The 144179-nt window shown below is 45.5% G+C and overlaps 1 long non-coding RNA gene across 1 annotated transcript; it reads right to left on the bottom strand.

The window, feature by feature from the left end:
* Nucleotides 1-49816: 49816 nt before the first annotated feature.
* On the bottom strand, nucleotides 49817-115468 carry LOC123460286. Its single transcript, XR_006636871.1, has 4 exons — nucleotides 115261-115468; nucleotides 53743-53868; nucleotides 51557-51967; nucleotides 49817-50115 (listed from the first exon to the last, which is right to left on the bottom strand). It is a non-coding gene; the product is annotated as an uncharacterized LOC123460286 (long non-coding RNA).
* Nucleotides 115469-144179: the final 28711 nt, after the last annotated feature.

Raw genomic sequence — 144179 nt, 5'->3', positions numbered from 1 at the left:
CCTAATGACTAGGCTGGCTGCTCACTTGTTCAAGAGTCTGAGCAATGGACCACCTAAGAGACACGGGCCAGAAGACAAAGGAGATGGATCACTGATAGTCCACAGGTATACCCAGCAAGGGCGGGAGGAGCTGGAAACAATGTAACTGAAATCAGTGGACAAGACCTCTTTTGGCTTCCTAATTAAAACAGATACACAGGAAGCCATCCACATCACGTCCTTTGGTCCTCTGGAGCACAGACGAGGAGATTCTGCTCCAGATGTGATGCTTTGCGCCCTACAGTAAAGCGGGCAGGGGGATTGGGTCAAGAAGGGTGGCAGGTTGAGTTTGGGTTGCTCTTTCTGGGAAACCATGTGTAGCTCTGCCTCAGAGCAGTTACGCAATGGACATCGAGGATCTTGACAACATTTTGACGGTTATGAAAGTGGCGGAGGGCCACCACATGGATTTCCAGTGTGTCTGCGATGATTGTGCCTCTGGAGTATAACAGGCAAGCTGCCCCAGGACCCCTGGCTGCAGGCTGGGACCTGTGTCCACCCCCGCGTGTACTGTTGAAGAGCACGTAACAGTTCCTGGTGGAGGCCATGTGGGCACTTCAGAGTCAGTGCAGGCCTCTAGATGTAGCGCCACCTCCATCCTCACAGCTTCCTTCCCCCGTGGGACATCTCATAGGGGAAACTGGGCTTTACCTGTGAACTCTCCCCACTGACTTGGGAGGCTCCTTAAACGGGAAGGGTCTTCAGGGCTGGGTAGAAATGAGTGGCAAGGCTCATAGGCAGGGTTCACAGTAACCTACTTGGGTAAGAGCACATGACCAGTTTTCTCTGAGCCAGCACATTTTCCACTCTAAAAATAGCCTGAGAGGACCCAAGACCTCTTCCTCTCTCGAGGAGACCTAAGGTTCTGTATTTTTCTTTTCAGCTTTCTTGTGATTTCTTAAAGCAAAACCCACTTCTTACCACTCCCATCCCCTTGTTCCCAGACTCAGGGTCTTGCAGACCTTGCCCTGGAGGGCAAGGGGAGCTCTCTTTGCCAGCCTCCTTTGGTATGCACCAAGATATTGGGCCAACCTGCCTCCTCCTTCTGGCAAGGGAAGAAGGCCTCTTGTTCACCTAGAAGGGGCCATCCATCACCCCTGATGGGGATCAGCCACAGGAAACTCTTCCCATGACCCCAGAGCTGGTTCACTTTGGTCATTGATCTGCTGAGCCAGCCCCAGTCTTCATGGGCTTTGAACTGGGCAGTGGATTCCTGTCTGCCCTGGGAACTGGAACCTTCCTTCAACATTACTTTTGTAATATTTCAGGAAAGCATAGGACACAGGCCTTTTGAAAAGACAGTGCTCACCACAGGTCTGGTGACTCCCCATGCTGAGGCCCTGTAGCTGCTTGTTTGCAAGTGAGGGGATATTTTTACATATCTGAGTGGGGCCCCCAGCTAATTGCTGCACAAGCACTTCTGGGGAAGTTCATGTTTCCAGAGGTCAACTGTTAACTCTGACACAGCCAGAGCTTCCCAGACGGGGCACTGGGGGAGGGGAGAGAGCTTTGTGAGTCACACGAGGGAGACACAAAATTTATGCTGGTTAACTCAGAAAGGGTTAATGGCTGAAGACGAGACAGTCACGTTAAGTTATACACAGCAAAGCATGAGCAATGCAGGCAAGCAAAATAAAAAATTAAAAAGGGGGAAAGGGAAAGATTAAAAAAACACACACCCAGACACGCTCCCTCCCCCATCCCTCCCCGTTCACCCCCACCCTCCCGCAGAACACTATATATACAGACCACAGATTGGAGTGCAGTTAAATTTGGCACACAGGACTATAGCAAAGAAAGAAAACAGATCAAGTTACACAGAGTCCTATTCAGATTTGGGCCTGGGCCTCATGTGCACAATGCCTGGCTGAGGAGAACAAGGCAGTGGTGTGTTGGGGAAAATGCATGCCCGAGCTTCTCTTTCCTTCCAGTCATCTTCGGGCCCAGCCCTGGGCTGCAGGTTAATTCCCTGCTCTGCAGGTGGAGACAGATAAAACAAACCAAAAAAACGGCGTAATGGACTGCAGGGAAGCCTTTCTTTCAGAGCTTGATTCGCCTCCAGAAAGGAAATATGTGAGAACTTTGCTCTGGACAGTAATCTGTTTTCTTAGGGTGCAGAGAAAGGAGGCCTGGTGGCCAGGGTAAATAAGGCAACCAGCGGCGGGGCTTTTGGCAGACAAAGTTGCAAGGGAAGTTTGAAAAGACCACTTCCTACGCTCTGATCCCAAGCAAGAGAGAGCTGTCAATCTTGCAGGATGGAGGTACCTGGAAAGTGTCAGTAAGGAGACAGCCACTGCGCGGGAGAAACCTGAGTCACAGGTGCAGGTCTGGAATCCTCTCCAGCTCCCTCAGGCTGCCTCACCTGGCCAGAACCCAGCCCCAAAGGCTGCGTCACCACTCCAAGTTCACCAAGTGGGACAATCAGGTTAGGGCTTCTGGAATGAAACCCAGGTGTGTTTTGGCTTCTGCTTTGAGTAGCTGGGCAGGCTGGTAGCGGGCAGCCTGCCAGGGAAAAATCAGCTGAGCCCCCCCCCCACCAACTGCATGCAAAGCCAGCTGTGAGAAGACCACCCCTGCCCCTCCCCTGGCCACCAGCAGGCACTCAGTATGCTTCAAGGAGATGGGAGAGTCAGCCAGCGCTTCCTCGGGAGGACAGCATAGAGCATCAGTGGTCATAATAACTAATGGTAATGTCTCTTGTTTCCATGGTGCGAGGGGCTTTTCAAAGCCGTTCCATCAGTTATTCCATTGAGCTCCGCCTGACCTTAGGTGGACAGCGTAGGGCGAGCATGTCCTACGCCAGTGTGGGAGTAGACACAACAAAGCCTCCTCTTGCCTCCGACTCTGTCCAGCCTCTGGGCAGGCTCCCTTCAGGGTCATTCTGGAAGGCACAGGGTCCTCATGCCTGGATGTGCATCACAGTCAGGGGTCACCATCAATTTGGGTGGCCCACTCTCCTCAGGACTCCTGTCCTGCCCTGACCACAGCAGCAGGTGCGCACCCAGTGTCCTAAGGCCACAGTGGGCTCTGGAGGTGCACTCAGTCTGCATCTGCGACATGGGGACAGTGCTCGGAGCATGCCCAGGGCTGCCTCTGTGAAGGACCCCATGCATTTCATCCTGTTTCCCTGCCAGTGACATAGTGGGTCCTCAAACTTGGCTCCCTGTGCAGAAGGAATGTTGTAATGAGTTGGATTGGGTCCCCTACCAAATTCATGTATTCAAATCTCAACCCCCAGCCTCTCAGAATGTGTCCTTACGTGGAAATAGGGATGACACAGATAGAACTAGCTAAGATGAGATCAATAAGGTGAGCTGTAAGCCCCTAGGACTAGTCTTTCTTCAATGGGGAAATTTAGGAGCTAGAGAGATAGGTCAGTGAGTAAAGGCCTGCTTTGCAAGCATGAGGACCTGAGTTTGATCCCCAGCACACATGTCAACATTCTGGTGTGGCAGTGTTTCCCCAGCATGGGGAAATAGAGACGGGAGGATCCCTGGAGCTCATGGCCAGCCAGTCTAGCCTAATTGTTGAGTTCTGGGCCAATGAGAGACTATGTGAAAAGATGTGGATGACATTTCTGAAGATAACACCCACAGTTGTCCTCTGGCTTCAACAAGCGTGCACGCACACACAGAGGCATATGCACAGGTAGAGAGTGGGTGGTGCTGCTACCAGCTAAGGCAAGTCAATGGTTGCCAGCAAACACCAGAAACTATGGCAGAGGCACAAGCACACGTTCCCTCGTGTCTCAGAAGCCCTGCCCACACTGATCTTGAACGTCCAGAGCTGTGAAGTGATAGATTTCTGTCATGTGAGCCCCTGGTTTGGGTCACTTCTTATGACAGCTAGGATTCTAAGAAAGCTGAGGTGAAGAGAACGGGGGAACATTGAACTCTGCGGTCAGTGTACCTCAAAAACCAGCCTCCAGGCTCTCTCAGGCCCTAAAGACATCTGTTCTAGTGTTTGAACAAGGAGTCAGGCTACACCACTGTAAATATGGCCCGTCTGAGTCTCTGCTCCCTTAGGAGAGAAGGAAAGTTTTCTCCTTTTCCTGTGCATCTTGTCCCTACCTGGTTCTCAACAGAAACTATATTTGGCCTAATTCTCCCGAAATATCTCAGAACTGAATTCAAGGCCCACTTCCCCTTTTCAAAATAAATGGACATTCCTACAAGCTATGTGCACGAATATCTTTACAACCAACTTAACTTAAAACCCAGCCTCTTGCTAACGTCCTCATTATCACAATAAATTTTCAGGAGAAACCTAAGAATGCACTCATATATCTAAATTCGGAACAACCATCAGGACCTTGAAGTAGACAAGCTCGCGGGGAAAAGCCACAGATAGCGATGAACAAACAGGCAAGTGTGGGTCAGGGACCCCCTTTGCGCTGTTCTCTGACCAGATACACAATCAGAATGTGGAACATCCCCGACATGGTGGGAACTCCTCCTAGCCCACCTGTAACCCCATTTCACTCCCTCCAGGGTCCCCAACACCCAGAGCTATCACCAGTCTCTCACACTAGGGAGATCAATACGGCATGAGTCATCATCCGCAGGACGCAGGCGGCCTCTTCTTGTGGTACCTCAGCTTCATGCCTACAACACGCAGCTGGATCATGGGCAGTGGCATGTTACTATACCTAACACTGGAATGCCACTCTTTCTCCCTTTGCTGCTCGGCTCCGAAACTTAACTGTCGGCCTGTGCTTGCTCCCCTGTCCTTGAACTTCGCCCTTCCCCCGGGGCTTCTGGCTCTGAGTGATTTTCTTCCACCACTAGTGAATCAATTAGAAAATGTTCTTTGTAGAGAGAGGACTTTACTTCTTCCCTGTCCCTCCTCAGTGAATTTAGTGACTGGTGTGTAGAAGGTACTTAGTGAGAGAGTTACTGAAAGTTGAGGTGACCTGAATTTCTTGTGCTCATTTACTCTTCTCTTCTGTTTTGATCCTCACTTCTTTTCTACTTCAGACATTTGATTGGCTCATCAATAACTGACATCTCCTAACTTGGGCCCAATCTAAAGGCACTAAGTTTTCATTAATTTAGTGGCAAAAGAACTCAGCCTTTTTAATCTGGAAGATTCTTTTTTTTTTATTAAAACATTTATTTATTTATTCATTTTAAGAGAGTGAAAGAGGTTGGGGGGGAGAGGGAGAGACCAGGGCCTCCAGCCATTGCAAACAAACTCCAGATGCATGTGCCCCCTCATGCATCTGGCTTATGTGGGTCCTGGAGAATCGAACCTGGGTCCTTTGTCTTTGCAGGCAAATGCCTTAACCACTAAGCCATATCTCTAGTCCTCTTTCCGATGTTTTAAAAGATTTTTGTTTCATTTAGATTCTTTGATACTCCTTCAAATTTTACAAATACAATTTAAAGTATTATTATTATTATCATTTACAAAATTTTTTGAAGTAGGGTAGCCCTGATCTGGAAGATTCTTTTGAAAGTATCCCATCCATTTCTCTGATAAGAGGACAGGTGACCCAGCCGGGGTCATGCAGCTGGTGCAGTGGCAGCGGGAGCCTGGAGCACAGATGTCCTGGTTTGCATTGACTTAGACGAGGGCATCATTTGTGTGGCCAGCAGCATGGGGAGGGGACATGCTAGCCATACGCCCATTCTAGAAGAGTCCCTCTGTTAACCTCTGAACATTTCAGCTTAACATTCACATCGTTCCAAATGAGTCCAGACAGCTGTTCCGTATCTACTCCCGAGTCTTCCAGGTGGGAGCCGGACACGTGCTCACCTGCAACCCAACAGGCTCGGAGTGCAGCAACCTCTCCTGCTCTATCTCACAAATCCACCTCATGACCAGCAAGATCGGCTTCCATGTGCAGGGCTGTGCAAGTCTTGGAGAGAGATCTGTTTTCAACCACTGAAGAAGCTCAAAGCAAAGCAGTCTTGCTGGCACAGGAGTGAGCCTCATTGTTTTCAAGCTGAACATATGTTTTGCATCAGGAGAAGGGCTGTGGTTGGGGCAGAGGAGCTGAGGAGATTCAAAGCTTCCTCACTCTCCCAGGTCTCAGCCTCTCTAAACGTAGTCCCACTGAAGAGAAGCACCTCTGCCCACACTCCTGGGTGCCATGGTGCATGCGTGGGACTCAGCCATGAGCCAGAAGAGCAGAGAACACACATAGACAGCCACCCCACTACAGGTATTATTTTTCCTACCACATGTAATTTCTCTATGAGGAGTTGAACTCCCTAAAGTACATTCATGTGGGCAGATCACGTGCTCCTGCTATTAGCCAGACCACATCAAACAGTGGTGACAGGTATAAGTGAGCTCATGCTGGCAGGGGTGGGCAGCCTCTACATGGGACCTCTGCCAATGTCACAATGTACATGGTACATGGGATTTGTGCCTGTCTGTAAACTGGAACATACTGCATATAGCATAATGGCTTCAGAGGAATGCTCAGGAAGAGAGCTGCAAGGGACAAGGTGCTGGGTATGTGTGTGACGTTCCTAAGGGAAAGAAGCAGAGAATGGGAAGATAAGAGGAGAATAAAAGACAGGAAAACAAGAAAAAAGAATGGAGAGGGGTTGCTTTTACTTATTACTTACTGACTTACTTTTTTATAGTTTAAGCATCCAGAAAAGTAGACAAAATGGTCCAGAGAATTTACACATACATTACCCCCAGGTCCCTCCATTGTTGCTATCTTGCCTCAGTGTGGTGTATTTGTCCCCGTTACTCACTCTTGCTGATACAGCTTTATTAACTAGGTCTATAATTTATCCCGATTCCATGGTTTTTACCTAATGTCCCCCACCCCGCCTTAGGACTCTGCGGAGCACTTAGTTGTCCCATCTCCATGGGCTCCTCTTGGACAGCTTCTCAGACTTCCACTGCTTCTGAACCTACCACAGCATTGCTTTGCACAATGCCCTAGCATTTTGCTCACAGTTAGGCAGAGTTCTGAGTTTTGGGAAGAAGACTGCAGAGGTAAAAATGTCCCTTTCAGCACATTACATAATAAAGTGTGTTTTCATATGATTTCACTCTGGATATTGACCCTGGCTATGTGACTGAAGTATGTGTTTGTTGGACTTTTTCACTGCAAGTTCCTTCCTCCTTTTCCATCCTGTACGTTTTCAAAGGAAGTAACTATGCCTAGCCATTCTTAAGGAGTGGGGAGTTGGCTCCACCTTTTTGGGGTTGAGCGTTTATAACTCATTTGAAATTCTATTGCACTCTGGAGATTCATCTATTCTAGAGGCAAGCATATTTATTTTATACCCAGATTGTTGAGAATCCAGTATCACTCTATTACTCAACTTATTCTGTTTTTACCACTGAAAACAGTTTCAAATTGTTGTGCCCCCTTGACATGTATTGGTTTGTTTGCTTATTTTTCTAAGCACTTTCTTACTTCCTGGTTCAAGCTCACCTTATTTATTTCCTGTACATAAAGGCACTTGCTTGCAAAGCATGCTGGCCTGAAGTTTGATTCCCCAGTGCCCATATAAAGTTGGATGTAAAAAGTGGCACAGGTCTCTCTCTCTTACTCACTAAAATGAATAAATAAATAAAATATCTTTAAAATATAATCTCATGTAACTTTATGACTCAACTTTTCCACTTCCCCGAGTCCCTAGAAACCCTGTTCTGTTAGTATCCCTGTAGTTTTGCCTTTTCAAGAATGTCACACACATGGTTGGCTTTTGTCAGTGAGCAATATGCATTTATTTAAGATGGACCTATGCTTTTATTTATTTTATTTATTTAGTTAGCTATTTTTGGTTTTTCAAGGTAGGGTCTCAGTCTAGCTCAGATTGACCTGGAATTCACTATGTTGTCTCAGGGTGGCCTCAAACTCTTGGCCATCCTCCTACCTCTACCTCCCGAGTGCTGGATTAAAGGTGTGCACCACCACATCCAGTTGGACCTATGCTTTTACATGGGTTGATATCCCATTTCTCTTCCACTCTCAGTAGTATTCTCTTATATGCATGTTCTATCGACTACTTATCCATTCATCTATGGGATGGTTTCCTGGTTGCTTCTAGTTTTTGGCATTGTGTATAAACTTGGAAAAATATTTTATGCAAATTTTTATGAATAAAAATGAGTTAGGTAGGTAAATGTCTAGGAGTGTGATTTATAGACTACTTAGTAAGACTTAGTTTAACTTTGTTAGAAACTGTCAAACATATCCTAAAGTAGTTCTATTATTTTACATTTCTGTCATCAGTGCATGAGGATTCTTTTTGGTCTATAGCCTGTATTGATTTCAATTTCCTTAGCGACAGATGGAGTTTAATAGGTTTTCCATTTGTGTATCTTCTTTGGTACAATATATGTTAAGATCTTCCTATTTTAAAGAATAAATTTTAATGATAGGAGTATTATATAACCATATAAAAATAGAAATTAAGAGTTATAGAAAATCTTAAGGTTAGCATGGTAGCACATGCCTACATTCAGAAGACTGAGGCAGAAGTATTTTGAGTTTTAGACCAGTCTGGGTTACATAGTGAAACTCAGTGTCAAAAAAGTGAATAAAGGGCTGGAGGGATGGCTTAGCAGTTAATGTGTTTGCCTGCAAAGCTGAAGGATCCAGGTTCAATTCCCCAGGACCCTTGTTAGCCAGGTGCACAAGGAAGCACAAGCATCTGGAATTCGTTTGCACTGACTGGAGGCCCTGGTGTGCCCATTTTCTCTCCCTCTTTCTCTCACTCTCTCTTTCTCTCTCTCTCTGCCCCCTCCCTCTTCCTCTGTCAAATAGATAAATAACATATAAAAAAGCAAATAAAAACTCTTACTGGGCTGGAGAGATGGCTTAGCGGCTGGGCGCTTGCCTGTGAAGCCTAAGGACCCCGGTTCGAGGCTCGGTTCCCCAGGTCCCACGTTAGCCAGATGCACAAGGGGGCGCACGTGTCTGGAGTTCGTTTGCAGAGGCTGGAAGCCCTGGCGCGCCCATTCTCTCTCTCCCCCTCTATCTGTCTTTCTCTCTGTGTCTGTCGCTCTCAAATAAATAAATTAATTAATTAAAAAAAAAACTCTTACTTTTTTCTATATATTTTTGAATATTTTATTTTATTTATTTATTTGAAAGATTGAGAAGCAGATATGGAGGGAGATAATGGGCATGCCAGGGCTTCTAGCCATAGCAAATGAGCTCAGACACATGACTTACATAGGTGCTGGGGAATTGAGCCTGATCCTTGCACTTTGCAGGCAAGTGCCTTAACTGCTAACCCATCTCTCCAGCCCTCTATCCATTTCTAACTCAATTATTTTCTTTCTTATGCTTGAATTTTAAAATTTCTTAATATACGCTGACTTCTCATACCAGATTTAGCTTTAGAAATATTTGTTTCCAGCCCATAGTTTGCCTTTTCATTCTATGAAGAGCAGCTTTCATAGATATGTTGCCAATTTTAATAAAATCTAACATGCTTTTTGTGTTTATAAAAATTTATCAACAAATACAATGTCACAAAGATGTTTCTCTTATATTTTCTTCTTCTTCTTCTTCTTTTTTTTTTTTTTTTTTTTCGAGGTAGGGTCTCACTGTAGCTCAGGTTGACCCGGAATTCACTATGTAGTCTCAGGGTGGCCTCGAACTCACGGTGATCCACCTCCCTCTGTCTCCCAAGTGCTGGGATTAAAGGTGTGCGCCACCATACCCGGCTTTATATTTTCTTTTTAAAAAATGTTTTATTTATTCATTTATGTGTGTGTGTGTGTGTGTCAGAGAGAGAGAGAGAGAGAGAGTATAGGCACATTAGAGCCTCCTGGCACTGCAAGCAACCTTTAGACACATGTGGCACTTTGTGCATCTGGCTTTACAAGAGCAGGAATTAAACCCTGGCCATGAGACTTTGCCAGCAAGTGCCTTTAACCACTGAGGCATCTCTCAAGCCTCTGTCTCTTATACTTTCTACTACAAGTTTATAGATTTGATTTTTTTTCCATGAAGGTCTATGGTATATTTTGAGTGAACTTTTGTGTGGGGTGTAAGTTCTGTGCCTGGATGGATTAATTAGATCATTGATTGGGCAAATGGACAACCAATTGCTGCTGCACCACCTGTCAGAAAGACTTCATTTTTCCACTGACTTGTCCTTGCTCCTTAGTCATAATCTATTGACTACATTTATATGGGGCCATTTCTAGGTAATTTGTTGACTGGTATGTTTATGCTTTTACTGATACCACACTGTCTTAACTCGATTTATAGTAGTTCATGAAATAGCACTGAGTCGTCTAACTTTCATGGTCAATGTTGTCTTGGTTTCTCCAGATCCTTTCTTTTGTATCAAGTTTAAAATCATTTCATCAATGCCTAAAAACCGCCTTGCTGGAATTTTGAATTTTATTAAGCTATTTGGTTTCAAGATTGACATTTTAGCAGTATAAAATCTTAATATATGAACATGGACTATGATTTTGTAGCTTTCTACATTCAAATCTCACATATATTACTATCATTATTATTATTATCATTATTATGTTTATTCCTAAATACTGATTTTGGATATGCTATTATAAATTATAATGTGATTTGTAATTTAAATGCCAATTGCTAACAAAAATAATAGATTTCAGTTGCTCATTGTACATAATAAAATAGCTGACATTAGATTAGTATCTTTTGAACTTTGAACTTTTTTTTTTTTTTTTTTTTGAGGTAGGGTTTCACTCTAGCCCAGTCCAACCTGGAATTCACTACGTATTCTCAAGATGGCCTTGAACTCATAGCAATCCTCCTACCTTAAAGGCGTGAGCCACTATGCCCAGCCTGAACTTTGAACTTTTTGAACTTTGGAACTGTCTTTGTTATACACACTTGCTAGTTCCATGAATCTTGGTTGTTTTTAAAAAATTATTTGTTTATTTAAGAGAGAGAGAAAGAGGCACACACACACACATGCACACACACACATGTGGAGAGAGAGAGAGAGAGAATGGGTGCACCAGGACCTCTAGCCACCGTATACAAACTCCAGATGCATACCCAACTTTTTGCATCTGACTTACATGGATGGATACTGGGGAACCAAATCTGGATCCTTAGGCTTTGCAGGAAAGCACCTTAACTCCTAAGCCATCTCTGCAGCCCCTGTTGTTTTTTTAAATCTCTTATTTTACTTATTTGAGAGAGAGAGAATGGGCATGCCAGGGCCTTTACCCACTGGAAACAAACTCCAAACACATTGGTGTCTTGTACATTCAGTTTACATGGGTATTGGGAATCAAACCCAGGTCATTAGGCTTTGTAAGCAAGTACCTTAACTGCTGATCCATCTCTTTGTTTTCTTAATTTTTTGTTTGTTTTTGATGGAATATTTGATTGTTTCCACATGGGTAATCATGTGTCAACTAATAAAATCATTTCTTATTTCTTCTTGTCAATCTCCATACATTTCTAGCTTATGCCTGTAATTAGGACTTTCAGTTTGGTGTTGAATAGTTCTGAGAGAAGGGAGCCACTTTTGCATTGTTTGTGATCTTAGGAGGAAAGTGTTCAGCTTTCCACTATGAACTATAAGGTTAAATGTTGTGGTTTTCTAATTGTTCTTGTAAGGATAAGAAAATGTTCTGATAATTCCAATTTCAATAAAGGCTCCAAGTTATTGGATTTCTTTTTGCAATACTTGGTGTGGTCATATAAGATTTGTCTTCTTTAGCTTGTTGATATGCTAAATTACATTAATTGATTTTTTAATGGTGAATTAGCCTTGGATATTTGAAATAAATCCAATTTGGTTGTGGTATATAACTTACTTTATACACTGTTGACTATGGTTCACTAATATTTTTCAATAATTTTTGCATCTATGCTCATGAGAGCTTTTGGTTGGCAGTTTTACCTCCTTAAAATGTCTTTAACAAGATTGGGAATGAGGGTAATGCTAGAACTATGGCCAGGGCGCCCGTGTCACCTCAAAGTTCCTATGTTGAAATCCTAACCTCCTAAAGGGATAGTATTTGGAAATAGGGTCTTTGGGTAGTGACTAGGTCATAAGGATAATGTAGCATGTATGGGATTAACACCCTTATAAAAGAGGCTTCAGGAAGAGCCTCTGCCCCTTCCACCAGATGAGGTCAAAGCTAAAAGATGGTTATCTATGAACCAGACACCAAATCTACCAATGCCTTGATCTTGAAATAAATACCTGCTGTTTATAGGTTAAGTTTATGGTATTTTGTTACAGCAGCCCACATGGAATAACATAGCTCACCTCGTAGGATAACTGAGGAAGCATTTCTTTTTTCTTTCTTTAAATCGTGTGTATGTGCATGCATGTGTGGGTGCACACGTGCATGGGTGCATGCTTGACATGGAGTACATGTAGAGGTCAGAGGACAACCTTGGGATATCAGAGAGGATCTTTCTTATTTTGCTGCTGGAAAGGTCTGCCTAGCTTCCAGATTTTCCTGGCTCTGCTTCCCACGGCCATAGACATGTTGGGATCACAGAAATACCTGCTAATCTGCATCAGGCTTTAGGTGGGCCCTGCGGATTCAAACTCCAGTAGCGCCATCTCCTCAACTCCTCTCATTATACGTTACTTCTCCTTCCTTCCATTTTCTTCCTTCCTTCCTTTCTTTCTCTTCTATTTCTCTTTTTCTTTTTCTCTCTCCTTCCTTTCTCCCAGCCTCACCATTTCTCTTTTTCCCTCCTTCCTTCTTTCTTGCTTCTATTTTCTTTTTTAAATATTTTTTAAATTTATTTTTACTTATTTGAGAGAGACAGTGAGAGAGAGAAAGAGGCAGATAGAGAGAGAGAAAGGGCGCGCCAGAGCCTCCAGCCACTGCAAACCGAACTCCAGATGCGTGTGCCCCTTTGTGCATCCGGCTAACGTGGGTCCTGGAGAATCGAGCCTCAAACCGGGGTCCTCAGGCTTCACAGGCAAGGGCTTAACCGCTAAGCCATCTCTCCAGCCCTAAATATTCTTTTAAATATTTTATTTATTTTTTATTTGAGAGCAATAGACACAGGGAGAAAGACAAATAGAGGGAGAGAAAGAGAGAATGGGCGCGCCAGGGCTTCCAGCCACTGCAAACGAACTCCAGACGTGTGTGCCCCCTTGTGCATCTGGCTAACGTGGGTCCTGGGGAACCGAGCCTCGAACCGGGGTCCTTAGGCTTCACAGGCAAGCACTTAACTGCTAAGCCATCTCTCCAGCCCGTCTTGCTTCTATTTTCTGAAAGACATTGTGAAAAACTGTCATTTCTTTTCTTAAGTGTTCTGTTGAATTTATCCACAAAACCATGTGAGCATACTGATAAGTTTTTAATTATTGTAGAATATAAGACTACCTTGCTTGTATGTTTTAATGGCTCATGTCTTTCAAAGAACTGATTCATTTGACCTTAGTTATACTTAAGTTAATGGGGTTGATTATAATATTACTTATGCCTTTACTATCTGTGGATTCTATAGTGATGTGCCTTCAGCCATTTCTGATAGTGGGAATTTGGGTCATCTCTTAGTTGTTCTTAGTTGGTATCACTAGAGGCTTTATTATTTATTTATTTATTTTCAGAGAATCACCTTTTATTGTCTTAATTTCCTCTATTGCTTTCTTATATATAATATCATTGTTCTCTGTTATAATTTTTATTATTTCTTCTCTTGTCATCACCTTAGGCTTAAATTGCTATTCTTTTTCTAGTTTCCTACTGTGAAAACTTGAATGACTGGTTTTATATGTTTCACTGTTTTTAAGTGTATGCAATTAATAATAATTATAGTATTTCCATTATTTTGCTTTTTGCCATTATAGACTAACTTAAACTTTCTCAAAATATATATACAAATGAAACCATATTATTTATACCATCTTTTCTATGGGTTCTTCCTTCAGCACAATTTATTTTAACATTTGTTTATGGCCTTTCACATATCAGTAGCTTTTTGCTTCTTATTGCCTAGTACATTTTCATTATATGGACATGCCACATTTTGTTCAATCATTAACATGTTGATATTTGTTCCCTGTTTTGAGCCATTGAAAACAAAGGTACCATTAGCACCTACATAAAAGACTTTGTGAAAATATATGTTTAATTTCTTTTGGAAAATAAAAAGTAGGTATGGGATGGCTGAGTGATATAACAAATGTAAGTATATTTTTAAAGAAATTCCCTTCTGTTTTCCAAAGGGCATGTACTATGTTACATTCTTATACAAGAGTTCCCATTCCTTCATGTCTCATGTCCTCTCTAATTTGGTGTGGATAGTATTTTTAATTTTAGATGTTCTAATAGAGTGTAATGGTATCTCACTCTTGATTAAATTTATGTTTTACTAATTACTGATGCCCTTGTTTGCCATTCAGATGCCTTCTTTGGTTAAACACACATTGGATTATTTTTCTTATGTATAATAGTGAATTGTTTTCTAATTTTTGATTTTGAGGGGCTTCTTTTTTTTACATTTTAGATTCAGGACTGTTAGTGGATATGTGATTTTCAAAGTGTTCTCTCAGTTTATTTTTTCATTCTTGTGATGGGGGTCTTTCATAGAGCAGACATTCTTAAAGTTTAGGAAATTTAACTTATTGAAAAGTTTTATTTATATAACATAAATGTCTATACTAAACCCAGTTTCAAAAGTTTTCCCCTTACATTTTCTGTTGCAGTCAAGTTCACATTGCTGGTAGAAATCACCCAACCAAGAACAGCTTGTAGGATAAAACAGGTTTATTTTGCCTTACAGGCTTGAGGCGGAAGCTCCATGATGGCAGGGGAAGACGATGGCATGAGCAGAGGGTGGGTATCACCCCCTTACCAACATCAGGTGGACAACAGCAATAGAAGAGTGTGCTAAACACTGACAAGGGGACACTGGCCATAACACCCATAAGCCTGCCCCCAACAATACACTGCCTCCAGGAGGAGTAAATTCTCAAATCTCCATTAGCAGGGAACCTAGCAGTCAGAACAGCTAAGTTTCTGGGAGACACCCGAATCACCACCACATTCCGTCCCTGGCCCCCATAAACTAATAACCATCCATGATGTAAAATGCAATGCATTCAGCCCAACTTTAAAAGTCCCCATAGTTTTATCAATCCTAATGATGTTCAAACATTTCCATAGTCAGATCTTTTAACTGAGCCATAATACCAAAAAAAGAAAAAAAAAAATCCCCCCAAAACATTTAATGGCACAGAATAAACACACTGCAAAAAATGGCATAGCAAATCCCAGCACTCGGGAGGCAGAGGTAGGAGGATCGCTGAGAGTTCGAGGCCACCCTGAGACTACATAGTGAATTCCAGGTCAGCCTGAGCCAGAGTGAGACCCTACCTCGAAAAACAAAAAAAACAAACAAACAAACAAAAAAAAAGGCATAGCAAAGACATATTCAACCAATACAAGATTTAAACAAGGAAAACATCAAACTCTGTTGCTTCAAGTCCAACAACTCTAGTCAATGTCAAATCTCCAAGTCCAATATAATTCTAACCAGCAATAAGTCGCTGGAGTTTCAATTCTACCCATTTAGCTTGGTTACTCACAGTCCTGGAAACCTTCATCAGGGCCAGCAGCTCCCCTTGGCAGCCACCTTGTGGTCCTGGCATCTCTCTTGGGTCTCTACTGCAACCCATGGTTCATCCTCCTGGCCCCATGGGGTCTCCATGCAAGCATCCAGCAAACCTGCTTCACACTGCCCATGGCCCTTTCCAAAACACAAGACCACATTGCAAATTCAATGATCCTCTCTTTCTAGCATTTCTATACTCTATATAATACCAGGTGGGGTGCCAATTGGTTAATCCAGAGGAAATAAAGCAGACTTTGAAGAACAGGACACTCTGAGTACTCAGGCCCCTTCAAAAGAGTCTACATTCTTCCTGTTGCCCCAGTGCAGGTCAGCTGGGCCCATAGCAATGGTTGTAATCTGTCATACAATTGCAGCTGAATGGGCAGCAGTTTTGGCCCAAAGATTTCTTTCTGTGCCATATCCCTCTGCTCACACCAGTCCATTTCTGTGCACTGCAACGCTGCACAAGTTATCAGGACGCAGGCATAACAGCAAGCCTCTCACACAAACTGCTTCTAGCCCAGTCCAGACATAGCTTCTTTTCACTTTCATAAGCTAAGCCTCACAGTCCATAGATCTTACTGCATTCAGGTCTTGCAACTCTGACCAGAATAATCCATCAAGCTGTACTTACAGTACTGCAAAGAGTTTCTTAGGCCAAGATTTCAAATTCATTCACATTCCTCTTGAAAATCAGTTCCAAAAGGCCAAAGCCATATAGTCAGGGTGTCTAGCAGCAAATGATACCACTCCTCGGTACCAACATTACTGTTGCAGTCAGGTTTACATTACTGGTAGAAATCACCCAACCAAGAGCAGCTTGTGGGAAAAAGAGGTTTATTTGTGCTTACAGACTTGAGGGGAAGCTCCATGATGGCAGAAAATGATGGCATGAGCAGAGGGTGGACATCACCCCCTCTCCAACATTAGATGGACAACAGCAATAGGAAGGTGTGCTAAATACTGGCAAGGGGAAACTGGCTATAACACCAATAAGCCCGCCCCCAACAATATATTCCTTCTAGCCCCCAACAATACATTCCCTCCAGGAGGTGTTAATTCCCAAATCTCCATCAGCTGGGAACCTAGCATTCAGAACATCTAAGTTTATGGGGGACACCTGAATCAAACCACCACATTTTCTTATTGGTTTTATTATATTATGGACTCTAAAATTATGCCTATGTTCTATTCTGAATTAATTTGGCATAAGATATGAGGCGTTCACTGCTCAGTGAGTTATTGGTCAGACAGGCTACAGAGGCACCTAAAACGCTATTGCCATTGTTCTTGGTTGCCCACCCAAACTAGATTACATATCCCTATTGCTGAAGACACCACGTGCTTCAGTTGCAGGGCATACAGAAGTTAAACTGGAGCTAAGCTGGAAACTTCCTCTCTGCTACCTAGGTTTCTTTGAGCTGGAAGGTGCTATGTAAACTGCCAAGGGAGTCACATCATCCATAGTCCTACCTAGCTATAGACGCTACACTGTGTGCTCCACAGCTTACCTGCCAGGCGAGATGTGCCTACTGTTACAACAGTGGCATGACTGTTTTGGGAGTAGCCAGCTGCTTTAGGTTTGAGGCCTGCTTCACAAGAGGGAATTCATGCCTGCTACTTGTACTATGGCTGTGGCGAGGGACATAGGCCCTAGCAAAGAACCTACTATGAGGTTGCTATGCTAAAAGGACAGGGTGTCTAGTTGCCATTTAAGGAGTTATATTTGTTCACGTAGATTGGTGCTGCTCGCAGCTTGAATCACCAAAATTTCTTTTTGAGATGATCACAAGTTGATGCAGGGATGGATAGTTGAACACTTGTCTTCTAGACAGAACATGGCCATGGCACGCGTGCACTCACAAAAGCCGTGGTTTCCTGCACAAGACTGAGCCTGTCAACATGTCATCAAGGGTGAGGGAAAGGGGCATAAACCCCCACACTGCCCACAGGAAGCTGAAGTTGCTTTGGGGGGAGGATTGTTTTTCAGTGGCTTGGCCACTTATAATTTGCCCATACTCTAGTAAATAATCTCTGCCCATGCTCATGCAAGTAACTAACTCAGCAGGCCAAAGACTAAAACTAGGAAACAAGGCATGAAAGTAGGATGGGGGTTAATTGGAAAGAAGAAGGATTTTAGTGGAGGAGGGGAGTATAAGAGAGGGTAATTGGAGGGGTATAACATCAAAATGCATTATATACATATATGAAATTATCAATAATAAATAAACAAAAAGTTAAGAGTTCAATTTTCATGCATGTAAACATCCAATTATTCTAGCACCACTGGTTTAAAAAGATTCTTTTTTCTGCCAATCTTTGCAATGTCATTGAAAATTAGTTGTCCATGTGTGGGTGGGGCTATTTCTGTAGAATGTATTTTGTACTACTGATCTGTCTGTCCAGGTCCAATCCAATGTCCATATCTACCAAACCACATTGCTCATTCCTGTATCTTTATAAAATCTGACGTCAGCTTGTGTAAATCCTCTAACTTTGTGTTTCTTTTTCAAACTCTAGCTAGTCCAGATCATTTGAGTTTACTTTTGAATTTTAGGGTCAATTTGTCAATTTCCACAGAAACAAAAGGTTGTAGTGATTTTTGATGAGGATTGTACCAAACCTATATGTCAATTTATATAGAATCAGTATGTTAACAATATAGTCTGACTCCCCCAATATTGTCTTTTTTATTTAGGCTTATTTAATTCCTCTCAAAAATACATCATGGTTTTCCATTACCTTTGCCCGATTTCTTCCTAAGTATTCATATTTCCATGGTTCTTATAAATGGTCTTCTCTATGTCAAGTTTTAATCATGGTGGAAATCAAGCCCAGGGACTCATGCAAGCACGGTGTCCCCATTCTGAAGATTTACTTTTCAGTAGTGCGTCTTTCTAAGGTCATTTGGATAGGACGTATGCAGAGCAGAAGTTTGCAGTGTGTTAAGGTGGCAGCAAGACTCCGCATGCACTAGAAACAATGGGCTGTGGCCCACAAGCAGAACACTTTGCACCAGTGAATGGCAGTGGGCTATGCCAAGAAGGACTTGGGAATCCCAATGTGGATAAGGGTGTTGAACCCAGAGACGACTCATAGCCCATCATTAAAGGAGACACAAATCCCTGTACTGGAATACTTATCATCAAAATAGAGGACAAAAAGATTACTACCATGGGAAATGCCATGGATTTACCTTATTGGTTTCCTAATGCTTTGAGACAGCTTATCACAAACGCAGCAGCTAAAATCCCTACTCCTGTGTTACCTCACAGTTCAATCAGGCAGACGTTCCAGGGCTCATCTGGGCGTTTCACTCAGCATCTCACAAAGCTGAAGTCCTGGGCTCTTATTTGGAGGCTGGGGAAGAATCTATGCACAGGCTTGTGCCTTCTTGCTGGCTGTCAGTCAGGGGTCATTCTCAGCTTCTAGAGCTCTGTCGTTTTCCTTGGCTTGTGGCTCCTCCATCTTCAAAGATAGAAACCATACATAGAGCCCCTATACATGTCTGCTCTGATCCCTTCTTAATGATTGTGCCAGGGTCTCTTGCCACTGCAAGCAAATACTTTTTGCATCTAGCTTATGTGGTTGGGTTGGGAATTGAACCCAGGCCAGAAGGCTTTGTAAGCAAGTACCTTTAACCACTGATCCATTTTCCCATCCTCACAGAACATTCATACATACATACATATATCTTTATATGTGTGTGTATATATATATATGTATGTGTATATATATATATATATATAAATTTGAGAGAGAAAGAGGCAGAGTAAGAGAGAGAGGGAGAGAATGGGTGTTCCAGGGCTTCTAGCTACTGCAAACAAACTCCAGACTCATGTGCCCCCTTGTGCATCTGGCTTACGTGGATCCTGGGGAATCAACACAGGTTCTTTGGCTTTGCAGGCAAGCACCTTAACCATTAAAGCCACTCCTCCAGCCCATAATTTTAAAATGTATTTTTATTTATTCATGTGCAGAGAGAGAGAATGGGCATGCCAGGTCCTCTTGCCACTGTAAAGAACTCCAGATGCTTGCGCCACTTTGCATCTGGCTTTACATAGGTACTGGGGAATTGAACTGAGGTCATTAGTTTTTGCAGGCAAGCACCTCAACTGCTGACCATCTCTCCAGCCCCAGAACACATATTGTTAAGTTTTTACTATTTTATTTTTATATGTGTGTATGCATGTTCATGTGGTGTGCCCATGTCCATATGTGTGTGGTCAGAGGACGGCCTTGGGCATCACCTTTTGCAACACTGTCCTTTGAGACACCATCAGGAACACCTCCTTTATAACAGGGTCTCTTGGGACTGGAGAAATGGTTCAGCACTTAAAGGTGCTTGCTTACAAAGCCTGGTGCCTCAGGTTTGATTCCCCAGGTCCAACTTAAAGCCAGATGCCCAAAGCATGCATCTGGAGTTTGTTTGCGTGGCTACAGGCCCTGGAATGCCACCCCCGCAGTTGCAAATAATCAATAAATAAAAGATTTTTTAAATTTTAAAAAGACAGTCTCTCAGTCTGGAGCTCACTAAGTAGGCTAGACCGGCTAGACAATGAGCCCCAGGGATCCTCCTGTCTCCTCCTCCCTCGCACCAACATTCTAAGCACATGACACAGAGCCCAGCATTTTACGTGAGTTCTGGGGATCGAGCTCATTCTACGCACTGAGCTATCTCCCTACCCACAAAGCACACCTTGGCTGGTGAACCTCACACGAACCTGTACTCGGGGCGCTGCACGAGCTAAATGCGCGCACACACTGATTAAGTTACGGCTATTGCGTAATGCTCTTGCTCTGCCACACGTCTGTCACCTTTGAAGCAAAGGGACACAGAATTTCTCTGATTTACTTCTTCTGACTGCAGAGGAAATTTTAATCACAAAATAAGAAAGTTGAATTTTAAAAAGTGAGGGAGATGTGAAGACTTGTCTTACGCAATGTAAACGGAAGGGGTTTGCTGCTTATAGACCTGCCCTGCCAAAGTCCTCAAAGCAGTGCTTGTTGCAGAAGGAAGATGATACGGCCATCACCCTGGATCTGCACCGAGCAACAATGAGAGTCAGAGGAGGCTAGATGAAAGGAGAATGAGAGCATCCCTTTCTCCTGTTTTTTGTTCATCTAACTTACTAATTGGACTCTGCAGCTTTTTCTTTGCTCTTGGAGCCAGTGTTTTTTTGTGTCAAGCACGAGCTAAGAAGTCTCGTGGCCCTCCCGCAGGTCTGTGCCATGAGCTAGCTGTCGGAAAGGCCTACAAAGAAAGAGACGGTACAAGGCTGAAGCCTAGCCTCATCTAGCCATGGACACTGGTCCTGCAAAGGAACCATGATGGCTTTTGTTAGAGGGGACAGCTGACCCCTCGGTACATGTATGTTGCCCATTGTCATGGAGGGGAGTGACAGGGGAGCTGATGAAACTGAGTAGGCAAGTTCAAATCCCAGTTCTGACTGCGAGTAGCTGTGTGATGTGTGGTTAGTTTCTGACTATCTCTGGACCCAGTCTTCTATGTGACAATTAGAACCGAAAAACAAATAAACAAGAAAAACAAAGCAGCCTTCAGAACAGGGCCCCATGATTGAATTCTGGTGGCTTTATAAGAAGAGGGGCCAGAACAAGCACACAGACACACCCATGCACACACAAACGCACACATGCTTCTCGTGTCTCACCACCCGATGCTCTGCACCACCTCAGCCAGCAAGAAGATGACCACTGCATATGAATGGCCCCTTGACTGGAGACCCCTTGGGCCCCATGGACCATTACTATGAACCAAAATAAATATCCCACACCAGGGCTGGAGAGATGGCTTAGCGGTTAAGCGCTTGCCTGTGAAGCCTAAGGACCCTGGTTCAAGGCTCGGTTCCCCAGGTCCCACGTTAGCCAGATGCACAAGGGGGCGCACGCGTCTGGAGTTCGTTTGCAGAGGCTGGAAGCCCTGGCACGTCCATTCTCTCTCTCTCCCTCTATCTGTCTTTCTACCTGTGTCTGTCGCTCTCAAATAAATAAAAAATGAACAAAAAAAATATTAAAAAAAAAATCCCACACCATATGCATCTGGGACCAGGGAGCATGCTAGGGTGCTGAGACCTCGGGCAAGTTAGGCTGGTGTTAGGCCCAGGACAGCGGCTTCTCAATGCCAGGCTAGGGGCTGAGGCAGGCACGGCTGAATAAGCATTAAAGCACGCATGTGAAACCAAGTCGCTGGGTTGGTTGGGATCAGGAGGCAGTGCTATTTCAGCTGACTTTGAGGTAGAAGGGTTGTCCCTGGGAAAGACGTGCTTCTCCACGGGTTCACATGTCACCCTCTCTCCTCCTGGCCGAGCTGCACGCCCCTCCCCCAGTAGCCCCAGCACTGCTGTGATTATCCTCAGCTCAGGGGCCTACCACTGCCTGCTGAGCCCCTGCCAAGACCAGAGGGCCCCTCCAACATATATATATATGTCTACCCACAGAGGAGCAGTTGTCAGGAGCTCCAGGAGAGAAATGGCTATTCCATAAAGATTTCATTTTTGTTGGAATCTATCCACATCTCTATATTGTCATAAAAATTCAATAGGAAACTTCCATTTAAAAAAAAAAAGAGAGGCATTTTTTTTTTTTTTTAATAAGGCAGCTCAGCAGAGGTTGAGTTTAAAGACCAAGAGGCCCAGAGCAGATGGGAAAATTTTATGGGCTACCAAGAAAGCAAAACATATCACACAGAAAATGCGCCCAGTGGAGATGGTTCTGGCCAAGATGGCTGAGACAATACTGAAGTGCTGGTACCTGAAGAGGGGACAGGTACTTGGGGCCTCCGCAGCGTAGCTGCTTCCTTGGACTGGGCGGAGCTGTGGCTGTCGACTGCAGCTGAGAGATGTCAGGCTTCGAGAGGTAAATCAGCAAGCAGTCCTCAGAGCGGCAGCGTCCTGCCCACCCTGTGTCCGCAGAGGCCTGCAGCCCGGCTCTGGGGAGGGCCGCGGCACTCTTCCGCAGTGTCATGGGCTCGAGGAAGGCTCTAGCAATCAGAAGCTTTTAACCAACTCTGGGAACCTGGGTCCTTAGCCAACCAAGATACTCAACTTCAGGGGCCCAAATGCTTTTTTATTGGACTTTTTTTTTCTGATAGCAAACATGATAAAAGTTTATTACAGAAAATTTGGAAATAGAGACAAGCAGAAGGGATATTAAAATTGACCATTGTCATCCGTCCTTGCTATACTCATCTATCACTTGGAAATTTTTACTTCTCAATCTTTGGAAAAATACAGATTGCAAAGAAGAAAATGAGATTGAGGTTGGATATTGGAAATTAGGGCAGGATGTGGGGGGAACCACCACCCACATAGCCTGAGAACACACTGAGCAGACAGAAAGCAACCCTGACACCAGAATTTTCAGCAGCTTCAAGGAGAACCCGAGGCTTAATAGTTGGAAATGAAGAGGAAAGAATCAGGGGTGACCCTCTGGGTTTCACAACCAGACAGAAGTAGTGAGGTTTGATTGCCTGGCCCTGCAGAAATGGCCTACAAAGCCCATGAATGTGTGAACATTTCCATTCTTGTTTCCAAGTTCAACATCATTAACAGTGGTTTATGGGTCTGATGTTACCTTCTGTTCCTGATCTAAGCTATGGCTGTGGGTGCAGAACCCCCATTTCTAGAGATACTAACAGCCAATATGCATGTGCATAGCCACATTTCTGGACACGGGGACAACTGTCACTGCCTTACCTGCAGCATTATGAGCTTGGTACAATGGGTCCCAAGTGACCACTTCTTAAAACTCCAGACTCCAGACATACGCAAATGTTACTTCCTGATTGAGGCAACTCTTACTACTGCTACCGTTGTCCCATCATTACAATCTTGATGGCTAACTTTCATTGTCAACTTGACTGGATTTAGTATCACTTAGGAGACGTATCTCCTAATGTCTGTGAAGTTATTTTTAGAGAAGCTTAGTTGAGGAGGGAAGACCCACCCTGAATTGAGTGGCACCATCCCATGGGCTAGGGGCTCAGACTAAATAACAAGGGACAAGGAAGAAAGCCAGCTGAATAAAAGCATTCATTGGCCTGTGCTTCCTGACCCACCCAGATGTGACCAACCAGCCTTATGCTTCTCCCCACACAGCAGAGAGCAACTCTGGCTGCCAAACCTCCACCACCAGGAGGAGATTCCTGACAAACCAGTAGAGGGACTGGACCATCCCAAACAGTATGCTCAAATACATTCTTCTTCCCTTGACTTTCTTTCTGTCAGGTATTTCATTACAGCAATGAGAAAAGTAACTAATTCAATCATTATCAATCATATTATAGATGCTAAACAAGAAGGGGGTGTTGTCTTAGATATGGATTCAGACACCTTATACATTGGAGACCATTTAAAGAACAATAAAAAGTGTGACACGATTGAGGAGGTAACTCTTGTTATTGCTAGTTTTTGCCCTACCCTTACCATTGTCATCTTGAAGTTTAATTTCTATTATCAAGTTGACCAGGTTTAGAATCACTAGGTGACACATCTAATTTTCCCTCTCTTTTCCCAGTAAAAATATTGACTCCTCAAGGGGAGGATTTGACTCATTTTAGGACTTGGGGTTCCTAGTTGGGGGGAACATCTATAGGGATTCTGGCATAAGTTTTAAAATACAGTTGTCAGGGTTGGGAAGATAGCTCAGTTAGTAAAGCGCTTACCTCGCAAACATAGAATAGGACTTGAGATCAATTCCAAGAATCCATGTAAACAATGCCCGAGTGTGGTGGCATGGTTTATAATCCCATCTCCAGGAAAGTGGAGAAAGGGGTTGCTGGCCAGCCAGTCTAGCCTACTGAGTGAGCTCCAAGCCAATAAGAGATCTGTCTCAAAAAGATGTAGACAGAACACCCAAGGTTTTCCTCTGGCCTCCATGTATATGTTCATATACAGGCACCTGCACACACACACACACACACACACACACACACGTAATACACACCTACATTGCAGTTGTTGGACCATGGGTGACATGTAGCTTTAGATGGCCTCTGGCCCTGTTCAGTCAGGTTCAGCCTGTGCAGTGGGCTCAGCCATTCATGGAGCTCACAGGGCACGTTCCATATCAAGGTATCAAGAAAGCACCTCTGGGTGAACACAGGGAAGACACAGGTTCCAGGCACTGCTCTTGAAACTGCTGTGCCTCCTCCTAGGGACTCCTTGGGCTGGATGGCTCCGGCTTGCTCAACCCTCACTTCTACCATGAATGTGAGCGCACATGGCTCCTTACACTCACAAATAGCATTTGTATCATGTTCACCTAGACAGACTACTGGCATTAGAAAGTACCCTTGGAACAAGGCAGACTCTCCTTCCACTTTCCCAATGTGCAAGCCAAGGCCAAAGCAGGTGGAAAGCCCATGGCCATACTGCCAACATCTGCAGAGGCCACAGGGAACTAGAGCTCACACAGACTCACAGCTTACACCAAAAGGGCATGTGGAGGATGAAGGGGACTTGGTATTTCATTTCTCCATAGAAAGCCTAGCATTTACATAGGAGGAAAAAAATTCAACAGAGGAAAAGAAACTTAGGTCTGTTCTGAGATGGAGCTGATTGACCCTCATGGAACTTTCCAGATTCTGAACATTTCTTCATGAAGCTGGTGACTGGTGAGGATGAAGGCAGGCACCCCTGGAAAGAAACTGACCTTTAGATAAGGGGCAGGTTTTCACCTGAGCTTCTTTACAATGTTCACATATCGATTTTCAAAAAAAAAAAAAAAAAAACAAAAACAAAAACTTGTAACAAAAGAATGGGAGTCAGGTGTGGTAGATTACAACTGTAGTCCCATCATTGGGGATGCTGAGGTAGACAGATTGTCATGGGTTCAAGGATAGCCTATACTATGTATGTGAAACCCTGTCTCAAAGAAATTAAAAGTCTTTATTAGTGATAAAGAAAAATAATTACATATAGACATCATATAAGTTGGAAAGCAATGCAGGGGCCCAAACCGTTCTGGTCAATATTTCTTCCCTGTAACTCAACACCTCTACCTAAACACAGGGTCAAACATTGTACATCTGACTCCAGTAAGAAAAGCAAGGGCGCAGGGTGTGTGCAGGCCAGGGGTTGGTTGAATGAAAGTAAATCAAGACCTTCTTCTCATTTTTGAATATGTCGGAATTGCCTTTAGACAATGAAATGCGTCATGAACAAATAATTGCTCTGAAAGCAAATACAGTTAATATAGTGGTGTTTTCTACATACCAAGAATGGCTGAACAATTTTGTATGCAATAGCTAATATAACCCTCACAGCACTATGAGACAGGTACGTTTACTTAAGAGGTGAGGAAGTTCAAGGTCACCCAGCTCACATATGCTGGAGTTGGGATCCAAGCAGACTCACTTGTCTGCGACGAAGCTATAGCAGTCCCTGTGGACGAGGACAGATGCCGAGATGAAGGCCAGGCAGGCCGGCCTCGGAGTCCATGTATATTTCTCTATCTCCCCACAGCACATACCGAAAGCATTTGGGTTTCTCAAATCTTTCCACTGAAAGAGCTCAAAAGAAAGTAGAGAAAATATACTTCATATCCACACATCTGAATGGACAGGCCTGAAGTCTCAGGGGAAAACAAGCAGGGAAGATTTGCTGCGTAGGATAAGGAGCTGCAAAGCAGGAGCCTCCTAGAGGTTGGAGGCCTCTGTTCCCCACACTTCTTCCTGTGTGGCATCTCAGGATCCGGTCATTCAAACCCCAGGCCTCTGAGGGCAGTCTGAGCAAATGTAAATGCAGGTGCAGACCCCTGGTGACAAGCTGCAAACACTGGCAGGATGACGTGGCCTCCCAGACCCTACGAGATAGTCAGTCATCTGAGAGCAAGTAGAAAAGAAGCTGTGTAGAGGAGGCAGAGGACACAGAACTGACTCATGACATGCTCTCCCATACAATCTCACATGTACTTAACCACACACACACAAACACACATGACTTCACACTGTCACACACTGTGGTAGCTGGCTTGTTCCTTTCCTTTCCCCAGCTAGCTACCCTTCCTTTCTTATCACATGCACTCCCCTATCCTCTCCTCTTCCCACATCCAAAGCAACATATTTTCTAAAGAATCAAATGGAAGTTCTAGAGAAGACAATAAAATAGAGAGTAAAAATATATAGTTTTCAATTAAAAGGGAAGTAACATACTTAAGTTCATTAGTATAGACTTAGAAGTACAAGATATAAAACTCATGGAAGAAAACATAGAAGGTCTTTGTAATCTTGGGTTGGGCAAAGGTTGCTTAGAAAGAACATGGAAAACACTAATCATAATTGTTACGTGACAAATTGATGACCATATCAAAATATTCTTTTTGAAAGAAAAATAAAGATGAAAATGTGACAAGCCAAGACTAGTTGAAAATATTAATAATACATTTAGCTGATAAAGGATTTATAATTAGAACATTTCATGAGTTCCTATGGATCTTTAATAAAAGACATACAACCAAATATAAAAAATAGGCAAATGACTTGTAATGGTTAATATTCATTGTCAGCTTCACTTCATTAAGAAATGTCTACAGCATTAGTGAGGCACAGCTTTGGGTAGTCTGTGAGGGAGTTTCCAGATAAGATTAACAGAGGGAAGACTTGACTTGGACGTGGGCAACATCATCCCAGGGAATCCTAGACCCTAGACAGTAAAAAGATAAAGCCAATTGAGTGTTAGCATTTCCCCTTCTGTGCTTTCTGGATCACTAAGATGTCAGCAAGCAGCCTCAGGTTCCCATCACCAGAGCTGCAAGCCACGCCCAGCACTGTGCCTTCCCGGCCATGATGAATGGTACCCTCAAACTGTGAGCCAAAATAAACCCTTCCTCCCTTAAATTGCCTCTTTTTTAATTTTATTTTTCTGGTTTTTCAAGGTAGAATCTCACTCTAGCCCAGGCTATCCTCAAACTCACAGAGCTCCTCCTAGTTCTGCCTATGAGTGTGCACCACCACACCAGGCTCCTTAAGTTACTTCTTGTTGGTGATTTCACAGCCTCAATAAAATATTTAACACGGGACTTTACAAACAGCCAATAAGCATGTGCCAAGGTATACAACATAATGCATGCATGTACACACATACACACAAATACAGATACACACACACAGAAAGAGAGAGACAGAGGGAATGAGAGAGACTTCTGATATGCTATTAAGCTAGTCTTAAAGTTTTTAGAGGCTCTAAGATGGGCCATGAGAGAAGTTGCCTTGTGTATGAGAAGCGGTCAGTGAAAGGGTGCATTAGTTACTTTTTCATTGCTATGACAAAAATACCTGACCAAAGCAACTTAAGGAAGGAAGAGTTTTCGTGGCTCACACTTTGAGGGTTAGTCCATCATGATAGGGAAGGCATGGTGGCTAGAGCTGCTCAAGTTGTGGCAGCAGAACAGTCAGTGCCATTTCCCTCTTGAAAAAGAATACTTTCCACACTGACTCAGTACCAGTGCTGAGAAACAACATGTGTGCATTTTGTCAAATATTAAATTTTACTGTTAAAATAAAATCATATGATTCTCATGAAATCCTAAAGGTTGTTAAGTGATCACTTTCCACCTCACAGTCCAAAATCCTAGACAAGATCCTGTCTCTGTTCCAAGAGGAAATTTTAGGGTATCCTCACCCCTCTTCAAGGACAGGCATGGCCATCACCTAGGAGGTAAGTTCTTACATAGCCAAAGACTTCCAGAGTAAAGGCTTGAGTGACTGTGGCTGATCACTCAGATTTCCCAGGGCACTTCTGTTTAGTCCCCAAAGTTACTCATCCCAGTGTATCTCTACTTTATGCAAACCCACCTGGATGCTAGATCAAAGAGTCACCCTGTGTCACCTGTCCCCTAGCTGCCTCTGTTTAAAAGACTACTGATGCAGTGATTAGTACCCTGTCTGCTCTAGCCAGTACCCCTTGATATCTTTCATGTCAACACCCTTGCCCCACTGCCAGCTGCCTAAACTCCATGTATCACTAGATTTCAGCCACATTGTTAGCTCTGTGTAATGGTGCATACCTTTAATCTCAGCACATAGGCAGCTGATGCAGGAGACCCTGTCTTAAAACACACTCACAAAAATCTCAACCACACCCTGTGTGCCCTGGTCTTTATTGGTACCTCAACAGTGACCAGGATAATTCCCCAAAGAGCCCAGGTGTTAGAAAGCTTTTCTTTTACATGCGTATTGTTTGGTGCATGTTTGTATATGGGTGCATGCACGTGTGGGTGCGTATGCACATGCATGTGGAGGCCAGAGGTTGGCATCAGGTATCTTCTTCGATCTCTCTCCTCCTTATCTTTTGAAACAGGGTCTCTCACTAAACCCAGAGCTCACCAAGTACCAGGGCCCCTGTCTCCCCTTCCCCAGTGTCAGAATCACAGGCAGGCATGTCTTCATGCTTCTGCAGCAAGCACTTTCCTGACTGAACCATTTCCCAAGCCCAGATGAAAAAAAAAATTTAAACACGTGACTTATGTGTAAATATACTAAGCTATAAATTCTGATGATAAAAATCATCTCTTTTGAAATTTTTTGTTGAGACAGAGTCCACTCAGCCCATGGAGTGGAACTCACTACATATGTAGCCCAGGCTGGTCTTGAATCCTGCCTCAGCCTCTCAAGAGCTGAGATTACCAGTCTGGCTTTCAAGATTGTCTTTTATTTGTTGCTGGTTTTGTCTGCTTAGACTAAATAATGCTAAAAGCATGAACGTGGGCTGGAAGTGTAGTTCAGTGGTAGAGCATGTGATTGCCACGCAGGAGACCCTGGTGTCTTTTCCAATATGCAACCCGCACAACACACACACAAAATGAAGCAGAGCAGAACATTCGTGCCTTATATGGCACCATCATTCACTTTGCTTCTCTTCCTCTCCAGTGAAACAAGAATTTAGGGATTTTATTGTTGCTATTTCTGGTTTCTATAAGTCTTAATGGGGTATAACAAGAGAAAAATTACCAAAGAAAAAAGATCACCAGCCCAAACCACAAGTACCATTCACTGCCCTTCAGCTGCACTGCAGAGGCTAATCTCTGAGGAGCGAGAGTTACTTTCCTACAGCCAAGTCAGTCCACCAGCAAGAAGGATATGCTCTGGGCTACAGTGTTCGTCATTCAGTCAGCCAGTCTTACATTTATTCAACAAATATGCATTCTTTGTCTAGGTACCTCAGATAAAACAAAAATCTAAAAGCCTACCAATGTTCACCATGGCTCTAGTCTGTCATTACTGCTTACTTTTATGCTCATTTTTATATCATCCCTGCCCCTCAAACTGCTGCGTTCTATGAGTAAATCGAGGGTTCTTGTAATAATGCTGCCTGCTGATTTTACAGTGGGCAAAAAACAAAGCAAACAAACAAAAAACCAGTGAAACAGTTCTATCCTCCATCACCACCTCCTCTTTACTGACTTGTCACTGACAGAAGCCAAGGCTTTGAGGCCCTTGCCAAGTCACCAAGACACCAATCCACTTGTCAGGTGGCACTAAATGAATCCCCTGGTCCTCCACTAATACCACTAGAGGAGACCATCCTTCTGTCTTAGGTCTCAGTGTTGAAGAGAGGCAGACATTAAGCTTAGAGGTCATTGAAGGAGGGACATTACCTCCTGTCTCCCTGGGAACATTAAAATGGGAAACATCTCAATTGCCCCTCCATGAGGAAGAGCCACTTCCTCCTGACCAGAGGAACAAAGTCCTCTGGACTTGGGTGGTGCCTGTCAATCACTCACTTGGTCTAGAAACTACCCCTCACCCACAGATGTACTAAGGACACGGGAAGGACATTAATCCCCTGAATAACATCATGCACTATGCCTCCAGAAGCACCTCCCTCAGCGCAGTTGCTCATGAACCTCATAGAGCCTGCCTGCTACTCTGAGTTCTAACTCAAAACCTGCAACTTTTCCTTTCTTCCTCTACTTTGGCTACTAGCCAAAATGTTAACCAGGCTTACCCTGACAGTTTGGGGCTTTTCCATCTTTTTCTCAATAAATCTCCTTTGCCCTACCCATACCTCATTTTCCATATGCCTAATTTTTTGTGGTTGCGAGACAAAGAACTCAAGGGTATGAAAATCTTCGCCACTGAGCACAGGCAGCTGCGGATGCTTCTTTGAGCTCCAGCCTGAAGGCCTGTGGTGGAAGAAGGGTACATTCTGTGGGAGAGGCTGGCTTTGGGGATGCATGAGCCTGAGCCCTGGCTGCAGAGAACAGGAGTATAAGCATGAGACCTGAGCAGTGAGGTCAAGGGTCACCGCTGAGCTAAGCAACAGAAGCTCCTGAGTTGCAGAGACTGAGCTTGGTGGCCTGGAAGCCCCTGGCTGTGACAGGACCCAAAAGGAGGCACTGGCCTTCCAGCCCTGGGTTTGGGCCACAGAACACGTGTCTCTAGAAGAAACTGGGCACTGTAGAGATGGGGTAAATACAAGATGCCCCAGAAGATATTCAGCTCTCTGACGAGGTTTATTCCTGGGCATAAGTACCACTCAGGGCCTTTCTCCTGGAGCCTTCGTGGTGACCCTGAACAAGCTTGAATGACCCTCAAAGGGACCCACGAAGCTCCAGAACCCACGGATGTTACCTGCTGTGGCAGAAAGGACTTTGAGCTAGCCAGCTTGCCCAGCGTTCTCTGGTGCTTTCTTCGTTCAATCCTGTTATCTCGGTAGTCCTGATAAGAGAGGGCAAGAAGTCTGTGCATGGTGGAGGAGCCCACAGGCCCAGGTCTGTTGACAGCCTAGAGAAGTCAAAATAGGCAGACACCAGTTATCCCCAGGAGCCCCGGGGACACTGACTTTTGCTCATGAAACTGTTTTTAGCCTCCTAGCCCCTTAAGGTATATAAGAGAAACCCTTCTGCCACTCTGAGCTTCAAAGGTGGTGCGAAGGCACTTCGCAACAGAAAAGCAGGAACAAGCCTCTAAAACAATGGGGAACCCCGGTCCAGCATCTCAAACTGCCTCCTGCTGAGAAATACTCCAAATCTCCCAGCCTGTAACACTTCCCTAAAATCCCCTGGGGCCCATGGCTCCAAGTGTGTGTGCTGCGCCGCTCCACCCTCAGCCTCGCTCTTCGGGCTTTCTGCGCACGGTGGGCATCGGCGGCTTACTGGCCTCCAGGACAGCGGGGCACCTGCGGAGCATGCTGGGAACAGGGCCAAGCGGAAAGCTGCGAGAGCCAGCCCCCCTCCCCTCCACCCCCTCCCCCCGCCCCCTCCCCCACCCCACCCCCCAGGGTGAGTCCCGGGAGAAAGCTCGCGCAGGAAGCTGTCCGCCAGCCTGGAAGCTGCTACAAGCTCAGCAGGTCAGCAGCTAGGGGTGCTGCTCTCAAGGCCACGCTGTCCCTGAGACATTGAAGTCAGAGCACGGGGGCCACGGAACTGGGTGGTGTGCGGTGGGTTGCAGGTGTCCCAAGCAGGAGGCCTTCAAAAGACATGGAGACAAGCCCAGGTGGACATGAGTTGTTTGCCACTGTTTCCAAGATGGGCTACAGGGTGGGGGAGGGGAGGCACTTCGCGATTCCTTGTGGGGACCTGAGGCTCATTTGCCTAACAGCTCTTATTTACAGAGATGTCTTTCTCCTGACCAAGAAAAAAGTCCCCCAAACAGCGGGGGGGGGGGGGGGGGGGGGGGGGGGGGGGAGCCGTCATTGTTTGCTTCCTTTTACTTTTTATTTGTTACAACAGACAAAACCTGCCCCTCAGACTTAATGCCAAAAGACACCAGAGTACAGCAGTGACAAATAGGGAACAGCTGTTCCTGGGCCATCAGAATTTCAGCTTCCTCTTCCACACGTGGGCTCTAGACAAGAGAATGTGGCCCAGCCCCTCTTGAGCCTGCGAGGCTAGACCAGCCAGGTTCTGGCCCCAAGCACATGGGTTCAGGGGTTGTGTGGGACCAGATGGCCCCTCTTCCCCTGACCCAGTTGGGCAGCTTGACGTTTTTAACAGTTTTGGGAATTAGAGTGTGCCTCAAATGAGGAACTGAAATAGGTCCTTGCTTCCCAGCAGGAGCACAGCTCAACACAGAGCCCCTGACCCCAGGCCTGGGAAGCAGCCACCCATGAACACCCAACCCTGTCGACTTAGCCCCGTCCCCCTCAAGGAAAAATGGACACAGGCCAATGCAGGGGAGGCTGACCCCAAGCTAATGGCACTGGCGCCCCCATCTCTGTGCCTAACTGGAACTGCATTTCTCCTGTGCCAGCCTCTACATACTGAGCCCTGCCAGGCTACTGACGGCCTTTGAGCACCTTGTCAGAGGCTCTGAGGAGCTGAGGGTCCAAGTGTATGCAATGATCTAAGTATATCTCCGGTTAGGGTAGATGGTACAGGAGGCACAGGGGCATGCACACCATGGAGAGCCAGACCTCCACACTCGCACCACCTGCCTTCCCTGACCAAAAGCAGCACCGTCGAGACCTAGGACGCACAAGACCCTCGACAGCAGTGGCCGGGAGGGAGGGCTCAGTTCATTTGCCAGGCTCTGGTCCTGGCACCAGGCCTTGCCCTCCACTTAAACTCGGTGCCTCCTCTAGAACTATTTGCAAGTGTTGAGTAACCCGGGATTGTCGAGGGCTGGACCTGGATGACGGAGAGAGCCATATCTCTAGCCTGGAGTGGCATTTGAACCAGGAGGCCAGACAGTCTACCCTAGAGCCAATGCACACCAGCTCCCGTGGCTGAGTGCACGGGAACTCTGGTCTGCACTGCTGATGCACTCCAGGTGGTGCTGCAAAGGTGTGCCATGGGGTGTGGCCATAGCAGATGGCTGGGGGACCAGTGGTGGCTGGAGCCCAGAGCATTTTTGCAAAGCACTTCCTGAACTGCACATTCTGTTACCACAAATGAGTCAAGGTCTCTTTTAAATGGCTTGCCAAGCTTCCCTTTCATCTGGCTTCAGCTGTCTATAGCCTTTCTTGGACCTCCAGCTGGGAAGTTCTTTTAGTCAGCCTGTGCAGACCCTGCTTCACTTCTTTTCTACAACTCCTCCTGGGTGCGCAAAGTACCAGTAGTCTTGTCCCCTACTTTGCTAATGGAGAAGGTGAGGCTCAGAGAGATTAGGTGAATGCCTTGGGTGGCTCAGCTAGTCAAGGTCAGAGCCACACTGTGCACGGCTCCCTCTGTGTCCACCTGCTCCACTCACTGTGGTGAGAGATGACCAGGCACCTGCACTGCCTGGGCCAAGTAGAAGCCTAGTGAGGCGCTCTTAGAACCTGGGAGTAAGGCTGTGGGGATGGAGCATGAGAACGAATTTCTTAACATCTCAGGAGGAAACAGCAGTGGGTTCTATAGGCAGAAAATACAAGGAGCTGCTGACCAGGGTGTGGTCCTCTGTGCAGTGATTCCTGCTAGGAAACAGGCCGCCCTGAATACCAAGTCTCTGAGAGGCCTCATGCTGTCTGGATGAAGGACTCCGCACAGAGGTCTACTTCAGCCAGGCTTCAGAGCAGGTGCCCGGCCTGCAGAGAGAGGAAGTCTCAGCTGGGGAAGGAGGCCCTCACCTTGATGGCAGGGACTATGGTATGGGGCCAGGTGTGGGCTGGTCCTCCTGCAGCAGCTTCTCCTGGGTCCCAGGGTAAGAAGGTGGGCTCCTCGGTGACACAGAGAAAGGAAGCTGGTGTCCTGATGCGCTGACAGTGGTACTGACCAGTAGGGCTGCTGCCCAATGAGGGGGGATGGGGGGCTTGTTAACTTTTTTCTATTTCTACTGCTGTTGTTTTGACTCAGTTTAGAAGTTTTCCCAGTAGTCATCATGATACAGATGAGGAGCAAGGTAGCCTTTTTTCCTGATAGGTAGGAGATTAGGAACTGGCTCACAAAAACATGGATACCATCTTGCCTGTCCTGGCAAGACTAGAACTCACATCTGAGCCAGTCTCACCCAAGATTACTACAAGCAACAACTCCTTAGCAATAGCTTCCTGCTCCTTCCTCAACTTTTCCCAGGCTTCGTACACCTGTGGGCTGGTCCTTCCTGAGTCAGCCTCTTGAGCCACCACCCAATCAGGTCCCTCCCTTACACTCCTGAGTCTCATCCTACATGGCTGTTTGAGAGTGAGCCTAGACCCGCTCCTGGTACTACGCTCCTGGTACTACGTTAGCCCTGATATTGGGAGATTTCCTCCATCTCTCCTCCCTCTCCCCATCTGGAAGAGGAGAGGGATTCTTTTGGCCTGAGCTTTCCTGCTTTGCTTTTGCTGCTAACTTCCCTTAAAATCTCATCATTCATGATTTACCCTTCTCTTGAGTCCACATTTTCAATTCTTTGATAACTGGGACAAAGACGCAAAGTTAGGATTCACTGGCCTGGGTCTCTTGCATTTTTATGGACATCTTATCCCTCCCAGGACTCCAACCCTACATCAATTATGAGGACACACACACACACACACACACACACACACACACACACACACACACACACCATGGCAATATAGGTAATAACTGAGGCTCAGCAAATCTAACATTTCTACCACCCTTGCCCATCTTGTTGACATGGAAACAGATTGGGATGTAAAGTACTCACCTCATTTTTCCTTAATCTTTTTGTCTTTTTAGAAAGCAACTTTTGGTTAGAGAAATAACACACAATCTCCTTTCATAATATTACAGCATTTAGGAAGACTTAAGAACACTTGATTGCTGCCTGACTGAGAGAGCGTCCCCAGGCCGACTTCTGCTGACCAAACCTCTGCCTGCTCAGGATCTTAAGACTGGGAAGAATGTTTGAGGCTTTCATCATTTCCAACTTTAGTTTGAAGAACGGCTGAGTGCTGGGGAGCAAAGCGTCGACTTAGAGAAGCACATTCTGTGAGGCACATCCTACATGCCTCTGGCTGTAGAGGGGCCCAGAAAGCTTTTCAGTGCTCCTGAGTCTTCCTCTGAGCAATGCCTTGCCTTCTTTGCAGGGTTCTGAGGCCAGTACAGGTGGGATCGGCATTTCCCTCTTGCAGACAAAGAATCCAAGTCTATATAGAGTTCAGTCTTATACAAAATGACCTGCAATGGCTGGTTTTTCTACCCCTGGTCACCAAGTCCTGCCATCACACCAAGGTTGCAAAGTCTTGGTAGGTCTGGCCTTTCAGGTAGGAATATCCCATGGCCATACTTCAATCAGTGTCCCCCAAGTAGAGTCCCCTCAGAATCCTAAAGCCTGGGCTCATGCTCTCTGGAGGGTTCTTTCCAACCTGTGTCTCAAACCACATGCCCCAGGACAGGTGGGGTTCTGGAAGATCCTAAGAGTCCATAAGTAGCAGACCAGCTGTTGCTCACAGTGTCAACAGCAGGGGTAAAAAGGAGGAAGGAGATACTATGACCTCCACTCCAGTCCTGTGTCCATGCCTCCCATATGGCCCAGAGATATGGGGTGAAGGGACAGTAGGACCACCAAAGTCCTGACGCGCCCACTGTGTGGCTCTCAGGCAAGATGGGATGCTATGTGGCTAGTAACAACCCAGGTGGGTGTCCTTGATGGGGATGGGTGAAGAAAATGGGGAGAAGACAGTATGAGAAATGTTGGGGTCTGGAGTCCACAGCAGTCTCCCCAACAGGGACTCCTCTACCAGCAAGCTCGGAGAAAGCAGCGTCCCTAGATTCGCTGGGTTCTCCAGCAAATGCATGGCTGAGAAGTTCTGTAGCCATGGGTGGGGTAGCTCAATTTTAGTCCCAGATTTTTTTGTAAACTTTCAAGTCCACAGAACTCTTTTCTACAACATGTCTATTACTCTCTCCCTGTAGGACACACACTGATACCACTGGACCTGGCCTGCCTGGGGGGCAGGGACAATGTTGGCCCCATGCTTCCACTGCCCCGAACTTGCTTTTAGTAGGTTGGAAAGATCTAATGTCTAAAGCCCTAGGGTAATGGTAACACTTTCAATGATGGTTTGGGTTAAAAACTATGAAGTCTCAAATTTCCATGTATGGGCCAAATCTTCATGTTGCCTGTTTTTTTTTTTTTTAATAAAGTTTTGTTATAACCCAACTACTCACCTTTAAATATCACCTATACTTTTTGTACTATAATGGCAGAGTTGACCAGTTGTAACACAGGACAAAGTGCCTGCAAGCCTAAAATATTTACTACCTGGCTATTTAAAAAAAAAAAACTTGGCTGAACCTTGGAATCAAAGAAAATCAAAACTCACCTGAAAGTTGAAAGTTCACTTCTATAAGCCTCAATATCATGAGAAATTTAGATTCTAAATCTCTACAATTTTACTCATTAGAGTTCAGGTGAGGATACTTTTCATGTCCATAAAACTAGTGCACACAATGATTCAAATGTAAGTATGTGGGGGGAGGAGCAAATCAGGAGAAGGCAATGGATAAGGAGGAAGGAGAGGAAATTGCTTAGAAATTTTGTGCTTGGGCTGGAAAAATGGTTTAGCAGTTAAGGTGCTTGCCTATGAAGCCTAAGGGCCCAGGTTCAATCCTCAGTATCCACATCAGCGATAGGCACAAGGTGGCACATGTCTCTGGAGTTCATTTGCAGTGGCTGGAGGCTCTGGTGTGCCCATTCTCTCTGTCTTCATCTCTCTCTCATTCTCAAATAAATAAATAAAATATCTTAAAAATGTTTTAAAGAAGAAATGTACTTGAAGGCAGAGCAGGGTTCTGTTCCAACTGGATCAGTGAGTAAGTTATGTTGTCCCCCATGCTTCAGCTTGGTCACATGGCAGAACATGGGGATAATGTCATTAACCACACAGGCTTCTATGGGCAGCAAATGACTTCCTGTAAAAGGAGCGTTTCTGCCATTCCAGAACAGCCTTCGCCAGTCCTGGGAGCGGCGCAGCGGCTCCTGGTGGGAGTGCCAACACAAACAGGCACAGTCAGTTCACTTCTATCTAGGAATGATCCCAGGCACCCACAATCATATTTGGGGGGGGATAAATAATACTTCAATAAGACAACACCTCCTCCTTCTTGCCTGGTTAAATATCATGTGATAATTCAGGTCACCTCCTAAGTATAACCTTCTGCCACATTCTCAAATATAGTGGCGTTGGTCATTTTGCATACAAGTAGGGCACACATGCACGTAAACTGCAGGATGGCCCAGGAAGCAGATGGCCAAGTGGGTACATGCCACAGGCTGTGGGTGAGCCCCCAGCAAATGGCCAGGTGAGCAAGACTTCTGCTAGCATTAATGACGGGACAGTTTGTATTCCTTGTATTCCGTAGCAGACCTGCTCTTTATCATCCTGCAAGCTCTGCCGAGAGACCCGGGGGCTGATCTGCCTCGTCCTATAGTTTTTATTACACTCAGTTGCCTTATATATTTAATGGGGTAAATGTGCCCAAATGGTTACTAAGCCACCGGGGAACAAAAGGCAGGGGGTAGGGAATTGCTCTTTGACCCTTAAGTTGGCAACGTTGCCTCATTAATCAGACCTATGTTGGAATACAAGGTTATTCATGTTTAGGGCATTAAAACTTGAAGCTAAAATTGTAGCAGAAGGTAACTTGAGTACAGTCATAGATTTATTGATGTTAACTCAACAATGGATGAGAACTTTTGGGGAAAGAATGACTTGCCCAGACCCTTTTCCAAAACACATTTTCAGCCCACAGTGAAGTTCCCAGTTTCAAGGGTGCAAAGTCTTTTAAAAAATGTCTCCAGTGTGATAAGAGCACACTGCATTTGATCCTCCACATTCCGAACTGAGTTGGAGGAGGAAGATGTGTAGCCCTGACTGGGAGATGATTGACTGTTGTAGCACAGTGTGACTGACTGCCAAGCTTGGCCCAAGGTGTTCTGTAAAGTACCACCTTCCCAGTGCATGGTGATGACTCAAGAACATCCGGTCACTGTGCCCTCTCACAAGGGACGCAGAGAGTTCCTCACGAAAGTCCCCTCTTAAGAGTTTTGCTTTCCAGTGCTCCGTGGTTATGGTCCTGAGCCCTGATTGCTGGTGACTTCAGGGAAGCATGTTTTCTCAGAGGAAGCTTGTCTGTCTCTGTCAGTTGAGGTAACCACTTCCCTCGGGTCTCACGGAGCAATGGGGGAGTGAGGGGGAGCCCGTTCTGAAGGAGAGACAGGAGCTTTCCCACTGTACTCGAGCATGAACGCAACCGAGGCCAGGAGCCTGGAAACACTTCCAGCCCACCGTGCCTCACCCGGAAGGAGCCCTGTCTCCCTGAAATTGCTCCTACAGGAGCCCCAAAACACCTCCTGAACCTCCATGCAGTCATTCTAGCACACGTGTCCAAAGAGTCAGACCGCGTGGAGATCTTATGCTGGTCACTTTGGTCTCTAGTCCTTAAGCTTTGCCTTGGGCCTGGGATGTTAGAGAGAGAATAATACATCATTTCACTAGCTAAGCTAAGCTATAAGCAGTCTGATTACACAAACCTTCCTCCCTCAGTGTGTTACATTTTGTAGGCCTGGGTCTTACAAATGATGTGTCCAACTCATCAGTCTCAAGAATTTATTTTGAAGCCAGGAGTGGTGGCGCACGCCTTTAATCCCAGCACTCGGGAGGCAGAGGTAGGAGGATCGCCATGAGTTCGAGGCCAGCCTGAGACTACATAGTGAATTCCAGGTCAGCCTGAGCTAGAACGAGACCCTACCTCAAAAAAAAAAAAAAAAAAGAATTTATTTTGCACTGAAGGATAGACTGTTAATTAGAAAGGATGCGGGTAGTAGGAAAATGAATGCAATCTGTATTCTTCAGTGTTTATCTGAAGTCTCACCTCATTTGCCTGAGGACAGCAGCTCTTTGCAAGGCTGCTGGAGTGTGTTGGAGTAGTTTACGAGCAAAGCCAACGGACAGAAAAAAATCTCCAAATAAACTACAGAGGATGGAGAGCTGCAGGGCAGACTCATGCGCATGTGTGCTCTGACACTGAAAGAAGTAACACGCCCGGAGAGCAGGAAGAGGGTGCTAGTAATTCACACACGGAGAGAAGATATGATTCGGAGGAGGACGTCAGTCAGATAGAAATGCCACACACACTTGGACTTGAGCTCAGCCTTCTTTTGGAAAAGAAAACAAGGGAACAAGGAGGAAGACTGAGGGGGTCAGGAATGGACTTCCTGAGAGCTTCCTGCCTTAACGCACTTTGTGGTGGAGTCCAATCCATCTTTAAGAAAGGTAAGGAAGGCCATTACATCTCCTGTGCTCCCGTCTTCTCTTCTTTCTTACGTGGCAGGGAAAGGGTTCCGTAAGAGGTCCTGTCATCATCAACACACAACTTAGAAGATGTGAAATACTATTCACGATGGCCTCAGGTCCGCCACGAGTGCATGATTCAAGTGCTGTGGGCTGTGGTGTCACTGCTGAGGGATTGCTGTTAGGTCTTAGTTACCCCTCGGGCTCTCCATCTTCTGCTATAGTATCGGCAAGACGACTGCACTTGGGTAGTCATCCAGTGACTTCAAAGCGTGTTAGGGTCTTAAGGCTTGGAGGCCAAGAAATCATATGTGCAGGTAATAGTGAAATTAGAGTGCCAAGGTGAAGAGACCCTGCAGAGGGAAAGCTAGCACTAGCATCTTGGGGTAGGGCGCTCCCTTGTCACTGGTCCCACTATCACAAAGCAGTCTGATGCAGTTAACTGGCACAGCAGAATGGACAAGGAGAGATGGCTCCCCTTAGCCTCCGCTGGAGAGAAAAGGGTGGTCTTTGGATAGTGAAGGTGGGCCTCAAGGCTCGCTGTTTTATTCTTTCATAATACCTGAGAAGTGGAAACAGATAATGAAGTGAGATGGTCAGTGAGTCCGAGGGAAATAGACTGTAAGGAGATTCTCATTAGAAACAACAAAATTAAAGTTTGGATTCATATATGTGTGTGTGTGTGTGTGTGTGTGTGTGTGTGTGTGTGTAATTTTATTTGATTTTTCTTGTCTCAGAAACTTTCTCAAGAATAAGCATCCTCTCCTTTTTGTCTACAAATTTTGCTATGTTTTAATCAGTGCATTCATGCATTTTAATGAACTTTATTTCCATATTTTAAAATAAAAGTGTTTTGTTTGTTTATTTGTTTTTGGTGGCCTGTAGTCTCCTGAAGTAGAATTGAGAGGAAGAATAAGGTTTTCAATCATGTTGGAGACTGACAACGAGCTAATAAAACCATTTTTTATTTCCTTCCTATTTTCTCAAAAGACATTTCTCAGAAAAAAAAATGATTCATTTACTGTATGGGCCTTATTTACCAGCAAGGTTAAAAGTTCAGGATGAAAAAGACATCAACATATTTACATTAAAGCAAATGACTGCTCCTATACCACAGCTGGCTCAGCAGATCAAACGCTGTCCTTGTCCCCCGTCACAGGTAAAGGACGTAGCAGGCTGGCTGGCAGGCCCCACATTTGCTCCTGGTTTTTTCACTTTCTGCTTCTACTTCTCCGTCCCTCTCTTCCTGAGATTAGTGCCATCCCCTCCTTCTAAATCCTCTTCTTTCCTCTTGGCATTTTGTAGCTCTTTTTTCAAAGCAATCATTATTTATGCGGGGGTGGGGGTGGGGTGGGGAACATACCAGAGTCTGTTGCTGCTGCAGACAAATGCCTGTCCAGCTTTATGTGCGGCCTGGGGGATTGAACCCAGGCTGGCAGTCTTTGCAAGCAATTGCCTTTAACTGCTGAGTCATCTCCCCAGCCTCTGATATCTTTCATTTCATAGCTAAGGTCAGAAAGACTCCAGGGGAGCATTTTACTGGTGGTATGTTTGTATTGCGTCCTGGTATATTTACCTTATCAGAGCACACAACTTTGTGAGTTAAAATAATGCACACAATCATCAGCATAGAATGCCTATTTGTGCCAGGTATTATGTGCAGAGCTTAAAACATTATCACAGAAGGGAGGAGGGTACTTAATAGGTTGATATTGTATATATGTAAGTACAATGATTGAGATGGGGAGGTAATATTATGGAGAATGGAATTTCAAAGGAGAAAGTGTCGGGGGGGGGGGAGGGAGGGAATTACCATGGGATTTTTTTTATAATCTTGGAAAATGTTAATAAAAATTAAAAAAAGAAAACATTATCACAGATGTGCCAATGTGGAAGGCAGTGTCATCTCTAGGCGATGAACTTAGAAAGCAAACTCCAAGACATCACACAGCTTCCAGGAGGCCATACAAGCCAGCGTTGAGCACATTTGACCAAGTTCTGTTATGTGTGAAATCTCCTTTTCTTTAACCCTGAGAGAGGGCCCCAGCACTGACCCCTTCTTCAGAAACAAGGGCCTAGGCCGTTCTTGCCTCTGGGAGAGATTGATCAGGACAGGGTGGCCGTTGGCTAATGGGAACTAGCCAGGTTAGGATTTGCGGGGACAGGAGGCAGGTGCCCTACTCTAGAGGCAATTTGAATTTTCCATCTATAAGTACCTTGTGGCCAAGTACTTCACTACAGAAACAGGGCTGTGACAGAAGGTTTGGCCCACAGAGAGACAGGGAGTCCATGAGCTTGAGCTTGGCCTCCTCTGCGAGGTTCCCAGGAGGACACACCACGGACTCCAGTAGCCCAGAGGCTGGAAAAAGGAGTCATGCCTCCTCCATCGTGGCTGCTGGGCGTGAACTTGGAGCGAGAGTGCGCATGTGTGCCCCTATGTCACCGAGCAGGGCAGGAGGAGGGAGCCTCAACACCAAGCACATCTGTCCTGAGGCCCAACTGCCTGGCAGGCGCCATCTGCATGAGGAGATACAGCATCACCTGCCCTCTAGGGCTCTGGAGTTGGGTGTTCAGGTCTGCACACACAATAATGTCACAACGTTGCCACAGAGGTTGCCCATGAATGGGCAGCAGAGAGACCACGTTGACCCACTGGCTGCTGAGCAGAGGCTCTGAGCAACCCTGCAAGGCACAGACCTCTTCCAACCTTAAATGACAGGAAAATACATGTGGTGTCATGTGTCACCCAAAGCCAGTGCAACTAAACACACACACACACACACACACACACATACACACACACACACACACAGAGCTACTGTACACATCCGCCACACACCCACACACCTGCCACAGACATCACACATCACAGAGTCCTCCCTTATCTACACACCATGCACATATACCACACACAGGCTGCATCTTACCTGCATCCACATCATGCACTCAGCACACACCCAGCCACACACCTCTAAACAAAGATATCCACACTCATGTCCCCCACAGACACCACATGTAGAACATACCCAGATGTGGGCACAGAAACATATCCTGGCATACATATGCCATATATGCATCTCACAGACATGCAGTCTCCACACACAGGCACACAGAAACCTGTGTACCAGACACACAGACTACGTCCTTATGTGCACACACACACACATCACCCACCACACGCATGTGCTAAGGTGACACATTCACTGTCGCACCCCAGTGCTGGCTCTGCTTCTGCCAGGACTCTAGGTGAGCTATCAGGCATCCTTCCTGCTTAAAAGAGACAAAAGGGCACAGCTGGGCATGGTGGTGCACACCTTTAATCCTAACATTTGGGAAGCAGAGGTAGGAGAATCTCTGTGAGTTCGAGGCCATCTTGAGACTACATAGTGAATTCCAGGTCAGCCTGGGCTAGAGTGAGACCCTACCTTGAAAACCCAAAAGCAAGAGCACACGAATGAGTGAGTGAGAGAGAGAGAGGGAGGGAGGGAGGGAGGGAGAAGGGGGCTGGAGAGATGGCTCAGCACTTGCCTGCAAAGCTTAATGATCCAGGTTCTAGTCCCCAGTACCCACATAAAGCCAGATGCACAAAGTAGCACAAACATCTTCAGTTCCTTTGCAGTGGCTAGAGGCCCTAGCAAGCTCATTCTCTTTCTCTGCTTACAAATAAATAAAAACAAAACTGTAAAAATGAGCAAAAGAAATATGAAGAGATGAAAGAGTGTTGAGGAGCTAGTGTTTAAAAAGTGACCTGATATGAAATAAAAGAGCAGATTTGAGGGAGCCTAAGGCAAACTAAAAAGAGGGTTTCAAACCTAGTCAGCACTGTCTCAGCAGGACCCCCCTGAGCATCCGGGGCAGTGCTGCGAGTGATTGAGGAGTATTACATGAAGTTATTTATCTTTTCTTTTTTGGCATGTATGACAACATGTGTGTATTCATGTGTGTGAGTGCAGGTGTTCACATACACATGTGGAGGTCACAGGAGAACTTACAGGTCCTTATAGGCAAAATTCAACTTATAGGCAGATGCCCTGCTATGGCATCCAGATTTTCTGTGCCTTCTGGGATTCAAACAGGTACTTACGTTTGCATGACAAGAACTTTATCCACTGAGCCATCTCTCCCTAAGCTTTTTCCCCCACCCGCCCTTTTTCCTTTTTTTTTTTTTTTTCTTTTTCTTGGCTTGTTTTTGTGGTGCTAGGAATTGAAGCTGGAACCTTGCAAGCACTCTCACTGATCCATGCCCCCTGGCTCTCTTTCTTTTCTTTCAGTTCCCTTTCTCTCTTTCTTTCTTTTCCTTTCCTTTCCTTTCATGTAGTTAGACTGGCTATGAACTTGACCAATGGCCAAGAATTATCAGCATGAGATGAGACCACGCCCAGTTTATATGGTGCTAAGGCTCTGACTGAGGGCTCATGCATGTGGGGCAAGCACCCTACCAACTGCGCTGCACCCTCAGCCTGCTAAATTGATTTCTAGAATACACAAATAGGACAGTCTAAGCAAACAGAGGACCAAGGACGATCATCAGAGTTGAGCTCTGCTGTCTAGGAATGCCTAGAAGACCAAAGGTTTAGGGTAGGTTGGAACCAAGGCATAGAGGCAGAGCAGTAGACATTTTTTTTTATTTTGTTTTGTATTTATTTGGGGGGTGTTGAGGTAGGGTCTTGCTCTAGCCCAGGCTAGAAATTCATTCTGTATTCTCAGGGTGGTGTTGAACTCACAGTGATCCTCCTTCCTCTACCTCCCAAGTACTGGGATTAAAGGTATGAGCCATCAAGCCTGGCATAGTAGATATTTCTGATGACCTATTTTCCTTTCCTTTCTCAAATGGCAGTAGGGACCTGCGTGCTCTCTGGGTGGAGCTGTCTCATGGTTTGTCAGGTCATCCTCCACCTGTCTGAGAGACGAAGGCCTGCCTGTGGCTCTCAGCAGCACCCATGTGACCACTGCATCCCTCAGCCTAGAACCTGGGCAGAAGAAGGGTCAGGTCTGCTTTACTAGGGACACTCAGGAACAGACCTGGCAACCGCATGCCTCACTGTGCTGGGGATCCTGTTGACGCAGCTGATGCTGGTGTCAGTGAGCAGAGCTGGCACCTCTGCCACAGTGCCCAGGCATTGGGCTGCAGCAAGAAGCAGAGCCCAGGACTCCGCAGCTCAGTCACCAGCAGCTATGCTCTAGAGTCCTCTTCCCAGCCGTCACTGTGCACAGGCCTCTGGTCAGGACTGTGTAGCACACAGCTGCTGGAGTTAGCATACCATCCCACGACAGCTTTGGGACATGAGGTGACAGAGGGATGACCCTGGCTAAAACTGTTTCCTGGACCACAATGAAAAGATAATAACGCCACATCTGGAGGCTGTGAGGGATAGTGGAGGTCATATGAACAGAAGCCATTTCCAGAACAAACCAGAGCTTCAACTGGCCACTGGGATTATTAGACAAGTGCATGCTTACTCATCCATCACTGACAACATAGGTCAGCCTGGCCTGGAGGAGAGGGAATGACAATGGGATCCACTCCCACCATGAACTCAGGCCTGCTAAATCACGTAGAAGAAGCACGGAGCGAGAGGCAGTGCCTGGGCCGGTGAGCTCCAAGATTTAAACAAAGCCTAATATTTGCAGACTATGGTCCTACCTAGACACTCGTGAGTTAAAGCCAGACTTCCCTCTCATAGACCCCTTCTACTGCGTAAAGGCAAGTGGGACTCAAAAACACTTTAATATTAGCAAAAGGATATATGGCTCTAGAAATGTCAACTGCAGTCTTTTGCCAGACAGCCTCAGCAAAGATAAGCATGACACACCCCGCCAAGACTCTCTCGCTGTTTTTGACAACTATGTCAAAGACCATGGGCTTCACTTGAATGGAGCCAACTCAGTTCTTTCCCTCTGCATTTGGAGCCAAACGCCCCCTTCAAAGAAGGGAAGGAAAAGGAATTGCTCCCACCAAGATCTTATCTCCACCAGGTTAGTTTTCTCTCCCTGGCATCTCTGACAAAGTGGGAACATGGAATCAAACCGTTCCTCCTTGGAAGGAGCAGCCTAAAATTCATGCCAGGAAGCTCACATGTGGACCCTTGAGCCTGGGACATGCATGGAGCCCTTGGCTTGACCACAGTCTTGCTGTGGTTGGTGCTTGTACAGATCTAACTTCACATCAACTTATAAACATCCAGACACATGGGTGTGAAAGGGAAGTGTGGAAGGCTGGGAATTCATGATTCTCACCAACATTTTCCTAAGGGACCAATTCTAAAAAATCCTACACAAAAACAGTCTCTCTCCTCATTTACAAGAAACCCAAGAGAAGGTATGAAACTGGGCTGAAGACTTTGGGAAAGAATATGGTGGTCTCTAAGAGGCAATCTAAGTTCTCTGAGAGAAAGTCATTCCATGCTAACCTCATTTCCTGTTTTGACGAGCCTCACCAGCACAGTCGATTAGGGGAATGCCCCAGAAAGTATGTCTTGCTTTCAGTAAAGCATTTGAAAACCTTTCATCTTAATCCTATGTAACTATGGGCTCAATGACAATGTGACCAGCATTCACAAGTGGAAGGACAAAAACATCCCTAGAGAAGGCCAACTGTATGGTGTCTTGTTGGTCTTGTGGACCTCTGCTTCCACTTCAGCCACTGGAGATGGCCCTCCTGATCAGCATCCACGTGACCTTGGACTCTGTCGTGCTTTCTGTCCACTAGCAAGTATGGCTCGGAATGACTGTGCAGCTGTGCACGTGAGGAAGTTGAAGATCCAGAGTGACAGTGTCAGCCTGTGATTGAACACCAGACACGTCTTTGGGAGGGAGGCAGGAGGGATTTTCATGCAGAAGTGCATAACTCCACCTGTGCCCTGTCCCACCTGCATTTTAAAAGTAACTTGCAAGGCCGGGTGTGGTGGCACACTCCTTTAATCCCAGCACTCGGGAGGCAGAGGTAGGAGGATCGCCGTGAGTTCAAAGCCACCCTGAGACTCCATTGTGAATTCCAGGTCAGCCTGGGCTAGAGTGAGACCCTACCTTGAAAAACCAAAAAAAATAAATAAATAAATAACTTGCAAGGAAACCCTAAGGCTTATTCACCAAATGTGCAGATCATGCAAAGCTCTGAGTAAGAAATGTCCTCAGAGATTCAAGTCTCAAGGGTTAGAAAACAGAGGAGAAACAGGGCAGAACCAAGGTGAGGTGATAGTTGCCTATTAACGATGCAACTTATGATAGGAACAGAAACAAAAAGACCTATGCATTTTTGCTTTGAGTTATGACATTAAGCACTTGAGTGTGGCCAGAGATGTGAAAACCAAACCCTTACTTTTTAATCCTTTTCTTAATGTTGAGCTCTAGGTCTGAGGACCATGGTGTGAGAGCAAAATAAGTGCAAGACGATGAAGTGCTTTAAAAGGGAAAGCTCTGAAATTCAAAACAGTGTTATTCTTTGTCGTGAGGTGCTTTCCCTCCAGCAGAAAAAGAGAGAAAGAAAGAAATTCTGACAGTTTCTGAGTGAGCAGAATAGGATTCAGGTTTGCTCCTATTTCTTTGTCTTTAACCCCAAAACTAGTCAAGCTGGCTCAGCTACCTCCCTGAGCCCATTTCAAAAGCCACAGCTCCTTTCAATGGTGGCACTTCTGGGCCTCTCCTTCCCAAAGTTCCGTTTGCGCTGCCTCCAGTTCTTGGACTGTAGTAATTGCATGGTCGTCCCGAAGGCATCCTTCTAGGGCCGTGTCCCCCACAAGGCAAATGCAGGCAGTCACCAGGGTGAACGCCACAGGACCGGGACTGGGCCTTGGACTTGGGCCGATACTTTGATGAGCTACTTTCAATCCTACCGTGTATATCTTTGCTGCTGCTGCCTAAGCCCTGGCTCAAAATGTAGATGCCCAAGGCAGGCAGACAGGCCTTTGTGAGATTAGGAAGCAGAGAGAGCTACCCAAAAGTCTTTACAGGTTTTACAGAACTTCCCTTAGCAGTTAAGAGCTCACTGGTCCCCCAGGCCCTGCTATCCCAAGGAACTGCCTATGAGGCTGCTTTAGCATGATAGATATATAATACACATGTACATGTGTGTGTATGTATATACAAATTTAAAAATTAATTCAAGTGAAAAAGAAATGAAAAGTTCAGGTCTTCAGTTGCATGAGCCATACAACTCTCTGGCCCAGGTGAGGGGAGGCCACCGTACTGAGCACTGTGGCCCTAAACCAGTGATTTTCAGGTTTGGCTCTGCGTTGGAATTGCCTGGGGAGTTTTTTAAAATACCGATGTCTGCCTCCTCCTACTTCCTACATCCAAATTCTATTGTGATTGGTCCAGGTGGGGCCTGGCAGTCTATATTTTTAAAGATAATTCTTGAATAATTCCACCTTGTGTTCCAGATGCGGCCTATTGTCTGAACCATCTCTAAGTGTGAGGTCAGTTCTCTTTTGCCTTTTCTCCTTTGAGAACTAGGCATCCTTTGAATGTTATGTGGGTTATTTCTGATTTACCCTAAGCCTGGGACTTCCATTTTGGTTTTTCAACTCATAAATAACCCAGTTGGGTAAGACAGGGCTGTGGCCAGAAGATTGAGCTCTGTTCTCTTCAAGAACAAGGTGACGACCTGGGAGGAGACCCACCTACCTATGGGAGCCCCTTGGGCAAGACACAGCTATGTCCTGGAAGCACACTCCGGACCCTGTGAGTCATTTGCAGTGAACATGCGCAGTCCCAATCCTGATACCCTTAGGGCTTTGTGCTTGCTACCCAAGTCACTCCTCTACACTGCCCCCTTTCTCTGCTAGAGCCTGGACAGATAAAGCCAGCTCGAGGGTGGGTGCAGAGTCTCAGGGCAGGGTCTTTTTAGTGTTCTGCTGAAGAAAGTTGCAGCTGGAGATACCCCACTGAGGAAACATCCCTCCACAGCCCAGTGACTTTTAAATTCCCAGGAACTTAAACAAACTTGGACTTGAACACATGGATGACATAGCTCCTCCCAGAGACAGAGGCTCTCATCACCCCACAGTGAACAGCAACTACCCTACTGAGGAGGGCCACAGGGAAATGGGGGTGGAGGAGGGGACATACTACAACCTATGGTAAAATATTAATTAATAAAAAATATGAAAGTTGGAAAAGTTGCTCAGCAGTTAAGGCACATGCCTGCAAAGCCTAACAACTCAGGTTCAATTGCCTAGTACCCACATAAAGCTAGATGTACAAAGTAGCACATGCATCTGGAGTTAGTTTGCAGTGGCAGGAGGTCCTGGTGTGCCCATTCTCTCTCTCTCTCTCCATCTCTCTGTCTCTTTCTCTCTTAAATAAATAAATACAAATATTATTTTAAAGCCTGAAGTCATGGCAAGACTTTTAAAAATAAAATAAAATAAATATGCAATTATTCATGGATGTCTGCCAAGTGTTTAAGTAAAGCCTGACAGACAGTCAAGGAGGTGATGAAGAGTGACCACAGTGGACCAGGAGGGTCACAGCTGGGGAGGAGAGAGGGACTCTGCAGGAGGAACGCCTGGCTGTCTAACCATGTCAAAGGATGCTCAGGTGCCAGTTGAAAGGTTTCCGATTTGAAGGGTAGATTTGAAGAATCAGGGCATCTAAATGAAATGTCCAGTCTCTCCCGTACTTCTTCAGTCACACCCCTCATAGCTGTCTTCCAGGTGCCAGGCAGGTGGGGACAGAGGACATCCTATCCACAGCTCATCTCCAGATATGGTACACATTGGTTCCAAAGAAAACTTTATGGAATAAACCAGCAAAGTTGGTGGGGGGAATCCAGGTGGGTGTTGGGGTGAAGAGAGGAAGGGAGCAGAGAAGGTGGAGGTTTCCAGTTGAAGCTCAAGATTGGGGTGATCTTAGGGTCACTATGATCAAGATGAGTATGGCAAGAGAGTTCCAGGTGAATCCCACCCAATGTTCTCCAGTGTCAGCCCGCCGCCAACAACCCTGGAGAGCTTCTAAAGAGACGTAAGAAGTGGGACAAGCGTGGCTGAGTCATGAGGGATCCAGGTTCAACACACTTCTAAAGATGTGATGAGCTGCTCTATGTGGTTATGATGGGCTTGACTTGTGGCCTGGGAGACATTCATCTCAAACACAGTTTGGTATCCTTTAGATTAGTTAGTTATGTATAGCTCATAAGTGGACCATTCTGTTTTCTGTAGTTGCTTTTATTGAAGGAGAAAGGATCAAGACACAGGAGGCTGGCCATAGCAATGGAAGACCAGCAGGACCGGGGCAGGATGATATATAACAGGTCCATCACCAGGGAACAGGAGGCAGCTAAATTGCAGTCCCAGAGAGAAACCTTCACCTGCCTTCGGCTGCAACCAGCAAGCAGCAGGTAGAGGAGCTGGAAGGGGCCAGTCCTGACTTTTCTGTCTGTGTCATTTTCGAAAAACTGTGTCAAAGAGCTTCCTGTTTCATCTCCCAGTTATTCTGAAACAAAAACATACATGAAAAACGTAGGTCACTGCCCACAGCATTGAGACAGTCACTCCAGTGCATGCAAACAGAAAAAGGGAAGATAAAGGCTACTGTAAGCCGGGAACCAAAATCCACAAAGCATCCAGGCACATAGTGAAAACAAAGCACAGGACAGGCTGGTCAGGTTCATCTCCCTTCCAAAAATATTCAGGGGAGGGCTGGAGACACGGCTTAGCAGTTAAGGCACTTGCCTGTGAAGCCTAAGGACCCAGGTCTGATTTCCCAGAACGCACATAAGCCAGGTACACTTGGCAGCACAAGCATCTGGAGTTCGTTTGCAGTGGCTAGAGGCCCTGGTGTGCCCATTTCTCTCTCCCTCTAATAAATAAATAAAAATGAAACGTTTTTAAAAATACTCAGAGGAGATTCTTGGGAAGTCCTTTTGTTTTTATTTTTGTTTGTTTGGAGCCACCCTGTAGTGACTTCCCACCAGGGTCTGATCCTGGTGAGCCTTAAAACTCCCCCACTCTTTGGGTTCTTGTTAGTTTTGCAGGAGATTAACACAGAATTTACAAGACAACACAGAGGTTTACCCAGGTGTCACCCAGAGCGCCCTTCCCCAAGGAGTTAAAGAGGCCTGATGAGAGGTCACCCTTGAAGAGCCCCTCATTACCTTTCCTCTCCCAATCTCTAGAGATAAGTGCCTCCTTGGGACAACTGTCTCTCAGGAATATCATCCAATAACCACAGACTCATATGAACTGGTGCCCAGCAGCCTCCATGAGGAGAGAAAGAAAGATGAGAAACAAGGTTCCCAACCAAGCAAAGACTGTAAGGGTAACACAGGCTGACAAAAAAAAAAAAAAAAAGTTCCAGAAAGACTGTAGTTCTATTAATAACTCTGTTGCTGCCTGAAGCCCATGTGGTCAGCCTCCCAAGATGCACTCTGCTTGCACATCATTTTCAGGCCTCTCAAACAAGTGAAAGGGTATTTCCAAGGACAGAATCGATTCAGAAATACAAATGTACCACCTCCCCTCAGGGCCTACTGTAGCCAGCATTATGCTTAAATCTGCTACTCAGCTACACTCGGCTGGGAACAGTTTTTCTAGGAGAGGGGGAGGACGGTCAAATCCAAGTTGGCCACCTTTTCCAGCCACAATCTCTAACAGTACTGTTGGTGGCTTAGATGTGTGATTCAAAGCTTCCTTGGACATCCTGCTGCTCCCTCCACATGCAACCTGCTCCAAATGCCACCCTGAGTTCACTCTGAACTCCAGAGGACCCTGCCCTTCTCCGGGACCTTTTGTTAATAGTATAGCTTTTCTGCAAAATGGAAGGTGGTATGACTTTAGAAAATCCCCATTCTTCCCCTAGAGATTCCTTCAGGATGACATTGATATACAAAGGACCGTGAAGTTGGAAGTAAAGAAGGCTGCTCAGATTAGCTTACCGTGTGTTTCCAACCAGTGTGGGGCCAAAACCTCTAAGGAGGGCTGGCTGTCACCAGCAGGCTTCTGCCGCTGGTGTGAAGAATGTTGGGGAGGGCATGCCATTCTCTGAAGGATTCGCTGTAGGGCTCCGGGCCACTGAGAGCAAAGCTTCTCTTGGGCTCGTGGCTCTTGCTATAATTGTGACAAGCTATTATTGCTTTCATTTTCTCTAAAAGGTACCATCTTTCAGTGGCGGTGGGAAAACAAGCTTTCTGCAAGCTGAGGAGGCTGGTTGTGTGACACCCAGGTGGGACAGTGCCCACGAGTCGGTCAGGAAAACCAGCTTCCCGTTTCGTGTCCAGTGAGCTAGCATTTTCAAACAGGGCTCACAGGCCGTCATCTGGACCCAGGATTTCATATGCAGGGCCTTCCTGGGTAGGCAAAGAGAAACAGGAACTCAGTAACGCACCAGTGGCTGATATGGGTGGAAGGGGAAACCAGGTTTCTTCAGTCCCACCATAGAAATAGTCCCGCCATTATTGGCCTGTCCTCACCATCCCCTCTGCATGGGATGACGTTCTAAACTGTCACATCTGGGCACGTACTAGCCTAGGCATGGAAATGTCCAACCGGGTGAACATGGAGCGCAGCGCAGAGGGAGAGGCGGCAGGGCCTCAAGGCTCCAGCTGAGCAGATGAGGAGCGCAAGCTCCCAGAAGGAGGAAGTGGACACCCTTTCCAAAGGTCACACTGGAAGACCTGCAGCTGGACTGGGATGTGAGTGTTCCTTTCTCACATCGTTCCCATGCACTCACATGGATGGTACCCGATTCCTGGTTATTCCACGCTGGTTGGCTAGCTAGTTGCCATTGAAAACACCCAGGATGGTCCATTTGGGAAATGTAAGAACTTTGTTCTTCATGCTTCAAACGCCCCATATGCCAGTGTACACTGGAAGCAGGTAGAGACCCCTCATGCCTCCCCTGTGTTGGACTTGCCTAAAAGGATTTTGGTCACATGGAGGAGCATGCTACTCTCGGCTTTGATCCCAGGGGTCACTGTTGGACTTCCTCACTGTGGGTACACAACTTCGCCACTCCCAGGGCGTGATGGACAGCCTTGGGGTCACGCACTCCAGGAAATACAAGCAGCTTAGGCTGTTGTGGAGCCAGCCCCAAATCCTGCTTTCTGTTTCCAGTTAGGACCAGTGAAAGGACACTGGGTCAAGAAATTAAAATGACTGGACAGGAAGTGTACCCTACACACCACAGACCTTACACACCTCCAGTCCAGTTCCTAGGAAAGCTGTGGGCCCTTGGAGTGAATCTACCCAGGTTTCGATTTCCTGGGTTGAAAGTACCAGGTGGAGGATTGCAAAGACCACAAGTTCCATTTGCTGTAGCATCCAACATGGTCACTACCTCACTCCTGTGTGCCAAAGACACACGAGCTTGTTCTCCCCATGACAGTGTTGAGGTCTTCACCAACACATAGGAAAATGACCAATGAGGGTTCCACACACTGTTTCTGCTGGCTCACATGGGATTCTCACTGTACTGCAAATGAAGTCAATGATTTGAGATTTGAGGACAGTTTCCAAAGAGGACAGACTTGTTCATAGAATAAAGGTGTCAGCTCTCAGGAGGCTACTTTAAGGATAATGATATGGGCTCTTTAGGTACACTCCAAATTTGAGATACTAAAGGTGTCTGACAGGGTAGTGAGACACGTATCCTTGAAGCCCCTTTGCTTTTGTCTCTGACCTGACCTCCTGGGTCCACAGCTATTCCCACGCAACCCTGAGTATACCTAGAGCCTACTGGGTACCTCCTCTGTGAGAAGCCACATCTGCAAAGGGCTCCATGCATCACCACTGACCATACATGACTCAGAAAAGTATCTCAGGGCTGCTCAAACCCCTAGGTCCTCTTAGCCACCATTTGATAAAGCGAGTCCCACCTGTGTTCCTAAAGTGTGCTCTCACCAAAGCTCAGTACCCTCTGTCTCCTGTGGGTGTGTCAAAGCCATCTCTCACCAGGCAGGACCCAAGGCCCTGGGATCTCAACACCTAGCAGACAAAGGGTAACAGTGCCACCCAGCTTTCAACCCAGACTCCTGGCCAGCATGTCCCTGCAGCCTCCTGGTATTCAAACACCAAAGCCTCAGGGATCTTGCAGGTTGGAGCACCTTTGATTACTAAGAGGTACCTCTGAAGTCGTCTCAATTCACACTCAAGGGGAAATGGGCCAGAGTCCACAGCTGATGGGCTGGCCTCAATCGATTGTCTTCTGATCCAGTTTGTCCACACTCTTCACTTTGACTACTTTCTCCATCTGTCAGATAAAAGCCATTTCTTTTCAAACAATGAAACCTCATGGACATTTAAGCAGATTTATAACCTGGCTGACATTGCAAAAAGCAAAAATTACTGAGAGCCTGGCTGTCCAGTCAATGATCAATGCAAAGTGCCTTTGAAAGGCTGAATTTTGTTGTCAGGTAGTGTTGGGGCATGTGAAAGATTCCTTACGAAGATCCAGAGACTCCAGGAGATAGGGCCCTAGGCAGCAGTTCTCAGTTTCTCTGTGTAGGTCTGGGTCTCTGTACCACCAGCAGCAAGTCACCTGAGGATGTGTTAGAAATGCAGATTCTGGACTGGGGAGATGGCTTAGCAGTTAAGGCACTTGCCTATGAAGCCTAAATACCCAAGTTCGATTCCCCAGAACCCAGATAAGCCAGATGCACATGGTAGTACATGTGTCATGAGTTCATTTACAGTGGCTAGAAGCCCTGGTGTGCTCATTTTCTCTCTCATAAATAATTTTTTAAAAAAAGAAATGCAAATTTTCAGCCTCCCCCTGGATCTTCTATTTTTGAAACTCAGGCCTGTAGGGGAGGGGAGGATTATTCTCACAGTCCTCCAGGTGATTCAGGCATGCAAAGGCCACCTGTGGTGAGTGATGACCTGTTCCTAGACACTGGGTCGCGGGCTCCATCATTCCTGACCCAGCCCGGCCGCCTGCTCATGTTCAGTGTGTAGACACCTGTGCCCAAGCCTCCCAGTGGATGGCTCTCACCTGAGATCCCCACAGTGGGGGCGGGGGACATTCATCTCAGAAGCCATCCAGGATTTGGGGTGACCTTGGGGGAAATGTTGGCAGGATTTATCCCTCAGTCTCCTTTTTGGGACGTTGCTCGTGTGCACAGCATGTGGCCGGGCACTGTGGGCTCTCAAACCAGTGCCGTGATGTCTTCTCCATCAAACTGCTTTTCAGCAGAGCTTCACCCCTACTGCTGTCTCCCCCTGTCCCTCAGCCCGTGCCCACCAAGAACACCACAGCCTGAAGTCTATGACCAGTTCTTTCTCACAGGAACATGGATCAGGAGAAAGGTGGGTGCAAAGCCCTCCCAGCTTCTAGTCAGGTCACACTGACACGCCTGTGTGCATGAACCAGGTACTAGGCATCTGCGAAACACTCTCAGTGGGACAAGCAGAGTACACAGAAGAGCAGTCCAAAAAATAGGTTGAAAAGTAGTTTGTTAGATATTAAAAAAATAAATCAAACCTTATTCCAGAAGAATGAGAAAAAGAAGGAACAAACAAACACAAAGGACTACAGAGCTGGAAATGCAGTTCATTCCTCCATGTCCACAATCACCTTTACGCACTGTGGGGAGAGCGCAGGCTTATAACACCAAGAAGGTGCCTGTCAGGGACTAGGTCCAGGCAGGCAGGCACTGGTAGGACCAGGTCCTTATTCACAGCTCTCTCTAAAGGGATGGGCACCCAAGCCACGCGCGGAGAAGAGGACTCTGGAAACAGAACCGGCCATCGCAAGTCCCCTCTCTTCCCTACCTGTCTGCCCCCAGTTCTGCACTTCAGATGAAGAAGCAAGAATTACTACACTATGGTCGCCTCCTGCCCACAGCCCTGCAGAGCTGCGGCCCCTGGAGAGAGGCTCCACTCAACCCTGAGGCTGCTAGTCCTGCAGAGCAGCAAGCCAGGCAGCCCCTCGCTTTGACTTGAGGCCATTGAGGTGGGCAGGAGATAGGGCTTTGCCAGAGGTGGGGCCATCTGCCCTCTGTGAAATGTGGCCCAACTGGATTTTTTAATGGGGGAGGGGGCTCACAACCTCCACGGGAGGATTAGAACAAAGACTAACAGGGAGGCAGAAGAGCATTTCCTCTTGGTCGCCCCAAACAGTAGGAGAATAGGAACTAGGAATCCGCCCTCCCAACAATAAAAATTAAATGGAAACGCTATAAAATACACATTGAAAAGATACCAACTGAACTCATTACATCACTGTCCAAGAAAGCAATAAGAAAACAGAAAGAAAGAAAGGAAGGAAGGAAGGAAGAAAAGAAAAAGAGAAATGAAGGAAGAAAGAGAGGGGAAAACCTTGTATACTAAAATCTCAAAATAGAACTAAAACCTGTAAATCATACTCCAGAGTCTATTGTGCACCCGTGTCTTAGCCTGCTGTTGAAAAGGTTAATAATTTTCCTACCGAAACTGAATGTGGGTTGTGAAAGAACATTAAAATGAAGAAAATTTCCCCGTGGCTGCTAATTTATTATCACCAAAGCCATCGAGTTTCAGTTTGAGTTATTTGTATTTATTTGTGAAAACAAAGATTAGATAAGGAGAAGTCTAAGCCCCATCCTAATTCTTGTCCTGGAGTGTCTGATTTTTGAGGCGGAAGAAAGAAGCCCTTCACATGCATGCAGTCACATACACGCTCTCTCACGCGTAGGCACAAGAAGTCAGAGCTACAGACAGGAGGGGAAGGATGCTCTAAACGCACTCTACTGGCTCAAGAAAAAAGTATTGTGTCTTGTAAAACACAGACATTTGTTTACAGCTTGTCAAGATGTGACAGTCATGACGTACTTTTAGTTGTGGAAGTTTTTGACGACTGTATGGCCAGGTACCGTGCTGCTTTTTTTAAGTATTACCTGAAGTGTTTGTCCTACACTTGCAAAAGTGCCAATGTCGCTGTAGAATTCCATGTGGAAGGCTTAGGGGAGTTACAATGTGAATCCTCCTGTCCAAGCCTCGATGGGCAGGTGGGCCCTAGATGAGCCCTGGGGTGGAGGTGAGGAGCTGGAATGTGTCTCAGCTGCCAGGCAAGCAGCTTGTTCTCTGAAGTTTGAAAAGAAAGCCAACAGTGAAATGGTTAATGAAGCCTACGTGTGCTCAGACTTCTCTTCATGTATTTCCATCAAAACATAAACATAGAATGAAAAAAATAAGATGCAGAAAAAAAAAAAAAAAGATCTCCAGTGGTCTCACATCAGCGAACAAATTGTTTTTCTACCTATTTTGTGTTGCTGGCTTTGTTATCAACCCAATCGGCAAATTGTGGCCAATTTTGTCATGGTGTAAGCAGACATTTTGTTCCCAAACTGCTTTCAACATTTTAGCTACCAATTACAGCTGATGAGAAAATGAACAAGCCACAATGCAAACAAAAAGGTGCCTCTTCTTACCAAATTAACCCCTTTTAAGGTTAAAATGCACAAAGATGTGTATTTATATCTAATATATACATTAGAAAACAGAATTCTAAAAAATTCAAATTCTGAAACAGCCTAATCATCCATTTATGGAAAACAAAATAATAATCAATGATTAACCTTCTGATTGGATTTTGAAACCAGCTACTTGGCATTCCCTGATCCTGACTACCATGATACCATGAAACTTGCTTTTAATGACATACCATGTCTTCATTAATATACAAAAAAAAAAAACTTACAGAAGTCAATACTGTTGGAAAATGCAGATTAAGACTCCCTGGGAAGCAACTGAATTTAGCTAAGGTAAAAATAACCAGTTAGGCAGTTATTTACTACTGAATATAAATGACACCCACGTAGTTCATGCTAGATATTAATATTGAAACCAAATAGCAGTCTTACACCACAAATCATTTCACTTAAAAAAATAATGAAACTGGTTAAAATGAAAACGTATGGTTTTATTTTAAGAAGCATTAAATACTGAGATCAAAATGCTGGAAAGCTGCTGTGCTTTCTCATGAAAACAACACACTGAAAAAGGAAAACCCATGTAAGACTCTCTCCTGAAGATTCAAGAATGGTGTGGAGGAAAAGCAGACACATTCGGCAGGCGCAAGACTGCATTCAGAACACGCTTCTCCATTTGTAACCCCCCCTCATGTTTGGAGGCATAGCAATATGTGTAACATTTTTAGCCTTTTAAAATACCAGCATGCCCACACACTGTCTCAGATTAAACCAAGGAGAAAATGACACATTCTGAAACCATTTTCTACAGCTTCTTTTCCTGATAACACCGAGGTGCTCGCAATCAATTTAATGTATTTCTAAAAAGCCCAAGCAAGTCACCACAGACAGAATTTTTCACAGCCAGCTGGCAGATCATTCTAGAATTTTTTCAGGCAATTCTTTTGAGTATTAATTCTTCCTATTTATATTTAGAAAACCTTAGCCATTTTTCACATCTACTTTAGAAAGAAATACTGCTCATTGCTCTGGCTTATTAAATTGAAGATCATGCTGAAAAACACCATAGAGTCAGCACAGTAATTCCCTGAGTTCAAACAATTTAAGAATTACTTAACTCTTGTCCCCCACATTTTTTGTACATTTGTCTTCTCATCGTTGGTTCATACTTGAAAATTTTGTAAGTAGTAAAGAGAGGAAACACCCACAGAGCATGAGAAGTCATCATTTCTTCTGAAAACAGACCTCTTCATAAACAGCCACCGGCAAATAAACAGTGAAAAGGACCAAAACCAAATGGCAGAACTCAGAAGGATCACTGAGAACTAGAGACTGGCTGTCAGAAAGTTAGTGTGGGGAATTTTACATCACTAACGACGGGAGACACATTTATTTGTGGTCAGCCTAAAAGATTCTCAGTGAAAGGTCAGTCGGTGTTGCTTCTGGTGAACTTGAACGATGACAACGTCCGTGAGCTCACATCTTCCATTCAAGGCACCATGCTGTTGCCTTGCACACCTGTGATCCGGACCTTCCACACCGTGTCTGGACCCTCCAATTCCCTCATCCTGGGAGACTATGCTGATACTTGCAAGCAAATAGCCTGACTGTGGAAGATAATGCATTTAAAGACAGACAAAACAATGTGAAAGAACACTATGATTAAAACTGACAGGGAATAAAAAAAAAACAAAAAACAAAATGAGAGGGATCACCTTTACTTATCCTTTTCAGATATAATTTGTTAAGAGTTTTACTTTGGAATAACTGCCCTACCCTCACTCAGCAGAACTGGACAGGCACCCTGGAGAAGCTGACTAGTATAACTTCTCTCTGGTCAAACCACACATTCCCTGTCCCCCAGTGTAAAACTTGGGAAATGATGGCGATTTAGTCATCTGGAAAAAGCAAAGCATGGTGTGGTCTTTAGGTGCTTTTCTTCAGAATCGTTGTTGTTTTAACTTTGTCTTACCACAACAGAAAAGGCCCTGCTCTCCGAACACGATCAAGTTCACCCTCAATTGTCTTTGTATCCGGGGAATTTCTTAAGAGCGGGTAGCACAGCTCTTTCACTGAGTAAATAGCCAAGGCATGTTTTAAAATTCCCACCTTTTCTCACAAGCATATACATAAACATGTAAGCTGTCCTGCATAAAATCAGTGGTTGACTATAATTGTTTACATGCAACCTCGCTGATTTATACTTCCTCTTTTTCTCAAAGGTGCATTTGTTAATACTAAAACTTTTACAGCCTTTGTCCTGATTCACGGTATGCTTAAGTGCAAGTAAAATGTGCCCTCACATTTACTTTATTACAATCAATCATGTATGAAATGATAATTTTGTTAAAAACAACATAGCTTTAGAGGTCAGGACTGCCTCAACTGTAGAATTAGAATTTTAGGTCTTTCTTTTTTTTCTGAAGCCAGGAATACTTTTTTAGAATCTATAAATAACTACAAATTGGAGAGAAGGAGCCAGATAGACAAAAATATAAGAAACCCAAAAGCTCAGAATTCTTGTCCTGAATATGAGGAGCTCTCATATTTGATTTTCTATTTTCCAGAAGGAAGGAAATGAAATTGATTTTTGTTATGAAGTTAAATATGGAATAAACATAAATAATAAGCATATGCATTTACAATACATTTAATACTAATTTATGAGGAAAGAAAGATACAGTGTGCTTTCACAGCTTGACTCCAACCCACAATGCTGGCCAGTCACATCAGACCCTAGGTATGCACGATGGAAAACAGGGTGATTCTGGTTGTAAACTCAGAGTACAGCTAAGCAAACCTCCTTTGAAAGGGTGTCTTAGCACAATTAAAAGTCACCATGGAGTAGAGTGTATTTCTGAGAGTCACCTAAACTTTTCATTGATGTCGGCTTGAAAGCAAAGTTTAATTAGCTGTAGGATGCTAACCAATCTCCTTATCAAAGCCAGCTGAAAACAAAACTGAGAGAAACAGCTTGTGGTTTCACAAAAAATGTATTTACATGAAATGTATTTTAAAGGGAGTTCTATCAGTAGGTACGATGTCATCTGCGATGTGCGGTGAGTTTGACATTTAAAGATGTCAAGGGCTGTCAGATGTAGCTACCTCCAGTCTATACTTAGTTGAGATGCCGCCACCCCTCCCACCAAGTCTTGTTTTGCTGATTTCCAGCTGAGAAATCTGAATAGCTTGAACATGTATTTACTTCACGCCAGTCCTCTCATACTTATCCTCTTGCCTCCTCACCTATAAGATCTAGTCAAAAGAAAGTGACAAAGGAAAGAGAGAAGCCAGCTCTTCCATGCCATCACAGGATGGTGACAGAGGATCAAACCACACAGCACAGCACTGGGAGGACAGAGTAATGGATAACCGTGGTGGTTCCCAGAGGAGGGGAGCGCCCCGCCTCACAGCCCATGTCTTCCCTCAAGCTGTCTTGTAAAGCACATTTTGACGCGGCGGGCTTTCCTCCAGTCTACTCTTAAAGATTGTCCACGGTGACCAGAAAAAGACCCAGAATGACACCAAACATTTACCCTCACATAGAGCTGCCTCAATAGAAGTCACACCGAAGGAGCCATAAACGTCCCTGGATAAACATCTGCCTTCGGTTCTCTTCAACGGGGAACTTGGGTCCGCCCATGTCAGTGTTTAACAACCAAAAATGAACACTCCGTGTGTCATCAGGTGGTGGAGAAGTGAATCACCAATTCACTGCCAGATCAGGGATGTTTGAGAAATGGGTTAGTCACTCGTTCACAGACTTCCAAATGTCACTTCCCATCTTGCCTCATTTGTTGTGACTGAAAGTTAGGCTCTAGGATAAGATAAGATAAGCTGAAGAAAACCCAAGTAGAATCCTCATTCTGTAGCCCATTGCACCTCTAAGTCTCAGAACCCCGTTCTGGGGACTGCACAGATATTTCAAGCAAGGGCTGTGGGACATGGTGACACAGCACAGAAATGCATAAGCCAATAGAAACTGCTCCTCATCCACCTCCGGCCTTCGTTCATGTACTATTCCCAGAACATTAATGCAGTTGTTTACATGCAGTTAACAATGCGGTTTTGAGAGGATTGGAGGGAAAAAGATTGCTTCTTAAAACTGCACTACTCACCCATCCTTTCCCAGATAGTTTGATGAAAGCCTTCCCATCAAACCCGTTCCTTTCATTGCAAATCACTTTGGTTTTTTGTTTTTTTTTAATGTGGTATTATTTCACAACAGAGTGATTAGATAATATGCTACATATTTCAAAAAGAAAAGATTCTGAATGTTTTCCCCATAAAACAAAACATTTTTAGAGAGATGTTGCATTTCATTTAGATATTACACAATGTCTGCATGTATCAATTGTCCCATGGTACCAGCACTTTATCAGTTAAAAATATATTTTTCAAAAGTATAAACTATATGTCATTTAAATTCTATCTCAATAAAATTTTCATAAAAATTGTGGTACAAAAATCTGTCATTGTGGGTTGCTGTTTGAGGCCAGAGAAAACAAAGCCAGAGGAAATCTCTACCCAAGGCTAGACAAGGAGGGATGGAGGCGGAGGGTAGAGGGACAATAATGATTAGAACTTCGTACCTTCTCTGCACCTGTCTTCCTAGCAGATTTATTGCATGAACTTAAAATACTTCACTTTTCTTCAGCTTGCCTGAGCTGTGGCCTTCCTTCAAGGAGTCACAAGAACCAGGGCCTGACTGCCAGGGAGGCTGGTGTACAAGGGAAATAATGAAGTTTCACTGGACCCTGAGCTCCCACGAGTCTCTTAGACCCACCATGCCCAGAGTCCCCTGAACACCAGACTGACGTTCTGAGTCAGCATACAGAGCCCAGCACTTTTGCTCTACGTGCTGATTTTGAGAAGGAGAAATAAAGTTACAATATGGCATTTCAGATGGAATAATAGAGGAGGATTAATTTTGCTTGCCTGCAAAATTAATGTAAAATCCCTTGTTTCAGCAGGTCAAGGTGACTCCCCCAGTCACTGGAGGTCTCCTTCCCACCTGTCTCTGGCCACAGGCCGACACTGAGCCAGCGAGGGGACATGCTCTGTCTGCCCCGGGCCCTCCCTCCACGGCTGCCTTTGCTGTTGATACGGTCCGCACCAGTTTATTAGAGTCTGCCTGCGGAGTTTGCTCTCTGCCGCTGCCTGTTGCTAGGGAATGAACCCTAATCACCTCCCACAACAACAGCAGAGCTCCTCAGTCCACGAGGAACATGCACCACAGCTCAGTTTTGTGACAAAGTGAAACACTTCTTAAAAATATCCCTATCTCAACAGTTCCTTGGAAGGATAGTTCTATGTGCCTTAAATGCATATTTTCATCACAATTGTTGAGTAAAGTGCATTTGGAGTAGACTTGGTTCCCATATTGAATAACTTCTTTAAGCAAGCTCATTTTTAATATTTGGACTTGGTGAACAGAAGGTAGACTGGTGCTTTAAACATCAAAACCATTCTATTTTAGGAATTCTGTATCTGTTTAAAGAAAAGTTCTTAAGAATAACGTAACTTCTTTATAAAAAATTTTTCAAGTATATAGAAATATAGAGAAGAAAATTAACATTTTCTATATTTTTATCATTAAAGAAAAACCCTTTAACATTTTGCCCCTTTCTCACCACAGACATATAAAATATGTGTGATATATTTAATATTAGAAAGGTTTTACTCTATGATTTATTTTAAATAATTGCAATTATAGTTTGGGTGTTCTTTCATTCATATCTTCATCACCGATTTTTTTCACTTTCATTTTTGACACTTTCATATATTATGTAATGTATCACTTCATTGAATTTCTATCCTTGTTCCTAACCTGTGTGTTTTGAGGGACTGTAGACTCAGAATAGCCTGTGAATCTTACACAGCCTTTATTTACTTTTTTTTCCCCCTCAGAAAAAAAGCAACCTACATTGTCAAAGCATTTAAAAACAAACCAAAGGAAACTGGGTTTCTAGGCTTTAAGCAGATGTTATTTACTCACAATCTATTTCCAAGAAGTAACTTGGAAACCATTGTTGTTTCTAATCAGTATTCATTTAGAAGCACAAAATCTTAGTAGTATCAATGACATATTTGCTTCTTGACAGTGATTAAGAGTGGGGTGACTTATGTCCTCAACTCAACTTACCAGGATCCTGGAGTTAGGGCAGCCCCACCCTTTACGTGCCTTTTGGCTACTGATGGGGCAGACACTAGGAAGCTGTTAGGGATGGAGCAAGTCGTTCCTATATTTAGGCCCTGACATGCCACATTGAACACAAGTCCTAATGTCACTTCGTGATTGGAGAGGTGCCGCAAACCTCTTGCTAGGAGAGGGGACCTAGTACCTCTTGGGTTTTGCCCTCAAGATCTCTCAACAGTGTATTTCTAGTGCCAAGACTGGCTCTGGGATGGGTGGGTCTAGGATTGCTGCTCACTGGGCCCCACACAGCTCCTGCTCTGCTCACAGCCGGCACTGGATGAGTAACCATGGAATTGGCTCACAAATGACAGGACGGACAGTATGAACTGAGTTTCTGGCCTGACACTCAGCTGCTATTCCAGAGTTGACACGGATGGGCGCAGTGAGATAAACACACTAACAGGGACCACGTCTGACGTGCTCTCCTAGGCACACCATATCAATAACCACCAGAAGCAAGCGCTACAGAGAGGAAAGCCAACAGGAGCGTGGCCCGCTGGCTGTGGGTGACAGTAAGTCAAGCCCTGGGAGAGGACCGCAGACACTTGTCAGTCTAGCTCTCTTCTAGTCTAACCACGAAGAGTTCACTGTCGTTTGAGTTAGTGGCCACTCCCCTAGAGACCACAGAGACCCTCCCCTGTACACCGTGGCTTGTGTCTCTTGAGTGATGACTCTACAACAGATGTCAATAGCCAGCTTAGCTGCCTGTTTCTGTCCAGCTCCAAGAACTCCACACTACCTGGAGGGTCAGGGTTCCCAGTGCATGTTTAGAGGTCCTTGATATTTTAAGTAGTTATCTGTCCCTTGCTGTCCACAAGGCCTTCTGAAGCAAAGGGAAGCGCTCGTCAGTGTAAGGTATCTGATTCTTTGCTAGAAGCAAGAAGCCAGCACACCTAGCAAATTCTCCTCGGTCACCTTCATGACCCCAGGCTGCTCCTCCTCACAACTGCCACTTGCATTGGTTCCTTAGCTGTTCCTTCATTTAGACATCCCACGATCTGTCTCAGTGACTACCACATGTCAAGATGGGGTCTTTCACATCAATGCAGACTCGAATAAAGTGTCCTCAAAAATCACCATTAGCCTTGTCGGCAGTACCTTGAAAGAAAACAGAGAGCAAACCTACACGAAGATTGTTTATGCAATTAAATAACATTTGTCTTCAGAGGTTTGCATGTGTATCATCTCCAGAGTCACAACTCTTACAAGTCTGGCACACCAAATGCAATGTCCTGCAGAAAATTCTAGAACACAGAGACCAAGAAAAACTGTTTACCAGGTGAGTGACAAGGCCATGCCTTTCTTCCATGTAGGTCTAGATCCAGTTTCAGAGCTCTGTGGGCCTAGAGAGAGCCTACATGTGCTTGCCAAAGAAGGGCTTTCTTGCCAAGAAAGGATGCAAGGTGTTTTTCATAGAAATAAAAAGCTTATTAGATTGGCTATTCCAATACTATTATTATTTCCCCTTTAGGCTTATAATGGCTTTCACAGTTCACTGGGACTTTTGCAAATCTAAACATCATGACTTCCCTGGAAGATATTGGGCAGATAGGCTCAGACCTGTTTCATATGTGTATTTGAAAGAATCATGTTTGTACAGCCAGAAAGGCACTAGTAAGTGGTTCTTGGGACACATCCAGTGGGAAGACGAGACCCTAGCCTCCCAACCTCCATACCCAGGTCCTGGTCCTGGGCTGTCTTGAGTGATACAGTATGATGAATTATTCCAGAAAAGTCTTAGCCCGTAAAGTACACAGAGGCTTAGGGGAAGCAGGAGGAGGGGGTATAGACTGGCTTCAAGACCATGGAACTGAGTTCTAGCATTGGGTATTGTCTAAACTCTGACAGACTATCTCGTCTTGTTGAAATCCCACCTTCAGCCCAGCACTGGCACATGGTGGGTACATGGGTAGGGTATGAATTCACCAGTTCTGTATACCAAGTGAGGCCCAAGACTGTGTATCTCCAGAGGGATTTAAAACACACTACAAACACCAATCACCATAGAGATATGGACATTATTTGCCAGGTAATGCACAAGAATACAAATGAAACGAATTTAAGAGCATGCCCCGCCCCTATAATCAGGGTTCTGACACATAACCCCACAGTCAAGCACTGGGAGCTGGGCACAGAAGAGCATGTACAGCAGGAAAACCAGGAACGGAAGGAGGAACAGGGCCACTCCAGGCCACTTTAGATTTCTCTCTCTATCTCCAAAATGGTGTAGTCATGAGGGAACCAGGGACCCCTCCCCATGCCTGTTCTATTTCCTAGAGCCATCAAGAGCCTCCTTTCCTATAGCTACCTCACCCATTCTCCAGCTCTCCCCCAGCCTCACCAAGAGGCACTTTGTGGCCTTGGGTCATTCAGTAGTGCCTCACAGACCAGTGGTGGGCAGATCTTCCAGAGGAGTGCCCTTTTCTCAAACTCTAAATGCAGGAGGTTTGTAGCCAGGCGTGGGTGCACAGGCCTGTATGCCCAGCACTCGGGAATCAGGGGCAGGAGTATTAGGAAGGAATGCAAGTCAGCCTCATCTATGGAGTGAGATTCTATCTCAAAAAGAAGGAGAAGGCAGGTAGGAGAAGGGAGGAACTTCCCAGACCTCATTTTCAAGCCAGAGTGAGGGACCAGGGGAGGTAACATTTGGAAACAGGCTTATCTCATCACTCCAAAGCCTCAAAGTTTTCTCCCCAGAGTCTCTGCTTGGCCTGTGGTCCACTTTGGGAAAGCTGTAGCTGCAGTCAACCGGCAAGGCCAGTGAGTCCTCCACGCCATTCCTTAGACAACCCAGAGCATCAGGGCTTTTCTTTCACCACTGAGACAAACAGGATGCGTATCACCAGCCTCTTATCACCAATGAGATGGGAGCAGGACCCCCTGAGTTGTTCATTCCACAATGGAAAAATCCCAATTGTAGCTGAGCATGGTTGCTTACACCTTGGATTCCAGCACATAGGAGGCAGAGGTAGGAGGATCACCATGAGTTCAAAACCAGTATGGGACTACAAAGTGAGTGCCAGGTCAGCCTGGGCTAGAGTGAGACCCTATCTCAAAAAAAAAAAAAAAATTTCAGTTGTGCTTTGATTGAATGCTTCTTACTTTCAATTCTCTTCTTCCTATAGACGATTAAATGTGGTTTCATTGTTTAATCCATCATTTTTTAAAAATAAAAAATACTTCCTGAAATTTAAAAGAAGGTGGGATTCTTTTTGTCATGTATTTTTTTGTTTTGATATGTTGGAACACTGGATTTGAACCTAGGACTTCGTGCATGCTAGGCAAGTGCTATGCCATTGGACTGTATCCCTGAAATCTTTCTTTTTTAAGCTATTTATTTTATTTTTTTTTTTTGTTTATTTATTTGAGAGTGACAGAGACACAGAGAGAGACAGGGGAGAGAGAGAGAGAGAGAGAGGGAGAGAATCAGCGTGCCAGGGCTTCCAGACGCTGCAAATGAACTCCAGATGTGTGCGCCCCCTTGTGCATCTGGCTAACGTGGGTCCTGGGGAATCGAGCCTTGAACTGGGGTCCTTAGGCTTCACAGGCAAGTGCTTAACCACTAAGCCATCTCTCCAGCCCTTAAGCTATTTATGTATATTGGAAAGACAAGTAGGAAGGGAAAGAAATCCAGAGTAATGGGAAGATGAAAAGTCAGGAAGAAACGGAAAGTGGGGAGGAGAAAAGGAAGGAAATTAACACAGATACTGACCTCATTCAGAGAGAACCTGGAAGGAGCCATAGCCTTCTTTTTATCTCAAATATTTACTAACTGAGTATATAAAAAGCAGTTACAGAAATTAAAGGGAAGGGCTCTTTGGTTTACACTCTGGCCATTCTATGGAGACCTTTCCTTTTCCACAGGGAAGAGCATTCTCCCTATAAAAAAGTTGTTTTGCCTACCTAGCCTCACGGAGGAGAAATTTAACAGCAGGCCAGTCCTGGAAACCAGTGCGGCTTATCCCAAGACTTTAAACATGGCATTGGAACCCCTGCTAATGAAATAAATTTCTTTGCCTGCAGGGGAAGAACAAATCCAAAGGGGGACTCAGGGGAGCAGTAGGGGGCATTCTTCCAGTCTTTTTAATAAGTGTAGTTTTAATGGAAAGTGCTTGAAGATTAGTGATGATTCTGCAATTTATCTAGAAAGTTAAAGATGGTTTGAAAAATGATGTTCTATTTAAATTTATACTTGTTAAGTCCATAGCCATTACCTCACAGTCATGAAGAGAGCTTGATGGGAACACACACTGCCAAGTTTAGGAAGCTCTGGTCCCAAGGTGACCAAAAACCCAACCTCAGGTACAAAAACACAGAAGGCCTCCTGAGCATCCCGCAGCTCAAGCTCCAGAGCATGTTGGCCACTCTCCTGCGCTTAGCTGCCCTGACTGTTCTACTGCTTGGAGAGCGCCCTAAAACCTCAGCACCGTCCCTCGAGCCAGCAGCCCCGGCCTGGCCAAAGGCTCTACCTCGCATTTTCCATCACTCTGACCACACACCCAGTTTGCCTCTTTTGCCTTCCTGTTCCTAGCTTTTCATTACAACCTTCTCTGCAATATCAGTCCCACTGGCATGCCAAGTTTTCTTTCTTTTGTTTTTTGTTAAGCCCATTTCACACTCTGCTAGACACTGCCGTCTGGATGTTTATTTCTGATATGACATTCCAGGACACCCTCCATTGGTTTCGCCCCATTACTCTGGTTGCCCTCCTTTATAGCATGCGAAGGTATCAAAACTTCACATATGTTTGAGTTACATTCTTGTTTTCCTGTCCTGGCAGCTCCAGTCTTACAAGGTCACTCTGTTTAATTCTTTTTTTTTTTTTTTTTTTGAGGTAGGGTCCTACTTGAGCCCAGGCTGACCTGGAGTTCACTATGCAGTCTCAAGTTGGCCTTGAACTCACAGTGATCCTCAGCCTCCTGAGTGCTGGGATAAAGGTGCATGACACCATGCCTGGCCTGTTTAGTTTTCATAGGTTGTGAGTTTTCTTTCAGTCATTTGGGTTTTCTGTTCTCCCCTCCAGTTCTGTGTTTCCTAGCAATGTATGTAGTCTCTTTTGAAAGAACTTAACAATCAAGAAAATAGGCATCCAACTTGGAGAAATAAACTTCCACCAAAATGTCCTGCAAGCGACTCACACCACTAGCTGAGAAAGCAGTGCGGGATGGCAGCATCCTTGGGATGGTGTGACTCTCTAGTCATAGATCCACCAGGAGCAGCGTCACTGTCTCCTATGTCCCCAAGTGGCACTTAAATGGGCCGTGGATGGAACTGAGCTTCTGGCTTTTCCAGAAAGGTATGATTTCGAAAGCAGAAGGTCTACTGGCTCTTCCGTCATGAAGATATGTCACTTAGAGAGGAGAAGTCAGCTATGTCTTGTTTATCTGAGACGTCTGCGTCACACAGGAAGGCAACTGCAGCCCCCACTCAACGTCTTTATCTCACCACTGTCTCCGCAAAGAATTGTGAATACTGGCGTTGGGCACAAATATGTTACAATTTAAACAATTAACACAATGTTCCAAACACAGTTTTTAATTTAATATTTTAGGTATTTATTTAAAATTTAAATTAAAAAAATTAATTATTTTAATTTAAACACAGTGATTTAAACAAAAAATACTTGAACAGTGATTGCTGGTAAGAAGTAGACGAGTTGTCCACCACAAGGACGCCACCTATGTGGAATTATATATAACTACTGTTGATCCACGGGGATGGGGCCTTACACAAATACCAAATACACCAAATATGGCTCCTAAATGTTGGGTTTAAAAAAATGAAGTTATGCCTTAGGAAAAAAAAAAACAGAGAATAGTGGTTATAGAAATTTGTTTATTGTCATATTACCTCTCCAGCCAGATAGACCATATTAAGGCCTTGGGAGTTCAATTCAGTGGTAGAGCCCTTGCCTACCAAAAACAAGGCCTGGGGCAAAGCTTCTAGCACTGGGAAATAAATATTGATAATTCTCTTGTATGCACTTCCCTTATTAAAATGGTGCATCTCAGAATAGTGGACCCAGGGACTGGGGAGATGGCTTAATAGTTAAAGGTACTTGTTGGCAAAGCCTACCAACCCAGGCTCAATTCCTCAGCACCCATGTGAAGACAGATGGAAACAGTAGTGCATGCATCTGGCATTTGTTTGCAGCTGCAAGACACCCTGGTACATGCACACGCACACACACAAGCACACACATGCATACAATTATTTTTAAAAAGAAAAAGAACAGTACACATAAGCTTACTTGTGAAGCCGAAGCAAAGATTCCAGGTTCAAGGCCAGCCTGGGCTATAGAGTAATTTCAAGTCCAGCCTGGGCAACTGAGACCCTGCTTCAGAGTAAGTTAAAGAGGCCCAACAGCTAGAAGGAGGAGATGAACCCTCGTCACACATCAGCTAGGGCCCAGGTGAAACCACAGAAGAATTGCCAAGATGAGCAAGAGTGCTGCTTCCATAGCAAGCCTGTCAACCAGCGCCAGGTTCATGGAGACAGGCACTGAGGATATTCAAATGAACCGAAGCAGAAGCCCAAACTCTGCTGAGAGCTCAACACTAAAGCCGACTTAAAACACCCCCACCCCCTCAGGGCCCAGGGCATTTTGCAGAAGAGGAGGCAGAAAGAATGTAAGAGTCACAGAGTGGATGGGACTGTCCAGAGGCCTTGCCCCCTGCTTTACAAGGACTGACTGATGCTCTCACATCTCATAACTCAGAAAATTAGGGGGCATTGCCCCCCAACAACTGACAGCTGCTCCCACAATGCAAAACCCACAACTCCATGGGGAATTCCAGCAATCCCACTGAGGATGACCTTCAGCAGAATGGGGCAGGGAGGAGGGAAATAATGGTACGAACATATGATGTATCCACACAACTTTCTACTTGATAAACAAACAAACAAGAAAGGCCTAAGAAATATAGCTTAGTGGTAGAGTGTTTGCCTAGAATGCATGTGAACATGGATTCAAACCTCAGTAGTCAAAAAGCAGTAGATATGAACAAAATTGGATTTAATATTGTAAAAATATAGGTTACACCTTACCAAGTTCAAAGTTCACATAAGGCCACACAGTTTATGTGCCATGAAAATTCCAAGGTTTTTCATGTCTTCTTGAAAGAACCCTGGGGCTACAAACTGGAGACAGTCCCTTTACTGCAAACATGATTTCCCAGTGAAATAAAGGCCTCTGGCCTAATGGCACTATGGGGTCACCAGCCTGAGCAACATCCCTGGCCTGGGAGCCTCCCCTGGAGACACACAGTGGAACTGTCTAGATGTAAGGATTAGGGCTTCGGTCCTTAGTGCAGGACCTTATCATGAGGCTAATCTAATAAGTGGCACGTTCACTCAGAGCAGGAAGAAATGACTGCTCCCAGGAGGGTGCAGTCCAGAGCAGCGCAGGGTTCTGGCCTGCTCTCCTACAGAGGGTCCCTCTGGGCGGCTACTTGGCTACCTGGCTCGAGGATGGCCTTGAGATTCTTTTCTTTTCCTTTACCATTTCTATAACTTCGTGCAAATCACATCTAGCTCCTAACTTTCTTACACACAGTGATTCAAACACTCAATTTCCATGAATAGTTTGGTTACTGTGCTCCAAATGAGCACGACACACTTGACCATTTTAGCTATGTCTGGTGGATAAACTACTCATCTGCAGAACTGCTTCACCTTTCCAAACTGAAACTATCCTCATTAACACTAAGTCCCCATCTCCCCACCACGAGTCCTCTGAAACTGACACTCTACCTTCTTCTACGAATTTGACAACTCTAGGCATCTTGTATAAGTGCGATTGCACCATGTTTTAACATTCGTAAGCATTGTCTACATCATACGTATTTAAATTTTATTGGCTATGCTGTTCCTTTTCTGTCTTGTTACAGGTAAATGATACTCAACACAGCGACCTCTCCAGGCCCACTGGCAGGAGCAAAACTTTACAAATTTAAACATCAGAAGCTGAACTCATACATCTAACTGCACATAAAGCTTATGTGCAAAGGCATAGGGAGGAGCTGGAGAGATGGCTTGGTAGTTAAGGCACTTGCCTGAAAAGCCTAATGACCCATGTTTGACTCTCCAGGTCCCACATAAGCCAGACGCATAGGGGTGCAAGTGTGCAAGGTTGCACGTGTGCACAAGGGGACACACGCATCTGGAGTTCGACTGCAGTGGTTGGAAGCCCTGGAGCAATATTCTCTCTCTCTCTCTCTCTTTCTCATAAACACACACACACACACACACACACACACACACACCCTCACATAAAAAAGCAAAAAGCATAAGGAGAACATCCAGCAAGAAACACCAGGGACACAATATTTTGGTTTGGTAAATGACCCACTTCTAACTTGGGCATTTTAAAAGTCATTTCAGAAGTCAAATAACCCAGGCTGCCCTGCCTACCCCCACTGCATGCTCTCTGTACTCAATCTCTCACCACCGAGAAAAGTTACTCAAACAACAGGAAGCTGCCATGGATCCCGACATCAGGCCCCAGTGACTGTAAGCAGAAAATACAGTGAGTCATTCCCCCTAAGACAGAGGAACAGAAGCCGATTACTTCATGTTTAAATAAATAAAAATAAAAATAAAAACGGGAGGAAGGGTCCTTTTGAAAAGGCAAAAGCAAGTCTTATCTTTTAAATCCATTTGGAAGCATCAGAATTATTGATAAAGAAAAGTTGTATTTGTTTTGTACAATAAGGTCCTTGCTAAATTTTTGAAATGCTACTCTACAAGGTATGCTGGGATATCACAGAAAAATTAATTGCATGAGAAAGCAAATAGGAACTATTTCATAGTTAAGCTTTCATGAAACATGAATTTAAGGTATATTTATGTCAAGCAATATGTCTAAATATAGGGATAAAATTACCAGCCAAAATGTGAATTATCAAAGGCATTACCCATTATATCACAAGAAAGCAGAACATGTAAGTGTGCAAATGACCAGTTCTGACTTGCAAGGCAATTGGAATTCATATTTATCTTAGATCTGAAAAAGCCTAATGTTGCATAAAAACCAAAGCATGTGAGATGAAATAATACAAAAGCCAAAGCTATATTTTCATTCAGATCTGAGAAAATACTGATTTGTCTCTATTTTTGAACCCTTCCTTTTAGAGTTATTACTCATTTGGTATCAAAAAGAAATTCAGGCCTGGAGAGATGGCTTAGTGGTTAAGGTGCTTGTCTGCAAACAAAAGGATCCAGGTTCAATTCTCTAGGTCCCACAAAAGCCAGATGCACATGGTGGCACATGGATCTGGAGTTTATTTGCAGTGGTTAGAGGCCCTGGGGTGCCCATTCTCCCCCTCACTCTCTAACAAATAAATAGATAAAATAATTCTTTTTCAAAAAAAGAAATTGAGGTTTATCAACTAATACTGATTCTTTTTTAAAAGCCTCCAATGACTGGTATCTATATACACCTATACTATATAAAATATACAAAATAGAAATAAAAGTGGGCTGGGAAAATGGCTTAGTAGTTAAGGCATTTGCCTGTGAAGCGGAAGGACCCTGATTTGATTCCCCAGGACTCACAAAAGCCAAATGATCAAGGTGGCACATGCATCTGGAGTTCATTTGCAGTGGCTGGAGGCCCTGGTGCACCCATTCTCTCTCTCCATCTGCTTCTTCCTCTCTCTCTCAAGTAAATAAATAAAATATTAAAAAAAAAATAAAAACATGAAAAGTGACAATAGCCATGATTCATTAATAGGCTTTTTGGGAAAAAGATGAAAACATTCTATATAAAAGCATATTCTTTAAAAAAAATATTTTATTTATTTGCAAGGACAGAGAGAGAGAGAATGAGCACACGGAGAACCTCTTGACCCTGCAAACTAACTCCAACTTTGTGTATCTGGCCTGATGTAGGCAGTGGGGAATCGAACCCAGGACCTCAGGATGTGTAAGCCAGCATCTTTAACCACTGAGCCATATTCCAGCTCCAAAAAGCATATTCTTGATTTGGCAATTAACCATAGGTTCTCATTATTACCTGGAGGCATATATTGGAGGAGTTTTATATTTTGTATACCTTTTTATCAATTACATTTTCAGGAAAAAAAAAAGGATCATCAAGCTGAAAACAGCAAAACACCATATTTCTATCATCTAAATCTTCTCTCTCCTTCATTTGAACAAATGCAAAGCTGGACCCTCTGCCACTGGGTTCCAGGTGTCTAGATAACGTGTGACACCATCTGCAGCAGGGGGAAGTTGCGGAGGTGGGGGGGGGGGGGGGCGAGGCTCCAGGTCCAAAGCCCCCTTGCATTACTATGGGACTTTGAAATCAACAAGTCACAAGACCACACACCAAGCAGGGAGTGTTCACTCCCTGAGGGAAAATAGCCCTGTTTAAAATGAAAGCAAGATAACAGTGGCCTAAAGGCTGGTAAAATGACCTTGAGGAAATCTCAAACAGATCAAATTAGTTTTCAATCCTTCCTAAACTGCAAAATGTCAAAAATTAAAATTAGCTGACTAGGCTTAATGCACAGAAGTTTTAAAATGACTAAACCAAAGTCTGTCGTGGAAAGTGCCATCGTTTTACAAGAGAATAGAAAGGGTCATACCTAAACTGGTGTTTAGTCATATCGCATCTTTTATAATAGCGTTGAATTTATTTGTCCAGATGGCAGATCTGGGGGAGCGGGGTGGAGGACAATGACCTTCACAGTCTCTGGGGTGGATGTCTTATTTTATACTTCCCTTGACTACCAAATACCGTAGCTGGGTCGGGACTGGGCCTGTTCCAAAACAATTGGTTCACAAATTGTGGCGAGTCAAACTTACGTGGGACTGCAAAAGCCACAGCCAGAGAAGAGATGGCCTGCAAGGTACGCAAGAGGAAGGCGAGGAGCAGGAAGAAGAGGAGGAGGTCGGCTGGATGTGATCTCAAGCCCTGGCATCTGTGGGTGAGCATTGTATTTTCTAATGAGTAAGACTGAAATCAGTGAAAATGTTTGCATTAAAGAGTAAAAAAAAATACTGTTCTCCAACCACAGAGCATGGGGATCTAATAAAAGCTAATAAAAACTGCCCCAACATACCAATTAGATAGTTGCGCAACATCTAAAACTTATTTGACTTTGGAATTAATTCAAATATCGTGTGTTCATAGAGAAGGCAGGTATCTGGGCTAGGAATAACTGAGAAACTTGATTGCTGGAACACTCCATGTACTGGGGCCTGACTTAAGGTGGGTGAAGTTTTTGACCCTGAACAGAAAATAAAATGCTAAAAATAGTCATGAGAGCGCTGCATATCTGGGTAGTCAACCCTAGCATATGCAGCATGTTTATGAAACACTACTCAGGGACTCCAAGAACGGTGAGGCCTGGGCCAGATCCCTAAAGAAGTGTGCTGAAGCTGATAAAATGGGGTTTCTCTACAGCTGTGTCATAAAAAGTCCCTTAAATGCGAAGCTTCCATGCAAAGCTTTTCCCTGAAACCCTCACTGGAATTTAGGAGAATGTTTACTCACACAAAGCCCCATTTTCCCTCCAAGAGAGTGTATCCAGAAAGGCCTTCCTGGAATGCACAATTGATATAAAAATTATTTTTTCTCTCACACTTAGTCTGTTTTTTAAATTTTATGTTTTGGGGGAGACAAAGTTTTCAAGATCTTATTAAGTATTCCAGCTTGGTTTGAAACTCTACTTAGCCCAGGTTGGCCTCAAACTAAGGCTCCTCCCATCTCATCCTGTGGAGCGCTGGGATTACAGGTGTGACACACTGCCCCAGGTTTATCTCCTACTTTTTGACATAAACAACAATCTTTTCCCTGGATCCCATCACTGGCATCTTGCTACCCAGCCTCGCCCTGTTTAATGGCATTGTTCTTCCTTTATCTGTTTTGACATTGGGTTCCCTGACAGGCCAAGGCCAGGGAACCTTCTGGAGACTGAGCAGGTGTCATTCATAAGTTCACTTGGACTGGAGCAGGGTTCCAGGAGTCCAGATGGTGAGGACTGGAGTGATGGTGGCACTGGACAATTTACACATCAGGATTCCCGTCCAGGAGCTTCCACACCCTCCAGTTCTCAAAGGCCAGGACTTGGGGAGAGTGGAGGGCCCTGGGCAGGTAAGGGTTTCTTTCAGGAGTAACTGCTCTTGCCCATACTTTTGGAACAGATCATGACACCTAGCAAGGGTCACTATGGTTAGTAAGGTCACTCTCAAAAAAAAAACAAAAAAAGGAAAAATAACACTTCAGACTTTAAGTTGATTGAAATGGCAACAAGTCCAGATTGTGGCTAATTAAGTGTCTGACCAATAAACAAATACATGTCACTATTAAATTGTTTGTTCTGGTTCTTTCTCTCTCTCTCTTTCACACACACACATACACACACTCAGGGGAAATCAAATATTCTTGCATATGCAGCATGAGGAGTCAAGAAGAAAAATATATTTTCCACAGGAATGGCTTTACTTGTGTCTCCTTAAAATCCTACAACTTGGTTCGGGACAGATCAAGAGAAAGGCGTTGAAATGTTGCGCAGGCTCGCTGGCCCTGCAAGCTGAGGCCCGGGCCGGAGGCAAGTCGCGAAGGCTGGGGGCCAGGCTCTTCATTTCTGTATTAACACCACCACCTACAGGGGCTGTGGTGAATAGGACCTGTGGTGAGGCCTGCAAGGCCGTGAAAGAAAAACAACACTCAGAACAATTGCACCACATTTTTTTCTGCTTCCTGTTTATTAGTATTTTATCTAAGAGCAGAACAAAAGTCGGCTTGGGGCGGGGGGTGCAGCGCTGCGCAGGAGACGCGCGCGGCTCCTCAAGTTCAGGCCGAGCGTGAGTGAGAGCTGATTCTACATCAGGCCTTCACGTGCCTCTGATGTTAAGGTGAAAAATGTTTTTAAGTGGGCTTATTTTCTGCATATCTGTTAAGTACACATTTTATCATGAGCATTTATATTTGGGTTGCTTTTTCCCCGGCCCGTGCTTGCTGCAGAGCTTGGTTCTGTAGGAGAAGGATGAGGGCACGTGGTTAAGGCCAAGGGTGTCCATTTCCAAACCCACGTGCTCAGATCCCAGCTGAAGATGCCTGCATGTCTTCCCTTGCCAACAGCAGTGTTGACTAGGGCGCTGCCAGCTGTCCCGCAGAGCCATCCTTCGGCTAGGTGAATGCCGCCTTGCGCCTTAACTGCCAAGCTGTTCTTTGAGAAGTTTCCTTGCTTACTGTGTGTACAAGGCTTGGGACTGAGGACGACAAGAGGGAATGAACCGTGACCTAGGACGCCATGCTTTCTGTTTAAAACAGCCTGGGGTGCCATTTGTCTTTGTGTGTGCCTTAGCCCAGTTCTGTGGGACCCTTTCTCTTTAATATCTCTTGTTCTGAACACCATAGTGTCACTTTCTTTATATTTTAAAAAATGCTTGTTTATTTGTTTGAGAGATTGAGACAGACAGACAGGCACACACACAGAGTGAGAGAATGGCACAGCAGGGCGTCTAACCAATGCAAATGAACTTCAGACACGTGTCACCTGGTGCATCTGGCTTTATGTGGGTCCTGGGGAGCCAAACCTGGATCCTTAGACTTTGAAGGCAAGCACCTCAACTGCCGAGTCATCTCTCCAGCCCCCATCTTTAGGTTTAGGCGTACATGAGTCTGCATGTTCGTGTGTGTGTGTGTGTGTGTGTGTGTGTGTGTGTGTGTGTGTCCAGGTACATGGAGTGCACTTGGTTGTGGAGGCCAGAGGACAGCCTCAGGAATCCATCCATCTGCTCTGAGACGGTGTTTCTCATTTCTCACCAGCGAGCCCAGACCGGCTGCCGGCAAGCTCCCGGATGCTCCTTTCTGCTTCCCCAGTGCTGGGATTATAGGTGTGTGCCACCACACCCGTCACGTCTGCATTCCAGTCCTCATGCTTTACCAAGTACACAATCTACCCAGTCCTCCTTTATTTATTACTAGAATGTTTTCCCTACAGAAGGACACCTATAAATCGGGGTTTATCATCTCAACAAGTTGTCTAGGATTCTTTTCTATGCACGAGCCATCAGTTTTGTTATCATTTTCCCTCCACTCTTAGTCTCTTATGATATCCCCACTTAAAGCCCTGCTTCATGATTCCTGATGCCAACATTCTCATTCACATGAAAAGGAGAAAGAATAAGTAAGAAAGGGCGTCCCACTGTGTGGAATAACAAGATACATATCTGCAGATAGGAACGGCATAAAGCAAAGCTGGAGTGTGAATTGAGTGCTGGTCAAGACCAGGTGAGCTGGTCAGAAACAGACTGCAGATGCTGGAGCAGGGCAAATAATATCTCTGAATGGCCGAGAGCACTATAGGGACTCAGAGTGACCAGAACCATCACAGAAACGATAAAGGTCACCAAATAGTGCTGCAGCCATCACTGGCTTGCTGAGCATAATCACTGGGAACTCCCAGAGGTGCCTTCAACGTGGGCCACAAAGAACACGGATTGGCTTGGCTTTGTGGTCTGAATTAACCTTGTCAACAGCCAAATCTGGGAAAGGGACTTATAGGAGATCGTTTCCAAGGTATTCTCAATTGGTGATCACAGATGAACCTGGAAGCACTGACTTCTTGGACAACAGAGAGGATCCAACATCTCATCAGCACCAAAAGGAATAAGTGTGTTTGCAACAGCTCACTGACTAGCTACGTGGTGCCCGGCCTAGATCAAGAAGCTCCCATGTCTGCTTCATAGAAAGACAACATGGATGTAAATAAGATAGACCTTCTCCAACTCAACAGACAGTTCTGTGACAAAAAAAGACAAAGCCAGGCACTAGGAATCAGGAGTAGAGGAAAGAACAAGCCACAAACTTGTGACTCACAGCTACCCTGCCACCATTTCACACTGGATGAGGAATACTGGGGGTAGCACTGACTTCCTAAGGGAGTGCCTTCAGCTACCAAGTACCCTCTTCCATCCGGCCTCTGGAAGGGACAGTGGGTGTGGCACATAAACAACAGGTGGCTACTTGCTATCCAAGAAGTGGTTTTGGGGAGTTGGGGAAATGGCTTAGTGGATGAAGAGCTTGCCACGCAAGCATGGGTACCTACCTTCAGATCCTCAGAACCCACATGCAGCCGTAAACTTGGGTACTAGTATCTGATATTCCAGCATGCCTGTGGTGGGAAGGAAAATGGAGACAGAGCAAATCACCCAGAAGCTCACGGGCCGAAGCCTGGTGAATGCAGCAGTAAACAAAATGCCAGACCCTGCTTCAAACAAGCTGGAAGGCAAGGACCAACATCCAGAGTGGTCCTCTGATCTCCACGTCTGCACCACGGCACACACGCCTGCTGTGCGCACATGCAGGTGTAACCAGTGCACTTGAGCAGTGGAGGCAGGACAATCAGAAATTCATGGCCTTCCACAACTTCATGTGGGTTCAAAGCCAGCCTAGGATACAGGAGAGCCTCTCTTAAAATAAAAAAGCAAATAAATACATGAATTAGAAATGTCTCTGGAATTATATACTATCCTTCCCTATTGAAAGGAGCTACAAGGATTCCACTTCCTTCAAAAAGTTCCCTGTACTACTCAAATCCATTCTGTTTAACTAAAGACGCAGAAGTGTACATCGACGGATTTGGGAAAACCCAGCACAAAGCAGTTCTCTTGGGGCCTCAGCTGGTTAACACAGTGCATCCCACCTAGTGATGTCAGCCCTGGCTGCTATGGTGGGTCTCCTTGGTCCCCTTCCACACTTGTATGACAGTGACAAAGAACATTGCAATGGAGGTTAAAGCAACCCTGAAACAGCCCAATGTACCAGTTGGGTAAAGCGCAGAAGACTAGGCCATGAAGGCTCCATTACATACTCTTTAGCCCTTCTTCCGTTTTCAACATTACTTCTCATCCAGTCACTTTTAAGGCACCAATTCCCTCCATCCCAGAAACTTTAATTTCTTTTGGGGCAGATGAAGTAAGATAAAACAAAGTTTGAAGAGCTCAGCATGTAGAAACTCTTCATTCTCATGTTGTACAAATACAGGCAAGTTTCTTGGTATTCTTGGCTTCCCATTGAAGTGCAGAATTATTAAGCTAGTAGGGTCTTTGTAAAAGTGTTCATAGATATACTTAGAAAAAAATAAAAAAATATGAATCTACCCTTGAACAAAGTGCGCATTTAAAACTGTTCTTGGAAGTATAAGCTTTGATTTGCTTCATAGAAACAATTCTAACTCAAAGGCATCTGCTGAGGTTTGACATTTAATCTGCCCCAATCTTTCATTTATTCATCGTTACACATTATGAATATAAATAAAACAGGCCATGTCATTGAGATAAGAGTTTAATGTGAAATTAAGAGACACTAAAGCTAAGGACCAGGGAAGGGATGCCAAATACCTTCCCTTTGGCAGTGATGGCAGAACTGGGGGCCATCAAGTCCCCAGTTGCCCATGAGCCACCCCTGCTTGGCCTCCTTGGTCTGTTGTGATGAATTCCGGGTGGGTGTCCAACTCATTATCTCTTCATTTTCCTGGAAGATATGAAGAGGAGGGACAGCCTACTGATACAAATCTCTCCCTAACACTAGGGACATACTAGGTCTCCCTAAAACAGTACCTGTCCCTGGGACTCCAAGGTGTGAATGCTCAATTCCTTGGTGACCAGCTTGTGCATTGTGCATTCTCATTTCATGGTGAGGGGACCTTCTACCTGTCCAATCAGATCCCAGCCTCCTGGAGCTATCGCCCAGGAATAATTCCAATTTCCTCGACTATCACAGGTCCTCATCTTCCCCTCCAGGAGGGAATATTAACATAAAGATAAGGAAAGAACCCTATCTCACCTTACCATCACTTCTCCTCTAACCCCTGGCCAAGGCTTCTTATAGGTACAGAGCTCCCATTGCCTCCAATGCAGGATTTAAGTCCTATAGCGCGGTGGCTGCAACAGACAAAATGTTTACTCTCATAGTCTGCAAGCTAAAGTCTGAGATGGTTACAGTTTGAATCTAAAATGTTCCCGCAGGCTCTTGTTTTGAACACTGGCAGGCTGTGGAGCCTTCAAAGGTCGTGAGGGGAACTGGCTGGCGGAAGCAGGTCACTGGAGTTTGGCCTTTGAAGGTTATGCCCGTTCCTGGTCTGACCACGCTCTCTGTTTCCTAGTTGGCTTCCATGTGCCATTGATTCTGCTGCCCTCGCCACAATGGCCTAAAATCTCTCCAACACAGTGAAATAAGTGAAATAAGCCCTTCCTCTGCCATGCTGTTTCTGTCAGGATTTCTGTCTCATCAACATAAAAGAAATGCATCCAGAGATCACCCTGTCAGCAGGGTTGATTTCTCCCTCGCTTACAGATTCTCAGCTAATAACTGCATGCTCACGTGGGCTTCCATCTTATCATCTCTTTCATGCGTTGTGTGATGACGAGATAACTCACACATTAGACCTGCTACATTTGACCCTCAAGAAACCTGAACCATGATACCACATTATCTTTCAAACTGTGAACGCACTGTGGTCAAGAGCACTCGCCATTCTTTATGATAATGTGGTATCTGTGACAAAAGAACCGCTCGGGTCATATGAGGGGAATAAGTGTGCCAACAACTCAAGTCTAATTTCAGTACTATTTATTTTTTCCTCCTTACTCCAACATATGATGAGAGAAATGACATACCCCAGTTAGAAGTTTTGAGCTAACTCTGTTCCTGTCTTCGGGTCTCATCCTGAGGTTTTCAGGGCCAACACTCCACTGCGGCCTAGTAGAGTTGCCCATGTGTGTGGAAATGGTTCAATGATTCATGATTCAATGACGGAAGGCCTGACTCGCTTGAGCAAGGCCTCTGGTTCCATCCTCTGCCCCAGTAAAAACCAAACACAAACAACTCATCCTGCAAGGAGCCTTATGTTTCAATGTTCCCATATAGACAAACACCTCAATACCAAGTAGATGGCAGCGAACGGCACCCATTCTGAGAGAATGAAAAGCAGCACCATGATAATTGTCCCAGGGCCAATGAACAGTGACTGAAATTTAAGAGAAAAATTCCCTTTGCTGGCCACATACTGTCACCTTCTTGGGGCCCTTCCTCCAGCACCACAACCCACTGAGGGTTGTGATTGCCCATATAAAGTTGGATGGGCATTTCTTCCCTTGCAGTAGCAAGAGACTTTGATACCTGTATGCATGTACACACATGTGCACATGCACACACATGTATGTGTAAACAAATAAAAATTTAAAAGTCACCTTGTCACTTAGGGACATTATCCAGCCAAATAGGACAGAGGCTGTAAGATGGCTTAACTTTTCAATGGCCTAACTCCAAATGACTTGCTATACTTAGGGAAACAGATCAAGCAGGTAGAACAGCCCATGGACCACCTCTTACAATACCACAGGGTGAGCGTTTATTCTGAAGTAAGCCCTTGGCCCTGCTCTGCAGGGATCCTCAGCTCTCACTCTCTGGAACACTCCAGCTGATTGAGAAAAGGACTCTGGGAAGAACAAAGAGAAGCAGTTCTTTAGAAATGCTTTGTCCCCATTTCTGGAGTCTTGCCACATCACACATGAGTCCCCACCAACAGACTCAAATATTCATCAGAAATGAAGGACCCAGGGCTTAGGTGCATAGGTGCAGGGGGCAGCCTGAGGCCAGCTTGAATTCTAGGTCTTCATCTGATTTCACACTAGTGTCCCCAGGCCCTGGGCCTTACCATCCTGTGGCTCCGTGGGCAACCAGAAGCAGGTTGCGTGGCGGCATGAGCGGGGACATTCAGGGCAGCAGGGATGGCATTGGGAAACAAGGCCCCACCCACCCAGGCTGGGTTTCAGTTTCAGGAAGTAGCAAACATCATTATGCAAATGCTCTTGGCCACTCAACCCCCACCCTCTGCCACCCTCATTTTGCACTCCAAAGTTAATGTGCACAGGAGGCCAAACTAGGCATTTGCATCAAATTGACTTTAAAACACACAGGTGCAATTTGGAAAAAAGATTCTCCTTTCAGAAGGGCAATTACGAATATAAAGTGGGAAATTAGTAGAAGTGTCAAGAGCTAAGCCCCCAGGCTAGCACCGAACTTCTGGCCCAAGTGCAGTGTTGAAATGCACATGCTGGGAATGGCTGCACGGAACTACCTTCTCCAGGGCAACAGACTCCTACGTGTTGCTTCCAAGGGAAGCTGGGAACATGAGAAAGGACGCCCCACAGGTCCTTCAGATCTGTACTGCGAATGTTGGGTCCTATGGGTTTTAAGAAACATTTCATTCCAGGCACATTCTAGAAACTGGGGTGTGCAGCCTTATTATCTGTATTATGTGTGATTCATCTGCAATTTATTCAAGCATTTGAGGTGACACAAACTCAAGCAAGAACTTCCCAATCCGGTGACAGTGGTTATAAGTTTGGGGGGGGTGGGGCCCATAAGCATGCCTTCCAGCACTGTCATATTAAATATTGTTTAGGGATTCCATTTTATGAGTTTTAGACCAGAATGATTCTATCTGATTGTAATCACTACCATTCTTTTTATGAAATTCAGAAGGCTTACTGAATCATTTGCAGTTTTTTTCTAAGAGATGTCACAGGTTTCCATTGGCAGCTTCGTGGGAGAGCCATCTTTGGGACCATGAGCTTTGTTTATCTCACCAAAATTCTTCCTTGTGCCCACTCAATGCTTGGTTTCATTTTCAAGGTCTGTGTAAAGCACACAGCTGTGATGAAGAGACGGATTTTGCGTCACCCTGGGTGCAAAGAAAACCTACTCCATTTATTTAAAGCCCTTAAAATCACTACAAGCTAAACTGCAGGTGGGAAAGCGTTAGAGGACAAAGCCCACAGAGCCCCTGCCCTGCCTCAGAGATCCCTAAGTGGTGAGACATGATGCCAGTGATCATGTTGTTGACACGTCTCAGGAGGTAAACGTGGCCCGCACTGGACATGGTGGCCACTAGCCTTCACTATGAAGATAGTTCACACCTAAGCAAAATCAGGAAGATACTGCTTCCTGTGGGATTCTGAGCACACTTGAAGGCCGGTTCCATGTCCATGAAAGGTCACAGGCTGAGGCAGTTGAGGAGCCCTGTGCAGCCAAAGGGCACCTGGACTTCCACTAGTGACCTCCCAGCACCAGGCTGAGGACCACAGCTGCTTTACCGGCTACACGAGATGTGTTGGTTTGATTCAGCTATCCCCCCTGAACTCATCTGTTCTGAATGCTCCACCCCAAGCAGATGGCAATTTGGAGGTGTGCTGTTGGAAGCAGGCATAGGGTTGTAATCACCAGCTCCCCCTTGCTAGAGTTCAGCTCCCTCTCCTGCTGCTACTGTCCAGCTGATGGTGGCAAGGAGGTGATGTCCAGACTCTGTTCTACCATCCTTCCCCTGCCATCATGAAGCTTCCCCTCGAAACTGTAAGGCAATATCAATTCTTTCCTCCCATAAGCTGGTTTTGGTTCGGTGCTTTGTACCAGTAATGAGAAGGCATCTGCAACATGAGAGGTCCATCTCCGCTATGGATGACAGAATTCAAGCTTTAGAGAAGTTTGGTAACAGGCTTCAGACCATTGTACACTATGGGCGAGCAGGGCTACCAGGTGCCCTCGTTCTGTCCACACTCTGAGGCCCCTTGACTCAGAAACCTGGTGTGTTCAGCATGCTGAGGGCTGCCCAGCCCCTCTGGCCTGTGTGGACACAACTGGTAAGTCCTAGCATATGTGGTTAGGGTCTCATTTTACATCTCAAAACCCTGTCCTCCAACAGCTGTCACAGTAAATATAGCTGAAATCTGGAAAAAATACAAACCAAAATGGGAGGATGAGGAGGGGAGAAGTGGCCCGCAGAGACCCCTCAGCAGTCTTCCCTAGGTAGAAATCTGCAGAGTGTGGGTCACTTTCTCACTCCACACTGGGCTTCCCCTTCCCTTCCATACTTCCTTGAGATTGCCCTTCTACTGCTGAGGGCTGGTATGGGGGAAAGAGAAGGGCCCCTATTTCCACAGAAGGGTAGGCCCTGAGTGTGCCCTGAAAATCTGCTTAAGGAGCATCTGTGTCTAACAAAACTCGCAGCAAAGGGAACTTTGAGTACAGTTTACAACATTCCATAGGAGTTTATGGGAAGACCCGTTTATATTCCCCCTGTGAGCAAGTGTCTGGGGTCCAAACCATAGCTTATCCCAGAGCAGGATGGTAACCTGCTCTTTAGTCAAGAAACCCCTTTACAAGGCCTCACCCCAATCCATCCATGAGGTGATCAAGGCACCACAGACTGGCACAGAGGTAGTTAGGAAATTACTCTGATTCTCTTGAACATCAATTCTTTTGGCAAATAGAATGAGATAAAGCCCCATCAAATAGAAGCATTTGCTCTTTGTGGTAGGAAAGATAGCCCAGAAGCTAATACTACTTATTTCCAGGACAAAAAATGGAATCACTTAACATGTTAAAAAATAATATTGGGTTTTATTAAATCTCCCTCCTCAGTCCTTTCAAGGAAGCTGTGCTTTGAAGGTGTGGCTTTCAAGAGGAACAGAGAGAAAAATGGGAGCAAACCAAGAAAGAACAAATAACAGAAGTCTGGACAGCAGAGCCTTGGGTCAAGGTGAGAGACAAGGACTTCAGAGCGTGATTCACAGGGACACAGTAGAATGAAGGGCTAGGGGGAGATAGCCAGGGAAAGGCTGTCTGAGGCGTGAGGAGCCCTGCAGAGAAATGACTGATGTCATGTCGGGTTGCTCAGAGGCTCCACTGGGCCATGCTGGAGAGCCTCACTGTCCCCATGTCCCAGTCCTGGAGTAGCATTCTCTTCTCAGTGCATGGGGCAGCTCTAGATCCAGCCATGGTTCGTACTTAGAGTGTTTTCATAACTCCTCTGACTCAGCACCTCTTTCCTCTTCCAGTCAGCATGAAGAAGGGGGAATTTCATGACCCATTCCAAACTCCACCCCCTTTTTTTTATTAGACCAAATTCCTTTTTTTGTTGTTGTTGTTTTCTTTTCGAGGTAGAGTCTCACTCTGGCCCAGGCTGACCTGGAATTCATTCTGGAGTCTCTGGGCGGCCTCAAACTCATGGTGATCCTCCTACCTCTGCCTCCTGAGTGCTGGGATTAAAGGTGTGTGCCACCACGCCCGGCTCAAACTCCTATTTTTTTGTTTATTTTAATTAATTAATTTATTTGAGAGCGACAGAGAGAGAAAGAGGCAGATAGAGAATGGACACACCAGGGCCTCCAGCCACTACAAATGAACTCCAGACACATGCACCCCCTAGTGCATCTGGCCAACATGGGTCCTGGGGAATCAAGCCTTGAACCGGGGTCCTTCAGCTTCACAGGCAAGCATTGAACTGCTGAGCCAATTTTCTGACCCTCAAACTCCTATTTTTAGAAATGTTTTTATTTATTTATTTGCAAGGAGAGAGAGAGAAAAGGCATGCCAGGGCCTCTAGCCACTGCAACTGAACTCCAGATACATGCACCATTTTGTGCATCTGGCTTTATGTGGTTACTGGGGAATTGAACCCAGGTCCTTAGGCCCTGCAGGCAAGTGCCTTCTTCACTGAGCAATCTCTCCCGTTCCAGGATCCAATTCTTAATGGCTGAACACTTTGTTTATATACATATTCTTTATCCATTCATTTACTGACTGGTACCTAGGCAGGCAGGTTCCACATCTTGGCTATCATGAATGTCACAGTAAACAGTTGTACAAATGACTCTTTAGTACACTGACTTCACTGTCTGCTATATGTTCAGAAGCATGATTGTTGGCTCATTTGTTAGACTTGTTTCTGTAAACCACCAATCTCATGAGGCTGTTTTAGATTTTAGAGATCAAGATTGGCTAAGAGGTTCTCGAAGAAATCAGTGGAGTTCAGGGCAGTCCTCTGAAGAAAAGGGCATGAGTGTAATAGGAGATGATGGTGCCTAATGGAGAAAGTGCCATTTGCCCTTGGGAGCCAGAGCCAGCCCCCAGTAGAGGCTTAATGCACATTTTTAATGGAACTCAACAAACCCTACTTGGGAAGACACATGTCTAAATGGGCTAAAGACCAATACAGAACTTGGTTGTGAAGGAAAACAGGACTCCTCTGTTCCTGCTTCATCTATCCTTTCTGTCACATAAAATAACATTAATGGGCTGGATGGATGGCTCTGTGGCTAAGGCACATACCTGCAAAGCCTAATGATCCAGATTCAATTTCTCAGTACCCATGTAAAGCCAAATGCTCAAAGTGGCACATGTATCTGGAGTTCATTTGCAGTGGCTGGAGTCCCTGGTGCATCCATTCTCTGTATTTATTTTCTATTTCTCTGCTTGGAAATAAATAAAAGAACATGACATTAATACCAGGAAAAGGACCACATTGTCAAGTTTCTTGAGAGAAAGAGAACCAACAGAATGTGTGCATGCCGATGGTCATGAGAGCCAGACCACGGCAGGTGGACTGATTTCAGGACCTGTGTCACACAATTGTGGGGCTGTAAGGGCAGGCCAGCAGAAGGAGACCAGGAAAAGCAGATATTGCTCTTCTTCCTAAGAGGTTAGACTTTTTCTATTAAGGCCTTCAATGGATTGAGTGAGCCCCACTGACATGGCAGAAGGTAATTGGCTTAGCTCAAAATACACTAATTTAATTGTCAATCTTATCTTGCAAACACCTTCACAGCAATATAAAAAACAATGCTGGGGGCTGAAGAGATTGCTTAGTGGTTAAGGTGCTGGCCTGTGAAGCCTAAGGACCCATGTTTGACTTTCTAGATCCCATGTAAGCCAGACGCACAAAGGTGAGGCAAGCACAGTGTCGCACATGCCCACTAGGTGATGCAAACATGTGGAGTAGAATTGTACTGGCCGAGGCCCTGGCATGCCAATTCTCTCTCTCCCCTCTCTCTGTCTCTCTCTAAAATAAAATTTAAATTAAAAAAAATGTTGTAGGCTGGAGAGATGACTTAGCTGTTAAGCGTTTGCCTGTGAATCCTAAGGACCCCGGTTCAAAGCTCAATTCCCCAGAACCCATGTTAGCCAGATGCACAAGGGGGTGCATACGTCTGGAGTTTGTTTGCAGTGGCTGGAAGCCCTGGTGTGCCTATTCCCTCCCTCTCTCTCTGCCTCTTTCTCCCTCTGTCTGTCACTCTCCAAATAAATGAATAAAAATAAACAAAAAAAATAATGTTGGACCAAATGTTTAGGAACCATGCTGCTGAAGAATTGTAACAGGCAATTAATCAGTACTAGGATCACTGACACCATGAGGCTAAAGCCTGGCTGAGGTGGCGACAGGGCAGGGCAACTGGATGGTGAGAAGCCCCTTCTGTCCCTGCTCTGAGCACCTACATCCCAGCAACCGGGAACTGAACCCTCAGTGCCATCACTGGGAGCCCCCAGGTATTCATGAGACACAGGAAATTCTGATGACCAGAAAGGGCAAGGAGGAAACTCTCTGCTCCTAAATCTTATGTTTACCTTTAACAAGATGCTGAAACTAACTGCCAAAAATCATACTTAGCAGCCTTAGAAAAGGAGATGGTGAGTCCCAGGAGCCAGCTGGGTTGGCAAGACAGGTCATAACCAGCCCATCTCACTTTCTTATTGCAGAATCTCAAGATTAACAAGTGAAGAAAATCTGGCCAGTAGCCTATTAGATCTCAGCAAGGCCCCTTCCCTAGGAAGCTCTGAGGCCAAGAGGGAGAGCTAGATCCAGAAACAGCTGTGACTTCACAGCTCATTGACCCCAAAATTCTTTTTTTCAGCACTGGGGATTGAACTCAGGGGGACGAAAGCATGCCACTCCTGAGCTACAGCTCTAGTCCCCCATTTTTGTTTTGTTTTGTTTTCTGTTTTGTTATAGAGTTTCACTAAGTTGCCCAGGCTGGCCTTAAGATCCTCCTGCCGCAGCCTTCTAAGTAGCTTGGATTACAGGCCTGTACCGCCAGGTCCATCTCAGAAACAGGAATTCTGACTGATGTCACTGATGGGCCGTTTCTGCTTAGTCGTGTTCCGGACTGTCACCCTCCCTCAGTCCCCTCTGCTGCTTGTTCAATTATCTGGTATTGAGGTAAGTGGTGCCTGCCAGATCTACTGATCCAGAGACATACGAATTCGTACACTAACGTACAGGAGACCAGGAGCACTTGGTGATATGGGGTAATGGGTGACCTATTCCAAAGCAAAGTTTAGTACAGGTAGGCTTAGATTCACGAATTTGGGTGCCAAAATACCTAATTATAGAAGTTTAAAATATGAAATTAAAGGGGGGAACCACACAGAATCCTATAATTAAGCAGAAATGTCAAGCGGCCACCAGCTAAGAAAAAGGTCTAAGGCATGCTGATGGGGACAATGAAGTGAAAGGCAGAGGCTCTCCCCCGGGCCTCCTGTGGCGGAGCAGTGACTGACAAATTTCTAGTACACAGAGTTCAATGCAAACCAGAATTCTCCAACCATCAGAGACGGCCTGGGGTCCTAGTCACTGAGGGGACCTCATATCCCAAAGTGGAATCAGGAGGTCTGGAAGGGCCACTTGTGAGTCGCTGGAGCTTCTCTCAAAAGACCCCGTGGTGGGTGCTTTACAGCCACACGAACACTGTTACAGGAGGCGAAGAAAGAGTCCTCCAAGTGGAACTGGCTCCTCAAAACAAGACTTTTCTCGCTAGCTTGAACTAGTAAAACCGCTGCTCGCTGCTCTGCCATTTGGAATCTCATGGATTTGCATGTTGAAAGTATTAATAAAGGACTAACTCGATAATTCAAACACACCCTGTGGTTTGGAAGTCACAGTTTGTTGCTTCGTGCTTGGTTTTTCAGTGCTTCTTTTATTTTTTTTCTAGCTTGTCAGGCGCATTGCATGTTTTGTGGATGCTTGCTGGAGCAAAGAGCCAGTTGAGAGGCTCTAGGTGGGTGCCTGGCTAGATCAAAGGCATAGCAATAAGTAACAGTTAGACCTCTAAACGGGCTCTGGGGCTCCACCAGCAGGCATTTCAGCCATGATTTCAGCAGTGTCTACCTTGGCAGAACATCTTGTCCACAGGGAGATGCTGTACTCATCTGCGTATTTACCCCACTGCTCCATCAGAACTCTCCTAGGCTGTTAGGTTCCCCTACCTCTGTGCAGCCCTTGGCCGGTCCAGTGGTACACAGCGCCCCCTCCTGGCACACAGCCTTGCCAGCCTACTTGGTGCCTTTGCTCCATGCCTTTGTGTCCGGTCACTTCTGCACATTTTCCATCTGTTCCCTGGGAGCTGGTCTAAACTCCGGCTCCTTGAGGAGCGCAGAATGTCTCCGGACGAGTCACCATCCCTTCCTGAACTCCAGATTACAATACCTCGAACCTTCACAGAGTTTGCCCTCCTCCGTTAAGCCAGCTGAGTTGGTCTTACTTTCCTGAGGCTATTTCCTGACTGGCCATTTCTGCTGGGATTCTTTTCTGATTCACCCCACATACACATCTTTGGGAGTGTACCTTGTGGTACGGGCTTGGATCTTTTACAGTGGTGCCAGGATGGAACCCAGGACTTTGAACTGTTGTACCACTTAGCTACATCGTATGGAATACCGAATTGTACGCATGTGATTTGTTCACTGTCTGACTATCATTCCTTCTTAATCACTATGTAGAAATAGTTCTAACAGCAAATTCCAAGCAACTGGCTATTGGTGTCCTTTACAATGTCTATTGACTATCACGTGTGCCTTTCTAAGCCCTCCTGTCTGTCCTGGTTGTCGACCTTGGTTGAAGAGAGGTTAGCTTTATGCATACAAAGGTGTGCACACGGTAGCACCTATCTCAGAGGATGTCCATATGCCAGTGTGCATGAAGACTGTATGTATGGGGTGGGTCAATGGGAGGAGAATGGGATGGCAATAGATTGACAGGATTTCTGTGGAAGATGCTGGAGGAGATGGATCTGCCCCAAATATGTATGTGACTAAGGAATGATGTACGCAGAATGTTCATTGTTTCACATATTAACATGAAGAAGCAAAAACTGCAACTTCAAAACCACAGGGCATGTTTGACCTACCTACTGTTTCCAGTAGCAAAGGAGCTAGTCTTGCTGAAAGGGTAGCAGGGGTGCCACCTGGCACACAGATGTCTCCAATTGTTTTTGGTGGCTGCTCAGCCAATATACACTTGGGGTCTGAGGGGCAGTCCCCCTAGAGGTAAATCACCAATTCTACAGTACTCTGAAAGACTCATTAACGCTTGGATGAGGGAAACGGTGCCACTCTTGTCTGTTCCTCACATGCACTCACTTCTCTTGGTCCAGCTGCACAGGTGGAGGCTCAGGGGTGCCACGTGTTCTGGGTTTCTGAAATTTCAGTGTCACAGGAGTGGCCTGGAGTTTCTCACCTAAGCCGGCTCTCCAGCATCATTTCTGTCAGGACCATGGCTCTCACAAGTCCGTTTTTCTCTGCTTCCCATGGCCCAAGCCCACTCCTTCCTTGTCATGCTAATCTGGAGTCACTCCTAAGTGGACTGTGAGTCTCCAGCGCATCTTCCCTTTGCATCGCCGCTCTAAAGCTGTTCATTCACCATTCCAGCCTCAGACGAACGCCCCCAGCATCTCCAAGCATACGCCCTGGAAGTGAATTTGTCACTCAGAGCTCCACACAGATGGCCCAGCCTGCCTGAGCTGGGGCCCCAGAGATGCCAGCCACAGGGGACTGCACTCAGCCTCTGTCATGCCGTTCCTGTCATGTGGAATTCTTTTCCTATTTTAAACACCTCAATCCAACATCACTTCACCATCATAGTAATTTAGAGCTTCTACTCTTCTCTAGCATTAATACATTTTTGTCTAAATTTCATTTTTTGAAACTCAGGTCTCATGAAATTTTCCAATAAACACCAATGAGGTCCACATAGCATGTCTGTCTACCACATGCTGCATATTTTGTGCCATTTTGGATATTTTCAAAGCCATGTTTCACTTTTCACCATATATATATACATATATATATATATATATATATATACATATATATATATATATATATATATAAAGACTTCTATTATGATATATATAAGACTTCTATGATATATATATATTATATATATATATAAGACTTCTATGATATATATATATCATGGCTCAGTCCTGTAGTCCTTTTAGAGCATAGCATTTCTTAGAGTTTACACCACTCACTAGTGCCCCCTGACCTCCAGTTCTATCTTCACAGGCCTCCCCACAGTGCAAACAACTGACCCACAGGTGGCCTGGACGTAAACACAGCCGACAGGAAGCTGCAGGAAGGCCCTGCTTCTATGGGACAGCTGCACGTGGGGTGTGTGGAGTGTTCTACTTCACGCACCTTCATGTTGATTGAGCCACCAGATCCTGCAAATTCTGACCTCAGGGAGCTCATTGTGGCCAGAGCCACACCCTACAGCTGTGGGTTTGAGAAAGTGTAGGTGGGAACCCCTGGAGTTGTTTTTCTTAATAACTGTAAAGTATGTTCTCCATATGTGGCACTCATCATTGACCTGAGCTCATGCCCACAGAGTGACAGAAGTGACCTCTGACTGTGCTTGCTCTCTGTCCCTGACTCCTAAGACCAGGCTGGTGCTCTTTGTCAGAATGACCACAGAATAGCAGAACCTAACAAAGGAATAATTCTGAACAGAAACCTGCCTCCTCATGCCCAAAGCCCCTCCATGGCATGTGTTCCTTAGAGCCAGCCCTCCAGGCTCTGGAGTCCTAGTTGAGGAAGCCACCGGGATTCCACATGATTCAGGGCTCAGCTTTGGTCCCACAGTGCACCTGAGCCGCCTACTGGCCGCCTCTCTCGCTGCACATCCTTCTGTAGAGCACAAGTCATGGGACTGGAGGCCTCAGATGGGGGCAGGATTTCACCACAAACTCTCCCTCTGCCTCATCACTTCTGTAAGTTGCTTCGAAGCCACATCTCATAAATCAGGACCTGCTGTAACTGTATTGGTAAGAAGTCCAAGGTGTGAAGACCATTGCATGTCATCTGCACAGGCTCTGCTTCAGTAGCAGCTCTCTCAGCAGACACTGGAGGACTGGAAACATCACACGGGCTCATGCAAAAAGTGGCTGGGACCAATGTCTGGGCCTGGCTACATAGGCACAAGTTCTGCTGAAAAATTAAAGTATGCAGCTCCTTGTTCAAAATTTAGTAAGAGTTTCAAGAAAGAAGAACCAAACACTGAACCAAACGCAATCCCTTCTGATACTACACAGAGCACGTGTCCCTGAGGCTAGCACAGCCCACATCTGCCATGGCCTCAGACCCAGAGATTGGGAACTAAATGGTCTGTCTTGAAGGTCTTCAAGAATGCAAGACTAAAGTGGAACATTCTAGAAAGACTTCCTTGTATAATGGCTCCCAGGTCAGCTTTACAGTGCCCAGCCCAGATTCTAGCCACTTGGGGCCCCTGGGACACTTGACACCTTCAAGTCACTTGGTCTCACTCACCGTCCACCCACTGCAGGGTGGGTCTCCTTCCCACAGGTATGCCCATTCGTGCTCGAGGTTCTCAGTTTTTTTATTAATCCAGTTATTTAGGAACTCAGAAACAAAAGACCTATTCTTAACTTAGGTTGCTTGCCTACTTTGTAATGTATAGATAGTTGGAGCTGCTTCTCCCAATGCCCACCCATCTTCCAGGGCCTTGCCTGACCTTGCCTGGCTTGGTCTAGTGAAGCCTGCCTCTAGCACTGGGTGTCTATCTATCCCTGAGCTGCCAACCTATGGGATGTGTTTCTGCCACAGCGCTCCTCAGCTCACCTCTTACAATCCTCTACTCTGGCTCCAAAGCCCCCTTCATGTCCACTGCCAGCTGCCCCTAGAAAGTTGACCTGGGCAATATTTTATACTTCGGAAATAAAATTAGAAAACACCAGATTTTTAGTAATACTACTTTTTGTAAGTGAAAAGCAGGAGCTGACTTTCTAAAAAAGACAAACTTGGGTGTTAAGAAGGAAAACAATAAGTACTTTAAAATTCAATATTTCAGAGTGATCACCCATTTGCTAGCATCGTGTGCAAGCCCCAGGATTTAATCCCCAGCATTTTGCAGGGAGGCAGAGTAAAAACAAAACAAACAAAAAAAAAATAAGCATTTCTACAACATAGAAAACATATTGAACAAAGTAAAAACGATGAGCGAGAGAAAATATTTGCAGCTATGTAATACATTAGTGATATAAAATATTAATGGAGCCAGATCAGCAACAAAGGGGAGGAAAAGAGGTAAAAAAAGAACAAAATGAGAAAGAGATAAGACATATGAGCAAAAAATATGAGTGGGTACTTTACAAAACAGCAATAGGTCTTTTAAACCAACTCCCAGAACAATTGGCTAATTAGTACACTTGCCCTTAACCCACTCTTCCTGGAGGTTAGGATTCACCCTTTGCCGTTTGCCCATGCATAACTACACGTTTACTGCACTGATGCCATGCTTCAGCAAGGCACGGCAATCTTCAACACGGCCATGCACTTAAAGCCCTTCTGAGGAGATACCCACATGCTCATTGCAAAGTCAGCTATAAGAAACCAAAGGCCAAGGGCTGGGCATCAGCTGTACTCTTGCGAATTTCCAAGCAGATGAGGCGGGAGGCCCAAGGTGTGACAACAGAACGCGCCTAGAGGCAGAGGCCGGATGGCAGTGCCTGGCGGTGGACGGCACTCAGTTCCAGAGGCAGGCATATCTGGGGCATTATTTTCTTCCTGTCTCTTCTGCTAAAACCCCTGCCCCATGTCTCAGCATGCCCTCTGGTCTGCCAGCCGAGCCCTTGCCTAGTCCTCAGGAGCTCCTGCCCCAGAGTATCTTCCACCTAGTGCTTGTATATATTTTCTTCAGCAATTACTTAAAGTATCGAGCCATTCCCATCTTACAGAGGTGTTTTGTTTTGGTATTGCTTTAGCTGTGCTTTGGATACTAACCCCAACTTGACAACTGAAGAATTAGAAATGTTGTAAGAAATGCTGGTGATGTGAGAGAGCCAGCACAAGTATCCCCAACTTCTGAAGGGAAGACAGACCCGCAGCCCCCCCAGCTCCTGTGCAGCAAGCACCACGGAGGGTTCCAGCATGTGGGACCCAACAGGTCACCTCCAGCTCTGAGCCTTTGCTCCCCATCTCCTGTCTTTGAAGTCAAAGTTTCACTCTCTTGACAAACACTCATTACTGAAGGTGGCCACTGTGACTAAAATAACTTTCCATGAAATACTCTGAAAGAAGCCTCTTGCCTGTAAATGCCGTGATATTATAAGAAACGCCCGTGTTTGTGTGTGGTTATGTCTCGTGTAACTGACTCCTTGGGGTTTTCGAGGTGATCTGTCTCATTTTTGTCATTTCCAAAACCGAACATTCTTTCACTATAATGTGGCACCTTCTCGGTTCTTTAAACTATTTTTTTTTCTTCAAGTTCTCATGAACTGATGGTTCCTGTTTTTCTGAGCTGGTTGTGGAATCCATGTTTCTGAGGGCTCACCATCACAAGCCAAAAGTCCCTACACCATTGTGACTTTGCCATCTCTCAGGTCGCCTCAGTCCTCACTCTGTAAATTGTCCTGTGGAGTGATGCTCATGAACTTCGGAGAAAGGGAAAGGAGCCAGAGAATAACAATGGTGGTGAAAGTTCCGTCCGATGTCACGCAGGCGAGACTCTCGATGTGAGGTGAGGTGAGCTGTGCCGCCGACCTTGGAGCTCAGAGCCCCCAGTGGACCCTGTAAGGGGCATTCTCGGTGGCTTACCTTAGAAAATGGATCACATCACGTATAAGGATGAAACTTCTCTTTTTCTTAGCATATTCCAAATTCTATTTTCAAACCTATGGTTTTCTGTTACTTTTAAGAAAAATTAAGACAAAGTACAAGCATTTGATTCACATAAACGAAGAAAATGATTTCCTGCTTCTAGATTGATAGCACGACCATTATCCATAGATGTCCCTTGGGTAGCTGATCCATTCTGAGGCAGACCTGGGACTTGAGGGCCTCCTTCCACACCTGTAATATATACGCTGTGTTCAAGTTCTGAAGTCTGAGATCCAAGAGTTAACAGGGCTGTGCCTCCTGCAAAGGGAAGGGTCTCTTCCAGGTCTTTCTCCCAGCTTCTGATAGTCCCCCAGTTGTGGCTTTGCAACTCCATCTTCACAGGGCCTTCTCTCTGCATGCGAATGTGTCTGCCTATAAAGTTCCTCTTCTTTTAAGGCCACCAGTTACATTGGACTAGGGGCCCACCCTACACCAGTATGACCTCATCCTAGCCAATTACATCTGCAGTAACACTATTGCTAGATAAGGCCACATGCAGGGCTGCAGGGAACATGAATATTAAGACACAAGTCAGCCCCTGTACACACAAAAGCCCTACGTGTGACTCACAAATGTCTGACTCCTACTCCTTTCTCGGTTGTCTCCTCTCTTATTCCCTCCCTCCAGCCCACTCCTCTGAAAACACCTCAGTCTGCCCAGGCATCCATTTGCTTTCTTTGCCATGGGCGGCAATGCCTATGCTAAGGAGGAAGCAAATCAAAACGTCGCAGGGTGGGGTGGGGGGAGGCGAGGAGGCTCCAGTAATTCCAGCTGCGGCTGAGTAAGGGCTCCTGCTCCTTAAGAGAAGCCTCTGAAAGGAATCAAGCTGGTCAAACATGCCCCAGGATACAGCTCAGGACCTCCACGACTCCCATGGGTGCTTTGAGGGAATATCCAGGAAGCTCCACAGGGCCTGGCTGCATCCCAGTGGGGTGCCGTAGATGCCTCAGGAATGGCAAGGCAGCCCTGCTTTGGCTTCCTGCTTGCTAACCGCATGACCCAGGGCCTGCTTTCTCTCTAAGAACTGGGGAGTCATCACTTACGGTTGCTGGCGAAAGTGTATGAAGTACTTAGAACAGCACTTGGGCCTAAAGAAGGGTGGGGTGCAAAGCTGCCAGGGCTGTCAGCTGCTCCTGGTGCCTTCAGCCCCCTGGAGTGCTTGCTGCCGCTGGGGGCGCTGTCTCAGAGACTTCTCTGACATTACGGTTTTGAACACATCTCTCCATTTCATATCTATCTGTTTTATAAATATAAACTTGGTGTCAAGGTAGCTCTAAGGGTCTGGGTCCCTCATGAAGCATATGGTGCCCAGTCACTATTCCCGTAACAAACTGCCACCCTGGAAAATGGAGCCCCAGCTCCCTGGAGCACATGGGTGCTGACTAATGCTGACAACTCACCCCTGTGGACCACGGGACTTGGTTGGAGACCAAAGACCATTCACTCTGCCTCCTTTATGTGTAAACATCTCCTATCTGCCCACTCTGCCTCCCCTGGAAGAACCCCAGGTCCATACAGGGGAGCAGCTCAGCCAGCCTCGCTGGAGCCTCAGTGTTCAGCAACCCCAAATTCTTGTGTTCTAAGAACACAGCATTGCTTTAACATTTAAACGCTATTATGGGGGCTGGAGAGATGGCTTAGCAGTTTAGGCACTCGCCTGAAAAGCCAAAGAACCCAGGTTCAATTCCCCAGAACCTATGTAAGTCAGATGCACCAGGTGGCACATGCATCTAGAGTTCATTTGCAGTGGCTACAGGCCCTGGTGTGTACATTCTCTCTCTTAAATAAATAAAATAAAAATTTTTTAAAGAACAGAAAATAAAGCTATTGTGGCACTTGTTTGTAGCCCAGATTTAGAGTGCCTGCCTAGCATGTGTGAGACCCTGGGTTACATCCCCAGTACCAACCACCAAAACCAAACCAACGAAAAGCTAAGGATGAGAACCAGGACACCGCTTACTTGGTAGAGTGCTCATCCACCACCGACAGCTGTGAGTCCAGTTCCCAGAACTGAATAAACTAGGGCCAGCCAGCCTGGGCTACATGAGGCCTCGTCTCAAAAAAGCAAACAAGCAAGCAAAGACACCATAAATAAATAAACAAATTCATGCTATGGTAACTGTGTTTATGTGAAAAAGACCCTCTTTGCTTATATTTACAGCAAGAAAATGGATGGTAGGGCCAGGGAGATGTCTCAGCAGTTAAAGACACTTATTCTACAAGCTGTCCATTAAAGTTCAGATCACCAGCAACCACATAAAGCCAGGTGTGCACTGGCACATGTCTCTGTAATCCCAATGTGCCTATGGCAACGCGAGGCAGAAGTTATCCTATGACCTCCATGCACATGCCATGGCATACATGTGCACATGCGCACACATGTGCACACACACACACACACACACACACACACACAGATTACAGTGACTTACAATCCATTTGGCACAGGCAACTCTAGGACTATTTTCAGAAACATGAAGAACCATTTCTAGTTCCATAAGACACCCTCTCTGACACTGACTTACAAAGTCATTTTTATGGAGAGTGATTAAGGTTACCTTTGAGAGAGTCTTGTCCCATTAATAGCTTGAGGCGTGCAGGGAGAGGTTGGGCTGAGGAGGCTGCCTGGCATCAGTGGCTGCTCAGGGACTGGAGAGGGCAGCTGTGCCCCGTCTCTGAGTCACTGCCCCCTTCAGTCTGGAGGTTCTGGGAACAGGCAGCAGGTGAGCCTTCAAGCTTGGTTAGGACCAGACAGGTGGCTGTCTCACTCCTGCTCTGCGCTGGCCTCCCATGCTGCTAGGTGGCAGTCTGTAGTCACTCTGGGTCTCAAACCGCCCACAACTCCAGCATGACTGTGAGCGGTGACTTTGGGAAACTTCAAATGGACCCTGTGCAGAGGCAAGATGAACTCCCCGGATATCTCACTAGACTCAGTGGATAACACCTGCTGGAAAGGCATCTCTGAATGGAATCTAACACATCTAGTCTATATACTCAAGGATACAAATTCATGTTCCAGTATGGTGAGAGTAACTATCAGTAACTATATTAGCTACTTTTCTCATTGCTGTGACAAAATACCTGACAAAGGAAACTTACGGGAGGAAGGGTTTACTTTGGCTGACAATTTGTGGTCACCACCATGGCAGGAAAGGCATGCTGACAGGAGTATGAGCAGCTTATCACCTTGTAGCCACAGTCAGGAAACAGAGAAGAGAATGCTTGCTTTTATCTTTTTATGCAGTCCGGGACCCCGGCACATTTAGGGTGGATCTTCCCACTTCAATCAATCTAATGTAGAAGTTTCTTCGCTTACATGCCCCGAGGTGTTCCTCATTGCTAGTCTCTGCCTACCTGTTGCCCTAGACTAGGCCAGCCTGCCACAAAGCCCCTGTGTTTGAATGAGGAGGAAGAGAAAGATGCAGAGAAGGAGGATAGACACCGTGGGTGAAGACCAGCTAAGATTCATTCTAAGTCACCCTCCCTGTTCCAGTTGTCTAGACCACCACTGTCACACGCTCTCCTACACCGTGTGTCACAGTGCCCTTGGTTCCAGTCAGTGACGTCTGTGCAACACGGACGGAGGAGGACTCTCTGTACTCAATGAGGCATCTGAAAATGCGGGGACACTGACAACCTTGAGGACACCTCCAGAGGAGAGCCAAAGGTCTCCGCTCTTAGCTTTCACCGACCCAAATGGCTTTCTGGTAAAGAAAAAAGGGGATATCTCTACAATTTCATGTTTTCTATAGAAGGATATGTGAGCCAAGATTAGATTAAGCTAAGGGTGGTGGAAAGTTCTACTTGAGTTTTAAAAAGTCACCACTTCTAATACAGAATAAGAGGGGTGTCACTTTGTAGCATGCTCCCACACAAAGCAACAGGGATATGAACTGACTGTTGCCAGAAACCTTAGCTGGGGTGACGATAAGGGACTCCATGCATGGAGCCCCAGGGGACTCGTCTCTTCCCAGGAACCAGGAGAGAAGGGAGAATCTCCAGCATAGGGTGAGGTCCCCCAAAGTTGGAAAGGGTGTGGTGGGAAGAAGTCCACACTGGAGCTGTAACCCAGCAATGCTCAGGAGGGCAAATGTTGCTGACTGAGCTGTCCAGTCACGGTGAGGACAGCGGTCGTGACCAAGCATCACTAGAGCGCAGAAGCAGGTCCAAAATGCAGACATGCCAGAGAGCAGTCTTCAGACGGAACCTCTTCTCAGTGAGCACGTGGCAGTGATGCATTGAGGCAGGAGAAGCACGTAGGCTTGGATCAGCTTAGGGAGATGGTCTGCAGTGGGACATGGCCCCCGCCCAGAGAACCACAATTCAGTGCAAAGAATGATTTAGTAATGACAGGTGGGTGGTAACTGACCCTGCAGTTCATATCAGCTGGGCCTGAAGGAGGCTCAAAGGGTGCCTCACTGACCCAGATGGTCTTCTGGTGAACAAGGGACTGCTTCTCCAACTTCATGTTTTCTGAAGAATATGTGAGCCACTTAAGTCTAGAGTAAAGTAAGGGTGATAAAAAGTTCTACTAAGGTGATGGAAGATGGCCAGGCGGTTCACTGGTGGAAGCCAGAATTCAGCTGGAGGAAGCAGACAGGCCCCCTGGAGACCCTCTTCATGCACCCTGCCCCCAGTAGCTGCCACCCCATCCAGGAAAACAACGACAGGCCCACTCTCAGATCTCAGCTCAGATGCCCTTTTGTCACATAGAAAGACCTTGGGCACGCGTGCCTGCATCCCTGCACTGCCTCCTCACGGGCACACTGCCTCCTGGTCAGCCTCTGTGGGGCCCCTGAGACTCTCCCCAGGTGCCCACCTCTACAGCTCATGCAAAAGCAACGTCTTGGGACTTGTGGATGCAGAGCCGCACTGGATGGCATTTCTGGAATAGGGATGTGGGGACCGGAGTGAGGTCCCTATAGTCTGAACTGAGATGACCTAGAATTTCAGCCTATAGTCCTATACGAATGGAAAGATGTCCTTGTGCTCAAAACAGCCCGTGCTGTGCAGAAGAGAGGCAGGAAGAGCAGCCCTGAGGAGGGAGAGGAGAGGTCTCAGACCTGGGTCCTAGAGCCGTCTTTAGGACCCAGCCAGCTCCAGTTCCTGAACTTGATTCGCTCTTAAGAAGCCCTCCAAGGGCAAGCTTGACACTGTCAGCAACAGAACCTGACACTTCACAATCCAGTCTGTGGTGAATCCACACAAACAAGAACATGGGCACACAGTACATGGAGAAGATGCCCCAAGCCCACAGTGGAAGCCTGAAACCTCAGCTACTACCCCACCTACATACCCTACAATAAAGTTGAACTTATAAATCAGACGCAGTACAAGATAAACAACCACTAATAGAACAATTATAATAACATGCTGTCATAAAATTACTGGTGTCACAACTTCGGTGCTTTTGGGCCACTAGTAAGTAAATGAAGTTTACTTGAACACAAGAACTGACATTCTGTGACAATCTGATGAAAGAGAGAGCTACTACTTCCGGTTAAGATGGCGGCGTAGGTACCACACCAAAGCAGCCTAGGGGGAAAAAAGACCAAAAAAACTCAGCAAAATACACACTTTTACTAAAAAGTGAGGTGTATAGGAAATTAAAGCGGCAGCGGAGAAGTAGAAGAGTTATAGAGCATCCAGAGCCCGCACAGGCGGGAAAAGTGGCTCCGGCAGCTCGGCCAACCGCCACAGCCGCGGCGCAGCAGAAAGCCGCCAGACTCTCGGCTCGAGCCGCAGGAAAAGCCAGGTGCGGGATTTTCCCCTCACATCGCGCTCTCCGCAACTCGGGAAACGTGAGGGGAGAGCGGCAGCGAGCAGCGGAGGAGAAGACCGCGAGGTAGAAGCACACATGGAACAGCAAGACAGCCAGAGCAGCCGCGGCTCCCTCCCCTCCCCCACCGGCTGAACCCAGCTCCAGCGAACAGAGCAGCGGCCCGGGACCCGGCCACGCCAACTTGGGCTGACAACGGGACCCAAGCAGGAGCAGAGTTCGGCAGCAACATCAGCGGCTCCAGCACCGGTACCAGCGGCCCCAGCAGCAGCGGACCCAGGAGCGGCAGCGGCGGCAGATCCCACAGCAGCAGCTTCAGGGGGAGCAGCGGCAGTGGACACAGCAGCAGCAGCTTCAGCAGCAGTGGTGACTTCAGCAGTGGCAGCTACAGCAGCAGCAGAGGCAGCAGCAGTGGCTCAGTTTGCACCGTAGGAAAAGCAAGTGCCCAGCTCCAGAAATCAGAACAGCAGCCCGACGACCCAGGCAGCAACTTGACTGAGACCAAAATCACCCAAGGTAACTGGGATTGCACCAGGGAAGGGTCTCACTTGGTCACAAGCTGACTTGGATCCCTCAACAGACCAGAAATCTAAACCTCTTTGTTGATAGAGGATCTGGTCATTATAATAACTACTCTTGCATACATACTCGGGGCTGTTTTTGATTGAATGTGTACAGTGTTTAGTTAAATTTTAGAATCTACCTGTATTTTATTCCACTCAGGCTGCTTGAATACTCCTATAGCAGGGAAACTCAACCCCTAAGAACATCTTTGTAGATACTCTGAGAGTCTTAAGAGCCACACCTAATACCTTAAGGTCCTACCCTGAAAATATATTAAATCAAATCAATTGATACAGCTAAGAATACACAGCTAGCTAGAAAATCCAAGCATTAACTTAATCCAAGATGCAAAAATATATACATTATAACACAAGAAACACTAAAAAGCAAGACGATATAAATCCACCTAAAAGTATTAATGCATCAGAAATGTCCTCCAGTGAGAAAGAGTTAGAGGAAATGCCTGAGAAAGAGTTCAAAAGAATAATTATAACTATGTTCAAAGAGGTCAAAGAACACATGAAAACAATCAAAGAGGAAATCAAAGAGGAAATCAAAGGAATCAAAGTGGAGGCAGGACACCAATTTAATGAAATAAAGAAGGCAATACAAGACATAAATAGGGAAATAGAAATAATAAAGAAAAACCAGTCAGAATTACTAGCAATGAAGAACACAGTTAATGAAATAAAAAACTCTGTAGAAAATCTCACCAGTAGGATGGATGAGGGAGAGGACAGAATATCTAAGCTAGAAGACCAGGTGGCAGACCTAATGCAGTCCAACAAAGAGAAAGACAAACTTATAGAAAAGTATGAGTGGGAATTTCAAGATATTAGGGACACTATGAAAAGATCCAATATAAGAATTCAGGGCATAGTAGAAGGAGAAGAACTCCACTCCAGAGGCATAGTAGGCATCTTCAACAAAATCATAGAGGAAAATTTCCCCCAAATTGGGAAAGAGGTGCCAATACAGATACAGGAAGCCTTTAGAACCCCAGCCAGACAAAACCCAGAAAGAAACTCTCCTCGCCATATTATAATCAAACTTCCAAACACACACACCAAAGAAAAAATATTGAAAGCAGTTAGAGAGAAAAATCAAGTTACCTACAAAAGCAAGCCCATCAGGATTACAGCAGATTATTCAACACAAACTTTTAAAGCCAGAAGGGCTTGGAGTGATATATTCCAAGTTCTGAAAGATAACAACTGTCAACCAAGGTTACTTTATCCTGCAAAGTTATCCATTCAAATAGATGGAGAAATAAAGACATTCCATGACAAAAGCAGGTTAAAGGAGTATTTGAAGACAAAACCAGCTCTACAGAAAATACTTGATAGAATCCTCCATGCTGAACAAAAGGAAAAGCACACATATAAGGAACCTAGAAAAAACAAGCTATACTCAAATACCAGTTAACAGAAGAGAGCACAGATAGAACCAGTAACACACACACACACACAAAAATGGAAAACATAAATACACACCTTTCAATAATATCTCTTAATATCAACGGTCTCAATGCCCCAACGAAAAGACATAGATTTGCAGACTGGGTTAAAAAGCAGGATCCTACAATTTGTTGTCTCCAAGAAACTCACCTTTCTACAAAGGATAGACATTATCTTAGGGTGAAAGGTTGGAAGACGGTGTTTCAAGCAAATGGGCCTAGAAAACAAGCAGGGGTTGCTATCCTAATATCAGACAGGGTAGACTTTAGTCCGACGTTAGTCAAGAAAGATAAGGAAGGTCACTTTATATTGATTAAGGGCACACTCCAACAGGAGGACATTACAATCCTAAACATATATGCACCTAACATGGGGGCTCCCAAATTCGTCAAACAAACACTATTAGAACTAAGGTCACAGATAACACCAAACACAGTGGTGGTGGGTGACTTTAACACCCCACTCTCATCAATTGACAGGTCATCCAGGGAAAGAATAAACAGAGAGGCATCTGGACTAAATGAGGTCATAGAAGGAATGGACCTAACAGATATATACAGGACATTTCATCCAAAGGCTGCAGAATATACATTCTTTTCAGCAGCACATGGAACATTCTCTAAAATAGACCATATATTAGGACACAAAGCAAATCTTAACAAATTCAGGAAAATTGAAATAATTCCTTGCATTCTATCTGACCACAAACTACAAGGCTATAGAGCATACACAAAATCATGGAAACTAAACAATACACTACTAAATGATGAGTGGGTCAATGAAGAAATCAAAAAGGAAATCAAAAAATTTATAGAGTCAAATGATAATGAGAACACAACATACCAAAATCTCTGGGACACAATGAAGGCAGTTCTAAGAGGTAAATTTATAGCCTTAAGTGCCTATATTAAGAAATTAGAAAGGTCGCAAGTAAACGACCTAATGCTTCGCCTTAAGCCTTGGAAAAAGAACAAGGCAAACCAAAAATCAGTAGACGGGAAGAAATAATAAAGATTAGGGCAGAAATTAATGAAATAGATACAAAAAGAACAATCCAAAGAATTAATGAAACAAAGAGTTGGTTCTTTGAAAGGATAAACAAGATTGATAAACCCTTAGCAAATCTAACCAAAAGAAAGAGAGAGGAGACACAAATTAATAAAATCAGAGATGAACAAGGTAACATCACAACAGATTCCAGAGAAATTCAAAAATCATAGGGACATACTATAAAAGCATATACTCCACAAAGTATGAAAATCTGAAAGAAATGGATGATTTCCTTGATCTATATGACCTACCTAAATTAAATCAAAATGAGATTAATCACTTAAATAGACCTATAACAAACATGGAGATCCGAACAGTTATCAATAATCTCCCAACTAAAAAAAGCCCAGGCCCGGATGGATTCACTGCTGAATTTTACCAGACTTTTAAGGAAGAGCTAACACCATTGCTTCTTAAGCTTTTCCAGGAAATAGAAAAAGAAGGGATTCTACCAAACTCCTTCTATGAGGCCAGCATCACCCTGATACCAAAACCAGGCAAAGATAGAACAAAAAAAGAAAATTACAGACCAATCTCCCTCATGAACATAGATGCAAAAATTCTCAACAAAATATTGGCAAACAGAATACAAGAGTATATCAAAAAGATCATTCACCCTGACCAAGTAGGCTTTATCCCAGAGATGCAGGGATGGTTCAACATACGCAAATCTATAAATGTAATACATTACATAAACGGGTTGAAGGACAAAAATCACATGATCATCTCATTAGATGCAGAGAAAGCATTTGACAAAATCCAACATCCCTTCATGATAAAAGTCCTACAGAGACTGGGAATAGAAGGAACATATCTCAATATAATAAAGGCTATTTATGACAAGCCTACAGCCAACATATTACTAAATGGGGAAAAACTGGAAGCTTTTCCACTAAAATCAGGAACAAGACAAGGGTGTCCACTGTCCCCACTTCTATTTAATATAGTTTTGGAAGTCTTAGCCATAGCAATAAGGCAAGAGACACACATAAAAGGGATACAAATTGGAAAGGAAGAGATCAAGTTATCATTATTTGCAGATGACATGATTCTATACATAAAGGACCCTAAAGACTCTACTAGCAAGCTGTTAGAGCTGATCAAAATCTACAGCAATGTAGCAGGATACAAAATAAATACACAGAAATCAGTAGCCTTCATATATGCTAACAACAAACACACAGAGGATGAAATCAGAGAATCACTCCCATTCACAATTGCATCAAAAAAAATAAAATGCCTTGGAATAAACCTAACCAAGGAAGTAAAGAATCTATACAATGAGAACTTTAAAACACTCAAGCGAGAAATTGCAGAAGACACTAGAAAGTGGAGAAACATCCCTTGTTCCTGGCTTGGAAGAATCAATATCGTGAAAATGGCAATCTTACCTAAAGCAATCTACACATTTAATGCAATCCCTATCAAAATTCCAAAGGCTTTCTTCATGGAAATACAAAAAACAATCCAAAAATTCATTTGGAATCACAAAAAACCTCGAATATCTAAAATAATACTGAGCAACAAAAAAGAGGCTGGTGGTATCACCATACCTGATTTTAACCTATACTACAGAGCCATAGTAACAAAAACAGCATGGTACTGGCACAAAAACAGACATGTAGATCAGTGGAACAGAATAGAGGACCCAGATGTAAGCCCAAGTAGCTATAGCCACCTGATATTCAATAAAAATGCCAAAAATACTCATTGGAGAAGAGACAGCCTCTTCAGCAAATGGTGTTTTGAAAACTGGATAAATATCTGCAGAAGGATGAAAATAGATTCTTCTCTCTTGCCATGCACAAGAATTAAGTCCAAATGGATTAAAGACCTTAACATCAGACCGGAAACTTTGAAACTGCTAGAGGAAAAAGTAGGGGAAACCCTTCAACATATTGGTCTTGGCAAAGACTTTCTGAATACAACCCCAATTGCTCAGGCAATAAAACCACAGATTAACCACTGGGACCTAATGAAATTACAAAGATTTTGCACCGCAAAGGACACAGTGAAAAAAGCAAGGAGGCAACCTACAGAATGGGAAAAAATCTTTGCCAGTTATATATCTGATAGAGGATTAATATCTAGGATATACAAAGAACTCAGAAAGTTAAATAATAAGGAATCAAACAAGCCAATCAAAAAATGGGCTATGGAGCTAAATAGAGAGTTCTCAAAGGAAGAAATACGAATGGCATATAAGCATCTAAAAAAATGTTCTACGTCACTAGTCATCAGGGAAATGCAGATTAAAACTACATTGAGATTCCATCTCACTCCTGTCAGATTGGCCACCATCATGAAAACAAATGATCATAAATGTTGGCGGGGATGTGGAAAAAAAGGAACCCTTCTGCACTGCTGGTGGGAATGCAATCTGCTCCAGCCATTGTGGAAAATAGTGTGGAGGTTCCTAAAACAGCTAGAGATTGATCTACCATATGACCCAGCTATAGCACTCCTAGGCATATATCCAAAGGACTCATCTCATTTCCTTAGAAGCACATGCTCAACCATGTTTATTGCTGCTCAATTTATAATAGCTGGGAAATGGAACCAGCCTAGATGTCCCTCAACAGATGAGTGGATAATGAAGATGTGGTACATTTATACAATGGAGTTCTACTCAGCGGTAAAGAAAAATGAAGTTATGAAATTTGCAGAAAAATGGATGGACCTGGAAAGTATTATACTAAGTCAGGTAACCCAGGCCCAGAAAGCCAAGCGCCACATGTTCTCTCTCATATGTGGATCCTAGCTACAGATGATTGGGCTTCTGTGTGAGAATGAAAATACTTAGTAGCAGAGGCCAGTAAGTTGAAAAGGAGACATAAAGGGTGGAGAAAGGAAGGGAGGAGGATACTTAATAGGTTGATATTGTATATATGTAATTACAATGATTGTAATGGGGAGGTAATATGATGGAGAATGGAATTTCAAATGGGAAAGTGTGGGGGTGGGGAGGGAGGGAATTACCATGGGATATATTTTATAATCATGGAAAATGTTAATAAAAGTTAAAAAAAAAAAGAGAGAGAGAGCTACTGATTGACTAGTAGGCAGGTAACACATAGTGTGGATACTCTGGACAAAGGGGTTTATGCATGGCCTTGGAGAATGAAACAAGACCATGAGAGACTGTATTGTGCTACTTGGATCAATATGCAGTTTAAAACCTAAGGATTGTTGTTTCTTCTCTTTATTACTGGTGGACTATCACCCATCACAGGTAGCTGAAATCAAGGAAAGTGAAAGTGTAGTGGGGGGAAACAATTGTCCCCATCTGGGAAAGTGCACACGCAAACCTGGTAGCTACCAGCCATATGTGACTGAATATTTAAGCGAAGTGAAATTAAGCTTCCAGTTCAGTTCCTAGTCACACTGGCCACATAGCCGCATGTGGCTTGTGGCCACCACATTGGGCAGGGTAGAGACAGTATTTTTGTTGTTGTGGAAGGTTCTGTTGGACAGCCTGCTTCACAGGCTTGGAAGGCCACCAGAAGGCACTGCGTGGCTTCTCCTAGCCCTCGAGAGCGATCTACCTCTGCATCTCCTGCTGTCACTGCTATCCCGGAGCTTACAAGGGGCCCAGGGTAGAGGACTTTCAACAGTGGCCAGCAGCACACAGGCAACACAAACAAATGTCCCTATCGGATAGCACAGAAGAGAGCTGCCAAGGTGGGCACACACACCATGACAGACGTAAGCCATGAGAGGCCGCCCCTGTCAGACGGTCTGGGAGAGCTGTAGAGGTGGGTGCATACCATGCTTGGGTTAAGGCATGCGCAGGCTGTCCTGATCAGACACTGCAGGGGGCAGCTGCAGAGACAGTGCAAACACTGCAGCTGAGAACAGACGTATTTTCATCAGCAGAGCCCAACATCAGGAACAACTGGCTGGAACTGGCCCTGAGTGGTTCCTGCAGCCCCCACATACCCCATCTTCTGAGCTACTGCAAATGTATTCCAGACACATGAGCCACCTTGTGCAACTGGTTTACATGGGTACTGGAGAATCAAACCTGGGTCATCAGGCTTGTAAGCAACCACTGAGCCTTCTCTCCAACCCCCATAGTATGTTCTTGTTTCCAAGGTAGGGGCCCATAGTATGCTTTTTAAGGCAAAGAAGGCTGCTAGAGATCCTCTGCATTCCAGAGAGGAAGAAGGAAGGAAGTGAGGTACAAAATGTTAAGCCAAATACTGGAACCCCTGGGATTCATGAGGAGGAGGGAAGTGAGGGGAAAAAGTACAGGATACTGGGTTCCCCTAAGGAGTTTTCTCAGCATCACTAGTAAACTCATTCAGTCTTCATCTTTTCTTAACCACCCTATCCATAAAGGAGCCTGGAAAAGACAGTAATTTTTTTATTTGGAAATATTGCTATCCCTGATGACACAGAAATTGTTATGGACAGCGCGAGAATCAGAAGAGAACGGATATAAGATGGGTAACTCAATACATGAACATTTTAAATTCTCTGTCCTGGGAGTGGACACTCATCTCCTGTGTGACTGGGAAAGTAGAACCCACATTTCGCTGTCACAGAAAATAGCAAGAAAAGACCCAAAGTGGTTTGGGCTTCGGGGATATTTAAAGAAGAAGACATCATTTGTTTTATTTGATTTTATAACCATATGGGATTTCTTTCCATCCCTTCGTTTAGCAGACACTTATCATTTTGCATGTGCTGCCTCCTGGGTCCAGGGACCCATCCAGAAAGTGCTCACCAGAGGGAATGGTGGCACACACTGTAATCCCAGCAGCTGGAGTGGAGCAGGAAGATTATGAATTCAAGGTCAGCCTGGTCCGTGCAGTGAGACCTGTTGCAGAAATGCCCTAACCCCTCTTCTATTCATGGAAGGCTTACTTGGTACCAGGCTGTACTCTAGGTTCTTTGCAAATCCAACTTCAGTCAGCCTCACAAAGCTGTATGGCACCCTATCCCTGCCAGCCACATCATGCAGGCGAGGATTGAGGGACACAGAGGAAGGCAGGAAGATGGCCCAGTCTCCATAGTCCGTCAGCAGAGGAGCCAGGGATGTACATATGGAGATGTTTTCTTCTTGCTGGTGAGACAGATATGAGCTCACTGTGCTTGGGGTCACAGGTGCCACAGGATCTGGGCACAGGGAGATGAGGGACACCCTTACCTGCGTAACCCTACCTTATCCCCAGAGAGGAAGCTGTGCAGACTCCTCCAAGCTGAACATCCTTCCCCAGGAAGGACGCACTAGGGATCCCAGCTTGCCTGGGCTCATGACTCACCCTTTCCTCCCGCCAGCACTTCCTGAGTCAGGATGGGCCCCTGGTCCCAGGAGGCAGCAGGGAAGCTGTTCAGACTGGCTTCAGAGGCCAGGAGACTACACAGTATAGACAAAGGGCTCTTTGCTTAGAACTGTCAAAAGAGGTTTAGCTCTAAGCACAGGGAGTCTATTTACAGAACGCAGCGTGATCAGCGCCAAAGAAGCTGAAACTGGCATATTTCCCCATTACCCATTCCACAGTCGACTCCAAAGGGGCTCAGGAGATGTGACGGGTGAGTGGGAGTGCTTGGTTATTCCAATTTGGACCCAGCTCCCCTTCTAGGCACCCCATCCTCATCTTCCTGTGTCAGCTCCTATACGGCTAGGGTAGCAATGAAGGATGCCTACTGAACGGGTTCAATGGAGATTTTAGGGAAGCTCCTTGAAGGAAAGGAGGTCTACATCGAAAAGATTAACCTTATTCTCCCACTTCCTTCCTCCTACCAAATACAGAGGTGAAGGTGGGGTTCTGACAACCTTCTGGAGACCACAAGACGAGTTGGAGAAAGAAAGCCAGTGCTACAGTGACAGCCCAGGGAAGTGGATGAGCTTTCTGCGTATTGATTAGCCGTGGATGACTAGCTGCCTGTCTGAGAACAGAGCAGCCTGGGGAACACAGCCTTTTGCTATATGAGTTTGACTCTTTTTGGAACCAGTGTTATTTTATAAGTATTTCTTTAGATCTAGCTGAATTGACAGCAGCCCATGCATCCCTCTCACTCTGGATAAATTACTTGTGTAAGGAGAAGGGCCAAACTTCCTGCCATCCTTCAAAAATCTCTACACGTTCAAGATGACTAGTGTTGGAAGTTCAGGAAGGCAGGAAGGTCCACCCTCCCTGCAGCAGAAGTCCTTACTTACATGTGATCAATCCTAAAAGCAGAAGATAAGCAGGAAGCCCATGTGGGGTAGGATCTGCTGTCATCCTGAGCTCTTCTGGCAATCCCAAGTGCATCTGTGTCTGCCTTCTCATCAGCAGGGATCCTCCGAGACCAGCCCCACACCAGCCCATCGACTTCCTGTGAACCTACTTCTTTGAGCGCACTGGGTTTTCCTTAGTTGAGCTCTGTGATCCAATCAGACCCTCTAGGGAGCCCCATCCCTTTCACCCAGTCTTAGCCATAGTGCCAGGGGCAGAAAGGAGCCCCCTGGATCATGGCAGAAGGGCAATTTCAGGTCCCCTCACTCCCACACACCTGTGGCACCATCTGTCTGCCAGCACATACAAGCTATCTCAACACTCAGCTTCCCTTCCATAGGTCACCACCATGAAGGTGCAGTGAACCCCAGGCACTTCTGGCCCCCCAGTGGTTAGATGTGAGGCTGTGGCTTCTGAGGCGTGGCCCAACCCTGAGCTGTCTTCAGCAAAGGCAAGGAAAGGCCATGCTGTGCTCCTGGTTTTGGTTTTAGGTGTAGTTTATTATTTTAATATGACTCATTTCCCATACTGTGATGATTTTCAAATAACCAGAATCTATACGAACTAGCACCTGAATCCTGCTACTGTTGCCTCCAGTGGATCCAGAGGTTTCCTGGCCTGTGGAAGGCTGGCAGGATTGCATAGCAAATCCCGCTGGTCACTTCTCGTCCCCATTCTTCTGGGCTGAATGGGCATGAGGGGCTCTCTGTCAGCCAGGCATCTTCAAAGCAGTTGCTGTGTGACATCCACTTGCTAAACCTGAGATGGGTTTCCTACAATGGATAGAGGTGGGGTGTGCGGTTAAATAGAACACACAGAATGACTACCATATGGTTGGGGTTGAATAAAATGAGATCTATTATTTAAAAAATACTGTTGAGGGCTGGAGAGACGGCTTAGCCATTAAGCCCTTGCTTGTGAAGCCTAAGGACCTCGGTTCGAGGCTCAATTCCCCAGTACACATGTAAGCCAGATGCATAAGGTGGCACATGCATCTGCAGTTAGTTTGCAGTGGGTGCAGGCCCTGATATACCCATTCCCTCTCTCCCCCTCTTTCTCTCTGTCTGTCTCTCTCAAATAAATAAATAAACAACAAAAATATTTTTTAAAATATTTTTGAGTCCCTACCTCAAAACAACAACAACAAATTTTGTCGATTTGAGAGACAGAGAGAGAGTGAATGAGCACACACTGGCGCTCCAAGGCCTCCGCCGCTGCAAACACACTCCAGACACAGGCACCATTTTGTGCATCTGGCTTCACATGGGTCCTGGGCATTGAACTCAAGCCAGCAGACTTTTCAAATAAATCCCTTTAACCACTGAGCCATCTTCTCAGCCCCAGGCTGTCGGTTCTGTGATGATGTTGACAATGACTATAACAACATGAAGATCTGGAAGCCTAGGGCTTACTGGAGAGGACCAAGAAGTAGTCCCCATTGGCTTAATGAGCAGAACCTTGGTGAGTGCGGTGCCCACCATAGCACCAAGTAGTGGAGAGGCAAACTAACTAACTGACTTCCTTCCTTCCTTCCTTCCTTCCTTCCTTCCTTTTTCTTTCTTTTCCTTCCTCCCTTAACATTTAAGAAAAATATTTATTTGTGAGAGAGAGAGAATGGGTGTGCCAGGGCCTCTAGCCACTGCAAATGAACTCCAGACACATGTGTGCCATCTTGTGCATCTGGCTTATGTGGGCTCTGGGGAATCAAACTTGGGTCCTTAGGCTCCCCAGGCAAGTGCCTTAATCACTGAGCAATCTTTCCAGCCCTCTTTCTTTCTCTCTTACTTGCTTCTTTCCTTTATTTCCTTTTTGCTTCCTTTCTTTCTAAAGTGCTAGGGATTGAATCAATATGTCTTGCATCCTAGACAAGCACTGGACTACTGAGCTGTGACCCTAGCCCTTGGGAGAATTGGTTCTTGCTAGGTCCCCACAGGGCACAGAAGCCTAGGCACATGTAGGAGCCTGGTCATATCTCTGAGCAAGTGACCATGCCCGCCCTCATGATGGCATCTCCTGGCAAATGGTATACTCATCCTAGAGTCTTCACAGGGCTCACAGAGACAGATGGTGGGGTTCTGAGGGCTTAAGGAACTCACCTAGCCCAGGGTGATCTCACCACGTGGCCAACAGCAGTGGACCTGGGGCTGCTGCTACTAGACCCTCTGGGCAGATGGCGCCAGGGCCTAGGTCCCCATATGACAAGGGCTAGCAGGGCTATAAGCCACAGGTCCATCCAAGGCTGATGGTGCTGACAGCAGAACCCTGGGCCACGTCCTCTGTCATCAAACCATGAACACTTTCTGTTTGAAGTAAATGTCTTTCCAGAACACATTCTCAGTTTCTGTGGTGGAGTGAGCCCATACCCCTTGCCTGTAGCCACACTCAACTTGGCTGCCTGTGGCAGTGGAAAAGCACGACGTAGCCACATACTTTTTTTGATGCCCTGTTTTCACACTCATCAGTGGCCTGATTTCTTGCCTTGTTCAATGATCCTCCTAATTCTTAAAGTGACCAAGTACATTCGTCCTGGGATATTTGACTTCCAGAATCCACAAAACCGTTAGAAATTTATCTAACAGAAAAAAAAAATCTGTGCATAGAACAACATATGGCCACCTCAAAACCATTTCCCAATAGTGTTCCCAGGAGGTTTGGGGACACAGAACCTAGTGACAGGCGCACATCTGGGACCACACGATTCTGAAGAGGGAACAAGAGTGCTTGTGCGTGAGACCCACAGACGCACTGTTCCAGAGTTCTGAGGATCTAGGAAACTTACGCACTGGGAGACATGAAATGACTAGTATCCTTCTAGAAAAGTCTGGGATCTGTCTTGCTGAGGGTCCTGCGCTGGCACGTGGTTCTTAGCCTCACAACAACCACTTGCTCCCTGTCTTGGAATGGCAGGAAGTTTCTGTGAAAGTCCTGGGCTACAGGGAAGCAGCTGAGTCAGGAGAATGCTTGCCTAGCATGTATGAAGTGTTGCATTTGATCACCAGCATTCAATAAAACGAGGTGTGGCTGGACTCACGTCTATAAGCCAGAGGTTGAGGAAGAAGATCCCTGTAAATTCAAAATGAGCCAGAGCTACAGGGTGAGTTCTAGGTTAGCCTGGGTTAGAGTGAGACCCTGCCTCAAAAACAAACAAACAGGGCTGGAGAGATGGCGTAGCGGTTAAGCGCTTGCCTGTGAAGCCTAAGGACCCCGGTTCGAGGCTCGGTTCCCCAGGTCCCACGTTAGCCAGATGCACAAGGGGGCGCACGCGTCTGGAGTTCGTTTGCAGAGGCTGGAAGCCCTGGCGCGCCCATTCTCTCTCTCTCCCTCTGTCTTTCTCTCTGTGTCTGTCACTCTCAAATAAATAAATAAAAAATGAACAAAAAATATAAAAAAAAAACAAAACAAACAAAAAATAAGGTCATGGGCTAACTCAATACTTGCGAGCCACATGCCTTCCGAGGGCAGTAAAATAAGGGGCCCTGGTAGAGCCGATATTAACAGAGCTCCTTCTCCACCCAGACCCTGCTCTGAACAAATGCTGACTCCCAGCATCCCTTGCCCTCTGAAACACACTGCTGATGTGGTAGTGGAAGGCTTGCAGAGGCAGGCGACAAGGCTTGGGCCCGCTGGCTGGGTTTCCAAGTCTCCTCTCTAACACTCTCTTCTTATCCAAGTTCATGGCCTCAGGGTGTGGCAGGGCTGGTGGTCAGAGAGTCTGGAGCCACCCACAGTTATCTAAACTCAGATAAACAGACCCACAGAGAAAAATGGGAACAAATTCAGACAGAGCTGCGGGTACATGTGCGGGCGCAGCTGCAGCCCAGGTCTTCAGTTTCTCAAATGCTCTCAGCATGTGTCCACTTCATTCTAAGAAGAGCAAAGCGCAGGGAGAGCTCTTCAGAACCTCGCTCTCTGAGCTCAGGCGGGCTTTGTCTTGCCACCCAGCATGTCACATGCACAATGCCAACGTGGAAGTTAACACCGTCCCCTGATTCTCCCACCCAGTCTTTGAATGTGTGACTCTAGGCAGGAAACTATCACAGGACTGCAGCCCTGAACCACCCTGACCTTTCCAGGAAACCTAAGTTTTCACCGTACGAACTGCGTGCCCACGCAGCGACAGAACATACAGTTATCGCCATCAACCAAAGGACATACAGAGAAAGCCACACATGGTGCTTCTATAGACCACTTAGCCAAGGGCCACCCAGCTACGGCACCAAGGAGCCTGCAGGAAGCTGAGCTGGTCCCTGACTGTTTACTCTCATGGGGAGGCATGTGAAAAGCTGATTTCAACCCCAAACCAGCCAGGCCGCCCCTCCCGGCTAGGCTGGGGAGCCCCACGCTGCACTGAGGGGCAGATGGGGGAGCTCTCATTCAGGAACATGCTGAGTCATTCTTAACCCAGGAAGCCCACGCACCCAAAGGACTGCTCCGAAGCGCTTCTCTGTCATGCCGACAGCCTGAGCGCTACTTTTTAAGCAAATCTGAAACATGTTGATCACATTTATGATATTTTAACCGTTTCACTTACAGTAACTAGAATAGCATTTTAAGATGTTTCCTGTATTCTTCTTGTCACTAAAGGTAAGCCCTGTCACAATAGCAGCTGCTCCCGAAGCAGCTGGGTCAAGGTCAGCCTCCCCCACTGCCCCAGCACCCCACCCTCAACCTTGCCCACTCTGGCCCCTGCCCCGCCCCAGCATTCTGATTTTCTTTCTGCCTTGACCCCACTTGTCCCTTTTAACATTAAGTGAAAGTCAAGGACGTTAAATAGGCTTCTGGAACCACTTATGCATGTTCAGAGAAGAAAGACAAAACCCTGCCTGGCTGTCCTCTTTCTCACCCCGCAGCCGGGTGGCTCACCCCAGCCCCAGATGGGCACCTAGAGAAGCTGCTCAGAGACTCCCTCCTCCACATCTGAGAAGCGGAAGCGAACTCAACCTCAGCACCTCTGGGCTGGCATAAATTCATCCATCTCCGACAGCCTAACTCACAGTGAGCATCCACATTGACCGGCTGGGATACTCCCCCGGGAGTCAGGCAGGGCCGCAGTGACTGTGAGGATAGGTACAGACGAAGAAGGCGCTCTGCTGACATTAGAAAGCCTCAGAGTCTGGAAGCAGCGCAGTGGCCACTCCAGGACGCAGGAGTTCTGACACATCGCAGGCTATAAGGCACATGCAGTCATGGGAAAATGAAAGAATGCACTTACCAGGCAGAAGCTGATGGCTCCACCTTCCAGGGAACTGTGCTGTGAAGATCCCACGATATGCACTTTGAGACTTACAAAGCAGCCACCATACACTCACTAGGTTTCTTCCATGCCCAGTGATGTCCACATGATCCATCCCAAAAAAGAAAAAAAGAAAGACAAGAGAAAGAAAAAGGCGCACACCTCAGCCTTCATTCTCACTGGAGCAAGATGACTCATGCTGACTCAGATCCACCACTTCCTCTCCCGACATTCTCTTCATACTTGAGACTTGGGCTGGTCTGGTTCCCAGGGTTTCCAATGCCCTTCCGGAAAGAGCAGCCTTCCTGACCCTGGCAGACAGAGCCATGGGTGAGGAGCCTAGGGATTACCCACACTGGGGAAGTGCTTTGGGAATAACTGAAAAGTAAAATGTGTGAACCTCAGGAGTCTTTGTCCAACACACAGTGAAATTGGGTAATACAGGGCTGGAGAGATGGCTCAGCAGTTAAGGTGCTTGCTTGCAAAGCCTAAGGACCCGGGTTTGATTTCCCAGTGCCTACATAAAGTCAGATGAACAAGGTGACACATGTGTTTACATACCTAAATAAATAAAATATTTTTTGAAAAAATTGTGCAACACACTGCAACACTGGTTTATGAAACCATTTTTAATCATCATAGTAGTTTTTGAGTGATATGATTTGTAAATAATTCTATTCCTTGTTATGTCAATTGTTTGATACTTTTGACACATTTTATTTTTATTGGTAGAATAATAATTATGTCTGCTGCTAATATTGTATTTTATATTTAGTGACAACTACCTTCTCTGATTAACATCCATTGACTGTTTTTTATATATATACTGAGAATATGTTCTGAGCCGGGCATGGTGGGGCACACCTTTAATCCCAGCACTTAGGAGGCAGAGGTAGGAGGAGCACCACAAGTTCGAGGCCACCCTCAGACTGCATAGTGAATTCCATCCAGGTCAGCCTGAGCTAGAGTGAGACACTACCTCGGAAAAAACAAAAAGAGAATATGTTTTGTATGGACACTTCATGAGCCATCATTTCCCTCTTCCCTGCCTCCAATCTGCCGAGGGTCCACCTCAGTATAGTTGCTGACATTCCCCATGGGGTTGTGGGAGCAGAAGTCACTCATTTGGGGGGGAGGGTGGAATACCTCTGGGTATGCCCTCCCAACCTGTGGCTCTTACAGACTTTCTGGTCCCTCTTCTGCAAAATTCCCTGAGCCATGATGGGTGTGTTTGCAGTCTACTTCAGTGTTAATCTCTTAGGAGCTTCTGGATTTCTGCTTTGATATGTGTTGGGTATCCTCAGCATCTGTCTCCTTCACCCTGGTGCAGACTGTCAGGCTCACATGGAAGCAGGACTCTTGTTCATCTCAGCAAATCCTCTGTGGTTTCACCTGGGCCTTGGCCGAAGTGCAAGAGGTGGTTTATTGCCTTGGGTCTCAGGTGGGTTTCATTACCTCCTGAAAAAGAAGAACAGAACCTCCAATGGAGAGTGAAGCCAGCATAGGCTAATTGGGATAAGCATTGTTAATTTAGAGAGGTTTTGATGGATGTAGCCCCTGTTTTGGCCAAAGACCAGTGAAAGCTTGACATTGGAGACCATAATATTGGTCTCCATGGGGTTCTGACCTGGTTCCCAGTTCCAACCAGGGGTTCTCTTAGCCCATCAGAAAGCCACTGGTTACTCACCAAGGCTGTGTGCCACCACTGACAGGATTTTTTTAAGGCATTTAAGAGAAGGAACAGAATGGGTTATTCCCTTATTCATTAAGGTGTTTGGGTTCACTTTGCTTCCTTTTGGACATATTCCTGACCTAACAATTCATGCTATCTAAAATCTGCATCTGTCTGAGCTGGTTACTAGAAGGGCATGTGCTCTGTGTTTAGACTCAAATGACTTCTGTCTTTTGTATCCATCTTTCAGACTTCAAAAATATGTTCCATTGCAAGGATAAAGTCTCAAAGAATGAAATGAAAGGTATGCACTCTAACTTTTGAAAACTGCTGGTGAATATTTTACATGTAACAATGCCGAGCCACCTCTGTCTGGCTTTATAATTTTATTAGTATTTGAGAGAAAAATATAGGGAAGACAAGCTGTAAATCTGAGCAGCTGCTGGGAGGGGGAGACGGAGAGCAGGAAGGGAGAAAGTCATGCCTTTTGAGTGAGGGTCCAGAAAGCAGGCAGGTTCAACAACAGAGGTCAGCAAGCAGTACATGGGGAAGGGCTCTTCAGAAAAACAGTAAGAAAACCAGGCCTATCAGAGCAAATATGCTTAGGATTTCAGCTGCATCTAAAGAAAAGAAAGAAAAGGGAGGAAAGAAGGAAGGAATGATTGAAGAAGGAAGGAAGGGAAAGTTATACTTACTTTCTAACTTAGAACTCAGGGAGTGAGCAGACAGCAGTGATGGTGTGTGAGAAACTGCCATTTAAAAAATATTTTATTTATTTATTTACAAGGAGAGAGAGCGATGAGGACTCCAGCCACTGTAAATGAACTCCAAATGCATGTGCCACTTTGTGCTTCTGGCTTTAAGTGGGTCCTGGGGAATCGAACCTGGGTTGCTGGACTGTTAGGTATTGCCAACAAGCACCTTAACTGCTGAGCCATCTATTCAGCTCCCTTTTTGTTCTTGAAGAAGGCACAGGGTAGGCTGACTTCTGCAGCTTGGAGCATTTTTAATGTGGGAGAAATGCTGGGGGAGAGCAGAGTCCCTGTGCTGCTTTGCAACCTCTTGGAAGGCCACTAAAGGCTACAGTGATTGCTTTTGACCCACTTATGCTGAACACAGGTGCTCTGAAAGATTTTCTTTTTTCCTTAGCACCTGATGCTACACTCTGGTACCTTTAAGGGACATGGACCTCTCTGTACAGAGTAGCATTCAGAAATAATCCCCCAAATGTTACCTAAGTTCCAAAATGAACTCCACCTCTCAGTTCTATTTATTTGGTTGGAAAAGGAGAAGATAGTGTTCTTGTGAGAAGGAGCAAACATTGTCAATATCTTCATAAATACATCATTCATTCTGTTATGCCTGCACATACACCATCCTGTGAAGAATTGGGATGAAATTTTCATTTTTAATTTTTTTTGTTTATTTTAATTAATTATTTATTTAAGAGCAACAGAGAGAAAGAGATAGATATATCTATAGATAGATAGATAGATAGATAGATAGATAGATAGATGGAGAATAGCCATACCAGGGCCTCCAGCCACTGCAAACAAACTCCAGACGCGTGTGCCTCCTTGCATATCTGGCTAACGTGGGTCCTGGGGAATCGAGCCTGGAACGAGGGTCCTTAGGCTTCACAGGCAAGCGCTTAACTGCTAAGCCATCTCTCCAGCCTGGAATGGAATTTTCTGCAGGTTCTCTTTTTTAGGTTTTAAGAGTTCTCTTTACAGTGACTCAGTCAAGCCTCTTCCACCAAAAAGGATACAAAGATGGCATACTGAACATTTTTAAAACAGTTTATAATGCTCTGCATGCTCTCCTTCCAAAGTAAATAGCCTTGTGAAAATGTAGGTCTTTGTATTGAATTAAAACACACACAAGTTTTGCTTCTGAACAGCGTATTCTAGAATATCACTTTTTTTTTTTTTTTGAGGTCCTCACTCTAGCTCAGGCTGACCTGGAATTCACTCTGCAGTTTCAGGGTGTCATCGAACTCATGATCCTCCTACGTCTGCCTCCTAAGTGCTGAGATTAAAGGCATGTGCCACCGTGCCTGGCTTTTACAAAATTCTTATAAATACTGGGAATCCCTTTTTTTTTTTTAATTTTTTGTTCATTTATTTATTTATTTATTTGAGAGCGACAGACATAGAGAGAAAGACAGATGGAGGGGAAGAGAGAGAGAATGGGCGCGCCAGGGCTTCCAGCCTCTGCAAACGAGCTCCAGATGCGTGCGCCCCCTTGTGCATCTGGCTAACGTGGGACCTGGGGAACCGAGCCTCGAACCGGGGTCCTTAGGCTTCACAGGCAAGCGCTTAACCGCTAAGCCATCTCTCCAGCCCTGGGAATCCCATTTGAAAGTAGCTATGTGGGCCGGTGGTCCACCTGACCACACTCAGGTTAGGGGAAAGCTCATAATTTGGGAGGGAAGAGTGGAGGGACTAAGTGGCGTTAGAGACAAAGGATGAACGCCAACTACTTAAGGGGACCGGTTGGCCTTGATGGCAGCTTTCAAGGTTTTTTTTCTCCAAACTCTCCAGCCAGTAGCTTAGCACCTCAGACACTTCAGTTTTGTCTGTGAAGCCCTTGAGAAGCCAATCTGGTTGAGTCCATGAACTACTAAATGACTGTGTGGGGTGGCGGGGGGTGATGTAAACCATTCAGTTTGTGGTAAGTGATTATAGAGTTAGAAGACTAATACTCTCAGCCCATTTGCAAATTGTGGTCAATAACAGTTTCTTCCCCCCAGGATTATGTGAAAAATGACTGTTATTCACATGTGCTATTGAGCTGGTAAGGCAAGCTGTGTCTGATGCAACGTAGGGCTTATCGTCTGCAAGCTTTCCCACCGGTACAATATTTGACTCGCAGGCTACAGTCAAAAGTCTAGAATTTAAATAAATGAATCAGACAATAAATATACATCATTTTCAAACTCAGTACCTACAAATTAAGTGCAGAGTAATAAACCATCACTTAACAATGGACACCATAATAAAAAAGATATCAGAATGTAGAGAGCTAAAGTTGGAATTCAACCATTCACAAATATTTTTAAATATTTTATTTATTTATTTGAGAGAGAGAAAGAGGGGAAAGAGAGAGAGAGAGAATGGGCACACCAGGTCCTCTAGCCACTGCAAACAAACTACAAATGCATGAGTTACTTTGTGCATCTGGCATTACATGGGTATTGGGGAATCAAACACGGGCCATCTGGCCTTGCAAGCAAGTGCTTTTAACCACTAAGCCATTTCTCCAGCCCCATTTACAAATATTTAACAAATGGGCTCTAGATGCAATGCTGTGATACAGGTCCTGGGAACACAGAAGGAAAAAAACATAAAAGATCCCTGTTCTCAGGAAGCTTATATTCTCAAGGGACAGAACAGAAACTAAGCACACACATGAAAAATTCAAGCTAGTGATATGAACTGTGTGAAAGTTTGGTATGGAATAAGTGGGAAGATCTTGAGATGAATAGGCTGTCAGGGCAGTGAGTGATAGGGTTGGAGAAGGAGGAAAAGAAAAAGCTAGGATTTTTGTGCCTGCTGTAATGAAGCACTGGAGGATTTTAAACAAGAGAGCATCATAGTCCCATTGGAATTTTCCAAGGACAACTCTTGCTGAAAGGGAGGAGCTCTTGTGTAGGACGAGGGAAGCACAGCCGAGTGTGGTCAGTGTCACTTCAGCGGGAGGACGGCAGGGTGAGGCCTTTCCTGAGCAAGGTGCGCAGGCGGTGCTGGTGAACGGATTGGGCAGGACAGCGACGCAAGAGATTAACCCAGCATGACCCTTAGATTTTTGGTTTGAGCAAAGTTTTACCATGTACTAAAATGGGAGCACTGCAGGAGGAAGCCGTTCTGGTTGAAGAGAAATCACAATTATGGGTTTTGTTCTGGACCTATTGTGGGAGAATTGAGCACCCATTATGCTGGCCCTCAATCCTGCAGACACACTAACACTCCAAGATCATGGTTTGTATCTGTGGTCTCTAGCTTGGTAAAGACACACTATACTTTTGAAATGTTCACAAGAAAAACATAAAGCAACACTGCTAATAAGATCTGAGACAGTTGCAGCTCTCACTTTGGGCTGACAGAAAGGCCTGTGAATTGTTTCTTCGTATTACAAGCAAGGTCAGATGAAGGCCATAATCAGTTACCGTAATTTGGTATAACTGGGAAGTTTCTTAGGCTAATCACTGGCAAAAGAAAAATCAACTTTAAAATATCTAAATAACTTTGCACAGATGCAGATTATCAGGAGACTGGATGCAGACTGTTCTCTGATACACCATCTTGATTTATAGTGAGTACTTTTCTTAGCAGCAGTATTAGCATCTTGATTTGCACTCATTATTCCTAATGCTATTGATGATCCCTTCAAAAGACCTACATGCCCAAGAGGTTTGAGTTTACAACCTGAAAAGCTCATAATTAAAACCTTATCTGTATTAAAAAGTAGTCAGGGACCTGACATATGGCTCAGTCAACAAAGTTCTTGACACAAGCATTAAAAACCGGAGTTCAGATGCTCAGCACCTACATACAAGCCAGGCACGGTGGCACACACCTAGACGCCTAGCACCAGGGGCACGGAATGGGAGGATCCCTGGCACTTGCTGGTTCGCTTAATCTAGCTGAATTGGTGAACTCCAGGCTCAAGAAACCCTGTCTGGAAAACAATAAGGTGGAGAATCATTGAGGAAGACACCCAATGTCAGCCGCAAGGTTCCACACACACACACACTCCCCACACACATATGTGTGCCCACACATATACACACATGCACACACCTACACAGGTGAAAATGAAATCATACTTCCTGAGGGCCACGGATTGTTTTCTAGATTTCATCAGACATGAACGTGATCAAGTTCACATGGACAGTGGCTCTTAATGAAACCCGTGGATCCAGTGTCTTATCCAACAGAGGCCACCCTGACTCGGGTCCGAGGAGGAGTTCCCAGGAGGGCACTCAGGTCCCTAAGGGTCTCCCTCTGCCACTCAGACATGGTGCCATTCATAGGCTCCTCTCTCTCTTCCTGCCTCTCAGTCGCCAGGCTCCATCGCCCTCTCTGAACAGCTTCTTTCACTTTTGCAGTGACACAAGCCACAGCTCTGATTGGATCACACTCCAGCTTTCACATGTGCCCAGCTTCTCGGGTCCAGGTGGGATATTAGGGTTTGCCCTAAGTCCAGCACGTTCTCGTTAGAATTTCACTCCCAACTCAGTGCCCTTGAGAAACTGCCTGTCCTGAACCTTCATTTCCATTTTGTACACTGTGAGGCACCAAGGTCCCAAGACAGCCCTGAACACAGTATCTGGTAGGGGTCAAATGAGGCGGCACGGGTGGAGAGGTGAACAGCTGGGAGCCTTTAGTCCACACTCCACAGAGGCAGGTCTTTGTCCTGGATATGCTGTCATGCTGTCTAATAGCATCCTTTCCTGGTGCCTCCCTTTGCTGTCATCCTCCTGTATCTCCCACTCCAGCCACCTATCATTAGGTCTGCCTGCACGTTATTGAACAAAGGTAACAATGACTTAGGTTAGACCTTCATTTCGTTACAGGCTCCATTGTGTGGGCTGATGATGCAACCCCAAGGTATCACTGGGGCCCTGGCTCTTGTCCTTTTGACCTGCCATCTGAAGCCTGGCTTCCATGTTTCAAGTGACTTTATAGTCCAAAGTAGCTGCTGAAACTGGAGCTAGAAAGTCCATATTCTCCATATTGGCACTAAGAAGAAGTGATGGAGAACACAATTGTATAACACCCATTCCTGTCCTCCCTACTATGAGCTTTACTGATACTTCTACACAATAGTTCCACCGTCTATAGAACCAAGTCACATGTTGTTGCCAAGCTGCAAGACAGTCTGGAGAACGTCATTTTCTCACTGGACACTGACACAGGAACTGTAACAGGCGTTCAGCTAAGCACTAGGAGGACTGCACAGAGGATATGTCCAAGGAGGGAAAGAACAGGCCCTCGAGGAAGGCTGCCTCGTGCTCCAGCTAGGGGAAAGCTAGTCACCTCCTGACCCAGGTGTATCTGTGTGCGGTCTCCCCCGACCCAGCATGCTTGCCTCAAGGCCATAGTAGCGAGTGTTTATTGTGACACACCGGTTTTTCTAAGGCAGTAACAATAATCATGCTCAAGTGACTTCAGGGACTCCGCCCTGGTCCTGAAGCCACTTTATCCACGTTGACCCCTTCGCAAGGGCTCAGACAGAAAGCTCCTGTCTTCTCTCTGAACCGAATGCATGATCCCCTCCCCAACCTATCCTCTCCCCACAAGAAAACTCATATTAGTCTTAAACCCTGATTGCAAAGTTACATCCTCTCTGGAGAGTTCCTCAACTTCCCTCCAGCAGCCATTTGCCCCACGTGTGTTTTAATGATCACAACTGCTCTCCTTCAGCACCACCCCCACAACACACACACAACCACACCCACACGCACACGCACACGACTGAGGGGGGCAGAGGGAAAATCCCATCCCACACACACCTACATGCGACCTTTCATCTGTCACTGGATGACTGAATGAACACCAGGGAACTGAGGTTCACTTTATTGCAAACTAAATCCCAATAGGACTTTTCTGAGCAGGGCTGCTGGGTGTGAAGCACAGAGCTCCTCCGCCGTGTCTGGGTGATGACACCCTGGGGATACCTTGCAAGGCCTGATACATTATAGGACCACAGTTGGAGCCGGGTGTGCACATTAAGATGATTAACTGTGTGCCATTGACTCAGATGTGCATTTCTTTCTCACATAGTGATAGCACTGTCACTGTTATGGTATGTCAGGCTGAGTTGGCAGTTTGTTTTCTGGGTGGTACAAAAAAATCATGGGGTTTCATAGACATCATCATTCAGAAGTCAATTAAATTGTTACTATAAGGAAAGGAATAGGACTGGAGAGATGGCCCAATGGTTAAGGCACTTGCCTGTAAAGCCTGACAACCCAGGTTCGATTTCCCAGTACCCACGTACAGCAGGAAAGGGATAGAGTTCTGGAATTCATGCCATTGCAAAGTCACAAAAGTTAACTGTGTGTAAATACAAACCAGCAGAAGGTATTACTGGGCTGGCATTAAAGTGACCAAGGCCTAAAGTGGTTCAGAAAGAAATAAAGGAGAGATCTGGCTTTTCCATATTGTGTTCTATAGAGTCAAGGAGCTACCATTCAAGGCTGGGGTGGGGGAGATACGAAGTTAAGAAAGGGGGAAAGAAGCCCCGCCTGGTGGCACAGCCCTTCCAACTTGCTGGGAGGCTGAGGCAGGAAGATCACGAGTTTAAGGACTTTCTGGGCTACAGAGTAAGTCCCAGGCCAACATGAGAAACTTAGACCTTGTCTCAAACTAAAACATATGAGAAGGCAATAAGAGCTGCCGATGTAGCTCAGTGACAGGACATGTGCCTGGCATGCACAAAGCCCTAGTTCCATCCCCAGCACCCACCCACCTCCCCACCCCCAAACTAGACAAAGCAAACAAAGCAGATTTAGGAGTTATGTAGCAAGTTGTAGGGTTAACTGTGACCACGTGGAACTGACAGGATGCAAACAGATCAGAAATGGACTCTGTTTCATGGGACTTGAATTGTCAAAGAGACCATGTGCTAAAAACGCTTCCTTCAAATATAAACTTTTATCCAGCCACACAAAGGAATGAAGGTTCAATGCATACTGCCATATGCACCTTGAAAACCTTATGCTAAGTGACAGAAGCTGGACATAAAAGGACATATTCTGCTTGATTCCATTCATATGAAATAACCCAAACAGGTGGTCTACACAGATTAAGTATTTTAGTGATTGTTCTAGGAAGAGGTGCTTAATAGATATGGAGTTCCCTTTTGAAAATGTTTTGGAACCAGGCAGATGTAATGTCATAAAATGCTGTGGTTGGGCTGGAGAGATGGTTTAGTGGTTAAGCGCTTGCCTATGAAGCCTAAGGATCATGGTTCGAAGCTTGATTCCCCAGGACCCACGTTAGCCAGATGCACAAGGGGGCGCACGCGTCTGCAGTTCGTTTGCAGTGGCTGGAGGCCCTGGCATGCCCATTCTCTCTCTTTATCTGCCTCTTTCTCTATCTGTTGCTCTCAAATAAATAAATGAAAAAAAATAAACAAAAAATTTTAAAAAGTGCTGTGGTTTCATTAAACATCACTGCAGTATCCATGGCTAACTTTATGTTACAAGAATAGTACCTCAGTTTGTGTGTATGTGTGCATATGGTGGATGTGCGTGTGCCCATACATACAGCATACATATGGAAGTCAGGGGCCAATCTTGAGGTGTTAGCCTCACTTTCTGCCTTTTTTGAGATAGGCTCCCTTGTTTTGTTACTATGAACACCAGACTAACTGGCCCAAGAGTTTCAGGATTCTCCTGACCCCAACTCCCACAGCCGAGGCTGGGAAGGGTGTGAGATGAGCTGGGAGGAACTGGGTTTGCAGTGCTGGGCAGCTGACCAGGGAGCCCACCCCTTCCCACCTCAAGATTTTTTTTTTCACATAAGAGGATTAAGGTATTTGTATTTGAGCCTTTGTAATCATAGGTTTCTGTTAAAGGCAACAAACCCTGAAGGTACTTGATTCTGTGCACTCTATCTGAGTCAACTATAAATACCACACTATGAGAAGCTGGGGTATAGCCTTAGCCCCACCAGGATTTTGGGGTTAAGTGGAGGACATCATTCTTTTTGACTTTTCAGAACTGACCAAGGCACTTGCAGTTTATAGTAGGTTGATCCCATTTTCTCTTATCAGAAAATAACAAGAAACTTGTCAGGTCCAGCACATATACTCATCTCTGAGCTTACACAGCACCTCCCTGGCCACTAATTGCTAGACAGATCTATGAAGCACTAGGAAAGACAGCTAATTGCTGGGTCCCTTTGTGCAATGTGTGCTTGAAACACAATTGCAAAGTACATTAAGGTTATGTAGGGTATTTCTTAGCATGTCCAAAAGAAGAAATTTATTTCCAATGTAAACCTGTAAAACTCCTGGTTTTTCATATACTTTTTGTTCTGTTTTCATTTGTAAGCAACTCTATTCACTGACTACTCATGGACAATAGCTCCTAGAAGTTTCTGGTTAATGTTTATCTCCTCTTTCTCTCTCCTTCCCCCTTACACATTGTTGTGTCTACTCTCTACACACAGTGTACCCTATTTATTTCATTTTGTATTACATGGTAACACCTAGCATGTTGCATGCTAGCATGTTCCTGCATAATTACCCCAACCCAGTATGCAGTGCTCAGGCCTGTTTGCACAGTGAGGCTCAGATGGCCTTTGATGGGTCTCATTCCCAATCTTAATCTCATAAGGCAAATGAGAAGGACTTAAAGGACAATCCTCTCCTTGCCCACTAAGCAGGAGCCAGAACCAAGCCAGTCATGGGAATGACTCAGTCAACCACCTGCCAGCTCCATGGACCAGCCCATGGCTGGCTAAGCAGCCCTACCAATTTAGAAGTTCCTTCCTATAGAAGCATGCTGGCCTTCACCCAAGGAGGCAGGCTTACTGCTGCAGTAGCATTGGGGCAAAAAAGAATCCAGATCTCAAAAGAAAAACTATGATGCACAATACGACCTGTCATTTTAGATTCCAGAAAAGTATCATTCTAACCCACAGACAGGACCAAGGGTGCCCAGAAAGCTCTCCCCAAGGATGCTTGAGGCTGCATGCTACCTATGGTGAGTATATTCTTCTTAATATTATTTTTTTGCCAAAAGCAAGCAAGGATTCTAGAATAAACTCTGAGCCAGGCACTCAGAGTGTCATTTGGCTTCTCTGAAACAGCACCTTTGGCTGACTTCCAGTTAAGATGGCGGTGTAGGTACCCCCAAAGCAGCCTAGGGGGTAAAAAGAAACTCACCTTTCTACAAAGGATGGACACTATCTTAGGGTGAAAGTTTGGAAAATGGTGTTTCAAGCAAATGGACCTAGAAAATGAGCAATGGGTTGCTATCCTAATATCTGACAAGGTAGATTTCAGTCCAACATTAGTTAAGAAACTTAAGGAAGGTCACTTTATATTGATTAAGGGCACACTCCAACAGGAGGACATTACAATCCTAAACATATATGCACCTAACATGGGGGCTCCCAAATTCATCAAACAAACGCTATTAGAACTAAGGTCACAGATAACATCAAACACTGGTAGTGGGTGACTTCAACACCCCACTCTCATCAACTGACAGGTCATCGTGGAAAAAATTAATAAAGAGGCATCTGGACTAAATGAGGTCATAGAAGGAATAGACCTAGCAGATATATACAGGACATTTCCTCCAAATGCTACAGAATATACGTTCTTTTCAGCAGCACATGGAACAGTCTCTAAAATAGACCATATCTTAGGACACAAAGCCAATCTTAACAAACACAGGAAAATTGAATTAATTCCTTGCATTCTATCTGACCACAATGGAATCAACTACAAATCAATAGCAAGAAAGGCCATAGAGCACACACAAAAGCATGGAAGCTAAAGCAGCACCTTTCCTTCAGAGATGTAGTGACAGAGGGCTAGGACCCTGCACGTGTCCATTTCTATGTCGCTCACACCACCGAGGCCATGCCTAATGCACACTGTAGTATTCAGAGTAGCTTCATGAACAAATTCTCTAAATGTTAACATGTAGAACTCCATCAGAAAATGCCCGCAGGGATACACAGATGGTTCCCAGCTGATGGAGCTAAAGACATGGGGTGTTTAATACATGCACCCCCCACACCCCATATCTGAGCTCAACATCATAGGACACTGAAGAAGAGCAGTAGCTTCCTCTCATGAGCTATGGTTAAGGAAAATATTGTAGTTAGCTGGGCGTGGTGGCACACGCCTTTAATCTCAGTACTTGGGAGGCAGAGGTAGGAGGATCGCTGTAAGTTCAAGGCCATCCTGAGACTATATAGAGAATTCCAGGTCAGCCTGGACTAGAGTGAGACCCTCCCTTGAAAAAAAAAATATTAAGAAGAATATACTACATTGTCTCAGGAAAACATCAACTTTGAATTCATAAGTATGGTTTCTACCCAGGTGTGTCTTTCATGCCCTATCAACTCCAGGACCATCTGTACCCATTATCCTAAGTCAGGACCCATGTGCAGACTTTCTCAGCAGCCACTGTTCCTGAGGTGAGACCAGCTTTCTCCGCTTGCTGCTCAGGCACTTCCCTTCCACTCATCTCCATCTTAAGGTGGACATGGCTTCAGAAGAGGACAGAATAAACATGTGGAGACAGACACTGTATTAAGGGACAGAAGTTCAAGTAACACCAGTCAACTTCCCTGTTTCAAAACTCAGTTTCAGCATAGCCATCTTCCTTAAACCTCTTCTCCTTCCTTGTTTCGAATTCTTTTATTCCCATCCCCCATCCCCCACCCCTGCTCACCCATGCGAGTTCCCAGGGCCCAGAAGTCAGTTAGGACAGTCAGTGCTAAAAGTCAGCTGTGTGAAGAAGCCACCAATCTTCAGAGAGCAGTCCCATCACAGGGTGGATTATTCTATTTCTGGGGAGGTGCATTATAGACTAGAATATTCTGTGTCTCTTGCATCCTCCTAAGTTGCTTGTCTGTGGAATTGTATGGACATCTGGACCAATGGAGAGTTATTTGGACCACCCCTTCCCCTACTCTGGAAGACAGGCTGGCCTCAAAGTCCATCTGCAGTGTGAAAAGTTCTTACTGGGAAGAACAGGGAAGGTAGGTATATGCAGTGGGGTATAAAGATAAGCATGCCCTGGGCAGCAAGGACTGACTCGCCATTATCATTGACATGGTCACCATCACCATTGCCTCTCTGTGGTCAGCATGCATTAGGGTCTCAGTGTGTCCCAGGCACTGGCTTAGCTTGGTGGATTACATCCTCTGTCATACTCCAATAGGCAAGCACTTTACACGTGGATTCTGAAGTGAGCCCACGTGCTCATCAGTTCACCTAAGGAGACAAAGTTGTGACAAGGCAAAGGGACACATGCCACACTCAGATCGTCTAACCATTGTCACCACAGAGAAGACAAATGCAAAGCGATGGACTCCGCGACACATAGAAAGTGACTTCATCCCATGCCCCTGGAAACACAGCAAGCTTGGCCTCGGGGTCTTGGAGCTGCCTGAGTGCTTGTCTTACTCAGTGCACTGACCTCAGTGGTTTGCTCACCCCAGACGCTTAGGAGACAGCTGCTGAATGGAATGGGAATGGCCTCGTTCTCAGGAGCCATGTACTTCCTCAAGTGGCTTTCTGATCTATACTTAGACTGTTTCACTCTCACCAATAACTATGAAGCTCTGTTGTTGGTCTGTGTGATGCCCTAAAGGGGCAAGGATAGGAGTGTTGACACTCCCCAACCAATCTTCCAGACTCACAAAACACAGCCAGGGCTCGAGGGTCAGCCATGGAGTAGAGCAGGGACATTCAAGTGTGGCCATGAAAGGTGTAAAGGGACGGAGGCAGAGGTGTTTGACATGAGGGTGAGTATGGTTGCATCCTCCAGTCTCTGTAGCAGCTATGGATGCCATGAACAATGAAGGCAGTGGATTTTTTGAGATGAGGGTGTTTATGGTTTTACATTCCCCAAAATCTGTAGCAGCTAGACATGGTCACGGACAATGAATAGGTTTATAGCGATGGATAGGATGAAGGAAATAATTCAGTGTAGTTCCCATTTACTCGCCTTCCTATCCCGCCTGCCCCCCATCTGCACAGGTGTGGGAGGCAGACATGACGGCAGGAGTTCTGAGAGCTAACCTGGGATATTAGAAACACCACATGCCCTCCGCCTCCAAGCCAATCAGCAAGTCTGCTTCTAGAGTCTATCACATTAGAACAATAAACCTCTGTGTTTACATCACTGAGGTCAGGGCTGTTCTCACAGCCAACTGTGATCCCTAACACCCCCCTCTGTGCGAGACAGCCTCAGATTCCTCATCTCCTAGGACTCACCCTTATGGAATGCCCACCCTGGAGCCGGAGCTGGACTTTCTGACTTGCTTTTAACAAAGAATGTGGCAGAAATGGTAGAAGATTAGCTTCCTTCTCTAGAATTTGTTCTCTCTCTCCCCCACCCCATTCTCTTTCTCACACTGGAGAAAGGAGATTGGGCATCATGAGACACCACTATAGAGCAATGAGGGGCTGAGGTTGGAAACAACCACATGAGCCAGCTTGAAACAGATAGCACCACCCCAACTGAGACCCCACAGGAGAATCACAGCCCTGACAACAGCTTATTACAACCTTGAACAGAGTTCTTAAACCGAAAACACCCATCCATGCCTTAAAAACCTGTGATAATACATGCTTACTGCTTTCAGCCTATTTAGGTAATAATAATCCTTTATCTACCACTATGTGTGGTGTCATAGTTTTACTAGACAGGGTTCTTTAGAGGAACAGAACTGATAGAATGGATTGTATTAAAAGGGAATTTGTTGGATTGGCTTGCAGCAGCCTAACAATAGCCCTCCAGGCCTTCAGTGCCAGATTGGGACTGTTGAGGCATCCAGTCTCGTAGACTGAGCAGCTACTAGGTTCCTTGACTCTCGGGCCAAGAACCTGCTATTGTTGGACTGCCATAACGAATCCAACTAATAAACTAATTCCTTTTGATACAATTCATTCTACCGAGTTCTGTTCCTCTAGAGAACCCTAAATAATACAGATTGTGGTGCCAGAAGTGGGGTCTCCTGGAATCAATGTCAATTCAGAGCCAGTGTCCAGTAAGCCCTGAAAAGGACTGTTTATTTCCTTTCCCCCGGTGTACAGTTACCCTAGCCAAAGGCCGTAGGTCCCTCTAAGGAAGGATAGGAGTAAGCTTAATATTGAAACTTTTGGGTATTGTGGGAGGGTCCTTCCTTGAGGGGACCTGGCCACCCTTCAATCAAGAGGCTCAGGATCTGTAAACTGGCTCAAGTCTGGAAACTGGTTAAGAGGCCTTGATTCTGTTACTATAATTGAAAGTGGCCTTTTGTTGCTTTGCTCTGGAACTTTCTGCTAATACAGATCAAGCAGGAACCTAGTAGGCTTCTTATCTATTTCACATCGGGGAACACCATGATTAATCAGCCAGTACCAAAAGTCTACCCGAGTCATACCATTACGAGCATTGTTTTGCTTCCTTTCCCTTATGGTAAACATGCTCTCCTCGCCTTTGGTGATTCAGCACTGCCTCTTAACCCTTGTTACTCTGAGATCCAGTTAGGCCCATTGCATCTAAGTCACCTAATGCAGCAACTGCAGCTCCCACTGTGATGTCTTCTTTACATAAAAGCCCAATGACTGGGCATTATAGTCAAGTTAGTTTGAGTTACCTAAATCATATCTTCCTTTGCATGTTTAGTTCATTCCATCCTCATTAAAACCCTGGCTCCTGATGGAGAAGAAGAGGGAGTGGGAGGAGGGCTAATCAAAATTAAAGACGTCATAAAGAGCTATATAAAAACTTACTTCTTCACTAGCCACATATGCATACATTCAAATAACATGATACATATATGATATATATATAAATTATGAATAAGAGAGTAACAGAAGTATTCTGTGAGGATGGATAATACTGTACCCAGAAGTCTAGAAAGTTATAAGAAAATTTCAGTGCCGAGGTGAAATACTTTCCAGTGGGTTGTTGGCCAGGGAGGCCCTTGATGCGCCCAAAATATTATAGGCCATTGCCAAGGCTCTTGGTTGCCGACCAGGACTAGATGTTAAGACCCCATTGCTGAATACAGCACATGCTTTGGCTGTAGGACACGGAGAAACCAAGCTGGAGCTGAGCTAGAAGCCTCCTCCCTGTTGACTAGCTGTCATTATGCTAGAAAGAACAATGAAGGAAGCCTGCGCGGGGGGGGGGGGGGGGGGTCAATGATGGTAACCAGAAGTAGATTCTGCAAGCTTTAAAGCTGGCCAGCCAAGACAAATGTACCAACTGGTGCAATGGTGAACTGTCTGTTAAAGGAGAAACTAACTGCTCTCCATTTGTATTTGAGGCATGCTTCATTGGAGGGGAATTCATAATTGGTACTGAGGATCTACTCAAAATTCTATGTCTGGGGTGGCCATAAGTCCAAGGAATAAATCCAGTATTGTTGTCTAGCTCAATGAATATATTATGCCCAAAAAAGTACCCTCTAAATACTTATGTTTATGCCCACATATTAATACTATTATTACTTTTGGTCAGAGAAGCTTCTCTTTTCAGATGGCGGTGACCACTGGGAGACTCAAAAATCATCAAAGTGTTGAGAGGACATGATGGTGGAGTGTTCAGCAGTAAGTGAGACATCTGTGTTATACCTTCCAAGGCTCGGGGACCATTGTGGAAGAGGCAGCAGAAAGAACATGAGAGTTAAAGGAAGGGGAGGAGTGCTTTGTACTACTGGCTTCCAGACACAAAGTGGCCTTGATAGTCATGATCTCACAGTGGCTATCACTATCTACAAAAGACCTGTATAATACAAGGGGAAATTATGGCATTAAAATAGAACAGGAACTAATTGAAAGGGAGAGATTCAGTACAGGGGATATAGGAGAGGAAGAAAAGGGAAGATGATGGAGGGAATTATGCTCATGGTTATGTTGGGTTTATATATGTATGGAAGCTTTCACTAAAAAGGTCAAAAATGGGGCTAGAGAAATTGCTCAGTGGTTAAGATGCTTGCCTGCTAAGCCTAATGACCAGGGTTTGATTCCCCAGCAACACATAAAGCCAGATGCACAATGTTGTATATGCACCTGGAGTTTGTTTGCAGTGGCTAAGAGGCCCTGGTGTGCCTGTTCTCTCCCTCCCTCTCTCTATCTCTCTCCTTCCCCCTCTCTCTCTGTATCACTCTCTGGGTACAAATAAATAAATAAATAATATTTTTAATGTTAAAAAATACATGCAGTGTAAGGCAAAACACACAAACAAACAAAATCATGGCTCCTAAACAGAATGCTTAGCACAGAGCCTGGCACATAGCAGATGCTCATGGGAGGGAACAAGAAGGGGAGGCAGGCAGGCAGGGAGGGAGTAGCAAATGAGGAAATGGCATGGTCTGTGTCTTACTCAGCTCTTCCATATTATCTATAGCTCCAATAATATTGAATAATGCATACATGTTGGAAAGATTTAAAAAAACATACCAGAGTGTATGTTATCTGTTAAGTGTGATTATCAAGCTATTTACTAGCAATTTTAAGCTGGCACTTCTGGTCCCAGTTTTATGACACACCGAAAGCAAATTCCTCTTTCATGAACTTACTGATAAGAGAATGTCATAGTCCTCAACATTTTTCATTGAGTATAAGAGTAAACAAAATCTTTATTTATTACAGCACTCCAACAAATAACACATTAATATGATGTGTGAAGTCCAGAAGCTACAAGTCAAATGAACAGCGTGACAGTAACTGGGAAAACTCACCATTTCCTTCATAATTTATGGGTTATGCAGAAGTCAGATCTGATTTCAGTATCAGCTTTAAGGGCTGTGGGAACAATGATTTCAGCTGCTTGAGAGGCAATGAGGGATCGTTTTTTAGTATGAAATGCAGATGGGACTCTGATTGTATCCATCTACTTTTCATTTCACTATCCAATACATTTAAGTGGTAGCCCAAGGCAAATTCTAAAGCTCATATTGTGCCTAAATCTAAAGCACATCTGTTTAAAAGCTTTTTGCCAACTGGTGACTGTTTGCTTAATTTTGGTTCATATTGAAGGGCTTCTAAGGCAAAAGGATTGTGCAAAATTGAGAATGAAAGTGTCTTGACTGGAGGAGGTAGTCACAGGGAGGTAAAAGGAATGCAAAGAGAGAGGTGGATGGTGGGAAGAACCCAGTGAGATCTGGTCACCACTCCCATGAGGGTTGTGAGGACTCACTAAATGGTTATGACTAGGGTCCACGGCCTTTGCACATACTGGGGATACAATTCCCCCCAAAGTCACTGACATGACAGGGAAAACATTTTTAAATCTCTCTAACTTGGGTTTTAAATTCAGAGAAAAATGGGTCTGGGCTTTCTGTATGATTTGCTTCAAGGCATTAAGTAGATGAATAGTTGTCACCAGGGTCTTGCTGTGAGCTTAGAGGAAATGCTACCCAGGGAGCCCAGGAAGCATTGTCTGGTATTTATTTCAGCAGCAGTGAGATTCTACAACCCCTCAGCACATGCCTTGTCCCTCTAAGTCTCCCAGAACAGATCCTGGTAGGTCTATAGAACAGGACTTGATTCTCTGCCTAGCAACATCTCCACTGTTTCTTAAATTTTTTAAAACGTATTTACTTTATTTATTTACTTATTTATTTGAGAGAAAGGTAGAGAAGGGGGTGCGCCAGGGCCACCAGCCACTGCAAACAAACTCCAGATGCATGCGCCCCCTTGTGCATCTGGCCTAAATGAATCCTGGAGAGTTGAGTCAGGATCCTTTGGCTTTTCGGGCCTTAACCACTAAGCCATCTCCCCAGCTCTGTTTCTTAGAATTTTATTGTTAGCAGTAACAACCCCTAGCTGGCTTCTCCCACCGGCCTCAAAGCAGGACACACAAAATTACTCAAGGAAATAATGTTGAGAAATAATCTCCAACTTCCTCCCACGGAAGGCATGGCTTCAGGAGGTCAGGCTTGCTCGCGTGGCTAGCTCCAGAAATTCTGCGTACTCTCAATGGCCCCATGTGGCTGCTTTATCCACGCAGTGCTGTGCACTTCCATCCTAGTTGCTTTAGGTTCCCCAACAGAGGACCCAACATCTAGGACCTTCCTTTTCCTTGTGTCTATTGGTCCACCTACCGGAGCAGGAAAGGAAAACTTTCCACAGGCCCCATGCACCACTCCTTCCAGCGTAAAAGTCAGATTCCACCTTTACAAGGTGCTTATTGACTCTAACTGCTTCTGAGGCCAAAGTGCATGCTCTGCCTAGGACAGCAGCTAGTCCCCAGACAAGCCAGAGAAAAAGCCCATGTGAGACTCAGCCAGCAAAGAATATATGTCCAATGAGTCTTCAAAAAAGAAAATGAGGGCTGGAGAGATGGCTTAGCAGTTAAGCACTTGCCTGTGAAGCCTAAGGACCCCAGTTCGAGGCTCGATTCCCCAGGACCCATGTTAGCCAGATGCACAAGGGGGCGCACGCGTCTGGAGTTCGGTTGCAGTGGCTGGAGGCCCTGGTACACCCATTCTCTCTCTCTCTCTCTCTCTCTCTCTCTCTCTCTCTCTGTCACTCTCAAATAAATAAAATTAAAAAAAATTTAAAAAGAAAGAAAATAAGACCCCAAAGTGGTTCCATGCTGGCCTCAGCTCAGACTTCATTTCATTGGTTTGAACTTCTTAGGCCAAGTGTGGTGGTACCTCCATCAGGAGGTAGAGGCATGAGGATCCTGAGCTATATAACCAGTTTAGGTACAGCCTGGTCTACATGGGACCCTGTCTCAAAAAGAAAATTCTTCCTAAGTGTCTGAATGTCATCCATCCAGAAACTCCCCAACATTGAAAATACTTGAGACCAAATGCATTCCACAAAGGAATTCCACAAATTGCGACCAGAAGTGCCAGCTTAAAATTTCTAGTAAATAGCTTGATAATCACACTTAACAGGTAACATACACTCTATTATGTTTTTTTAATCTTTCTAACATGTATGCTTGGAAATGTTACTGTTCTAGGCATGTATACTGAAATTCAGAGAGATTAAAAACTTGAAGGTATATTTCCCTAAAGCTACTTGGAAATGTAACAGCCACTGACTTTGGATAAAGTTTTAATCTCATCATTAATTTAGATAATCCAATCTCATTCCTGTCCAAATACTAGAAGATCTTCAATTTTGTGGCTAGGAGAGGCACCAGCCCATCACTGGTGTCTGAGAAACTGCACCACAGGTCTCTTTCCTCAAAGGATCAAGGGGCCTTCCATACTCACCTCCTTACACTCTTCAACATATCAGCCCCTCCAATTTCGTCCTTCTAACACTCCTGCCATCTCTCACATCATATGCCCTGGAGGCAGAAATGCTTTAATTTTTTGTTTATTTTATTTATTTATTTATTTATTTGTTTATTTGAGAGCAACAAACAGAGAGAGAAAGAGGCAGACAGAGAGAGAGAATGGGCGCGCCAGGGCCTCCAGCCGCTGCAAACGAACTCCAGACACGTGCGCCCCTTGTGCATTTGGCTAATGTGGGTCCTGGGGAATTGGACTTCGAACTGGGGTCCTCAGGCTTCACAGGCAAGCACTTAACCACTAAGCCATCTCCCAGCCCAGAAATACTTTATGAAAACTAAACTTCCATTCTACCAGCATTTTCTAAGGCCAGCTCCAACTGCATCTGTGACATGGGTACCTTGGAGGGCAAGTTAGGCAGCTTTCTACCACTATGATAAAATACCCGAGAAATCAACTTGGCATGATGAAATATTTGTTTTGACTCAGGATTTCCCTGTTGGCTCCACTGTTCAGGTTCAGGGACCTGTGGTGAGGCAGAACACCATGGCAGGGGGCACAGAGTGGCACAAAACTGCTTACCTCATGGTCACCAGGGAGCAAACAAGCAAGGAAGAAGGGACTGGGGTCCACAAATCCTCTGGAGGCCCCACCTTCCAAAAGTGCCACATGTTGGTGACCAAAGAGTTCAACACTTGGCCTCTGAGGGACATTAAAGCTCCAAACCATTACAGAGAGTGAAGACAAATCTACAACGATCACTACCATCACCATCCCTAGGGCTGTGCCACTAACTGCTAACCTTCTGCAGTCTCCCTGCACCCCCGGGGCCAGAGCTGGCAGAGAGCTAACCAGATCTTCCTCTTTCCCAGAATTCACTCTTCAAGGTGCTTATAGAATGTCTGAAGGACTCCTCTGTCTTCCCATAAGTCCGCCCTCTCTTCTGCAACCTCAAGTTTGAGTTTCCTCTTTCCACAAAAAGGCCTAACAAAGGTAACCTCTGATCCTGAGTCCAGAAGCCTACACCAGCCAGCACGCCAGTCCTGCCATGCCATTTTTACAGCCTTGTTGAGCTGCATTGAAGGAAGAAGTGAAATGTTTCCCTCGACTGTGACTGCAGTGAATGATCACCAGTAACCCCAGGACCCAGCGCTGTGATGGCATCTTATGATCTAGAGTCTCTCTCACTTGGGGAATATAAATTAGCGTCTCTATTGCTAAATGCCACCTTGAGAATTGGAGGATAACAGCAAAGCCATTAGTTTTATGTGAGCAGCCGAACTAGTGGCAGACACCAAATCCTGTCCTGCCATCACTACTCTGCATGGTCCAGAGTTCGTCTCTCCTCCTCGTAGCTATCACAACGACAACTGAGAGCTGTTGCATGTTGGGACGGGCAGAGGGAGGATCACAGAGTCACACAAATTTTGAAGGCATGAGATGTGATAGGCCAGGTCACACTACACATAATAAGTCATGAAGAGGCCCAGTGAGAAGGTGGGACTTCTTTCTATTAAGATCCTTGTCCTTGGAAGGGTTCCAATGTGCAAACGTACAGGCAGATCTCAGAAGAAGTACAGAATCTTGACCATGTCTTGAACATCTTACAGAGGTTGAGGCTTATTTCATAAAATTACAGAAAGAACTTAGAATGCCTTCCACCAAAACTCTACAAAGGTGAAAGGCTCCTCCACCATTTTATTCCAGGACATGAAGGTCTGGTGGGATAGCTGTGGAGTCATCAGACCCAGGTGAGTGGAGCAGAGGAGAACTAGAAATGCCACCCAACACTGCCCTGTTCAAGAGCCCCAGAAATGGGGGACGGGATAAGATTGCATGACCTTGACCAGTGGCTTTTGGATTTATTTTTGACTCAAAACATTTAGAACTGGTGGCTCTTAGCAGAGGTGACACCTGGTGAGATGCTCTCCTGGTGAAAAGGGAAGGGCAGTGGTTTGAATTAGCTGTCCCTCAGAAGCCCATGTGTTGTGAATGCTTGGCTCCTAGCTGACAGCAATTTGGGAGGTGGAGCCTTACTGGAGGAGAAGTGTTGGGGGCAGGCTTAGGGAGTGTTATAGCCAGCACCCATGGCCACAGTCTGGCTAACTCTCTTGCTACTGTGTTCCAGCGCTGTGGCAGAGATGCTGTCTAGCCTCTGTTCATGCCATGCGTCCCTTGCCATTATGGAGCTTGCCCTCACGACTGTAAGCCAAAATAATTACTTCATCATCTGCTTTTGTTTTGGTGCTTTGTCCCAGCACAGAGAAGGTAAGTACCGTACCACAGGAAGGGAAGAAGCATTGCAAGTAACGGAATCTGGAATGGATGTGGGAGGTGACCTGGGGCTATAGAGGTGGCTGGTCCAGATGCAGGAGCTGATGCGAGACGACAGGTGATCATCAGAGGCATAAAGGAAGAGCAAATGCTCACTCAAAGCTTGCCACCGTGACACTGAGGAATGAAGATGGACAAAACAGAAATGGGGCAGGCAGGAAGAGGAAGCCACAAGGAAACAGGAGACCAGTGTTCAGACAATGCATTCACAGGGCCAGCAGGGCCGTGGAGGGAAAGTGTCCCACAGAAGAGAGAACAAGAGAGCCAAGCAGAGGTGAGCTGGAGTAAGAGACCCAAAGCCAGGATTTCAACCGTAGCAGTTTTTGAAAAGTCATCAAGCCGTGAGGAGGAATCTGGGAAGAGTGGAGGGAAAAACTAAGGAAGGCATAGGTTCCTGCTTCTGCCCAGCATTGAATGTAGTTCCTCTGCAACTGGAAAGGAGGGGATCCAGGCTGCCCCACCCAGACTACAGAACAGCAAGCTGCATGTGTGTCTGCACAAGCCCATTTTGACACCTGAGTGCCACTTGTTCCTGGATCACTGGCTGCCCCAAAAGTCAGAGAGCAAAAGGCCCTTCCCCTGTAATGGTTGGAGTGCTAGCTGGGAACACGCTGCCACTCTATGCTCTGCCATCTTCTTGAAAACTCTGCCACTTCTCAGTTGCCACTGTACCAAGGAAAATGGAGCTATTGGTGGCAACTTTTGAATGCTGGTGTGTTCACTGGTTCTTTTGATGTGTCCTCATGATCTCACCTTATTTGCCTGCACCAATAAGGACCCACTTATGTTTATATAAACTCCACACTCAACTCTTCAGCATGCACATCAATGGATTCCTAAGAGAGAGGAGTAGACTTCTGAGGTCTAGCCAGTTTCCTGGCCCCAATGGGCTGCTTGTGCCTAAGCCGCCAGAAATGAGGACTGTGGGAATGTTTGGGCTTGAGCTGGTGGACCCCAGGCCCCTGAAGATGCTTGCACTGGGCTCCTACATCTGCTCCCACCTCTAAAAGCCCTCAGAGTTGCTTGAGCTTAAGAGTCTCCAGAGCCATCCCTGATCTAGGCATTGAACTTGTTCCAGCTTCGGCCAGGGCAGCACTAAAATAGGTCTATACCCGCATCTACTGCACACCTGTGCTGCTGATGCCGAGCCTCTGCCTCCGAGACAGACCCCAGGGGAACTACATCCCACGCTGGGCAGAAGCAGGAACCTATGTCTTCCTTGGGTTTTCCCTCTACTCTTCCCAGATTCCTCCTCACAGCTTGATGGCTTTTCAAAAATTGCTACAGTTGAAGCCGGGCGTGGTGGTGCACGCCTTTAATCCCAGCATTTGGGAGGGAGAGGTAGGAGGATTGCCGTGAGTTCGAGGCCACCCTAAGACTCCATAGTGAATCCCAGGTCAGCCTGGGCTAGAGTGAGACCCTACCTAGAAAAACAACAACAACAATAACAAAAATTGCTACAGTTGAAATCTTGGGTTTGGGTCTCTTTCTCCAGCTCACCCCCTCGGCTTGGCTCTCTTGTTCTCTCTTCTGTGGGACACTTCCCCTCCACGGCCCTGCTGGCCCTGTGAAGGCACTGTCCGAACACTGCTCTCCTGGGACCTGCTGCCTTGGAAGCCTCTGCCTGGCTCCTGCCTAAGAGGAGACCCACTGCTGTTCACACGGCCTCTGGCTCCTGATCCCAGGCGACATGCTGCTGCTCTGGCCAGCCCAGTTCTTCCTCCATGCCTCTTGACAGGGCTCCTGAAGCCTTCACAGATTCAGAGAGGTTACTCTTTAGGGTCCTCTGGTTGGCAACTTGTGCCCTCTCAGTTGGAAAATCTACTGGCACCAAGAATCAGGTATAACTACCTTTGTCTTCCTGGTTGGCAAACCCACAGCTACCATAAGTCCAAATTTTGTTTAAGTTGTCATTATACTCTCCTGTAAATACATCTTTGTGCATTCGCCCTTGGCCATCTGTCCATTTCATTCTTCAGGTGATAGACAAGGACCCAGGAAGAAGAGCAGACCGCTTCACCACGAGAAGCACCCCCAAATCCTGCATCTCTAGCCAGCACTGCAATCTACAGAGGAGGAAATCCTGCCCCATGTTATAGATGAGCCCTTGACACTTGCCCAAGCTCAGAAGCTATTGGGGCAAAGCTGGGAGAGTCTGTGGAGCTGTCCAACAGAGTTCCTTCCTGGGCACCAGGCTAGAAAGCCGAGTCCCTCTCTGCCCTTGAGCACAACACAGGCACGCAGAACAAATGAGCTTGGATGGGTGTTGGTTACTGGATTACTTTGATTTGCTAAGCACTTGGTATTTCTGTTTGGAGTGGGAACAATCTTCAGATTTCAGCGAAGGTTTCTCCAGTGCCACTATGAAAGTGTGCAGAACCAGCTTGAGCCTCAGCTCAAATCGTCACAATGCTCAGGAGCTCAGAGAGAGCAGAGCTGGGCTGAGGTACGTAGACGGTGGGAGCACAAGAAGAGGCCCAGTGAGTCTGGACTGTCTCTCTGCGCACCAGGCCACAAGGCTGCTTCTGTGCAGCTAACGTCTTGCTTGCTTTTTCTATTCTTAAGGACAGCCTCTCATCCATGTTGGCCTTTAATGCCAACTCCTGCCTCCGGGTGCTTGGGTTGGTTTATTGGTGAGCACTGCCATAAGGTGCGTGCAGCACTGGGCAGCAAGTCCAGGCCTTCGTGCATGCTGGATGAGTCCTCCACCCACCCGCAGCCCCTGTTTGCTTGCTGTGATAAGACTGCAATTAGGTCCAGACATCATGGCGCACGCCTTTAATCCCAGAACTCAGGAGGCCGAGGTAGGAGAATCACAGTAAGTTTGAGGCAAGTCTAGAGCTATAGAAACCTCTGAGTTATCCTGGACTCTAGTGAGACCCTGCCGCAAAAAAGACAAAAAAAGAGAGAACATTAAAAAAAACAAAAGATTGTGGGCTGGACAAATGGCTTAATGGTTAATGCACTGGCCTGCAAAGCCAAATAACCCAGGTTCAACTCCCAAAAACCCACATAAAGCTAGATGTACCAAGTGGCACATACATCTAGAGTTCTTTTGCAATGGCTAGAGGCCCTAACATGCCCATTCTCTCTTTTCTTTCTCACTGTCTGACACTCTCTGCTTGAAAATAAATAAATAAAAATATTTTTAAAACTATTATAGCAATACTCAAGGCAGCCTTTTGCCCAGCAGGAGAGTCCCTGGGATCCTTGTTTCTCCTTCCTACATAAGGCAAAATGTGAGTGAATTTCCCCAGAGACTCAATCCATCCTCTCAGCTTCAGATTTCATCAGTCACTCAAACTTGTACATGAGTTTGGACATCTGAGAGAAAATTTGGGGTGCGTGCGTGTGTGTGTGTGTGTGTGTGTGTGTCCCTGAAGGCCTCTCCCTGTGTCCCCACCCTTAAGCAGGCAACCAAGGGCCTATTTCCTCCACAAACATGCTTTTATCCCATCGTCTAACTGAAAGCATCACTGGAGGCTTTTCCTAATGGGGCCTTCCTATATGCGGGACATAAAACCTGCAAAACATGGGTGTGAGTTGAATGAGTTTGTTCTTGACGTTGAATGAGTTTGTTAGTGATGAGTAGCATTGAGGGCCCCAGGTTTCCTTCTAGAACATGAGCCAGAGGAGCCATTGAAGGGCATTTGGGCACAACCTGTCTATCTGCAGGGCGGTATCGCCATGCTAATGACTACCCTGTGCTACAAAAAGCCTGGGTCTCCCTGAGCATGCAGTCTCCTTAATAACTTAAACTAACAACACCAGGGTGATTTGCCCCAGACTTTCCAGATCTCTGTCCTTTGCCTTCACGACGGATTCAGGGCAGGAGATGAGCAGCCACCGGGTTACAGCAGGCAGTCGCTTCTACAGGTACACCTGTGCTACCACGGCCGCTCAGGATATTGGTCCACATCGTCTCTGTCTTGCTATTGTACTGAACAAACATATTTTTCTGGTCAGAATAACTCATCCTCAATTTATTGGAGACAATTTACTGGATGTTTTTCCAGCTACAGGGGCATGGCCTGGAGTCTGATAACAGGGGTAGAGGCCGGGAATTAAGGCTGAGAGAAGGAATAGGAATGAAGACCAGCAAGAGACATCAGCAGGTGCACCTGCTAGGAAGGTAGAAGGAAGGGAAAGGGAGATCAAATGAGGGGGGCCCTTTTCGGAAAGGGGGCAGGGATGAGGGAAAAGATGATACCAATATGTGATGTTGCCATACTAAGTGTGTCCATAGTCAACACAAAAATTAAAAATAAATGTTTGTTGTGAACTCACTCTTAGCTGACAAAGAGCAAATTGTGTAAGGAAGCTCCATGGATCAAGCTGAGAATAGGGGATAAACTCAAAAAAGTCAAACAGATCCTAAGACTCTCATAGCTTTCAAGTCTGTTAGCCACTTCTATGAAAAAAATCAGTGTCATGACATAAGTTTAAAAGATTTCTTAGGCACATATTTGGGGTGAATGGCTGCTGCTTTCTTTGACCAAACTTACTGGTTATAAGTGCAGGTAACCACTAGAGTTGAAAGCAGGTGTGTAGCTCAGTTCCCAATAGTCAACTAGGACACTCTGCTTGGCCTAAAGACGGACTGCACAGGGACATCTTATCCCCATTGAAAATCCCCCCAGCGGTCTGGGGCCTCAACCTCACTTGCTTGGATCCCATGAGCCTCCTCTCTTCCTGGAGATACTGAGATCCACTTTGTAATTTTCATCTCCAGAGAAAATCTTGGTAAATAAAGCAATTAAGCAGCCAATTAACCAAGGAACTCCAGACTATAGACATCATGCCAAACAGAGGTTGGAAGGCCTGATGAGTTTTAAATACTCAGCGTCTAACTATGCTACATTACCAAATCACCAAAGCAGAGTGTGACTAGGCAGAGAGTGGGAGAGAGGAGCATCCACTTGGGTGGTCTAAAGCAGCAAGTCTCAGCTTCTCAAGGGCCCATGGGTGTCCCAATCCCCCAAGCACCTCATCCCCACCCGCACCCCCACCCCCAGCACCTCAACCAAATGCACATTCTGATTGGTAGGCCTGGGCAGGGCCTGGGATTGGGCACATTCAACAAGCTTACTGCAGGTGCTGTTGCTGCCGGACCGAGGACCATCCTCACAAATGTAAAGAGCATTTGTGATCTAAAGAAGCTACGGACACTACAAAGACACAGCTTCTGACCTGATGGTGGCATCAAAGACACCATGCTCATGTGAGCTTGTGAAGTTTTAGTCACACAGACCAATGGTATCACACACATGAAGGAATCTGTTCAAACCTTTATGCTACACAGAAAGACCAACATCACATGGTCTTCCTTACGTATGAAAGGCACCTTGCAGGGCAGAGAACAGAACAGTAGTGACACAGGGTGAGGAGGACGGGGTGGGGGAAGGTGGTTAATAGAGCAGGCGCGGCCAGGCAGGAGTAACTCCCAGCATGCTCTAGGGAAACTATAAGGGTGTATTTCAAAATCACTGGAAAAGGGATTTGAAAAGTTCTCAAAGAAATGACAAATGGTAAGTGTGATGGGTGTTCCGGTTATCCTGACCTGATCATTATACATGGGAGGGGACAATGTGTTGAAATGTCACGCTTACTCTATGAATATGTACAATCATGATGTTAATTAAAAAACTATGCTACAGATTTTTCTCCAACCCTACCCCACATGACTAATACATTCAGCCTAGAAGTATAAGCATTCATTCTGGAAGTTTCTTTTTGAGTCTCACTGTCACAGGGGTAACCTTTCAAAGCAAATGTCTAAAATACATTCTGATATCTAGGCATTTATGCTTGGTTTCTTTTAATGCCTCTACCAGCAGCAGATGGACTTGAGGTTTTTAATTGACATCAACTTACTCAAGTACTCATACAATGAACCCCAAAATGAATACATCTGACAGTTGTTGACTGTCAGCAACATGAAGCAGAAC

This window comes from Jaculus jaculus, chromosome 4 (genome assembly GCF_020740685.1).
Source record: "Jaculus jaculus isolate mJacJac1 chromosome 4, mJacJac1.mat.Y.cur, whole genome shotgun sequence".
Classification (NCBI taxonomy): domain Eukaryota; kingdom Metazoa; phylum Chordata; class Mammalia; order Rodentia; family Dipodidae; genus Jaculus; species Jaculus jaculus.
This window is presented reverse-complemented; position numbering and strand designations above follow the sequence as displayed.